Here is a 142371-nt window from a genome sequence, read left to right as displayed (position 1 = left end):
CCAAAGCGATGGCCATTAACTTGAAGAGAGAAGGTTACTGAAGAGACACATTGCATAATCCAGGATATCCACTTCTCATGAAAGCCAAAGCAATAGAGCATATGCTGTAAAAAAGACCACTCCACGCATTCATATGCTTTACTCACATCTAGCTTGATTGCCATTCCAGCAGACTTGCCATGTTTTTTTAATTTAAGGCTATGCATGATCTCATGGCAGATAAGAACATTGTCCGAAATCAGGCGGCCTTTAATGAAGGCATTTTATTCCGAACCCACAATAGAGTCCATCAAAGGTTGAAGCCTTAAAGTAAGCAATTTAGCAATAATCTTGTAGAAAACATTGCAAAGGCCGATTGGCCGAAGATCTTTCATGGTTTTAACTGACTTGACCTTGGGAATAAGAGAAATAACCGTGTGGTTGGCATTTTTCAGCATTCGACCACTATTAAAAAACTCCATAACCCCTTGAAAAATATCCCTACCAATGAGGTTCCAGTATTTCTGAAAGAATAAGGCAGATAAACCATCTTCCCCTGGAGCTTTTGATGGGTTAATGGAAAAAACCGCCTTTGTAACTTCTTCGAATGTGAAAGGGGAAATTAAGGAAGCATTCATCTCCTCCGAGACCCGTGGAGTAAATCCTGCAGTAATATAATGAAAATCTCTTGGATTGCAGGATGTGTAAATGTTCTGAAAATAACCGGTAACAATCCTTTGAATATCCTCCAGCTTCGATTTCCAAACTCCCTGTTCATCTTCAATCCCCACTATGAAGTTCCTTTTACGTCTCTGGATCACCCTTGTATGAAAGAAAGATGTATTTTTGTCCCCTGATTTTAGCCAGTTGATCCTTGCTTTCTGTTCCCAGTATTTCTCTTCATTTTTTATTTCAACAATCAGCTCTTTTTCAATGGCTTTGATGCAAGCTGAATCCCATATATGCATGTTAACTTTCAAGCTTTCAAGGTTCTGTTGGAGAGATTCAATCCGAGCCTTAGAATTGGATGGGTTCTTCTTACTCCAAGCACTTAAGGCCTGTCTACAAGCTTTCAATTTTGAGTATGCATTAAACATAGCAGAGCCTCTAAAGGATGAAGCCCAGGCTTGCTCAATGATTCCAGAGATCTCTGGCTTGGATATCCAACGAGCATCAAAAGAGAATAATCTTTTTGCTTTTGGCATAGATGGAGAGATATTAACCAACAAGGGATGATGATCAGATCCCCTATCCTCTAAATGTTCAACAGCTGCACTAGGATAGAGATGAATCCAATTGATTGATGCTAGCGAGCGATCCAGCCTCTCTTGAATATTAAGTGAGCCATCACAACGGTTATTCCAAGTGAAAATGGGACCTCTAAAGCCCAAATCAGTAAGTCCCAGAGAGTTAATGAGAAAACGAAAAGAATCCGCAACATTCCAGTTAACAGCATTGCCTCCCTTCTTCTCCCAAGAATTCAACACACAGTTAAAATCACCAACTAATAAAGTAGCTTCAAGAAGATTGTGATGATAGTCCAAGAGGAACTTAAATTGCTCAAAACGAATGATGTCCAAACAACTCAAATAACAGAAAAGAGCAGACCAAGTTTTATTAATAAGCTGATCAGAGATTGTTACATGTACAAAGAAGGAGGTGTACTTTTCAATAGTAACATTGAGATGATCTCTCCAAGCCACTACTAGCCCTCCTGAACGTCCTATTGGACTAACAAAAAGCATGTTCACAAAACCACACAGTTGAAGCTTCTTTCTTACAAAATGATCATAATTTTTAGTCTCCATAACAAAAAGAAGATCAGGGGAATGGGATGCACACATCCCTCTCAAGTGCCGAATTGTCAGGGGATTCCCCAACCCCTGACAATTCCAGCTAAGAAGCTTCATGGTCCACTTTGGGGCCATTCCCGGCTGGCCACCCCCACCTCAGAATTGTCCCTTGAGTACTGACAGAATTTTTTTCCTTGAGAGTTGTCATTTGGAAGAGCTTGGAACTGTCTTTTACGAAGGCTATTTGAAACACTCAAGCCCTTCATTGTATCTGTTTCTGGATCAACTAATTTTTGAATGATGACATGATGCTGCAAAGGAGCTAAGGATCGAGCCAGACGCTTCCAAGTACGACATGAAGTATGTTGCACTTGTTGAGGCCCAGTTTCCAGCACTGTACTTTTTGCTTCATTGAGTTCTTCATATTTGTTGGTCATGATGCTCGATATCTCGATTAATTCTTCCATGGAGAGCATTTCCTCTGGACCAAGAGTCTTCCTTTCAATTTGGAGAGCTGGGAGATGAGCTTTCAGCTTCAATTTTCGGTTATTCCAAGAGGGCGGGGAAGATTCAAAGGATAGCTGGGATGAGAACTGGGGAAAAGGTTGTTTTTTGTTTCCTGGGCTTAAGGATGGAGATGAGGTTTGAGTTTTTAGGGTAGGATAAAAGGAAGTTGGGTTTAAGACTTTTGGGTCCAGAGAAGAAGAGGTAGAACCAAGATCAAGTTCCTTACCTGGATTTACTAAAGCCCCATCCAAACGTGGTAATAAGATCTGATGGGCTTGTTGTGGATCTATCTCAAGTGTGGAATTTAAGCCCATAAGTTGATTTTGGCATGTTGCACACTTGGGCCCACATTTCATTAAACTTGGACCCACTATATCAGACTCATTTCCCTTTTGTTGTTGTCTCTTCATCTCTGCTTGTCGTAGGGTATCCAGAGCATTAATTATACCCAACTGTACCTGTTCAATAAAAAACGGAAACTTCTCAAAAAGCATCTCAGAATTGATCTCCTTGTTGTGGACTGAAGAGAAATAATCTTTGAACAATTGTGGGATTTCTGATCTGGAGGGGACATCGTTGCATTCTTTTGTCATATTTAAAGATGGCTCATGGCTCGAGACTTGTGGATATGCGACAGAATTTATAACAACACCGAGTTCCCTTTGGCTTGTGTCCTTCCCTTCACTACTTTCGATGCTTGGCAATAAATGCTGAGAAAGGGAGATTTGACTGATTTGCTCGAGGTGGTGGTCCGGTAAGCATCGACTGATCGGCCTTGATGGTGGGAGCTGAGAACTATGATCAGATATGACCTTTGAATGGCTAGATGAAGCCCCTGTGTAAGCTTTATCTTCCTTACTTATAGAATCTCCAGAAGTAATATGCTCTTTGTTGAGATTTCTTGATTGCAAGATTGAGATGGGAGTTGGTGTTCTTTTCTTGGGCGAAGATGCTTTCATCCAAGGACCGAAGGCTATGCTCTTCCCAGCTGAGAGAAGTAACGGCCGCTTCTTGGGATTGCTATAGTTAATGCTGAAATGTCCCACTATCCCACAATTAAAACAGATATCCGGCAATCGCTCATATTTTATAGAAACCCATTGAACAGATCCATCTGAGCTTTTGGAATGAAAGCCAGTTATAAAGGGCTTCTGAATAGATACCAGAACTCTAATACGCATCTGAATAGCCATACCGGGTTTGTCCATGAAGTCAGTATCTAGATCTAAAAATTGACCCAGGAAATTTCCAATAGAACGACCATTTTGAGTTGTAATCTTGTTAGGAGAGAGGCCTGAAACCTGTACCCAAAAAGGAGACTCATGGAATTTAATTTCATCAAATGCTATCTGATGGGGCCATTCGTTGATAACCAGCAAGGTGTTCCGGATCGACCATGGTCGAAATTGCAAGACATACTGGACATCTCCTTCATCCTCAAATGAGAAAAGAAAAATGTTGTTACGTTTGGAGACAACTGAGAAGTCATTCTTCAAAGACCACGATTTGGTTAGAACTGTTTTGATTGTGGTGGCACTGAACGGTCTTGCAGTGATAAGTTTTCCAACTAAACATTTCTTCTGTAATATCCTACTCATATCATTATCTTCTTCAAGAGATAAGAAAGGTTCATTGCAATTAAGGTTCTCTGTAAGAGCCATCAATTCATTTAAATGCTCAACAGAGGTCGACATAAAGACAAGGGAGGGTTAGGTAAAGTAATAAGAAAGAAAACAAAGAGATAGAACATGTGCAAGTGAGAAGAGAAAGGAAAAAGAAGAAGGAAAGAAAAACGATAGAAAAAGGATCCAAAAACGGAACAGAGGCGGCGAGACTAATCTCAGAGGAAGGGTCTGGAACCCAGTTTTTTTTTTTTAACATAATGACTAGTGGTGAAATGCTCATAGACTGTTTTTTTTTTTTTTATTGGGTTGTGTGTTTTTTTTTTATTGGGTTAAATTTTTTCTAGGCTGAATTTTTTTTATTAATTTTTATATTCTAATGGCTAGACTTAATTTTATTTTACTCGTAACTGTATTAGTTTGTTTAGATCTTACAGAAATGTAATATTTTTGCATTTGATAAAAAAAGCAGCATAGTACAAAAAATTAAATAAATTTTGTTACTTTAATTATGTAAATATAGTTTTTTTTTATAATTTATATGAAAATTATAGCTATAAATTTATTATTGTGAGAGAGTAAAATGATAAATAGCAAGTGTGATTTTATTTTATTTCCTTTTCTTCAGAAATTTTGTGATTTGTAAGGTGTTTTATTTACGCTTATCGATATAAAAAGCTAAATTAGTTTAATTACAATTAGCAGTATCTTTTAAACTCCTTGTAATAGTAGTCTATTCATAAAATAATCTGTTCAGCTGTAAAAAAAAAATTCTGAAACTTTACATTTAATTATAATTATAATTATATTTAAAATTTTTAATTTTATATCTCAATTTTTTAATTTTATTATAATTATAATTAGCTTTTAAAATAATTTTACTCAATTTATTTATATATTTTTAAATATTAGTTAAATTTTATAAGTAATCTTTTAAATTTAATTATTTATATACTCTAAAAATACCTAACTATTATAATATTAATGATAAATTTAAAATTAACTTGAGCTAAAAATTATTTGTAAAAATTTATTAAACATTTAAAAAAATATTTATACATCATGACTTGCGAAATAGTTTAAAATGATTTACGCTATTTAATAATTTTTATTTATTTTATTTTTTTATATTAAAGAAGATAATTTTTTATTATTTTTTAATTATATTTATTTAAATATATTAAATTTTATTAAATATTAAAAAATATTTATTATTTGAAAATAAAATAAAATTATAATAATTAATTTATAAATTATTATAAGATAAAAAAAAGTAACGTTACAACAAATTTAAAAAATTTTGTATAATGATAGTAATTTTATATCTAATATTTAATTTGGATTTCATTCCATGTCATATTGACTGTTGTCCTCTCTGTCTCTGTTCTTCGCCGTGAAGTCAAAAGAAACGAAAATGGCAGCAACAATGACGATTCATATGTCTCTACTGTTCACAATTCTGGCAGTTATCTCTTCGTTATTGGCGGTGGAATCAGGTGATACGAACCACATCTACTGGCCGTGCAGTGACACCACCGTACAGCGGTCGGATGGGTTCACTTTTGCCATCGCTTTCGCGTCGAGGACTGCCTTCTTCTTCAACAATAATAACAGCCTTCAGTTATCTCCTTGCGATTCCAGGCTCGCTCTTTCTAACCAGGGTTCTCAGATCTCTGTTTTTAGACCTAAAGTCGACGAGATCTCTCTCCTCACCATTAATACCTCCTCCTTCTCTCCGGTTAGTTAACTCTTTCTCCTGCCCCTCTATTTGTATCTCTTCGCAGCTCGTTCAATTCACTGATTTTGCTATGTGTTTACGGTTGCTTTTGAATGTTATAGATGTGGATTTTGCTTGGATTCAACTTTGAGATCAATTTAGTTAAATTGGGGAATTTTTTTTAATTGTACTAACTTGGTGAACTGGTACATACTTCATATCGAGAGTTCCTTAATGATTTTTGGATTCTAAAGATAAATGAACTCTTTTTATTTTCGATGAATAAGGGTTTGAACGCTGCTCTTTTCTTATTTTGCTTCTAATATTTTTGGGGGAATGAGAAACATGTGTTTAGAAGACACAAGAATTTAGGAATTTGATAGAGAAATATTTAACCTTTTAATGAATAAAGTTTTAAGCATCAATATCCTGAATGCCAGAGTAACATGAATAAAGGAGACTGAAACACCGAAAACTATATAATCTCTAGTGCATATAAACTTAGATAGTGCAAGGTCATTTTTGGTTAATGTTGATGTATCGACTTCTTTGTTGGTTTATTGAATTAGACCATATTTCCTCTGATTCAAAAAAGAACAAAGGTTTAAAATCTCACAACTGTGTTGTCTAAAATCCATACTTCTGAACACCATGCCTTCAATTTCCATGGTTAGGCCTTCTGATTCACTGAAGTAGCAAAACTTCTTGTCACCTTTGATCTCCTTGTTCAATGTCCATTTGCCTGGATGGAAAGAGGGGCATCAACATAAGTTTAATGCATTGAAGCAGCTTTTGGAGTGGCCAGAAAAACAGTACTTATCCTTAGAAGAGCTTCTGCTTTTATTAGTAGAGATCCAGACTCTAGAGTGTAGAATGAATTCCCAAGCTAAATTTATTTTGCAGCTAATTTTGAGTTTACCCTGTAGCACATTGAATTATTTACTTGCAAGATGGTGTGTGTATATAGAGTGAATAACATCCCTTTGACTGAGTCTCAGTTTGGTGATAAAAGAAAACATGACTCATCTAGTTCACATTTGGTCAGAAAATTTTCACTCAAATAGTGCTCTGATTGTCAGTGCATTTTTTCATTTGTTTTTTTATTAGAATGTATTGAAAAGATCTGCTTTTTTCCTTGAGACAAAGCTTCTGAAGTTGATGCCCAATAGTGACCCAAAAACATGGATCTGTCTTCTGTCATGCTGTTGGATGTGACTGAGTTACTTAGGCAGAGTTAGTAAAGGCAAGGTGCAGGCACAGGTGTAGGTGTGTGCCTAAATGTGTGATGCTCAAAAGGTAAAAAGTTGATAATAATATAAAATAAAAATAAAATAACAATAGATGTATATCTGTTTAACCAGACTTACCAAAGTTTCTCATCTTCAAAGCATTAATAAGCATAAAAGAGTTATAAAAGATTTCGTCCTTAAGAGATACTTGGCAAATAATCAAGGCGTAATTTACTGAATGGCATGTTAGGTGGCTTTTTTATGCACGAACACACACCCAAAAAAATAAAGAGGCAATATGAAAAAAAGTCGTTGAAATAAAGGACCCACATAGCATTGTTAGTAGGATTCGAAAAGGGCAATCTTACATAAATTATAGATGAGTCCAAAAGCAGTTAAGATGAAAAAGATAATAAGAGAGAATATTGAAAACATATAAGAAGGGGGATGAAAATAGCTATGAGCTTTGAAAATGGAACTATAGGAGGTGTGTGATCATGGATTTACTTGTTTGATGAGATTTTGGGGACTGGTTATTAGTAGCAATAGCAATTCTAAGAACTTCCTAGTGCATCAGTATCAGAGACTGGTAGATCAGCAAATTTCTGAGTCGAATGTTGGTTCTTTTGGCCAATAGTAGTGCTCACTGAAGATGGAATTGGAGGTGTGCTTTTCTAGAGCTTTGTGCCTTGCACTTGGAACAAGGCACACGTCTAGGTGCATGAGGCGAGTGCCTAGTGAATATTGCTTAACTTTCTCCTACAGAAGTGTTAGAGTTGGAGCTTAGTGAGCTTTTAATCACTATGCGCTGAGGTATTGTTTGGTTAACAGGAATAATATAACAGGAATAGGAAACTGTCGTTCCTTAAATTGGATTAAAAATAAAACAATAGAAATGACTCCTCACAAATAGATGAGCCTTATTTTCGTTCCTAGTTGACTGCTGAAAAAATGACATCTGTTGCAATTGCATTTGACAAACTTTAAACCAATTCTTTGTACCAAATTTCATACTAGTCTCCCATGTTACTCTTATAGATCAGTAGTAAAATGTGGAATCTAGACATGGCCCAATATCCATGATGAAGATATGATTGTTCCACCTGTATATAATCCTTATAAAGTTATTGTGGTGTTCAGGACAATTATGGTGGATACATGGTTGCATTTGCTGGTAGAAAATACGCTGCAAGATCTCTTCCTGCTTTTGTTGCAAACAGCACATATACTGTAACCAGCTTCACTCTGGTAAGAAAAGATCCGGAATCCATTGTGCTTTCAGTTTTACCTTCATAAGAAAGACAAACGCACTAGTCATTAATTCTTTATTAGCATTACTTTTTCATCATCATTATTATTTTTAAATGCAGGTACTTGAGTTTAAGAAGGGCAGGCTGCAAAACCTTTACTGGAAGAGGGATGGATGTGCTAAATGCACAGGAAACAATAATTTTGTTTGTCTTAACAATCAGGACTGTGCAATTAGAACGTCTAACTGCAAAAACCATGGTGGTTCAGTAGACTGCAGCCTCGGTATCCAGTTGGCATTCTCTGGCACGGATAAGCACTTTGCAGTTCTCAACTCATGGTATGAAGTGGAAAACCTGAGGCAGTACTCACTTTTTGGTCTTTACGCAAATCTCAGGGATTCTCTCACTAGCCAGTACAGTAAGATATTCTAGTTATGCTTCAGCTGATTTGTAGAAGGTTTGTTTCTGATTTACGCAAATCTCAGGGATTCTCTCACTAGCCAGTACAATAAGATATTCTAGTTATGCTTCAGCTGATTTGTAGAAGGTTTGTTTCTGATATGCTGTAATTTCCCCCTCCCTGATTTCAAAGTTGTTTAGGCCTCTGCTCTTTTCTGATGGACGACATTTCATTCCTTTGCTGGTATTATGTGTAAATTTAGGAATACAATTGATTATTTGTGATTATGTATGGAAAGAGATTTATAATGTTGAAATATTTCTTCATGATGTTAACCTTATTGAACTTATTTAAGTTTGGGGATGGTTGAGACATGCTGTCCAATTTTTTGTTTTTGCTCTTTTCCTAAGTTGAGCTTAAAAGCTTGGATTTTTGTGGTTGTTTGTGACGTGGTTTTGGACTGATGCTTAAGTGCCTATCTGATCTTGATTTTGGATTTATTCTTTAATTGAGGGTCGATTTATTTTATGGAAAATCTTTTTAATATTTGGAGCACTCATAAATTTAATCAATTAAAAATATTTTTTTAATTAAAAAAATTAGATCATTTTAAAAAGATAACTTTTTCACTTTGAAAATTTTTTAAGTTATCTCTATATAAATTTGATAATATATTTTACTTGAATTAAATATCTATTTTTATTATTTAATTAATGAGAGATAATTTCACCGTATTGGAAAGAAAAAATTATTATTTAATTTTATGGTACAGAAAAAAGTTATTAGTTAATTTTTTATTTTAAAAAATATGTTAAAATATTTTTAAAATTAAAAAAAGTTATTAATTAGTGGTTCATTAGTTTTAGTCATTTAATATTTACTATAATTCATTAATGGTTGCTCTCTAATTTTAAAATATATATTAAGACATTTTAAAATTTTAAAATTAATTATTTTTTTATTGAGAGTATTTTAATTTTTTTTAATATTTAATGATTAAAATAATAAAGAAATTAATAAATATTTAAAACGTTAAAAATATATAATATATTTTTTAAAATTGATTGATTGAGCTTTTCATAGAATACTAAAATTTTCTATTAGAAAAAGTTATATAATGGCCCTTATCAATGAGATTTTGAAGAGTCGTAACTCATTTCACCATTATTTATATTACTTACGTAATTTGTTTGTGTAATAGTCATTATTGACCATTATGTAATGGTAACATCGGTTACTAATGATGCATCCTTTTAAAAATTTTTTATTGTTTATGATTATTTTAGCTATGGAACGAGAGTTTAATTGCACAGATGTTCAACGAAAGAGATAGAAGTTGTATTTTGAACATCCCTCTTAGTCTTTCATCGTGTTCGGATACATGGTGCTGGAAATTCGAGTTCAAAGGTCACTATTCAGTTAAGAGTGCATATAGGTTCCTGGTTGATGGCTTTCAACATAGGGAAGGGAGCGAGATATGGAAAAGGTTCTGGAAAGCTAAAGTTCCCCAAAAAGTGCTCAATTTCTGATGGCGGGCTCTAGTTAATGTTGTCCCTTGCCTCTCGTCACTTCAGTCCAAGAGAGTCTCAATTGATCCTTCATGCCCGTTGTGTCATGTAGCCCCTGAGAATGTCTTGCATATTCTGATTCAGTGCCCTTTTGCCCGCAGCTGCTGGTTAAGCTCGCCGTTGGGTTGGCCTGCGCCTTCTGCATCTTCTTTAAATGAGTGGTTTTCTTTAGCCTTCTCTTCTGCTTCTGTGGAAAATGCCTCCCTTATGCTAATGATCTTATGGGCTTTGTGGCAAAATAGGAACAATGTTGTATGGAAGGGCCAGGGTCAGACTGCGAGTGGTGTGTTCTTCATGACTCTGAATTTTTTGCAGCAATGGAAAGCAGCACGGGTCGTGTCCTCAGTAAGCACCATTGTCGACCCGGCTCACCCGATCTGGTCTCTTCCGCCGCACGGTTGGATCAAGGCGAACATTGATGCCTCTTTAAGCTTGCAACGAGGTTCGGTAGGTTTCGGTTGTGTAATCCGGAAGGATGATGGGAGTTTTGTGCCTACTAGAGCAGACTCTTTTTATAGCCAGATGGATGCAAAGTGTTGAAGCTATAGCATTCCGGGAAGCATTGAGCTGGATTAAATAGTGTGGATGGGATCGAGTTTTTTTCGAATTGGATGCTCAGGTACTTGTGATGTCAGTTAATTGTGTTTTGTTAGATGATTTATCGTCTTTTGGCCTTTTGGTTCAAGATTGTAAACTGCTTCTATCTAGTTATGAGGAAGCAAAGTGTGTTTTTGTTCATAGATCTACGATTGATGTTGCTCATGTTCTAGCAATATCGGCTCATTCTGAATCAGGTCAAGGAGTTTGGATTGATATCCCTTCTCCTTATATTGTTTCTTTGTTCTCTTTGAATTAATGAAGTTTTCTTGTTATTTAAAAAAAAAAACGATAATAATTTTTTTTTAATTTTAATTAACAATAATAATATTTAAAAGCGATAAATTTATAGTCTTTATTTTGCATATATTTAATCTTTATTTAGCGTATTATGTTTATTATATAATTATTATATAATTGTATATTTTAATTCTATTCATATTTACTAATATTTATTTATTTTATGAACTATATAAATTTTTAAAAAATTTTATGATACCACACTGTTATCATTGTGTTATGGTCATTATAGATTTATTTTCATCACCCATCACCAACTGTGATTGTAAACCCGCAATCGAAATTTAAAATAATGATTTATAGTCCAAGGATAAACATAATGGATTTATCGTAACGTCAATATCATTACACTATTAGTTGGGTGACAATAAGAAGTTGTAGAACATTAAGTTTTTTTTTTTTAATCAAATGTTATTGGCCGGAAGAACTCTTAAGATTCAAAATCCATATGAACAAACCTTAGACTAAGAAGTGGAAGATGATCTTCGCCACCTGCCTAGGATAAAACTGGTGATAGAGGTTTACAAGTTGCCAATCAATTGATTGAGATTAGATAACATAATAAAATAAAATAAAGTGCATATCAATTAAAATCTAAAAAGACAATCAGAAGGGCATATAATTATTTTTTTCAGTATATAATTAGTACGTGGATTTAGATTTTAGTGTATTCACCTTATTTATTTTTTAAAATTTTTTTAATGTATATATTATAATAAAAATAATTATCAAATCACGAAAAATTTAAAAATATATTTTCAAATTCTGTGTATTAAATGGATATAATTATCAAACATACTTAATACCGAACAAATAGCAGTTCAATGTGGTCTCGTTACTCAATACTATTGATATTGAACAACGAGGCCACATCCGACGGGAGTAGTTTTCCGTGACTGATGTGGCGTTGAACAGGCCCACAGGAGTCCATGCATGCAAGTCAGCAAGTCAGTCATAGGCCTCTGCACGAGATTGGACATGTTCGGCAACACGGTCTCATGACCTCTCTCTTCCTGAATTTTTAAAAATATTAAGGTTCTGTTTTTTTATTGAAGGTTATTAGGTGGAAGATAAAAATAAAAGAATTAAAACAATAAAGACTATTAAGCCCAAAATTCAAGGCCCACGTGAACAAACCCTAGACTTGCTAGGAAGAGGAAGATGATTATTTTATCATATTCATATCTTATCTAGATAAATACTATTAGTACTAAAAATTTAAAATTTTTAATTATTTTGTAATTTAAACTAAAATTTAAAGAATTAATATAATTTAATTCAAAATTTCTAAATTTATTCTTTGTCACTACTAAATTTTTATGATCCATTTTTATACTTCACTTTCATATGTTTTGTGAAAGAAACCATTTGTTTTGAAATGGTTGCGAAAGAAACTATAACATGACTTTTTTTTTTATTTTTAATTCTAATTTTGTTAACTATTTTAGGTTTTAATCATATTTTCTCTTAATATAATTTATATATTTATATTTTGAAGTGTTGATTTATACCATTAAATAATAATAGAAGATGAATAATATAATCGTAAACAGTGGGATTACGATTTCTATTTTATTATATCGACATGGTTTCTAATTATAATGAATACAATGATTACATCTGATAAGATATTTTGAATTAAATTATATTAATTTTTAAAATTTTAAATTAAATTATAAAATAGTTAAAATTTTTAAATTTTTTTATTCATACTATTTATTGTGACATATAAGTATAATAAAATAATTCATATCATCCACATCATCAAAATACATTCTCCTTAATTTAAATTTTAAATTTAGATAAAATTACAACAAAATTTATAATTTTAAAAAGCTTTTAGAATTTTCACACAAATAGTTTTAGATTTTAGCGTGTCCACTTTGTTTACTTTCTAGGGTATTGCGTGGTCTCATGACCTCTTTCTTCTTGAATTTCATGTTCTTGCTTAAAAAAATAATACTATTGGTCGGATGATACTAAGAGTTTTTAAAACAAAGTTTTTTTTTTTATTTTTTTTTATTTTTATTGAAAGTTATTAGCTGGAAGGGCTTAAGCCCCCTACTAAAGTCCAGATTCAAGGCCCATATGAATAAACCCTGGACTTACTAGGAAGGGGAAGATGACCTCCGGCGCCTACCTAGGATGAAGCTGGTGATAGAAGTTTACACATTACCGATTAAGATTGAGATAACATAATAAAATAAAAAAGAGCATATCAATTAAAATGTAAAAAAAAAAATAGAAGGAAATATAATTAATTTTTTCAGCATATAATTGGTAAGTGATTTAGATTTTACTTTCTAGGGCATTGCATGGTTTCATGACTTTTTTGTCTTTTTTTAATTTCTTGTTCTTACTTTAAAACAAAAATACTATTGGTTGGATGATAATAAAAGTTTTTAAAATATTAAAGTTATTTTTTGTTTATCGAAAATTATTAGTCGAAAGAATTCTTAAAATCTCTACTAAGTCTAAGATTCAAGTTTCATATCAATAAATCTTGAAGACTTGTTAGAAAAAAAAAAAAAAAAGACTTTCGCCGTCTGCTCAGAATGAATATAATGATAAAATTTGATAAAAGTTTATCTATTGTCGATTACTCGATTAAGATTGAGATGATATAATAAAATGAATATGAGGATATTAATTAAAATCTAAAAAGAAAACTAGAAGGAAATATAATTAATTTTTTAAGCATATAATTGGTAAGTGGATTTAGATTTTAGTGTGTCCACTCTGTTTACTTTCTAGGCCATTTCATGGTTCTTGCTTTAAAAAAAATGCTATTGGTTGGGTGATAATAAGAGTTTTTAAAATATTAAGATTTTTTTTTCAATTTTTTTTCAAAGGTTATTAGTTGGAAGGGCTCTTAAGGAAAAAAAAAAAAAAAAAAAAAAAAAAAACAAAAACAGACAAGGCTTAAAACAGTAAAGACTACTATGTCTGAGATTCAAGGCCCACATGAACAAACCCTAGACTTGCTAGGAAAAGGAAGTTGATCTCCGCCGCCTGCATGTGATAAAGATTTATACGTTACCGATTAAGATTGAGATAACATAATAAAATAACAAAGAGCATATCAATTAAATTTTAAAAATAAAACTAGAAAGGGATATAATTCATTTTTTTAGCAAAGGGATATAATTCATTTTTTTAGCATATAATTGGTAAGTGGATTTAGATTTCCGTTTACTTTCTAGGGTTTTGCATGGTCTCATGAGAGCTTCTTCGTAAATTTCTTGTTCTTGTTTTATTATTCAAACAAAACAGAGAAAAAAATGAATAAAAGAAACATAAATTTCAATTAAAAAAAAAAACTTAGACAATACATGAATCATGCAAATGATCCACCTTTGAAGGAAACTTAAAAAACGCACAAACATGAAAAGCAAGAACTCGATTCAGATATTCAAGGTGACAAATTATGAGGCCAAGGTTTAGTGACATCATAAGGGAGGCCTATGTCACTCCCACTGGTGAAGAATCCTGGCAGCCCTACGTCGCTTCTTCCTCCGGTGGTACTGCTCGGAGGGGCAGGCAGCTCCACACCGCCTGTAACATTGTCATGAAGCTTCAACTCCATCCCAAAAGGGTTTCCACCTATAGGATTGCCATGAGGAAAGAATCCCAGATCATAAGGATTTACAGCCATATTCATATTACCCTGAGGAAGCCCCTGCTCTATCATATTACCGTCGCCGGTACCTCCAAAATTCCCAGGGTGGACGTGGACAAACCTCAGATCAACCCCTCCGGCACCAGGAGTTTCATTGATGTTAAATCCCAGTGGATGGCACGTGTCATCCCTGGTTCCACCACCAGCGATGTTTTCGTTATTGTTCATCATATCAATGAACCATTGATCCCACAGCATACCATCTATGGGACTATTCCTCATGATATCGCCGGCGCCAGAACTGCCTCCTTCTTGGTGGCCCATCGCTTCTATAGTAGGACCACCATGAGAAGCAAGAGGAAAAAAGCCTGCTGGAAGAGCAGGAGCTTGTTGAAAATACTCAACCCTTTTTCTTACATCTTTCATTTTCTCCTCCAACAACCAAATAAACTCCTGAACTTCATTCACCTCCAAATCATCCATCCCATTTCCATGGTGAAGTCGATCCATGAAATAGGTCAACTCAATCTCCCTGTTCTTCTTCTGATGCTTCCTGAGTTGCTCCTGCAGTTTGGCAATCCTCTCTTTCAGGTAACTCTCCTGATTCATCATCTTCTTGCTCCGTTCTATCTCCGGTATGCTTTGGTACCTCATCAGCATCTGTTGCACCACCTGACGAGACGGCCACAGCATTGGCTCCTTCTCTTCAGGGCTATAGATGATAACAAAAGCGCTAACGCCGCACAAGGTGGTGAGTTCACTCACTTTTTTCAGCAAGCCAATTCTCCTCTTCTTGAGGCTCGCTTTTCTCGCAGAATCATTAACTATCCACATTAGCTTAACCTTCTTTCTCGTCATTTTTTGGCTGCTCACTGGATACTCACTCATGCATAGACCCGCACGGGACGAGTTTATATATAGAAGAGAGGAAGAGAGATAAGCCTTGGAAAGTTATTAGAAAAAAAAAAATTATATTATTATGATATTTTCTTAATTCATTCGAAAAAGGAAATAGTTTATTTAAAAATAATAATAAAAAGAATATTTTAAGGATAAAATGAAAAATGACCAAGGAAAATTTCAGAAAAAGAAATTTAAAAAATAATAATAGTAAATAATAAATAGAGTATTTCAAGGGAGAAAATTTTAGATTTTTTTTATGAAGGCTTTAAAAAAAGAATTTCCGTTTTAGAAAATATCATTTCAAATATGATTGACAACGTAATTTTTATAAAAATAATTTAAATTTTACTTTTAATTCTTATATGCTATATATAATAAATTAATATTTTATATTTATTTTATTAATATAATAAAATATATATATACACTTAATAATAATTTTACATGCCAATTTAAATATAATTTATTAAATATTTAAAATATATCTTGCTAAAATCATTTATCAACTATTCGTTATCGTTATTAGTTATATTCAATAATTAAATTAAATAGATTTTATAAATTTTATTATTAAAAAAATATAAAATTTAATTTTAAACAATAATATTTTTCAATAATAATTTAAATAATAATATTAAACCAACTCTTAATAAGCTTTTGCATTTAGGTTAATGAATCCATTCGTCCAGATTCTGTTATGATATTTTGGTAAGTGAATTACAGTTCTTTGCTGTCAATGGTAGGATATTTCTTTTATAATTTAATGATTTAATTTATTCTAACAATTTTTTCTGTGGACCAAAAATCAATATTAAATATATATTTTTATTTTAAATTATTTATTTTTTATGATATGAATGTGAAATTTTAATGAAATATAAAATTTAATCTATATATTTTTACAACTTTTTAAAAAAAAGTAATAAGGAAATGCTTTTTTATCTCAAATAATTAAGTATCAAAAGTTTTGTTTCATTAATAAAATAATTTAAAAATAAATATATTTTATATTTATGGTGTATCACAAATTAATATATTTTATGCAATAAAAATTAAAAGTATAAATTATTATTTAACCTCTCAAATACAAAATTAGAAATTTTAGGCTGTGAATTATTTTACATATTCTATGCTTTTCTTTCTTAATTCATCACATCAGAGTTAAATATGATGAGCTCATCTCTCTTACTTCCATTGTGGAATCAAAAGCTAGCGAATAGAATAGCATGAACATCATTAAAAAAAAAATTAAAAACTAAATAAATTTTCAGGATAAAACATAAAATTAATCTCTTTAAGAGAATAATTTTTTATAATTTAAAATTTAAACAAAATAACACAAAATAAATATTTTAATTTTTTAAATATAAAGTTTACATATCTTTAAACTTTATAGGTTACAGAGTTAAATATATTTAACTTTTCAAATATAAGGTTTAAAATGGAAAATGTTTTGGTAATAAAACAAAACTTCAGTAAATTCGCAATTTCTTATTAAAAATGTGAGCAATTTATTTTTTTTTTAAATTAATTATACTCAGACTTAATTGGTAGTAAATGCATCTGACTAAATTTGAGAAATCTCATATTTTACTCTCTCAATTCTCAATCTCCATTTCAAAAAAAAATTAACTGTAATTTACATGGACGATAATATTTAAAAAATTAGAGAACTAATTTGATTTTGAGAATGTATAGATTAAATTAGATGTATTATCAAAAGTTTAGGGATTATATTATAATTTACTGTAATTTATTTTATTTTGTTTTGACATTCAACAATTATTATATAATTTTTAAATATATAAATTTTATTATTTAAAATTAAAATTATATATAATCATAATAATAAATTGAAACTATAATTATAAAAATACACAATCAGGAATCATGAATCTTAATTCGAATGAAATTTAATTAAAGTTTCGGGGTGAAATCAAAATTTCAAGAATAATAAGATATATAAATGATAATTATAAATAGTAAGTAATAATTTTCTTTTAAATGATAATGATGATAATCGTTATAAATGATAATTATTGTTTAAATAATTATTTTTAATAGTATTAAAAATTTATAAATAATTATTTTTTATAAAAATGAGATTTTGTGAATTAAATTTGAAATTCTTTAAATAATAAATTTAATTTAATTTAACCATTAAAATTGTATTTTAAATGCATGAAACTCATTCTCTATCCGTTATAAAAAGCTACAGAATTTCTTCATTTTCTCTAATAATTCTTCTTTTTGTTTGCTTAACATTAAATTTATTGATAAATTTTATTATTTTAATTATTTTTATAGTTAGTTAAAAATATCTCAAAGTTTAGTATATATATATATATATATATATATAATTATGATAAAATTAAATATTTAAGATCTTAATTGTTAGAACAACATATTTATATATTAAATAATGTAAACAAATTTTAGAATAATTAATACTAATTTATTATAATAAAATATTAAATTTAATAAAATATAATATAAAATATAAAAATAATATTAATAATTTATAGTAATGAGTTTTAAATTCAGAAGAATTAAATTACTTATTATATAATAATGATAATAAGTTATTGAATTTGAATAAATTTTAATATGAAAAATTTCAACTATAAATAATATTATATAATCTACATCTATCTAATTATTTACAAGTATATAACTAAACATAAATTTTCAAATAGATAATAATTTTATTATTTAAATTAATTTAAAGTTAATTACATTTTAATTATATATATATTTAAATTTATAAATGGATAATGATTTTATAATTAAATTTAAATTTTAAAGTTATAATAATTTTATTATTTAAATTAATTTGCTATTAATAAAAATTTAAAATTTGACTTTTATATAAATAATAAAAAATAAATTTATAGTATAAAATTATTAAAATAATATATTTAAATATTAAATATATTAAAAATTACAAAGTGATAATATAAAATTATTATATATATATATAAAAATATTATGTAATTTCATCGATTTCTCATTTTGATCATAGTTTATTTTGTGTTAAAATTAGTATCTAATGATTTATTTTCATTAACAAATGGCAACAAAATCGGAATACCGTCAATTATTAGGCATGACATGTATTTTTATTATTTTCAATTAAAAAAATTAATAATTTTTTTTTAAAAAATAAAAAATTATAATATATTCACATGTCAGCAGATGGTGTCAAAAAGTTAATAATTTAATTTTTTAATTAAAATATTAAAAAATAATAATTAAAAATCATATATAAATTGCTACATCAATAATATTTAAAAATATTAAAATTTTCATTATTATTTGCTGGAGGTAAAGTATAAGATACCACCTTAACACAAAATGAATTACAAAATAAAATAAATGAAATCACATAATTTTTTTTTTAATTTTTCCAAAATTGTAATCCAAAATTGTAATCCAAAATCACTGCCAGCGGTCTAATATATAACTCTTTAATCTCATACTAAATGTTTAATTATATATTAAATAGTGTTGTAATAAGCAAAGGTTTATATAAATATAATTTAATAGAAAATAAAAATTGTTTGCTTTTATTGGCTTTAAAAAAAGTACATAACTAGATTTCAGAAAAAAAAAAAAAAAACTAAGTATTGACAAAGGAGGATTGATACTATCCTACTTACCAAATTTAATTATTTTATATATTATTTAAAAAATTATTTAATATATTAATAATAAAGATACTAATGTTCAATTGAGATATATTAGTTATTATGTATTTTCTTTAAATTTTATTGATTTGATTGTTTTGAAAAGTAATGTTGAATGGATATTTACTGGTTATTATGCGTTTTCGGAATCGCAACAACGACGTCAGTCTTGAAATTTTATTCGAGTTTTATCTCGTAGAAACTCTTTTCTGTGATTTTGTTCGGAAAACTTGAATGATTTATGCTAGAGAGATGAGAAAAAATGAGGAGTATCTTTGCTAAATTATCTTATATAAGTGTTTAGACAGATATATGAAGAGTATTTTTATCAAATTATTTTATGCAGAGATTTAATTTTGAATGATTGTAAATTTTTGTTAGACTATAAAACTGATATTTCTATTAGATGAGTTCATCGTAATGTTACTCTAACTAATTATACTTTGGCTAGAGAATCTATCAGACTTAATCGTCTCTCTGTTTGAAAGACTTAATCATCTCTTTGTTTGAAATAATTTTTTTTATTTGATATAATTTTATTAATATAATCGGTAAATTTATTTTAAAAAAATAAACTCTTTTATGAATTTTAAAAATTGTAAATATTGAGATTGCAAAATTTGAATGTGTGCACTAAAAAAAATAATTTTTAATACTATAATTAAGAATCACATGATATTTTAAATATATAATTATTATTTAAATATAATAGAATCATATTTTCATTAATTAAAAAATTGATATTTTGATCTAGACATTTATAAATTGGAAATATATTTTTCTAAATATACTTAGTACGTGATTTATTCTGCTTATTTATATTACCTTATATGTCATGACTATTCTTATGTGCCAGACTGGCACTAAAATCTACGTCGACACAATGTATTCAAGGCCCATAGTATACACCAAATTCAAATTTAACCCAACTCATGGCCCAACATAACAGTAAAATAAAGAATTGCATAAACAACATTTATAATTCAAACTATTTCGAGAATTAATTCAACTTAATCCAAGATCAAATAAGATAAAAAAGAAGTCACAGAAAAAAAATTTCCTCATATGGTTCCCTCGGTACTTGATCTTGAAAAGGAAATCTGCAATATAGAGAAAAATAATCAGGGTCTATCGAAAATATCTCAATAAAGACTCTTCGACGTTCAAATTAAATATGTAAACTAGAGTAAAGTTTTAATAATAGATAGGAGATGCAAAAAAACTAATGGAGGACAGGGAGAAGAAGTTAAGAAAAGAAAATAGATAGAGCCCTCTTTTATAGAAAAAACTAATCAGGGTCATAAATTTTCGAGAGTTATTTATGACGGTAAGAGAAAAGAATCAAATTTGCTAATTCGATGCCAACTGTTCATTCGGCAGACGCTTATGAATTTAAAAGGGAAATGCGATCAATTGAATTGATCGATTTAATGTAGAGCGGACTAAGGGAGGAAATTTAATATTTATAAAAGCAAGAAAATTCTCAGTGAATTATTTACCCAATGTAATATGAAGTAGTTTTGTCCTTGCTTCTAAAAGTCTTTTTATTAAAGTTCTTATATTAATAGTCTTCCCTTTAGGAGATCTAATCTTGATGGTTTTCTTTATGAAAAATCTGACCTTAGTGATCTTTATTTTGGAAGACCTGACCTTCTAGCCCTGTCCTTGTGACCTTACCTTAGTGGCCATTTCGAGTCTTTTTTATAGAAGGTCTGACCTTGGTGTTTTTTCCTTCTGTCTGATCTTAGTGGTCTATCTTTTTGGGTCTTATACTTTCGGTCTTCTTTTTGAAAGGTTCTAAGTCTTGCCTTTCCAGGTCTTTCTTTTTTAGAGAGATCTTCTGCTTTGAGAGAGACCTCTCTTTTGATATTCTAAATTTAATTTTAGGCAATTGCATAAGGTCTTTTTAGACTTGTAAATCTCCCATAATAATTTTCATAGGATCTATTAGTCTTATTTTTATTTTTTTGAGCTACTTCATTGATCTTTTTTCTACACCTATTGATCTTAGGCTTTATTGAGAGCAATGTAATGCCTTTGCTTCAAGCATGAAATTGTATGTAATGTCTGGAAGTAGTATGTTATTTCATATATATATATATATATATATATATATTTCTCTCTGTTTTTGAGGTTCTAGCTTTGTTACCTTTTGGGCTTTTTAGCCTTAGTCGGTCTTTTGGACTTTTTAGCCTTGAGCCTACTTCGTCGAGTACCTTTGGCTCCTGGTCAGCATCTGAGCTCTTTGCTCTCAAGCATCTCCCAGGCTTCAGTGCCTTCTAGGCTCTTAGCCTGATTCCTTTTTTTAAGCATTTTCTTTTTTTGCTTTTAAGTGTCTTCTGGACTCTTAGTCCTGATTCTATTTTCAAGCATTTTCGTTTTTATGTATCTTTTGGACTTTTTGCCTTGGACCTTAGTCCGGACATTTTTCTCTTTGATCGACTTTCGGGCTCTCTACCCCTGATTTTTCATCCGAGCATTTTTGCTCTGTTATCTTTCAGATTTTTAGCCTTGGATCTTCGTCTGAGTGCTTTTCTCTTAAGGGTATTTTGAGCTTGTCCTGGACCTTAGTCCGAGTATTTTGCTCTTGAACATCTTTCGGACTTTTTGCCCTTCAGCATCTTTTGAGCTATTAATCCTAATTCTTCTTCTAGGTATTTTTTTCCCCTAGGATGTCTTCCGAGCTCTTAATCCTGAATCTTCTTCCGAGCATGTTTTGCTCTTACGCGTCTTCCGGGCTTTTCATCCCGAACCTTAGTCCGAGCTCTTTCGCTTCTAGTCATCTTCCGGGCTCCTAGCTTTGGATCTCTATCTGAGCACTTTGGCTCTTAGGTATCTTTCGGACTTTCCTATTAGTGTATGTACCCAAGCCATTAATTTAGACCTTTATGTTACTCATTTTGTTTTTAATAAAGAGGTTTAGTCATTATTGTTATTTGTTTGCATGTTACATAATAATGATTTATATCCCTAATTTTTATTATTATAGAGATAATAATATATACGACTAGTATGCATATTGATGGATAATCATGAGATGATTATGTATATGGTGATATAAATTACTATCACAGATACTTGTTTGAGAATAAAGTATTGGATAAACCCACATTGAGACCACTATATTTATTAGTATCATTAGTGAATCTCATAATAGTTATGAATTAATCTTTGGACTTAAGATTGTCATAGTTTCTAATATAAGTACTATTATGTTTTGATATAATCAAACGTTGTCTTTAACTGGATAATCATAAAGGTTATGATTGAGTATAATATGAATTATGTAGAGGATATTGAACAATTAAAATAAAATTTGTCTCTCTTTGAGAGAGATATCTTCTGGACCCCTCAATAAGTCAGACTGAAAAATGCATAACTGTGCTTAAATGAATTGATAGTGTGATCAATGATATCTGACTTTATTAGTCTACTCAGAGATCAAGTAAACATAAATTTGATCAATATAAGTGTGACATTGAACATGATTTATATTTAAATTAGATATTGTGTGATAAAAGGGATTAATACATATTCCATTATAAGTATTCCATTATAAGGCTTTAATTGGACAATCGATTCTCATATTAATTGGATACTTATAATATCTTACTAGAGGCTACTTATAACTTCTAAGCTTTAATAAAGATTGGGTTACTGCCAATTAGAGTGGATTTATCGGGTCATACACATAGAATGCATCATTAGGCTAGGCATTATTAATGGACTTGATGTGTATTAATATAATAATAATAATAATAATAATAATAATAATAAATCAATTTGTATTAGATATGGATTGAGATACCAATAGTTTCTCTTTTCATTTTAATTTGAATTGAATAAATATTTTAGTATATGTTTTTTGTTAGACCACATAATGATAATACGCTTATCTTAAATAAGGGAGTTGAGAACTCACATACATAGATCGAAGAAAAATAAGGAAGTAGAGAAGCTCTAATCGTTTCAAGAACTAGCACTCCAAACGGCGAGCATTCTTGTGGATACCGGTTAAGGGTATTCGTGTGAAGCAGCACCTGCAGTTCACATAATATTTTGAAAGCTTCTAAATGTTTAGAATTTGAATCCTTCTTTTCGAATCAAATAGATTACTTAGGTCTTGGTGTAATACCCGGCTAGATTCCGGCATCGGAATCCTACCTTCCGGCGGAACCTCCGTTGGAATCTGGAATTTCTGAAGATGCCAGAGTCTTCTAGAGGGGTAAAATGTGTTTTTAAAATGTTTTCATATGATTTTATAGTTTTAAATGGAAAAGAAATGGAGTTTTGAAAAGAAAAGACTAAGGAAAACATTTCTAGGTTCGGCCGCCGAACCTCAAGTTCGGCCGCCGAACCTCAAGTTCGGCCGCCGAACATGGGGCTGTTTCGGGAGTGCTTTAGGCCTCCGAAGGTTTTGAGAGAAGAAACCAGGTTCGGCCGCCGAACATGGGATAGTTTAGGAGGCACGTTAGGCTGCCGAAGGTGGTGAAGTTGTGGAAGCAACTTAGGCCGCCGAAAGTGGTTGACTGGCCACCTATAAAAGGCCCTCAAACCGAAAATGGGCGAGTTTTCTCCCCATTCTCGAGCTCAGGTGTGTTCATGTCCTCCTTTGGTTGATTTCATGTTCTTTCTTCAAATCCTTCACGTTTTTATGAGTTTCCTTCTGGGTTTTGAAGTTTTAAAGCTTAAATCAAGTTTTGGGAGCTTGGAGACCCAAGGAGTTTGTTTCCTCCCATCTCCAAGTTAGGAATCGCACCAACCCTCGATCAACAAGAGGTAAGTGTAGATCCTTGCCTTCCTTTATGTTTAAGAAAGTTTTAAGTAAGTTTTAAGTAGTTTTAATACTTTTGTATGGGTAGATATGCATGTTAGGGTTTATGTGGATTTTGTGCCCAATGTATGTTTATGTGATGTTATGTTGAGAAGTTTAAGTTAGTTTTTGCCCTATATGCATGTGGGAGTGTGTTTGCATGTTTGGGAGAGAGCATGTGAGGTTTTGGGTGGTTTGGAGATTGGTTTTGCTTGTGACGGATTCGGACCTGCTGTTCGGAGGGAACCAGGTTCGGCCGCCGAAGGTATGTTCGGCCGCCGAACCTGCATGGAAGGCAGCTTTGGCCGCCTAAAGTGCCCCCGAAGGCCAGAACTTTCGGATCTATGAGAGGCTTCGGCCGCCGAACCTGCCGCCGATGGTGCCAGACTTTCGGCTCTGGAAGGACTTTTGGCCGCCGAAAGTGCCCCCGAACCTGCATGGCTTTCGGCTCTGGAAGGAATATTCGGCCACTGAAAGTGCCCTGTCCAGCCCTTTCTTGGTTGTTTTCTATGCATGTTTTGAGGATGTTTTAGGGGAGTTGTTTATGAGTTGTTTAGAGCGTGTTTGGAACCTCATTCAAGTCCACCTGTATAGGATCGGACCCGAGGGACCGAGAAGGCCAGCAGTGTTAGCTGTTGCAGAGTCAGTCCAGCATCTGCCAGAGGTGAGTAGAACTAACTCAAATGTTTTAAGCATGTTTCACGCATCATGAATACCATGTATATGTAATAGGTTGCTTGCATTAGATTTCACGAAGATGTTGCATTGCATAATTTGTTGTTGATGTGGATGGACCAAGGCGATCCCAATAGCCCTAATTATCATATGATAATGAAGTCCTGAGGAGCCCCACCGAGGGCCGGACATAATGAAGTCCTGAGGAGCCTGAAGGGCCGGGCAAAATGAAGTCCTGAGGAGCCCGAAGGGCCGGGCACCATGTTATGTTACAGAAGTCCTGAGGAGCTCCTTCGAGAGCCGGGCATAGACAGAGGGAGTTTTGGTGGTCATGTCCATCCGTGATGTGAATTGTTTGTGCTATGACGCATTCCATGATAGCATGATTTATTTTGTTTTCCATGTTCTGCTCACTGGGCTTTTTAGCTCACCCCTTTCCCCTAACCTCCAGGTTTGCAGGTCTGAGGTCGATCGGGAAGTCGGCAAGGATTAATGTTATGTTTATGTAATAGATTAGCATGTTAGCGTGGACATATAATGTAAATTGATATAATGTATTGCAAGATAATGTGATGTAATGTAACGTAAAGTAGAGTTATATTTATGGATTAATATTGTGCTTGGCCCTAAGGCTTGGTTAGTCCCTTTTTAGTACATGATGTATGTTATGTTTTAGTGTTGAGTTGAGTTTGAACCCAACTTGTGGCATGTGATGTTTACGACGCTAGAGTATTTGATGAGGACTCTAGTGGAGGTCTTATGCTTATGGTTTTGATGCATGCACAGGTTAGGTTTTGGTTCATCGGATGTGATCCCAGCTTGATGTATGTCATGTTGAAAAAGCTAGAGCTTTTGTTGAGGGCTCTAATAGGGGGTTCTTTATGTTTACAGTTATGTAGCATACGAATCAATCTTGGTATATGAAATGTTTTAAAGTTTTTATGTTAATATTTTGATCATGTATGGGATTTGACCAGGTGATAGGAGGTATGTTAGGCTTGCTACGGGTCCCGGCGGCCTTAAGCCGATCTGGATCCTAGCACCAGTAGCGGTCCGGTTTTCGGGTCATTACAGATTGGTATCAGAGCCCTAGGTTCATATGGTCGGACCTAGAGTGTGTTGGGCTTATAGATGTCATAGAAGGGCAAGCACAATAGGAAAATCATGTCCGCTAGGATAGGATGTAGAGTCCTGTCTGGTATGATGATGATGTGAAATGCCATGATTTATGCATGTGCATTAATGTTATGCTATGTATGTGATGAGGGTTCATGTGTTTCCACATGAACCGTATGATGCTAATGATTGTTTGTATGCTTGTGTGTTGTTCTTCAGAGGAGCCAGGATGCGAGACACTCGTCGATCTGTAGAATCGACTGGAGTTCCGTTTGAGAGGGAAGGTATGGACGCCTTTCCCCCTGCTCTGCCAAGAGCGCAGTCGTGTAGAGTCGGCAGATGGGGAACATCAAGGGACTTTGGAAGGTCTTTTGATGTAAGCAGAGAAGGAATGAATCTAAGGAGAATGTCAGCTGATGCGAGAGAAGTAGAGATGGATGTTCAGAGGAGAGATGGAGGTCTAAGGATGAGCATGTTTGAAGAAGGCATGGGAGAGTCTCAAGAAGGCGCTCAGACTCAGGATTCCAAAATCTCAGGTTCAGGAGGAATTGATCCCTCCACTCTGAGTACAGCCTCCACGAGAAGTAAAAAGTGGGAGAAAACCTGTAACAGCCCGAAAATCGGACCGCTACCGGCGCTAGAATCCGGGTCGACTTAAGGCCGCCGGGACCCGTAGCAAGCCTGACATAAAACCTGTGAACCTGTATAATCCCATACATGATCAACAACACGCATAAAAATTAAAACTCTTCTTTTCATAAACATCAACCAAACTCAACCTGTGCATAAATATAAACATAACTTTGATCCCTCTGTGGGATCTCATCTGTGCCCTCAAAGGGTAACATAACCTGTGTTGAGCTGGTTTACATAAACATCATCAAAATCCAAGATCATGTATTAAAAAGGGATACAACAGTCTATGGTCAAGCACACCACTAACATCCATGAACCTCATTACATAACTATACTGTACTTTTACATTACAATCCGATCATGTCCATTGCTAGCTATTACATAAACATGACTTCTTTACTCTATCCGGACTCCCGCACTATACGGTACCTGCAAGCCTGGGGGTAAAGGGAGAGGGGTGAGCTAGAAGCCCAGTGAGTAGAGCTAGTAAAACACATTAACACTATGCTCAAATGGAATGCATCATAACACAAACAATTCACATAAGGGTTGGGTGAACTTGTCACCAATTAGTCCAAGCTAACATAGTGCCAGGCCGTAGCATGGGGTCCTGGTCTTCCTGTCATACATACATTACTTACCATTATTCCAGGGCCTCCTCTGGGCTCCTGGTCTTCGAGTCCACAATCGTGCCAGGCCGTAGAATGGGGTCCTGGTCTTTTATTTCCGTGCCAGGCCGTAGAATGGGGTCCTGGTCTTCCTGTCATGGACTAATTGGGTCATCCAACATTCACCCACATCAACAATAAATGATGCAATGCGGCATATTCGTGAAACTAATGCAATCATCCTATTGCATAATCATGATGCATGAAACATGATAAAACATTTAATTTAAAAGATTAAGTTTAGTTCCACTCACCTCTGGCTGACTCTGACAACACCGAAGCAGCTGAACTCACTGCTGGGGTCCTCGGTTCCTCGGGTCCGAACCTACACAGGTGGACTCAAATGAGGGACCAAACATACTTGAACACAACTCTAAAATATTCCCCAAAAACCCCCTAAAACATCCTGAAAATAACACATAGAGATATGCATGAAATGGCTGAACAGGGCACTTTCGGCGGCACCTTCGGCGGCCGAAAGTCCTGGACAGATCCGAAAGTCAGGCACTTTCGGCGGCACCTTCGGCGGCCGAAAGTCCCAGACAGAGACGAAAGTCTCTTTTCGGGGGCAACTTCGGCAGCCGAATGCTGCCTCCACAAAGGGGGTTCGGCGGCCGAACCTGGTTTCTGCCATAAGGGCAGAAACTTGGTTCACATGAACCCCTTGCCACCCAAAACCTCAAATCATGCATAAATCTCAACCAAAACATGCATACAAGTTCCTAGGGGTCTCAAACAGTCATATACCCCAACTACAACACTTCAAACATACTCAAACAATACACATTGTTCAAAACATCAATATATACCCATAACTCAACATATACCCTAACATGCATTTCTACCCATAGATCTTGCATAAAACTTATTTAGAACACATAAGGAGCTTAAGATCGGCTCTTACCTCTTGAAGATCGAGAGGGAGACGACCTAAACTTGGAGATCCACGAAAATGAGCTCCTGAGTTCCCAAAGCTCCAAAACTTGTTTCAAAAGCTTAAATCTTCAAAACCAAGTGAAAACAAGTGAAAATCTTGAAAGATTTAGAGGAAGAACATCAAAAATGGGTGAGAGACGGCGGAGAGCTCACCTTGGCCGAAAATGGGGAAAAGCTCGCCCGTTTTCGGCTAAGGGACCCTTTTCTAATGGCTGGCCAGACCACGTTCGGGGGCCGAATGTGCCTCCGCATGCATGCCATGTTCGGCGGCCGAACATGAGGTTCGGCGGCCGAACCTGGACTTCTCTCACTTATGCTTTCGGGGGCCTAAAGCACTCCCGAAGTGCATGCTTGTTCGGCGGCCGAACTTGACTTTCGGCGGCCGAACCTGGGTTTTCCTCCAAAGACTTTTCATGCAAGAACTCATCTAATTTCATACTTAAAACCATTAAGAACATGAAAACATTTTACAAAAACATGATTTTACCCTTCTAGAGGTCTCTGACATCCGGGATCCCACCGGACGGTAGGGATTCCGATACCGGAGTCTAGCCGGGTATTACATTCTCCCCCCTTAAGAACATTCATCCCCGAATGTTCCTCAACTAGCACATGCAAGGCATACAACATATCATACACATAAAACACATAGAGACTAACCTTAAAAGAGATGAGGATATTGCCGGAGCATAGACTCCCGTGTCTCCCAAGTACATTCTTCTATATTGTGGTGGTTCCAAAGGACTTTTACCATCGGGATTTCCTTGTTCCTTAGTTTTCTGATTTGGGTGTCTAAGATCCGTACTGGCTGCTCAACATAGGTAAGATCCTCTTGGATCTCCACATCAGGCTCACTAAGAACCTTGCCCGGATCTGACACGAATTTTCTCAACATAGAAACATGGAAAACCGGATGGATTCTCTCCATTGAAGCAGGTAAATCCAGCTTGTACGATACATTCCCAATCTTTTGCAAGACTTCGAAGGGTCCGATGTACCGCGGAGCCAGCTTACCTTTCTTCCCGAACCGAACCACTCCTTTCATTGGAGACACATTGAGCAATACCAGATCCCCCTCCTGAAACTCTACCTGCCTTCTGCGGATGTCTGCATAACTCTTCTGTCTGCTTGCAGCTGTCTTGATTCTTTCTCTGATCATGGGCACCACCCTGCTGGTGATCTCTACTAGTTCAGGCCCTGCCAAGGCCTTTTCTCCAACTTCCTCCCAGCAAACAGGTGATCTGCACTTCCTTCCATATAAAGCTTCATATGGGGCCATCCCGATGCTAGCATGATGACTGTTATTGTAGGCAAACTCCACTAAAGGTAGATGTTGCCTCCAAGAACCGCCAAAGTCCAGCACACACATCCTTAGCATATCTTCTATGGTCTGGATGGTCCTCTCCGACTGTCCGTCTGTCTGTGGATGGAAGGCAGTGCTAAAATCTAACCTGGTACCCATGGCATCCTGCAGACTCCGCCAAAACTTGGAGGTGAACTGGGGCCCTCTATCTGACACTATAGAAACAGGAACCCCATGCAGTCTGACTATCTCATCTACATACACCTGCGCCAACTTGTCCACAGAATAACCACTCCTGACAGGGATGAAGTGAGCAGATTTGGTGAGTCTGTCCACAATCACCCATATGGAGTCCAATCTGTTGGACGTCGCCGGTAACCCCACTACGAAGTCCATAGCTATATTCTCCCATTTCCACTCTGGAATAGGTAGCGGGTTAAGCATTCCAGCCGGCTTCTGATGTTCCAGCTTCACCCTCTGACATACTTCGCAGGCTGACACAAACTGTGCCACTTCTCTCTTCATAGCTGGCCACCAATAAACTTTCTTCAGATCTTGATACATCTTGGTGGCTCCGGGGTGAATGCTGTATCTTGCATTATGAGCCTCTCTCATAATGTCTCCTTTTAGCCCAATGTCATCTGGTACACAAAGTCGACTCCCATAGCGGAGGATCCCCCTATTGTCGAATCTGAACTCACTGTCCTTGCCTGACTGAACCGTCCTGGCAATCTTCACTAACTCTGGGTCCTCATGCTGTTTCTGAGCCACCTGCTCCAGAAACACGGGTGTCACTTTCATCTGAGCGACCAAGGCACCTGTACCAGACAACTCCAACTGTAGACCTTCCTCAATGAGCTTGTAAAACTCCTTCACTACTGGTCTTCTCTCTGCCGTGATGTGGGATAGACTGCCTAGTGACTTCCGGCTTAGGGCGTCTGCCACAACATTCGCCTTACCCGGATGATACTGAATCTTGCAATCATAGTCACTCAGCAACTCTACCCATCTCCTCTGTCTCAAATTCAAATCTCTTTGACTCAGGATGTACTGTAGGCTTTTATGATCTGTGAAGATCTCACATTTTACCCCATAGAGGTAATGCCTCCACATCTTGAGTGCAAAGATTACTGCTGCCATCTCAAGGTCATGTGTGGGGTAATTCAACTCATGCTTCTTTAGCTGCCTAGAAGCATAAGCAATCACCTTCTCATTCTGCATAAGCACACAACCCAGTCCCACACGGGACGCATCACAAAAGACTGTAAAGTCCTCTCCACTAGATGGCAGGGCTAAAACTGGTGCTGAAGTCAACCTCTTCTTAAGCTCTTCAAAACTTTCCTCGCACTTGTCGGTCCACAGAAACTTCTGATTCTTCCTGGTTAGTCTGGTCAGGGGAGCTGCTATTTTCGAGAAGTCCTGAACGAACCTCCTGTAGTAACCTGCCAAACCCAAGAAACTCCTGATCTCTGTCACTGAAGTGGGTCTAGGCCAGTTAGCCACAGTCTCTGTCTTCTTGGGGTCTACCTCAATCCCATTCTCTGACACTACATGCCCCAAGAACGAAATGCTCCTCAACCAGAACTCACATTTAGAGAACTTGGCATACAAGCCATGTTCCCTCAAGGTCTGTAGAACCAACCTCAGATGATGGGCATGCTCCTCTGCATTCCTGGAATACACCAAGATATCATCTATGAAGACAATAACGAAGTGATCCAGGTACTGGCTAAACACTCTGTTCATGAGGTCCATGAATGCTGCAGGGGCGTTGGTTAACCCGAACGGCATTACAAGGAACTCAAAATGCCCATATCTGGTCCTGAAAGCTGTCCTTGGTACGTCCTCTTCCCTGATCCTCAACTGATGATACCCGGACCTCAGATCTATTTTGGAGAAACAACCCGCTCCTGCTAGCTGGTCGAATAGATCGTCGATCCTTGGCAATGGGTACTTGTTCTTGGTAGTGACTTTGTTCAACTGCCTGTAGTCGATACAAAGCCTAAGGGATCCATCCTTCTTTCTCACAAACAAAACTGGAGCACCCCAGGGTGAGGTACTCGGTCGGATGAAGCCCTTGTCTACCAACTCCTGTAGCTGCTCCTTCAACTCTTTCAATTCTGTTGGCGCCATCCTGTAGGGAGGGATAGAGATCGGTCGGGTTCCAGGCATCAGTTCTATCTCGAACTCTATCTCCCTAGCAGGTGGTAAACCTGGCAGCCCGTCTGGGAACACATCTAAGAACTCTCTAACCACTGGCACCGAGGCGGGCTCTCTAACCTGACTATTTAGCTCTCTCACATGAGCCAAATACCCCTGACATCCCCTCCTGAGCAACCTACGAGCCTGAAGAGCTGATATCAGACCTCTAGGTGTACCCCTCCTGTCTCCTCTAAAGACAACCTCAGACCCATCCTGACCTCTGAACTTGACTACCTTGTCCCTGCAGTCCAAGGTAGCACCATGGGTAGATAGCCAGTCCATCCCTAGAATGACGTCAAAATCTGTCAAATCTAGAACCACTAGGTCGGCGGACAAGCATCTCCCCTCAACAAACACAGGACTACACTGGCAGACTGACTCTGCCACAGATGGATCACACTTGGGTCCACTGACCCAGAGAGGACACTCTAACCCAGAAGTCATTAGACCTAACCTCCCCACGGCTCTCGGAGCAATAAAAGAATTAGATGCACCAGGGTCCATCAAGGCATACACATCTGAACAACCAATAATTAAGTTACCTGCCACCACGGTGTTAGATGCATCTGCCTCCTGCTGTGTCATTGTGAAGATCCGTGCTGGAGCTGATGGACCTTCACCTCTGAAACCCGCTGAAGAAGAGGCTGCTCCTCTCCCTCTGCCTCTGCCACTGGCCTGAGTCATGGCTGGAGCTGCTGGCTGCGCTACACTGCCTGAAGCTGTCTGCTGGGACTAAGCCATCGGGACTGCTCTTGGACAATCTCGAGCCATATGCCCCTCCTGACCACATCTGAAACAGGCGTTCGTCCCAAACCGACATACTCCCCTGTGTGGCTTACCACACCTTGCACAAACTGCATTATCCGCACCAGAGCTTGAGCCACTCCCAAATCCCAGACTAGACTTGACTTTATTCCAGAACTTATTCTTCTTACCCTTGGGCTTACCCCATCTCTTACTGCCTGAAGCTGCTGCACTCAGGGTAGAGGGATCTAATCTTCCCCCACCCGGAGTTTTAGAACCGGAAGACTGTGCCACTGACTGCTTGACTGTCCCCTGAACGATGGCACTGGCCTCCATTTTCCTGGCCATATCTACTATGGCATGGAAGCTCTCCCTGTCCACTGACTGAATCAAGGAGGAATACCTGGAATGGAGTTTCATAACATACCTCCTTGACCTCTTCGAATCTGTGTCCAGACTCTGCCCAGAAAAAGGCAACAGCTCCAAAAATCTGTCGGTGAACTCCTCCACACCCATTTCATCCGTCTGCCTCAACTGTTCGAACTCTATCATCTTCAGCTCCCTTGAACTATCGGGAAAAGCCCATCCTGCAAACTCGTTTGCAAACTCTTCCCAAGTCATGCTGTCCACTCTCGGCTTCACATAATTCTTGAACCACTCCCGTGCCTTCTTGCACTTAAGCGTGAACCCGGCCATCTGAATGGCTCTACTGTCATCAGCCCCAATCTCATTGGTGATTACTTTAACCCTTTCAAGGTACACAAATGGGTCATCCCCTTTTTCATACTGAGGAGCACCCAATTTCATGTAATCGGTCATCTTAACCTTGCTCCCACTGGCTGAGCTAGGTCTAGGTGGTTGAACCACTGGGGCTGCTGGTTCTGCAGGTGGTGGAGGTGGTGCAACATTTTCTGAGGTAGGGTTTGCTGGATTCGGATAGTAGGGTGGAGGTGTATACATTGGGTACTGAGAGTACGGTGGGTAGTATGGTGGGTATGGCATCTGTGTGGGATAAGGGGTGAAACTAGGGTAATCCGATGTACCTCCCATCGAATACCCGGGATGTTGTGAGAAATGTGGGTAGTGAGGTGGCTGTACAAATCCCGAGGCCTGAGTGCCTCCTTGGGACTCTCCCACTCCTTCTTCTGACATACTGACTCCCAAACTGCCATCCCTCCTCTGTTCTACGTCCATATCATCCCCCATATCCTCTGACGCTCCTCCCTGAACTGTCCCTCTGACTGATCTGCTCCTACCCAGATCCAGAGACCTTCTAGGGTCTCTTGCTACTCTGTCCCTGTTGGACCTGCTAGACATTGCCCTAGGCAATGCTGGAGGACGGGTGCTCATGCCCTCATCCTCAGGTGGTACTCCAGTCAATCTTGCTGATCGACGAGTTCCTCTCATCCTGTTTTCTGAAAAACAGTAAACAGCACATAATCATTAACATCATATGGTTCATGTGGGCACACATGAACCCGCATCACATACATCACATATCATAGCATATCATTAATGCACATGCATATTATCATGGCATTTCACATCATCATGCAAGACAGGACTCCACATCCTATCCTAGTGGACATGATCTTTCCTATTGTGCTTGACCTTCTATAACATCTATGAGCCCAACACTCTAGGTCCGACCATATGAACCTAGGGCTCTGATACCATTCTGTAACAGCCCGAAAATCGGACCGCTACCGGCGCTAGGATCCGGGTCGACTTAAGGCCGCCGGGACCCGTAGCAAGCCTGACATAAAACCTGTGAACCTATATAATCCCATACATGATCAACAACACGCATAAAAATTAAAACTCTTCTTTTCATAAACATCAACCAAACTCAACCTGTGCATAAATATAAACATAACTTTGATCCCTCTGTGGGATCTCATCTGTGCCCTCAAAGGGTAACATAACCTGTGTTGAGCTGGTTTACATAAACATCATCAAAATCCAAGATCATGTATTAAAAAGGGATACAACAGTCTATGGTCAAGCACACCACTAACATCCATGAACCTCATTACATAACTATACTGTACTTTTACATTACAATCCGATCATGTCCATTGCTAGCTATTACATAAACATGACTTCTTTACTCTATCCGGACTCCCGCACTATACGGTACCTGCAAGCCTGGGGGTAAAGGGAGAGGGGTGAGCTAGAAGCCCAGTGAGTAGAGCTAGTAAAACACATTAACACTATGCTCAAATGGAATGCATCATAACACAAACAATTCACATAAGGGTTGGGTGAACTTGTCACCAATTAGTCCAAGCTAACATAGTGCCAGGCCGTAGCATGGGGTCCTGGTCTTCCTGTCATACATACATTACTTACCATTATTCCAGGGCCTCCTCTGGGCTCCTGGTCTTCGAGTCCACAATCGTGCCAGGCCGTAGAATGGGGTCCTGGTCTTTCATTTCCGTGCCAGGCCGTAGAATGGGGTCCTGGTCTTCCTGTCATGGACTAATTGGGTCATCCAACATTCACCCACATCAACAATAAATGATGCAATGCGGCATATTCGTGAAACTAATGCAATCATCCTATTGCATAATCATGATGCATGAAACATGATAAAACATTTAATTTAAAAGATTAAGTTTAGTTCCACTCACCTCTGGCTGACTCTGACAACACCGAAGCAGCTGAACTCACTGCTGGGGTCCTCGGTTCCTCGGGTCCGAACCTACACAGGTGGACTCAAATGAGGGACCAAACATACTTGAACACAACTCTAAAATATTCCCCAAAAACCCCCTAAAATATCCTGAAAATAACACATAGAGATATGCATGAAATGGCTGAACAGGGCACTTTCGGCGGCACCTTCGGCGGCCGAAAGTCCTGGACAGATCCGAAAGTCAGGCACTTTCGGCGGCACCTTCGGCGGCCGAAAGTCCCAGACAGAGACGAAAGTCTCTTTTCGGGGGCAACTTCGGCAGCCGAATGCTGCCTCCACAAAGGGGGTTCGGCGGCCGAAACTCCCTTCGGCGGCCGAACCTGGTTTCTGCCATAAGGGCAGAAACTTGGTTCACATGAACCCCTTGCCACCCAAAACCTCAAATCATGCATAAATCTCAACCAAAACATGCATACAAGTTCCTAGGGGTCTCAAACAGTCATATACCCCAACTACAACACTTCAAACATACTCAAACAACACACATTGTTCAAAACATCAATATATACCCATAACTCAACATATACCCTAACATGCATTTCTACCCATAGATCTTGCATAAAACTTATTTAGAACACATAAGGAGCTTAAGATCGGCTCTTACCTCTTAAAGATCGAGAGGGAGACGACCTAAACTTGGAGATCCACGAAAATGAGCTCCTGAGTTCCCAAAGCTCCAAAACTTGTTTCAAAAGCTTAAATCTTCAAAACCAAGTGAAAACAAGTGAAAATCTTGAAAGATTTAGAGGAAGAACATCAAAAATGGGTGAGAGACGGCAGAGAGCTCACCTTGGCCGAAAATGGGGAAAAGCTCGCCCGTTTTCGGCTAAGGGACCCTTTTATAGTGGCTGGCCAGACCACGTTCGGGGGCCGAATGTGCCTCCGCATGCATGCCATGTTCGGCGGCCGAACATGAGGTTCGGCGGCCGAACCTGGACTTCTCTCACTTATGCTTTCGGGGGCCTAAAGCACTCCCGAAGTGCATGCTTGTTCGGCGGCCGAACTTGACTTTCGGCGGCCGAACCTGGGTTTTCCTCCAAAGACTTTTCATGCAAGAACTCATCTAATTTCATACTTAAAACCATTAAGAACATAAAAACATTTTACAAAAACATGATTTTACCCTTCTAGAGGTCTCCGACATCCGGGATCCCACCGGACGGTAGGGATTCCGATACCGGAGTCTAGCCGGGTATTACAAAACCCCTAAAAAGGGGGACAGAGGCCTCAAAAGGTCGAAAAAGAGTAAGTTCTGGTCAAGGTTGAAGTCCAGTCTGGGTTTCGGTAGCGGCTCAAGCTCTGGCTCAGGCAGTTCAAGATGCTTGAGGTGTGGAAGGCCGCACAAGAGAGTCTGTCTGATTGGGACTAATCTATGTTTTAGATGCGGTCAGGAAGGGCACATGGTACGTGAGTGTCCCATTGCGCCTTAGTTGGCACAGTCTCAGCGGGCAACTTCAGGTAGAGCAGCTCAGCCAGCAGCTTCAGCCATGTCGCAGGGTAGTGGTCGAGGCAGAGGGAGAGGGTCAGCCTTTCCTTCTGAAGGTTCCCGCGGAGAAGGTCCGTCAACTCCAGCTCGGATCTTCACCCAAGCTCAGCCGGAGGCAAACACATCGAACATGGTGGTGTCAGGTACGCTCACTTTCAAATGTTCTGATGTGTATGTTTTGTGAACCCTGGTGTCTTTCTCTTTCTTTAGTTTCTCTAGGAGCCGTTGAGAGGTTGAGTTGATAACTTCTGAGCTAGAGTGTCCTCTTTGGGTCAGTGGACTCACGTGTGATCCATCTGTGGCAGAGTCAGTCTGCCGATTCAGTTTAGTGTCAGTTGAGGGTAGATGCTTTCCACCCGACTTTGATGTCCTAGACTTGATTGTCTGGATGTAATTCTAGGGATGGATTGGTTTTTCTACTCGGGGTGCTACCTAGGTCTGTAGAGACAAGGTAGTCAGGGTCAGAGGACCGGATGGGTCAGAGGTAGTCTGCAGAGGGGACAGTATAGGGATGCCTAGAGGTTTGATGTCAGCCTGTCAGGTTCATAGGGTGCATAGGAGGGGTTGTCAGAGGGTTCGAGCTCTTGTTGAGAGTTTAGTAGTCAGGTCAGGGAACCAGCCTCAGTGTTTGTTGTTGAGAGAGAGTTCTTAGATGTTTTCCCAGGCGAGCTTTCAGGTTTACCACCTGCTAGGGAGATAGAGTTTGGACATAGAAGTGATGTTAGGAATCAGGTTCATCTCTATTCTTCTCTACAGGATGGCACCTGCAGAGTTGTAGGAGTTGTTAGAGCAGTTGCAGGAGCTTGGTAGACAAGGGTTTATCCGACCTAGTACCTCACCCTGGATTGCTCCGGTGTTGTTGTGGGAAACGAAGGATGGATCCTCGAGACCCTGTGTCGACTTCAGGCAGTTGGGCAAGGTCGCTACCAAGAACAGGTATTCCCTACCTGTTGAGGGTTAGAGAGGAAGTCAGTTTAGAAGAAAGGAGAAGAGAAAGGATCAGAGTGCGCGGTGGAAGTTTGTGGAGTTTCAGGAGAAGGTTGGGGTATTGCTAAGGTGTCACCTTTAGAGGAGGTGATTCGTTATGGGTCGAAGGGTAAAGTAGCTCCAAGATGCATCGGACCCTTTGAAGTCATGCAAAGGATTGGGGATGTATCGTATAGACTATATTTACCTGCTTCGATGGAGAAAATCCATTCGGATTTCCATGTTCCTGTGTTATAAAAGTTCGTGTCAGATCCAAGTGGGGTTCTTAAAGAACCAGCGGTGGAGATCTCAGGGAGATCTCACCTATATTGAGCAGCCAGTGCGGATTATAGACACACCAGTTAGGAAGCTAAGAAACAAGGAAATCCCGATGGTGAAAGTCCTTTGGGATCGCCAGTGTGGGCGAGTTCGCTTGGGAGACTCGGGAGTTCATACTCCAGCGGTACCATATCCCTTTTAGGAGGGAGGTTTTTAGGTTTTGCTTACTTGTTTGCTTGCTTATTTATGTATACTTGATGCTATGATTTGAGAATGCCTGTTTGTTTGAACATTCGGGGACGAATGTTCTTAAAGGGGGGAAGAATGTAATACCCGGCTTGATTCCGACATCGGAATCCCTACTGATAGAGCATATTTTAGTCCATATTATTATGATCTTATTGATGTTTATTTACACCTTTTCTACCTAATTTTGTGGTTTTAATCATGTTTTGCAGATATTAGGTGTAAAGAGACAATCCGGAGAAAATGCTCTTAAAATTGTCAAAAAGTGCCAAATATGGAAAGTGCCCAAAAAGGAAAGTTTTCAAATATGGAAAGTGCTAAATAAGGAAAGTTTTCTGATAAGGAAAGTGCCAGAAAAGGAAAGTGTAATCAACAGATTCTTTGAAATTCAAATTGCAGATTCTTCTTTCCTTATTCAGAAGGTGAAGCCAATTATGGAAAGTGTCAAATAAGGAAAGTTTTCAGAAAAAGAAAGTCCTCAATTAAGGGAAGTGCAGAAGCAAAAGCAAATAAGGAAAGCTCAGTCAAAAGATTATTTGAAATTCAAATCGCAGATCTTTCTTTCCTTATTCAAAGATATGCACACACTGCAGCAGTCAAATCTTCCTATTTAGGCAGCAAAATTTCATAAAGATGCACTTGCCTCTTCTTCATTCAGCATTCAAAATTCAAATGAAGGCTCCACCTAAAAAGGAAAGACTGGACAGATTTCTTTCCCTTCTGCATTCAATGACTGCGCTCCACTTCCTCTTCTGCAATCTGCGCGCATCCTTCCTCTTTTGAAGCCTGATCCGCGCACCTCCTTCCTTCTGGAGAATTTGCAACGCGATTCTTTCCTTTTCAGCACTTTGGACCGCCTCTTCACTAATTAGGAAGCAAGTATGACCTAAGGTAGCACTTTCAACTATAAAAAGACACATAAGGAGCCTCCACACAACCTTTAAGCCCCCCTTGGGAGGCACCTACGAAATTCACATCTCTTCTTCTACCTTTCTTCTTTTCTTTTATTTTTAATTTTTTTTCAGCCATGAGAGGCTGAAATCTTTTATTCTAGTTGAAGATTAGGTGGTACTTTAGTTGTTTTATGGATTGGGAGACTTGATTAAACATTGTTAAACTTTTGGTTGTTCAATATTCATGCAATTTCATTCTTGATTTCAATATTGCTTTGTTCTTTAGATCTACGTTGATTCTTGATTGCAAAGTAATAATATGTTAGTTTGGATGATTTAAGTCCGTAATTGCTTGGATTATTCAAATATAAGAACACTTGGTGTAAAAAACTAAGGAAATTGTCTGATCTAACGACATCTCATGCGTTTGAGTAGTTAGGATTGGATCTCTCTCTTTCTTCATGCAATTAACAATTGTTTGATGCCTAAGGCCCAAGGACGTTCCTTGGCAATTTGTTAATTAGTAATTAATTAGAGGACGTTCCCTAATTGATTTAATCATAAGAAGAGACATGGTGGTGAGAAGCGTCTTCCATCTCCATAACTAATCTATTGAATCAATCAAAAGAAACTAAGTGTCAATGATCAATCCCAACAACTGAAGTGGATACAATTATTCAACTAGAGCTTTCTTATTATTTATTTCTCTTTATTTTTATTATTTGCTTTATTTTTATTGCTTTCAGTTTTAGATTAATTAAATCAATCTCAAATCCCCTCATTTTACTTTTACTGCAATTTATTTTTATTCCGCTTTCAGTTTATCTCGTTTTCAGTTTTATCTCGTTTCAGTTTATTTCGCTTTCAGTTTATTTTGCTTTCCGTTTATTTCTCTTTCAGTTTTATTTTTGTTTCAGTTTTATCTCGTTTCAGTTTATTTCGCTTTCAGTTTTATCTCGTTTCAGTTTATTTTGCTTTCAGTTTATTTCTCTTTCAGATTTATTTCTCTTTCAGATTTATTTTTGTTTCAGTTTATTTTATTGGTCTTGATAAGGAAAATAGGTAAGTTCTCACTTCCCTGTAGATTCGATCATTTTACCACTATCTACAGTTGTAAATTGTTGATAACCAGAAAGGTTATTTTTGACCGGCTTTGACAACCGCGAGTCACCTATCTTCCTGCGGAACCTCCGTTGGAATCTGGAATTTCTGAAGATGCCAGAGTCTTCTAGAGGGGTAAAATGTGTTTTTAAAATGTTTTCACATGATTTTATGGTTTTAAATGGAAAAGAAATGGAGTTTTGAAAAGAAAAGACCAAGGAGAACATTTCCAGGTTCGGCCGCCGAACATGGGGCTGTTTCGGGAGTGCTTTAGGCCTCCGAAGGTTTTGAGGGAAGAAATTAGGTTCGGCCGCCGAACCTCAAGTTTGGCCGCCGAACATGGGATAGTTTAGGAGGCACGTTAGGCTGCCGAAAGTGGTGAAGTTGTGGAAGCAACTTAGGCCGCCGAAAGTGGTTAACTGGCCACCTATAAAAGGCCCTCAGACCTAAAATGGGCGAGTTTTCTCTCCATTCTCGAGCTCAGGTGTGTTCATGTCCTCCTTTGGTTGATTTCATGTTCTTTCTTCAAATCCTTCACGTTTTTATGAGTTTCCTTCTGGGTTTTGAAGTTTTAAAGTTTAAATCAAGTTTTGGGAGCTTGAAGATCCAAGGAGTTTGTTTCCTCCCATCTCCAAGTTAGGGATCGCACCAACCCTGGATCGACAAGAGGTAAGTGTAGATCCTTGCCTTCCTTTATGTTTAAGAAAGTTTTAAGTAAGTTTTAAGTAGTTTTAATGCTTTTGTATGGGTAGATATGCATGTTAGGGTTTATGTGGATTTTATGCCCAATGTATGTTTATGTGATGTTATGTTGAGACGTTTAAGTTAGTTTTTGCCCTATATGCATGTGGGAGTGTGTTTGTATGTTTGGGAGAGAGTATGTGAGGTTTTGGGTGGTTTGGAGGTTGGTTTTGCTTGTGACGAATTCGGACCTGCTGTTCGGAGGGAACCAAATTCGGCCGCTGAAGGTATGTTCGGTCGCCGAACCTGCATGGAAGGCAGCTTTGGCTGCCTAAAGTGCCCCCGAAGGCCAGGACTTTCGGATCTGTGAGAGGCTTCGGCCGCCGAACCTGCCGTCGATGGTTCCAGACTTTCGGCTCTGGAAGGGACATTCGGCCGCCGAAAGTGCCGCCGAAGGTGCCCTGTCCAGCCCTTTCTTGGTTATTTTCTATGCATGTTTTGAGGATGTTTTAGGGGGGTTTTTGGGGAGTTGTTTATGAGTTGTTTAGAGCGTGTTTGGTACCTCATTCGAGTCCACCTGTGTAGGATCGGACCCGAGGAACCGAGGAGGCCAGCAGTGTTAGCTGTTGCAGAGTCAGTCCAGCGTCTGCCAGAGGTGAGTAGAACTAACCCAAATGTTTTAAGCATGTTTCACGCATCATGAATACCATGTATATGTAATAGGTTGCTTGCATTAGATTTCACGAAGATGTTGCATTGCATAATTTGTTGTTGATGTGGATGGACCAAGGCGACCCCAATAGCCCTAATTATGATATGATAATGAAGTCCTGAGGAGCCCCACCGAGGGCTGGGCATAATGAAGTCCTAAGGAGCCCGAAGGGCCGGGCATAATGAAGTCCTGAGGAGCCCGAAGGGCCGGGCACCATGTTATGTTACAGAAGTCCTGAGGATCTCCTTCGAGGGCTGGGCACAGACAGAGGGAGTTTTGGTGGTCATGTCCATCCGTGATGTGAATTGTTTGTGCTATGACGCATTCCATGATAGCATGATTTATTTTGTTTTCCATGTTCTTCTCACTAGGCTTTTTATCTCACCCCTTTCCCCTAACCCCAGGTTTGCAGGTCTGAGGTCGATCGGGAAGTCGGCAAGGGTTAATGTTATGTTTATGTAATAGATTAGCATGTTAGCGTGGACATGTAATGTAAATTGATATAATGTATTGCAAGATAATGTGATGTAATGTAACGTAAAGTAGAGTTATGTTTATGGATTAGTATTGTGCTTGGCCCTAAGGCTTGGTTAGTCCCTTTTTAGTACATGATGTATGTTATGTTTTAGTGTTGAGTTGAGTTTGAACCCAACTTGTGGCATGTGATGTTTACCACGCTAGAGTATTTGATGAGGACTCTAGTGTAGGTCTTATGCTTTGGTTTTGATGCATGCACAGGTTAGGTTTTAGTTCATCGGATGTGATCCCAGCTTGATGTATGTCATGTTGACCCAGCTAGAGTTTTTGTTGAGGGCTCTAATAGGGGGTTCTTTATGTTTACAGTTATGTAGCATACGAATCAAGTTTGGTATATGAAATGTTTTAAAGTTTTTATGTTAATGTTTTGATCATGTGTGGGATTTGACCAAGTGATAGGAGGTATGTTAGGCTTGCTACGGGTCCCGGCGGCCTTAAGCCGATCTGGATCCTAGCGCCGGTAGCGGTCCGTTTTCCGGGTCGTTACACTTGGAAGGTAACCTAAAGATCAAAAGTTTTTGTTCCGCTGCGTGTTTTGGTTTGCAGTGATCTCTGAGTTTCCTAACATCTTCCCCTTGATTTTTTCATCTGAGTTCTTTGATTCTCATGTCAGTTTCTGGGCTCTTAACCCTGATATTTTTTTTCGAGAATTCAAACTCATAATATTACTGGTAATTCTAAAATTCATTCTCATCCCATATTAATAATTTCAAGAATTTAAGGCCTTATTAACGATTTCAAAAATTCAGACTCTGTGACTTTTCTGATGATTTAAGTTTTGAAATTTTTTTTTTCAATTTAATATTAATCGATGTAAAGCATTAATAAGTTAAATAGTACGAAATTAATAATCAATGTAACTTAAATAAATAGATAAATCATATTGTAAACATTTATTGTTAGATTTAAAGTTCTCGAATAATAATAATAACAATTTTAATTATACGTAATTACTTTCAGAAAATTCTCATTAAAAAAATGAAATCAATCAAATAAAAGCATACAATACACAATAAAAGATCATCAAATTTACAGATCAATTTTATTCAAATTTTCAATCATCATGATATTAATAAAATAATTTTTTTAATTAAAAAATAATTTAATTTCAATTAAAAAATCAAAATTTTATGATATTTGTCTTTAATTACATAAAATCTCATATATTTTATAATGGCACACTTTAATTACATAAAATCTTATTTTAATACTTACATTGAGAGTTTTGAGATTTGTCTGATATTTATTTTACAATTTTTTTTGACATTTTTCACTGAAGTTCATTGAAGTTAACATTTTGCCCCTTTAGGTTTATCAAAATTAAAATGAGCGATAAAAAATTTTCCAAAATTTTAATTTACTTAATCCAGGCTTATAATTTTCTAATTTAGTTTATTAAATTTTTATAGAATTAAATTTTCTTATTCAATTATTATTTCATCCTTAAATGTTGTTATCAATAATACTTTTATTTTTTTTTTTTCACCCTTCCTCTCCTTCTTGTCATATAATCTCCAATCTATCAATCTTAAATTTTTTTAAAAAAATTAATTAATTCTGATATATCATAAACTTAAAATATAAATAAATAAATTTTATTATATAATATTTAAGTGAAATACACTTATTTATATATTAAATTTATAATTAAAGTGAATCCAAACAAAAATTGCCCCCTAAAATTAAAACTAACATGATTAAATTTGTTTTTTAGTTGATTTTCCTTTAAATATTAATATATTATAGCTTGTAAGTTTGCAAAATAAAGCAAAATGGGAAGTGACAGATAATTAAGGAAAGGAAAGAAATAGAAAGTATTTATAATTACTTTCTATTTTTTTATTATTATTATAATAATAATGCAAAAAATTTAAGCATATACAGTTGTTTTTTTTCATTATTTTCATTATTTTCCAGTAAAAATAAATTAAATTATATATATTTAATTTAATCTAATAGTTAAAACATATATAATTCATGTTATTCTCACTTTTCTCTTAAAAAAAAATAAATTACGGTTTTATCTAATAATTTTATTATTATTATTATAAATACTTTGACTAAAAAATTTACTGGAAAATAATGAAAAAAAAAAACAACTGTATATGCAATTAAAATATGCTAAAATTTTTAAAAAATTCTAAAATAAAAAAATAATAATGAAATGCAAATTTTGATAAATTGTAGTTATTCTATTTATAAAAAAAAATTCAAATACACTAATGTAATTCAGAACATTTCTTTAAAATATATGTAAAAAACAAATAAAAATAAAAATTATTTAAAGGGAGTTGTTGGGACTAACCATTAAAGAGAACGTTGAGGCGGCGGCGCTGCCTCGGATTTATCCACCAAATATTTAATAAATATAGTGTTGATTAAGTCAATTAGCCGTAGCGATGTTCATCCGATTCAAATTTAATAAAATTAATTTAGATAATATATATTTGAACTTAAAATAAGAAGTTACACCAATAGAATATTGGTGTAAATTACCTAATCAAACTCGAATTCAAATATATTATTATTAATAATATTTAAATTTAATTAAAATTTATATTAAATTATTTAAATTCATTTTAAATATAATTATTATTTAAATAATATTAAAATATGTTTAATTTTATATATTTTAATTAATAATTTATAAAAAATATAATTTTTATTCAAATTTAATAAAGAACAGACTACGACCGAAAAATTTAACGTTATAAATAAAAATATATATTATGGAGAGTTTATTTGGCATTTACTAATTATATATATATATATGCAGTGGAAATGTCATGCAGTAGGTCTGCGCAATCGATTGGCTCCATTTTAAATTGACTGAATTGAAAAAATTAAAAATTAAATTTTAAAAATATTAAAAATCAAACTAAATATTTATTAAAATATAACTGAATTGAATCAAACGGATAAAAATAGATTCGGTTATATTAAAATTAAAATTTATAAATTTAACACGTTTAAAATTGAAGTACTGATTGAATTGAATAAGGGAAGGAAGGAAAGAGGTTGGATTTAGACCGTTGATTAGGTTAGATAAGAATTAATATAATAATATATAGTAAAATCAATTAATTCGATTAGTTGATTATTTAATATATTTAAATCAAATTAAATTAAAAATTGAATAATATAAAAAATACTAATTAAATCAAATTGAATATTCCAACTACGTAAACTGTTAAATCGAAATCGATCGATTCAATTCAATTTAATTTTTTGATTAGAACCGAGATATGCACTCCCCTACCATGCAGTTGTTACTAAAATCCATATATTAAATTGTGGATGATTGAAGAAGTATTCAACACATCATCATATAGGTAAGGCCTGCTAAATCTCTCATCTCTCTCTACTAAGAATAAAATTGTATATTGATATATATAATTGTACGCATTAATCGAGGGAATCATTTTCATCAGTCCAACGACGTTCTAACAATTCTATGTAATTTTATATAAATTATAGAATAATTTATTATCCACTTGTCAATTTCTTCCCCCACCACCTGATGACTTAGCATAAATGGACACTTTTCTCTAGAGGACAAACCATATTGAAGCCATAGAGAGATCATGAGAGGCTTCTCTTCTCTACCATCTTCTGCTCAGAGGTAAGCAATTCTGCAGGCTCTTCTTCTTTCCAGAACTCTGTGTATATATATAGTAGTTCTTTGGATTCTCCTCAAAACTTCTTAAGAATTCTTATGGTGAGAAAGTCAGGGATTAAATTCATGTTTACTCTAAAATAAATCAGGAATTCTATAATTATTTTATTATCTCATTTCAGAAAATATATATAGCTAGTCTTAGTATTTTTATTTCTTTTATTTTTTTATTTTCTCTGGTAACTTTATAAATTTTTCTTTACAATAATTTGAAAAGTGTTGTCGAAACTGTCTTTTTAGTAGGATTATTGCAATAATTTTATAATTATGCCTAAAATATTGTTAAGTAAATTTTAAAATATAATAATAAATAATTAAATAAATTTATATTTAAGAGCTCTAAAATATAAAATATTTTCAAACATTTGGAGATTATAAAATTAAATTAAATAATAAATTTATGGATTACGTACGTCCGTATTATTATATTATTTTTTATTGTATTATTTGTAGAAAAAATATTGTTTATTTGGTTTTGGTCTCCTCACGAGATGGGAATTTGACAGCACAATGAAGCGCATAATATTAATTAATATAAAGACTAAAAATACGAGAATAGAAGAATAGCATTTACTTTGTTAATATATATATATACATATAATTTTAACACTAAATTAATTAATATTATATTTTAATTTGAGATACTATCTTTAACCAAAGCTCATCGGTAAGCATCCAGGTTACAGGGCAAAGTGGCTTTGATAACTGGCGGCGCTAGTGGCATCGGCGAGAGCACCGCCAGGCTGTTTGCCAGGCATGGCGCTAAGGTTCTAATTGCAGATATCCAAGCTGAATTGGGCGATTCATTATCCAAACAAATCAGTTCAGAATCAGGCCAACAAGTTTCCTACGTCCACTGCGACGTGACAAAAGAATCTGAGGTTGAAAACGCAGTTAACAAAGCAGTTTCACTCCATGGAAAGCTAGATATAATGTTCAACAATGCAGGAATCACAGGAAAATATGATACATCCATATCATCATTTGAAGCTGAAGAATTCAAGAAAGTTTTTGACATAAACGTTTACGGAGGATTCTTGGGAGCCAAACACGCAGCAAGAGTAATGATCCCAGAAAAGAAAGGTAGCATCTTGTTCACTTCAAGTGTTGCTTCAGTAACTTATGGTGGAGTCCCACATCCATATTCAGCATCAAAGCACGCCATTGTTGGTCTCACAAAGAACTTGGCTGTAGAATTAGGGCAGCATGGGATACGAGTGAATTGCATTTCACCTTCAGGGATGCCTACTCCTTTGGTTGCAAGAACCATGGGAGGGCTGGATATGAAGCAAGTGCAGGAAGCACTTTTAGCTGTTGCAAATTTGAAAGGAGTAAAGGTGGATTGTAATGATGTTGCAGAGGCAGCTTTATATCTTGGAAGTGAAGATTCTAAGTTTGTGAGTGGATTGAACGTTGTGGTTGATGGAGGTTACAGCTTGAGAAATGCAGGTTATGGCATAAATAAGTAATCTTCATTAATAGTTCTGCTATATTTCAAGTCCTGAATATAGTTGATTGTATAAGTAAGCAAAATAAAAGAATTTGTATGTACAACAAATCCATATTAACCGTTGATTATGGTGGAAGATACATGAGATCTACGATGATCAATGGCTATATAAGAACAAATTCTTTTATTGAGGATTCATTAGTAAATAAAATGTTTATTTCTATTAAACTTTTCAGCTTAGTAAGAAAACGATTTTTCAAATCAAGTCCAAATTGGCGAAGATAATATCACGTGAAAGAAAAAAAAAATGTTGGTCAACTTAGGAAGACCCTTGGGATTTCTAAGTTGAAAAACTATATAAAATCAATTGGAAAAGTATGACCTTAATTCATTGAAATATTACATAGGAAACGAGAGGAAGTAGGTGAGAAAATAGGTTAAATATATACTTTGACCTTAATATTTAATATCTCCATTCTTAAACATTTGAAATAAATTATAATTTATTTAACATTTAAATTTATAAAAATTATAATAATTTAAATACAAAAATTATTTAATATGAACTAAATATGTTTTTTTTTATCCATATATATTTAAAGAAGAAAAAATCCAACTCTAATTTTTAAAGAATTTTGAAATATATTTTATCAATTTATCTAATAAATGATAAGTTAATTTAATTTAATAATTAAAAGAATATTGTTGATTAGATTAAGTAGGATTCAATTCTCATCTCCAAATATAAAAAAGAAAGAAAAGAGTGAGAACGAGCAATTTACAATGTATTCATTGAGATTTAATAAAATTTATAATTTAATTTTTATTATTTTGATGATAATTAATTTAATTTTTAAAATTTTATTTTTTTAATAAAATAATTTTATTTTTTGAAAACAAATTGAGAAACATATGGCTTTTTTTTTTTTTTTTTTTTAACTCGTGGCGTTGGAACAATATGTTTTTTTTTTTCAAATTTCAAAACACTAAAACGTAAAAATAAATTTAATTTATATATACAAAATTTCATCGAAAATTAAACAATAAAAAATATTTAAAATAATAAAATGGATATTAAATTGGCCCAAAATACTCATATTTTTAGTTTACAAAAATAAGAAAGCCAAGAATTTACAAGTCAATTATATATGATAATCACAAAGTATTTTCAATTAAATTAATCAATTCTTAATATAAGAAAATAATCTCAAAGTCTTTTGGTCTCATTTTTTTTATAAATTTAATTTAATTTAATTCTAAAAATTATTACTTTATCGTACAGTTAACAGTAGTGTTCAAAATATGCATGCACCGTATCAACTCGAAGGTTGAAACTTCAACAATTGCATTGAAATATTATTTATACAAGAAAAATTGTCACATTTTGACTGATAATTAATGACAAGTCTTTGAATTTTTATCAGTCTATTGACATAAGAGAAAAAATAAACAAAAAAATATTTGATGACCGTTGGATTTCTCCATCTCGGTCTGGGGTCAAACCCATAATATCATCCCATTACTTAGAGACCCTCAAATCTCCCTTATGATTCAGGCCCCGCCCGTCAGCCCGCTCAGCCTTGAGACCGGGCTCTATTCCGACTCCACAATCAGGCCGGCCCAGCCTTTATGACCCGGCGATCAGATCCTCTCTAGGCCCAGCTCTAATCCCATCTTTCAGCCCAGCCCAGAGGAAGGAAGGCAACCAGATATCAGAAGACCTCCTTGAGACATAGAGACCTCTTGGAGGTAGAAGACCAGGATCCCGTAAGATCTCCTGGAGTAAAAACGGCCGGTGGAATCACCAAGATCTCCCCAGAGTAAAAATGGCCGGCGGGATCACCAAGATCTCCCCGGAGCAAAAACGGCCAGCATCCCGTAAGATCTCCTGGAGCAAAAACGGCCGGCAGGATCACCAAGATCTCTCCGGAGCAAAAACGACCAGGATCCCGTAAGATCTCCTGGAGCAAAAATGGCCGGCGGGATCACCAAGATCTCCCCGGAGCAAAAACAGCCAGGATCCCGTAAGATCTCCTGTAGCAAAAACACAGCACGTATAAGGCTCGTCAAGAAAGCAAGAAATTAAGTATTGACTTCATTTCGAACTCCTGAGCCCGTCACACAGGTAGCGCAAAAGTTTATGCAAAGAACAAAAATCTGAGCTCCTTAATCCGCTGAATGGACGGACTCACGACAAAAGTAAGAGACCCTGCCCACAGCTCGGATTAGCTCACAAGCACTTAGCAAAAATGACCCTGAAAAAAAAAATAAAGAGCTGAACTCCAAATTCCAGTGGAGCACACAGCCCAAACCGCATCCACTGACAAAGGGTCACTTCCAGAGGGACCAGATATCCGAGCTCATAACCAGAAAGAAAGGTAAAATGATCCAAAATGGAGCCGCGCAGTTACAAATAAAGTCTAGGGATTTACCCCCCCACCACTCATATAATAAATACTGAAGAGGTAAAGGGGCAACCCGAGGAGAAATCCAATGGCGTGAACAGATGAGACCCCAGCTTCAGTCCAGCAAATCAAAACTAAAAGCAAAAAGGCCAGCCCTGCTCATCACCTTTAAAAGTACATGATCTAACTTATTGTTATTAAGCAAAAGCTGTATGCCCGAGCTCATAGTAACGAAGTAATAAGAGAAAAATGAGGATGTTCTTATAAGAATCATAAAAACTCGTAGATCGAGAGTTCAGCCTACTGTTAAAAACAGAGCTCACAGGTACAGCTAGTCCAGCTCGGAAAAAGCATATGGGTAAGAATGCCTTAGTGAAATAGATAAATTTATAAGTCAAAAGTTCAGTCAATTGATAGAATTTCAGTTCTGACGGGCTTGAAGGCAAAAAGGAAAGACAGTACAATGAATTCCTTAGAAAAATTACGAAGCACATAGTTTAAGTGTTTCATTCTGATAAGTAGCAGTAAGAACAGCTCAAACATAAATGAAAAACAAAAAAGAATTCAAATAAACAAAAATAAAATTTCATTAAAAGAGAAGGGAAATTCACAATCTAATCATCTAAGATTATTGGAGGAAAGATTGTCCTCAAAGGACTTACATTTCTAGGTATCTCACTATCTACATTGCTATTCTCTACACTAGCATCTGCGTTATTGCTTGTGGGAGGTCTGGTGTCCTCTTGCTCAGATCTCCCATCACCCGTATAAGGTACAATCTCTAGCTCCGGAGGCCCGATATCTTTGGCAGCCCTTTCATCCTCTTCTCCTAGCTCAGTGTCCTTATCAGAGGGCCCAGCTGAAGTGTGAGAAGTTCCCTTAGGCAAGGGCAGGTCATCCTCTCCGTAGAGAACGTCCTCGCCATCAGAGTCCACCTCAGCAGCTCGGAGCTTCGCTAGCGGAGTGGAAGGAGCCTGTCTGGCCTCCCTCAAACCTCAGTTGAAGCCGGAGATGAACATGCGGAAGCCTTTATTCCATACGGCCGTTTTCATCTCATTAGAAGCTTTACATTCTGCAAGTCGCCTCTCGCAGGCCTCAGCTACCTCGGCTTTTAGCTCCAAAGAATTCTTGTAATCCTGGAGATAAACTTCACTGGCCTGCTGGATCTCCTTCTTCAGCTCGGGGGACTCCTTATACTCCCTTAGACACTTCTCAACCTCCAGCTGGACCCTATCCTCAGCCAATTTGACCTCTTCAAGCAGGGCTGAGCACCTCGTCTCCAGGGATTTGACTTGTTGGCAGAGTTGTTGATTCTGAAGTTTGGACTCCTCTGCCGCCAAAGTCAAGCCCTTAACACTATCAGCTTGCTTGCTCAAGTCCTGCTTCAGGACCACAACCCGAGCTACGGCTTCACTCTTTTGAGCCAGCACAACATCAAATTTTACCTTTAGCTGCTCATGCTGGCGCTGAACCTCCTCCTTCTGGCTCACGGCCTCGTCCCTCTCACGCAGATCATCCACTGTGGAGGACAGCTGCTTCAGAACTTCCTCACAACGGACCTCTGCTGCAGCTGCCCTCTCGTCAGATTCCTTGAGAACCCTCCGGGCGTGAGACAACTCCGCTTCCAGGGACTGGGCATGCTTTTGCGCCTCAGCTGTCTCCCCCTCAGCCTTCTTACGGGCCTTCAAGGCCGTGTGCAAATCAAACTGAAGGGACCTGTAGTCTTCCTGGACAGCGGCGAGATTGCCCTGGGCATCGCTGGTCGCGGATAAGTTCTCCTCAAGGCGCACCTCTTCTATACGGCGGTCCACAGATTCCCTGAGAGCGCGATCCCGGGCATCCATCTCCATGAATATGCCTGTGACCTAGTAGAAGGGAAGACAAATAAAGCCAAAAGGTGAGGAAAGGCATAAACAAATTAGAAACAGAAAAGGAATGAGCGTGACTCACCATCAAGAGCAGCTCCCTAGCAGTATTCCTGAGGTCCTCTCTGGACCGAGCTCGGAAGGCCACCTGCTCTTGAGTAGAGCTAGCCAGAAGGCCGGAAAGAACCAGCAGGCGAGGATCCGAAGCTGCTGTGATCCCACCAAACATCCATTCCCGAATAATCTCAGCGACCACGCTCGCCGGGGACTGGTGGGTGATGTCCTCCGCATTCAAGATGTCATTGTTAGAAGCAGACAGCAGGGGCACCACCGAGTTCTTCTTCTTCTCGAGTGGGGGCAAAGCAGGATCCGGGCGTCTGGGAGCTCGAAACTTCTTAGGAGCGGGGGCAGGAGCGTCAGAGTGGAGAGGACGCTTGCTCGCCATCCTCCCAGAAACCTCTTCAGGGACACCTGAGGATTCCTTTTGGGGAAGAGCATCCTCAGCCGTCTTAGTCTCGGCGGCCTTCGCGAGGATATCCCTAATAACCAGAGCATCCTCACCAGCAACTTCCCCTACATCCTCATCCACAAGGATGACCCTCGCTTCGCCTCCAGGAGCCATCTCTTCAGTTACGGAGGTCTCAACTCTCCCCTCAGGGGCCTCCCCGGAAGGCAAAGTTGAGTCCACTCTCTCCAGCTAGGCGCCCGCGGATGACCTGGCGGCGTTTGTTGGAGGCAAGGTTGAGTCCGCTCTCGCCAGCTCGGCGCCCGCGGATGACATAGCGGTGTCTTTTGGAGCTTTCTTCGCTCCCTCAGCGGAAGTTCGTTGGGACCGGGAAGCTCGAGGGGGCTGAATAGCCGAGCTCGACCTGCTGCTGGGGGACCTGGCAGACCTGGCTCCCCGGGTACTCGGTTTGGGAGCTCGGGAGGAGGGTGGAGCAAGAGGCTTACTAACCGTCCTGGCAGAAATAGTCCTAGCCACCTCCTGGGTAGCCTCTTTCACCGATCGCCCAGCCTGCAGAGCGTCCAGAGCCGCGTTCATGCTCTCGCGAGACAGTATAAGGTTCTTCGGGGGCTTGATCTAGTCCATCTTTACGTTGGAAGCTGCAAAAATCCAAAATCAATACAAAGTAAGATAACCTGCCATACAGATCACAAAGGCAGAAAGACACAGCTAAGTATAGTAAAGTACCCGCGTCTCTAATATCACGAAGATTAGACACAAACATATATTTCTCGACGTCATACTTCCTTTCAACAGAAGTCAGTCGAAGATACCCGACCTGCTCGGTAAGGCTGAGCTAGGGCAGGTCATTGCAGTTCAGTGAAACATCCTCCCAGGAGAGTTCTAGGTCCCAGATGAGCCCAGACTCCTTCTTGAGCTCCACTACTGCAAAGCCCTCCATCCAGCCCTTTATTGAGTCTTTATAACCCGAAAAGATTGAAAGCCCCCCTCGAGGGGAAAAATAATAAAAATCCTGGCTTGCTCTAACTAATCAGAAGAAAGAAACAAACAAATGCACCGTGGGTGTGAACCCCCATCTCAGACATACAGATTCAAAGGAGGATATGAATAGAATGGAATTGGGAACTAGCATCCGAGGGGTTATCCTGAAGTACCGGAAGACCTCGGTAAAGAAAGGAGAAAAGGGGAAGGTTAAGCCAAACTCCCTTTGTTTAGCGAAAAAGACCAGGCTAAGATCCTTTTGGAGATTGATTAGGTCGGAGGGAGGAGGATTAGGAAGAACGATCCTCTCGTTTGGGTAGGGGGCCCGAATACGAAAGAGAGGGGTATCCAAATACTCCCTAGAGAAGAAATTTTTTAGGACAGACGGAGTGACATTAGACTCTACTCTAAGAACGTCGGGAAGTTTTGGGCTATCCATGGAAGGACAAAGAGAAGAGCGTACCTTGAAAATGGCTGGGGCAGAAGGACGATGTAGGCAAATCGCGCAGAAAACAGAAGAGAGCAAAGGTTTCGAGAAGACAGAAAAAAGTTAAAATTTGAAACAGTGATGAGACGAGGAGATGTTCTGAGTAGACTTGTCCTTTAGGCTGCGCGGTCATTATTACTCTCGGTATTTACCCCCTCATCAGCCAGACAATAACTGACGAGAAGGTAAAGGGGCAATTGATGACCGCTGGATTTCTCCACCCCGGTCTGGGGCCAAGCCCATGATATCAGCCCATTACTTAGAGGCCCTCAAGTCTCCCTTATGATCCAGGTCCCGCCCGTCAGCCCGCTCAGCCTTGAGACCGGGCTCTATTCCGACTCCACAATCAGGCCGGCCCAGCCTTTATGGCCCGGCGATCAGATCCTCTCTAGGCCCAGCTCTAATCCCATCTTTCAGCCCAGTCCAGAGGAAGGAAGGCGACCAGCCCACTCGCCTGGTGGGCCCATCCGAACGCGCGTCTGAGAGAATCGGAGGCCGTTATGCATGGGGCAGCGATCTGATTTCCTCGTACGTCCATATCAACGTGACAAGAACAGGTGGCCCAATGACACACATTCTGTTACACGTCACTAGCGGACAAAAGAAAACATATAAAAGAGGAGAAATACTCTCCTCTGAGTCTAAACTTTTTCCAGTTTTACAGAACCCTTGTAAAATTCGATTTTTCTGGATCTGAGATCATCAATATTTATTTAGAATTCTTTTATATTAATATAAATAAATAAAAACATTATTAATTCATAATTTCTGCACCTAATGATAATTTAATTATTAAAAATATGGAAATGTGCCCTCTTTAGCGTTCTTTAAAAAAAAAAAAAAAAAAGTAATGGTCTCTCCCACTATTTGCATGCATTCAATATTGAACTTTATTCATGGGAAAATGGAAAAAAAAATTCAAAATTTTGTCTTAGCTTCAGGGCAATTCGGCAATCATAATCAAACAAAATTTTCATTAATTAATAAATAATTCTCCATGATTGAAAATTCAAGTTTGATGCTCGCCAACTTTGAAAATCCCAAATGAAAAGGGTTTAATGACTAACTTTTGAAAACAAAATACAAAAAAATCATAAGTAATTATTTATATCGGTGACAAATTTGAATTGACATTATTGCTCGCAAATCACTTAAAATAATTGGAATTCAAATTTGAAATAGGAAATGTTTAACGTAATAATTCAGCTTGAATCCTCTGTTAGAGCCGTTAGATCTCTCTTTGAAGTATAACTAAGTTGAGGAGTGTATCGGAAGAGGCAGACATTTACTTGATCATGTAGAAAAGAACTTAGCCATGAAAATGACTGCAAGTTTTTTTTTTCCCTTCTTCTTTAGTTTTTTTAAAAGGAAGTTTATAGTACGACTCCTGTGACTATTCATTTATGAAAAATCTATCATATAATCCATAGTCCGGATACGAGGGATGCCATGTATAAAATCTAATTGAATTTTATTCCTTCTAGAGTTTCCTACGTCAACCAAGGTTGGCTTTTAAAGGTCAGGCAGTCAAGGTTAACTACATAAGTAAAATACAATATTTCTATAATAAATTTAGAACCCATGGGTAGAATGAACCTATCTTCTAGATGTTGCATTCCCTCTATATAATATGACCCAATGAGAAAACCAATCTGCCATAGCCATCCTCCTCATTCAAGTTTACTATTGACTTAGAAGCAAAAATAAAAAAGATCATGGCTGCCTCTTCCCCTCTTGCTGCTAATTTTGCCAAAAGGTAACCAATCCTTGTATACATCTTTCTCTTTATATAGATATGTTCATGTAGCATTTAGCATTTTATTTAACCATCTATCCATAAGCTCTTGCAGATTACAAGGCAAGGTGGCTTTAATAACAGGAGGAGCCAGTGGGATCGGCGAGAGCACTGCAAGACTCTTTGCTCAACATGGAGCAAAGGTTGTAATTGCAGATGTCCAATCAGATTTAGGTCACACTGTATCAGAGGAAATCCGATCAGAATTTGGACAACCAGTCTCCTACATTCAATGTGACGTATCAAAAGACTCAGATGTAGAAAACGCTGTGAAAACAGCCGTTTCCATGCATGGAAAGCTAGATATAATGTTCAACAACGCAGGAATCACAGGAAAATACGATCCCAGCATATTATCATTACAACGTGAAGATTTCAAAAAAGTTTTTGATATAAATGTATATGGTGGATTCCTGGGAGCCAAACACGCTGCAAAAGTAATGATCCCAGAAAAAAAAGGCTGCATTTTGTTCACAGCAAGTATTGCATCAGTGAGCTATGGAGGGATTCCACATGCATACACAGCAGCAAAGCATGCAGTTGTAGGGTTAACTAAGAACTTGGCTGTGGAATTGGGGAAGCATGGGATTAGGGTTAATTGCATATCTCCCGCAGGAATTCCTACCCCTTTAGCCGCCAAGGTAATGGGAGGTGTGGATTTGAAGACTGTGCAAGAAGCAAGCATGGCTACTGCAAATCTTAAAGGAGTAAAAGTTGAAGCTAATGATATTGCAGAGGCTGCTTTGTATCTTGGAAGTGAAGAGTCTAAGTTTGTGAGTGGTTTGAATATTGTGGTTGATGGAGGCAATAGCCTTAGAAGTTCTTACTTATCATAAATTATAGCCTTCACTCGGTTGATCATTGAGTTTTCAATAAGTGTGGCAACTTAGATTATATAATTTGAGAATTGTGGAAGTACCCAAGAAAAATAATAAAAGAATTATTTGTTTGCATTTTTCCAAATTAAAATGCTCATTCGTGAATTTTTTTTTCTAAGTTATTTCGTATCTGAAATTCATGAGTTTAATTAAATTAAATTAAATTAAATTTGCACATCTATTAAAAAGGTGAGAAAGTGTTCCTCTCTAATTTTCTTAACGTTGATGTATTATATAAGATAATTTTGGACTCTTAAAAAATTTAACACCTATAATAATATAAAATTTTATTTATAAAAAAAAACCAATGTCACCAAAACCAATCATGAAAAATATATAGTGGTATAAGAAAATATTTTTTTAATATTTTCAATTTTAATAATAATTTGTTTATAGAGTTATTTTTAAATTTTAAATAAAAAATTTTCTCCACTAAAATAATTCTCTCCTTAACTATTGCAAAATATTGAACATCTTTTGAGACCAAACCCCAAACATTATAAAATTAATTTCAGTGTTTTTTTTTTAATTAATAATTTCAGTGTATTTTTTTTAAAAAAAAAACATAAGATCGGAGAGTAAAATATAAAATTTCTCAGATTTACTTACATGCATTTATCACCAATTAGACTGTGAGTGCAATGATTTCGTGTGTTTATATGGTTTATTTTTTAAAAAATAATTTATAGTTTATAAATAATTGTTTATTATTATATAAATTATTAAAATAATAGTAAAGTTTACAAAAACATAAATAAAGTGAATTATATATATTTGTAAACTTTACTATTAAATGATATTTTATAATTTTTTTAAAGAAAAAGAAGGTAAAAATTTTTAACTAAATTTTTTTATATTTAATTGAGTTTTCCTTTTCATGTCATTTGTTTTATTTCCACTATTATTTTTGATACATATATTTTCTTTTTTCCTAAAAGAGCACATATCTTGTCTAGAATATATAATTACATCTACCTTCTAATTTAATTATTATATATTTTTATTTTTCATCTATTAAAATTCTAAATTTTTAAGATACTAATAAACATATCTTCTTTAAATTATTTTTTAATATTTTCTAAATAATATTTTTATAAAAGTATTTTTCTTAACCGAAGTTTCATCCGTAATACCGAATAGATGCTGAGGATCGGCAGGCCAAAGTGGAATTCAATGTTTGTTATTATTATTATTTTGCCATAAATAATCAATTATTTAAAATAAGATCTTCACTAAAAATCAAGAATATTGACAAATTGTTGGACTACCATACACAGGTGGCCTAGCTCCTTTGGTAAAATTTGGATGTTTGGTCAATCACGACGTCGCTGCACTGCCCGAGAGAAAAATAATATATTCTCTATTAATTTTTTTAATAAAATGATTAGAGTTAGATTTTAAAAAATATAAATAATTATAAATTTAAAGTAATTACAGAGATTATATAGTATAAATAATTTAAAATAAATAATTTTTTAATAAAATAATTAAAGAGTTAGATTTTAAAAAATATAAAAATATTTTAATACAATAATTTTAAATTAAAAATATATTAATTAATTTTATAAAAATTTAGAAAACCCACATTACGTAATTTACAAGTGATTGCTTCAGAGGTTATAATCCGCCATCATTATGGACTTCAGTAAGAATGGCTACCTGAGATGGTAAACAGGCATGCAGTTAGTCTTTTTCTGTGTACTGAAAATTAATTTTATAATATTATCTCAAAATAATAATAATTTCATTGTTTTGATGAATTGAATTCTCCATTTAGCATATTGAATTTCAATGCAGATTACATTGCCCAAAATCCAATTTCCCTATAAATAAAATGAGTTGAGCAGCCATAGCTTAGCATACTAACAAGGATCATGGCAGGCTCTTCCTCCCTTTCTTCTCTTGCTAAGAGGTAAGCTATGCAAAATTGCAAGAGTGTTGGTGATTATTTAGTGATTATAATTCTTTTTTCAATCTCACTGTTTCCGTAATTAATATTATTACACGGCAATATATGTGCAGACTACAAGGCAAGGTAGCCTTAATAACAGGCGGTGCAAGCGGAATCGGAGAGACCACTGCAAGACTCTTTGCTCGGAATGGAGCCAAGGTGGTAATCGCTGATGTTCAATCCGAGTTAGGCAGCTCTGTATCGGAGAAAATCGAGTCAGACTCTGGGCAGCCAGTTTCGTATGTTCATTGTGATGTTACCAAAGAAGCAGACGTAGAAAACGCAGTGAACACAGCCGTTTCAAAGTATGGAAAGCTTGATATAATGTTCAACAATGCTGGAATCTCAGGGAAATACGATCCAAGTATATTTTCAACTGAAGCTGAAGATTTCAACAAAGTTATTGACATAAATGTTTATGGTGGATTATTGGGAGCAAAACATGCAGCAAGAGTAATGATTCCAGAAAAGAAAGGCAGTATTCTGTTCACATCAAGTCTTGCTGCAGTGATTTACGGCGGCGTTCCACATGCTTACACGGCTTCAAAGCATGCAGTTGTGGGGATAACCAAGAACTTAGCTGTGGAATTAGGAAAACATGGGATAAGAGTTAATTGCATTTCTCCGGCGGCCGTGTTCACTCCTTTAGCTGGGCGAGCTTTGGGTTTGGATGAGAAGACATTGGAGGAATTTAATTTATCTATAGCAAACTTGAAAGGAGTAAAATTAGACGTAAATGATATGGCAGAGGCAGCTTTGTATCTTGCAAGTGAAGAATCTAAGTTCGTGAGTGGAATGAATCTGGTGGTTGATGGAGGCTATAGCTTGAGACACTCAAGTTTAGGCATTGATAAATCTTGAAACAGCCATGGTTTGAGTTCTTGCAAACTGAGAATTTGTTAGTTTTGAATAAGCTAAGGAATAAGGTGTTTAGTAAATGTTTATGGCTTTTACAACCTTTATATAATAATGGAATTATTTTTCATTTACAATTTTTTATATAATTTATATTTTAATTATTATGATTTTTATAAATTTTTTATTGAATAAATTTTGGTTTTAATTATGGTATTTAATGAAATAATAATAATAATTAAAAAAAGAGCTTGGATAATTTATGTTCATTTGCACACTTATAAGACCATTAGAGGCCCAAGCCCAAATGGTGGCTGTTTGGACTGATACATTTAATTGATTAAATTTCTGTTTTTTATGGAGATGAGTTATTCAATATATATATTTTTAAAAAATCTAATTTAAATATTTATCAATTTTATAAATCAAATAATATATTAAATAAATGAGAAAATGATTTTTTTGTCAAAATCATATAAGATATTAATTATTTTTAAAATAATATTTTTATAAATTAAAAAATTAATTTTTTTTTCATTTTAAATAGAAAATTTAATAAAAAAAATAAACTAGATTGGGTTCTTATGATATTCTTAATTGGAAATATGGAATATAATTAAAATTTTTGGAACTAAATATTATAAATAGTTAAAGTTAAAATAAGTTAGATTAATTATTAGTTTTTAATAAATATATTATTTAGTATATTTTTAAATATAAATATATTTTCTATTCTTAATTAAAGTAACGGTAACAACATAAATTTTTTAAAATTATAAAAATATTTTAATACATTTTTAAATTAATTAATTAATTTTTATATATAACACAAAACGGAAAGTATTAATTTATTAAGTAAAATTACGAGACTATATAACCCAACAAATCGGCTCAACGGAAGGTGTTTTCAAAATTTAAATTTCAAGAGGGCTTCCTACTAACGATTTGGTTAAATAATTCATTATAAAATAATTTTATTATGTAATTTGCCACATAATTAACCTCACGAAAAATGTTATTGAAATAAATTTTTTATACACAATCTATCAAGATTTTAATCTTAAAAATTATGTTTTTAATTTGACGTGATCCACCTAACTGTTTTTTTCGATTAATTATATAGATACATCTAAATCAGTTTTAATTCGCACAAATTTTTATATTCTATTTTCTGAAAAGTCAAAGAAAAACATAACTTAAATAATTTAAATAATATATTTATATTTTCTTATCCTTTTCTTGGAGCTAAATTATGTTCTTATAAAATTAAAAAAGAAAATCTTTCTTTTGAATCGAATATATCTTTTTCATCATTAGCTTTAGAACCTAAGAAAGTGCCACAAAAGTTTTGCTTATCTTCTTATAATGATTAGGCCACCAGTGATTGGTGTTGAAAATATTTACTTTTTTTATTTTTTATTTGTAAATATTTTTTTAAAATAGTAATTTTTGATGTGGCATCAAAACTTGTTATACTAAAAAGTCTATAATCCAAACCTTAATTTATTTAATTAAATATTTTAACATAAGGTAACAAAACTATTTTTGAGATTTATTAAATTTTTATATTGAGTTGATGATTGCAGTGAAATCTACTTAATGAGATGGAGATTTTCTTTCTTTTTTTTGTGATTTTTTTCTGTTTAATTGTATTTTTTTATAGTCCATAAAAAAAAAAAATTAAATTTTCAGTTACCGTTTCCTAAAGATGGATAATAAATTAATTTTCAACTTGGCGAGTTGTTTATTTTAGTTATTTATATATAATGGGATTTTATGGAAGCACTGGCAGCTTTTCTGTTTGGATGTTTGAATTTATTTTGACAGATATTTAAATAGTTGAATTTAGATCTAATTATAAAGCTGCTTAGTGCCTCCATTAGCTGATAGCTTATTTTATTTTATTTTATTTTTTATTTAGATTATATTTTTTAAAAAAAAATAATTTAAAAAATTTTTTAAAATAAAATTTTATATTAATAAATTATTTAAAAATATAAAAACATATTAGATAAATATAAAAATATTATAAACAATAATTAATTTAATCATAATCGTATACAATATTCATATTCATTCAAAAATATGTTTTTAAAATTATATTTTAATTATTATATATAATATAATAAATAATTAATTATATATATATATTATTAAAAAAACTAATTTAATTTTACTGTAATTGCATTTTATATTTTTTACCAATTTAAAACTAATCTTTTAAAATTATTTTAATTATATTTTATCGTCATTAATATTATTAAAAATTAACAAATTATCAATCAATAAATTTTAAAATAAAATTAACAATAATTTAAAGTTTATAATAGAATTGAAACGATATTAAAAGTATTAAATTTTTTATAATTATTTATTTTATATTTTTTAAAATTTATTCTAAATATTATTGAACTAATATTATACTTGATAGTTAAAAGAATAATTTAAAAAAATTTTAAAAATTATTTTATTATTTTTAATATTTTTAAATCTAATAATGTTAAATATTATTTTAAATTATTTTTTAATATTTCAAAATTAATATATTTAATAATATTATTTTCTTAATGATAATTTTAAAAATAATGTTAAATAATAAGTATACTAGACAAATTTAAAATAAATAGATTAATAATAATTTTAATTAAAATAATATCAAGATAAATTATTATTATTATTATAATAAAATTATTGATAAAATTTTTTGAAAAATTAAATAATAATAATAATTTTTAAATATATTTAATAATAAAAAATAATTTTATAATTTTATAAGTTTTTATCTATACAAATAACGGTAAATGTATTTAGTTGAATATTATATTATTTTTTATAATTAATTTTAAAATTTTATTATATAAAAAAAGTAATATAATATTAATAAGTAATATGATAATTTTATTAATTTTTGACTGATGTAATTAACGTTATTTTATAATTGAAATAATTTTTAAAATATTAAATTTTAATTGATAAAAAAATATTGAATATAATTATAGTAAAATTAAAAATATAATTTTTTTAATTATTAACTTTATTAAAAATATAAATTAATAAATTTTTTAATTAATTATTTTATATTTAATATATATTAAGTAGAATCAACTACAAGCTAGCAATTGTCAGCTATCAATAATCACGTGATATTCACCGATAAGCAAATGTCAGAGTTGTCCAACCGCAAATGATATTTTTAAATTAATAATCTCATTATAATTTAAAAAAAAAAACAATAAGGAAATTACCCACTTGCTTTTTTTGTATCTCCATCACTCCAAAAGATTCTAAATGTGATTATAAACTGAGAGAAGATTCTTAAAATTATTTTAAAAAAATAAAAAAACAAAATTGAAGAAGATCTAAGCATCCACTAATTAGTTAAGACAAAGAATATATAGGCGTACACTCATCCACTTGCTTAGTGGCATTCCCATTTAACCCATAATCTCATTACTTTCTATTTCTTTTTTTTTTTTTAATTTCTCTCTCTCCTTCGTTCATTCATATTAACAATAATTTATGTTAAATAACAATTCTTTGGGATGTTAAAGAAAACTTTTACGAGTTCATAAATCATGTTTAGAAATCTATGCAAAACTAAATATTTTATGATGAATTTAAAACATAAATAAGTAATTTTTGTTTAATTTAAATCCAATTCTTGTACGGACATACTCTTTCGCTCTTATGACTTTTTTGTTTTCTGTAAATGCGTTGTTAGCTTGAGTTGAGTTTTCTTTTTTTTTATTTTAACTCTGGGCTCTGGGGTCTTGAGTTTAATTAGTTTCAATCAACATAAGACACGCGGCCGCGTAAGTGGGACTTCAATTAAAAAAGGTCATGGAAGAATTGCCGTCAAATACTTCCAATTTTTCAAGTGGATAATTATTATCGTACATGTAGCTTACTTTAATTAATTAAAATAGTTTATAATTTTAATATTATATTCAAATATTTTTATATTTTTATTTTATTAATTAAAAAAATACGTTAAGTTTTATTTATTATATCATTAATTTATTAATTAAAATTAAAATTTTTTTGATATTATATTTTTTATTCTAACTAATTATAATGCTCTTTAATTTTATAATTACAATAAAATATTTTTATATTTTTATTTTATTAATTAAAAAAATATTCATTCATTTTAATTTTTTATATAGTTAATTTATTTATAAAACTAAATAATTTATTTATATCTTCAAATCAACCACATACTCATATATTACTCTCTAGTCTCATAAATTAACTCGTAATTATTCATTATCAAGCGCTCTATTATTATTATAAATTTTTATTTTTTTAAAGAAATATGAAAAAAGACGTGAGGGAATATAGAAATATATAAGGCTCAGCATTCGATCGATTTAATTTAAAATTGAATCGAACTGAATAAATCGAAAATTGAAATTTTAGTATTTATAAAAATCGAATCGAACTGATTTTGGTCAAAAACTAAACCGAACCGAACCGGTCTAATTTGATTTAATTCGGTTCGGTTATATTGGTTTCGATTTTTAATAAATTTTTTATTTTTACACTTTATTTTTAATTTTTTAAATTTCATTAAAATATTTTAATTTTAATATAATTTAATTTCTCTATATTATTAAAAATAATATATTATTATCACTAATCGATTCGATTTGATTTTTTAATTTTTTTCTGATTAAAATCGAACCAAATCGAAATAACTGAAATTTTTAAAATTAAAAACCAAACCGAACTGAATTTTAAAATTAATTCAGTTCGGTCGGTTTAAATCATGCTCACACTTAGAGACATATCAAAATAAATGAGCGGTTAATTTTATTTGATGGGTAGAATAATCAGAATAATTTTTTTTTTGAAAATAAGTTTAATTAAACTCCTGTATTTTTGTTTAAAATTAACTAATTTCAATTTTTTTTTGTCAATTTAGTCATATATTTTTATTTAAAAACCAAATAAATTTTGACTTATTATTATTAAAAAAATATTATTATTTTATATTTAAACTTGTCTATAGGTAAAAGCATAAAGGGTTGAATTGATACAAAAAAATTAAATTAGATTTATATGGCGCTTGAATAGAAGTACAAGTGTTTAATTATATTTATATTCAAAAATTACTAAATTAAATTATCTTTATATTTATAAAATTAATTATTTAATCATTTTATCCAATAACTATTTTTTAAATTCAAAATATTATCTCAATTATTTTTTAATTTATGTTTAAGATAGGAATCCTAATTATAATGCTTGGAGCTTTTTTTTTTTTTTTTTTTTTACTGATGACAAAGGGAATATAAGAGTATTTTGGTAGCTTTAAAAGCCTATATAATCATATAAAAGGGTTTTATATTATTTTAAGATAATCAAAAAAATAAAAATTATTCTTTTACTTTTATTATAATTCTACTATATATATTATTTTTTAGCTAATTAATTAAAAAATTTATATAAAGTGAAATTATAATAAATGTAAAAAATAATATATTTATTTTTGTGATTATCTCTATTATAATAAAAAGAAAACAATTGTAATGTGAATTTAAATATGTTATTTTCTGTTTTTATTGTTTTTTTTTAAAAATTCAATTGCTTTAGAAAATTCACATATGTAGAGGCCCGTATTAGGTTTAAATTAAAAAAATGATTGAATTTAATTAATTTAAATATTTTAATTTAATTTTTTATTCATTTCGATTCGACTTTTAATTTTAAAAATTTTAATTATTTTAATTTGGTTCAGTTTTAATTAGAAAAAAATTGAAAAAATCGAATCAAACTAAATAATGATAATAGTATATTATTTTTAATAATATTGAGATATTAAATCAGATTAAAATTAAAATATTTTAATTAAAATTTAAAATATTAAAATAAAGTGTAAAAAATAAATAAATTATTAAAAATTTAAATCGATTAAATTGAACTGAATTGAATTAAATTAGATTGGTTTAGTTTAATTTTTATAAATATTAAAATTTTAATTTTTAATATATTTAATTTAATTCAATTTTAAATTAAATTAAACTGAATTAAATTAAATTAGATTGATTTAGTTTAATTTTTATAAATAATAAAATTTTAATTTTTAATATATTTAATTTAATTCAATCGAATATACTGATTCATCTATCTACGCCGCCTCTGCTTCGCACTCACAATACGAAAAGGCAAAAAGAAAAACAGCAAGCTTGTGGCACATATCCACGTGAACCCAATAGTGGTGGAGTGTGGTACGTAGCTATAAGAAATATAAAAAAGTAGCAAAATCTGATGTGGATTGCAAATCCAACACCAAGATAAAAACACAACCACCTTTAAAAAGATATTTAAAAAAAAAAAAAAAAGAAATCTTTGGCAATTGGAAAAGTCAAGTAAAAAGAGCCTTCATTCCCCAATCTCCACCACTGAATTTTGTTAAAAACAATTGAATGATTGAGGAGATATATATGGGTTAATTTTGTCTTTTTTCTTTTGAATGGTTGATGAATTTTTACTTTGATTGAAAATCATTGGAATGATTGTGGCACACAAGTTTGTTTAACTAGAAGGGTGAATTTCACATATTCTATAAATTAGTTCACCTAGAAAAAAAATAAATTTACTTTCGCTATTACATTTTAAAATTCAGTCAGCTGTATATTAATAATATGTTTTAATAAATAAATTGTTTTATGTTAAATGAAATTATAATTTTATTTATTTTTTATTAAAAATTGGATAAATCACTGCTTTATGCTATATATTGTAAATATATTATATAATAGTGATTTAATCAATTTAAATATTTTTACGAATTAAAATTTAATTGAGATTAAGTTAATAATTTTATTGTGATATAAATAGTTTTAATGCTATTTAATTAAATTTGTTTATTCTTAGTATTGATAAGTAGAAGGTTTTATATTGATTGGTAATTAGTCAATTTAGATCAACAGCCTTAAATTGTGGAAGCAAGTTGTCAACACCACTGAGAAATTAAGGAATAATCCCCAACAACAAACCATATGTGTCCCAGTTATGAAAGAATACAACTAGTCAAGAGTAAGTCAGCTGTACACTTTGTTAATTTTGAGAATTAAAAATTATTCTGATTAAGGTTGTGTTTGTTTTACAGATAACATTTTTTTAAAAAATATATTTTTATATTTTTTGACATTTAAAATATTTAAAAATTTTAATTAATAATTAAAAAAATATTTTTTTCTTTTCAAGAGAATAAGTCATTTTTTATATTATGAAATTCTTATTAAAATTTATATATATAAATTTATTAATATATTTTATTTTTTAAATTAAAATTAAGTAATAGAAATTAAATTATATAGTTTTCTCATAAAAATTTTTGATGGAAAACATTTTATGAAAAAAATAAAATAACTTATTTTCTGTTACTTAAATTTTAATTTAAAAAATAAAATTTATTAACAAATTTATATATATAAATGTTAATAAATATTTTAAAATGTAAAAAATGACTTTTTTTAAAAGATAAAATGATTTTCTTTAAAAAAATTTACTTTTTCTTTGATAAAAAATATTTTTTATTAGTTAAATTTTTTAAGTATTTAAATATTAAAAAATAAGAAAAATAAACGGAGGATAATATTTAAATTTAAAATTTTGACCATATTTTAATATTATGGAGCTAAATTTTCACCATTCTACTTTTTCTTTGAAGTTGCTGTTTAGTTTTAATTTTATTAGATAATAGCCTAATGTTTTAATATTTTTTTAATATAAAAAAGAGTTTAAAATTTTATTTTTTTTTAAAAAAGAGAAAATCTATTATTGGTATATTACACATCTTGGAAATGATCATTCAGCAATTAAAATAACTTTCCAAATGAAAAAAAAAAAAAAATTTAAAGGAGAGAGTAAATTAAATTTATCAGTGGACTAGTTACTGGTTGGACCAGTTAGTCCAGTCCATACTCTAGAGATTTTCTCCAGTAAAAGATAGAACTGTCCATGGCCATGTCCATAAATCATAGCTTCTAGGAAGAGTTGAAATCTTGTTCCCTAAATTTAGAGAGAATATTATAATAAATTAATTTTTTTTTTTATGATAAAATCAATGGAAATTTGACCTACAAATCTTATTAATAAAATTATTTTTTTTTTAAAAAAAAAAAGAATGAAATGAATGATGTGAACCTATTGCTTTAGGATGGAGTCTCCTATTCCTAATCTACTTGCACTTGTTTAACCAAAATAATATTTAAAAAAAAAATCCAATTTTGTACCACTAAGATTTAAAATATTAGGGTTATGATTAGATTATTCATTTTCCTAACAAAGCCTAGAATTCTTGCTTTTCATTATTTTGATAAAAATCTCTAGAGTTGGCAGATGTCAATTAGAAATTGAAGAAGAAAAAGAAAAAGAAAAGGAGAAACCAGCTAGATCCCTCTTTCCTGGACTTGCCATTTTTAGATGACTTATCCATAACATAGTGCTACAATCAATGCAAGTTTAAAGTAACAACTTTCAAGATTTTAATATTTTTTTTCTAAAAGAAAAAGACATTTAAATTTCACTAAACTAAAAACAAAAAATTTGTTTTCAACAAAAAAAAGTAAAAAATCTACCACAGCTATTATACTCATAAGTACACACTTAACTTGGAAAAAAAACCTAGGTTTATGTGATGGGCCAATTTGGGAGAATCAGGCTCTATACATGTAAAGATTTGAAAAATTAGAGATTATAATATAAATTAAAAATCAGAAATTATTAAAACAATTCATCTAAATAACTTTTAAATATATTTTTTACTTAATTTAAAAATTAATTCAAATTATTTAATAATTTTATATTATTTATTATATATGATTTTGATTTTTTTATAATTTTACAATGTGAGACTGTTTTTAAAGTAAAAGCAGACAGATAATCGTTATAATTATAATAAAAATTAATAAAAAAAAACGTGTTGGAATACTAGCCGGCATCTAACCCTTTATTCCAATATTTGGTAAACCTATTTTGATAAGCTCTTCCAAGCTAATTAGACTCATTCATGCCCATCTACCTAATTAATGATTATTACTCTATTATTTGACCTTTCTTACCCAATAATTGTCCTCCCAACAAATTACATATAACAACAAAATTTTCTGAATTAGTCAAATTTTATTAATTAATATTGATAATTTATTTTCTTATATTAAAAAATTCTAGAAATTTATAGCCATTAATAACATGTACATTAAATTAAATTAATAACAAGAAAAATAAGAAGAATGGGAATAGGAATTAGAGATTTTTCTTTTTGAAATTGAGATTAGAAATTAGAGAGTAAAATCTGAGATCTCTTAAATTTATTCAGATGCACTTAATATCAGACTAAATCTATGAGTGTCAGAATTAAAAATTTTTAAATATAATTAATTAGAGGTGACTTAAAATAAACAAAGAAATGAGCATGCGTACTGACTAAGCAAAGGTTTTCTTCTCCTTAAAGAGAGAAAATTAAAATAAGCTATCAGCAGAGGTTGACAATCATCATAGGATTGCTAATTTAAATATAAACTAGAAGTATATGCTTTAATTACTTTAAAAATTAATTATATAGAAATGAAATAAAATTATTTTTAAAAACCCAATTGGGAAACATTATTCAATAATATTTAAGTTGTCCTTGCATTTATAAGATACTAAATTCAAATTGTAATTAAAAAAATAAGAAAATTTTATAGCTTAACCAAAACGCTAATTAAGTGTGTATGTCTCAAATGCTTTCTTCTCAAAAGGCAATAAATGATTAAAAAAGAAGAAGAAGAAGACACCTAATTGAAAACTTTTCCTTTAAAAAATCAAAGGGGAAAGGAATGGAGAGAGTGATAATATTCATCACTAGTCACTACCCAACAGTGATTATTAATTAATAGATTAATTAGAAGCAGACATGGATTGTGTTCAGCATGCAAAAACCACTTAGACTATGTGAAACTGTCTGTAACCCACTTGTAATAATCTACAAAAATTGGACAGTTAAAGAGGTTTCCTCATATAGATGTCAAGCAGGTAGTTATGCAATTCCTGTTGCTTGCCCACAACCTTCCATATCACCCCATTTAAAATATTTTTTTTTATATATTAAATTTGATTGAATGCCGCTTTATCATTCATTAAATAATTTTATTTTATAAAATTATTAAATGGATTGATAAAATATATTTAAAAATTTTATAAATATATTAAAAAATTAAATATTTATAAAAAATTAATATCGAAGAGAGATTATGATATCGTGTTAAATTTGAATTAAGTTTAAATTTGAATTAAGTTTAAATTCGGGATGAATGCTATGGGCACAATGTGAAGTGAATTTTAAATCAAAAGGCGTATAAAGAAGAAAAGGAAGAAGGAAAAGAAAGAAAGAAAAAGAAGCCTCGCCCACTTTGTGTGTTGCTGTGGTGTTGTGGTTCTAGCAATTAGTGTAATGTTATATATATATACTATGTTATTGCATGTAGTACAAAAGACTTGCATGAAAGCTAAAGCTTATTGGTTGGTGGCCTGTAGTTTCAATCACAATTGTACGCATTTATCACCCATTTCACTTCCTCTCTCTCTCCCTTCCCTTTCTCCTTCTCCTCCACTTCCTCCTCTCTCTCTCTCTCTCTTTCTCTTTCTTCTTTCTGTTTCCTGCTAAAAACGATAAAACATGGCTCCTAACAAATGGGGTTTGTCTCTCTGCTTCTGCTTCTGCTTCTGTAGGGCTTGAAGCTGCTTTTTATCTGCTACAGCTGCTGTTACGTGATCCCTTCATCTTCAATCTTCTACTGCTTGTTTCAGCTCTCTCTTTTATCAGAATCTTTTAGTTCTTGACTGTGGCCAAGGTTCTTATTTGTCACTATCTTTGTACTCTATTTCTCTAGGTTTCTTCCCTTGTCTTTTGCCCCTCTTGTTTTGTTTTTCATTTGTCAGTAGTCTTTTTTTTTTTTTTTTTTTTTTTGGTAATGATCTGCTTCTTTTTGTAGATTCTGATATTTGGTTATATCTATTTTCTGCTTTTTTTTTTCAATTTACTATAGTTATCCAGCCAAGATCAATGGAAAAAATGGTTGGGTTTTCATTCAACAATATCGTGTTTTTTTATGTCTTCTTAAAGTAGAATATTGCAAAATATATATTGGTGGGAATTTTGATTGTATTCTGAAAATTGCAGGATTTAATTTGAACCATCGAGATTAGCCCATAAAATCCACAGTTCAGATACTTTTTTTGTGGGGCTTTAATGGCGGTGAAAACTCTGTATTTCAAAGAACATGAAGGGATTATCCATAATCCAATTGGGCAGCTGTCGTCGGTGCCATCAGTGCCTTGGTGGAGTACTTTTGGATCTCAATCTGCTTGTGGTGAATCCTTTGGGATACTCAAGCCTTCTTCAATGGAACAACAACCATCAACTGGTGGACTCACTGCCATGAAGCAAGCTAGTCGCGGCACTGAGCAAGGGCTGGACAAAGGGAACACCACTCAGTTCCCTATCTTTCCTGGTAAATCAATCTCCTCCATTATTGTGTAGAATTTTCTCACAGGTCTTTTCCATGGATTACTTACATTTTCAATAGATGACAGCAATATTACTTGAAAAAGCTTTGAAAAAGTTATACTGTGTGTCTCCTCTTGAGTTACTGTTAGTCAATTATTAGTATTTGGCCAATGAATTGATTAGAAATGGGATGCAAGTAAGGCTACTGAGACCCATAATGGAGATGTACCAATTTTGGATCAGGCTGTGTCATCAATAATGGAGAGTAAAGCTCTTCTCTTTCCCTTTTTTCCCTTTTCAGTACATATTTTTTCACTTCTTGGTTGTCGTTATATTGCCTGTGATCTAGGAGTAAATTGAGTTCTATTTTTTCACCTTTTCCATTTTTCTTCCATTGTCTATGGTCTTTCAAATCTTTAAAGAAGCAAGTTCTCTTGCTATCTGAATAAGAATATTACCATAAAAGTGTTGAGCCTATGTAGGTTGAATTTTAGGTATATTTTACCTAATCCAAAAAATTACGTTCTGAATTAGATAAAAAAATGGGAATTAATGCTGGATTACAGTTTCAGAATCTTCATATCACCCTGCAGTATAGAGGCTATAAATAATTATATTTTTTTTTATTGCTATGTATTATGCGAGATTTCAGAAAACACACTAAAAGGGTTTGGGTTTTGAGAGATTGTATTACATTTTTTCATTATAAAGAAACTTTATCTCTACTTTAATCATGGAAGTAGACCTCAAACAACGTCAACTTTTTGTGTCTATTCTCTTTTGTCTTTCTAAGTGCGTTTATAATTAGTATTATGCGATTGTTTTAACAAATCAAATTTGACTCAGTAGATTGGCAGGTTGTTATATATTTTGGTAGATTGTTCCATAAAATTGGATAAAGAAATTATCTATCTCAAGGAGGCAAAGAAGTACTGAGAAAGTGAATAATAATTTTCGAAAGTGAGATCATATACTTTTATCCCATCAATGTGAGACAAGGGGCTAGCACATAGTTATTTTTCTTTGCTCCAGGATTTTTAAAAATTTTTTTTTTCTATGCTACAGTTGTCGAATTAGTTGCAGTAAATTCTAGTACAGACACCTGTCATTAACTTTGTTTTTAGTATATAGCTATACTAATGTTGGGGTAAGGAACCTAGCACTTCAATTATTTAATTGGGACAAAACTCCCAAGAAAGGGGGGAAAGTAAGGTGCTTGGCCAGAGAATCCAATTGAATAGAATGAAAATTGTAACAGTAAGTCCAATACCAGAATTAGGCAAAAAAATTGGGATACATTCTGGGAGAATGAAACTTCCATTGAAGAGAAGCAAATGAAAGGGTTTCATAAAAATTCTCATAGATTCGAGAATGATTTTCATTCTATACATGCCAAATCGTGAATTAGTAATTGCATTCAATCTCCAGAGAAGATAACAATGCTCCTTGTTTATTCTAAGCTGGTTGCTGATGCTGGCAGTTCACCCTCAAGTTTTACTGTTTAGCTTCAAACTGTTCAAAAAGTTCTACAATGGCTATAGGCTTCTGTTAGGAATCTCATGTTAAAAGTTTCTCTTTTTGGCCCATTAAGAAACCCATTGAGCTTTGTGGCACACAATGGAGGAGCCCTCCCTCTCCTTGAAACCCATCTCTCCTAAATCAATTAGAACAATAACTCTCCTCATGTAAGAAGGAAGTCTTTGACTTTATGACAAGATAACAGTAGTTCTTCACACATTGAAGGTTTTCTTTTTCACTTGCTAATTCAAAATTTTTTTCCTAGTTATATATGGACATCGGTGCTAGAAATACAAGTTAGATATCTGTGGTGTCACTAGAATAGTTGTTTAAATCTTATGATAATTTTGAGGAAAAAGCATGTTAGCTCCTAGTGCACCTTCTCTTGGAGGATGCCTTGTAAGGACTTGCAATTTTGTGATTTACCATGGTTGAATAGCTTAATATATCTCAATTAAGGAAATTATTAATATAAAATTGAGAACTGAGGGATATAAGCTTTCAAGGTTTTCTAATGTCACCACATGGCTAAAAGACTAAATTTTTCCTTGTACTACATAGTGGGCCAAAAATATCAATTTTTGTCTTTCAGTCCAAATTTGGCTCTAATTATGATTAAAAGGCCAAATAAGGATATCACTTATTAGGATTTAAGAGTGTAAGTTATGCTTTTCTCAGATAGTTTAGAGGTAAATTTGGATTGGAAGATGAAATTTGCATTTCTTGACGAGCAAATTTTGCCTTTTTACTGACCTTAAACCAGCAGACAGACAGAAAGAAAGCAACAGTAAGCGCTTTCTTCCTTCCAGTCGAATCTATCGATGCTACATATTAAGATGCATATGAGGTAATCATACAATAAATAGGTTTGCAGTACAGGAACTTATGTAGCTTGATCCATTTGCATTGATAAATTCATGGTTCATAGTATGAAAGGAATCATGATGATAAAAATTGCATCTCAAAGTCAATTCATCACATGAAAATGCATAAAGAAGCTCAAAGAATAAGTTCATCATGCATCCAAAGTCATGGTGCTTTTGAAAGTTATAGCTGATATTTTGTATCTAGCAGAGTTACTGGGTAAACAGTGGCTCTAATTCTTCCTTGGCCCTTATTTAGTAGAGAAATGAATAAAGTTCTGCCTTAACAATGAAACCATTTTTTCCTCGTTTTTCTGCCTTCCCAATTCGTTCTTGTTCTTAATTTAGACCCCGACATGAAACATAGTAACCACTTGTTGACAGATAGAGGTTTCAATTTTATGATCACATTCTATGTATATGGTTTTCTTTCAGGTGACTGCAAAACTTCAGGTTATGGGCAAAAGTCTCCTCAGAGAGCCATCTCTCTGCAAACAGCTTTGCCAGAATATCGTGCTCATATTGACCTGGGATTCGGTCAGCCAATGGTATAGCCACTTTTCTCACAATAAACAATTTCTCATGCACGTCATTCCAAATTGGCTTTTGTTACTGGCTTTTGCTTCTGAAATGATTGCAGATCTATGCAAAATATCCTCATGCAGATCAATGTTACGGAGTATTCTCAACTTATGGACCTCAAATATCGGTAGCTTTCCCTTCCTTTCTAGCTCTGTTATGAGAAATCAAGAATTTTTTATATTATTATTATTTAGTTGGAGAATTACTTAATTTATAGTATCATGCTGTAAGTATCTTATGTTTTCTCAGTGGGGTTGCTTTGTGTTGATTGTTTTCTTGCTGGTTTTGCCTATGGAAAGGAAAGTGCAATTCTGAGTGTTACTTTGTATTGATGTTTCCTAGTTAGCATCGCCTTTAGAGAGAGAAGTATAATCCGAGTTGCTTTGTCGTACGGCTTAAGTTAGTGTGCCATTACTGCACAGTTGAAGCAATATGTCAAGATCTGGGTTTTTCTTTTGTACCCGGCTTAAGTTAACATGTAATTAATAACCTACGACTAGAAATACAACATATTGAACTCATTCGTATATATTATCATCATGATATAGGGGCGAATCATGCTGCCAATGAACATGACAACAGATGATGGACCAATATTTGTGAATCCTAAGCAGTACCATGGAATAATCAGGCGTCGAAAGACCCGTGCAAAGGCTGTATTGCTGGAGAGTAAGACAACAAAAAAACGTAAGGTATGTCTTATCAGGCTTACAACTCAATCTAGTCATTCTGCTACAACAGAAAATTCCATGTAGTAACTTGGGTTCAATAGTTTTGATTCTTGGCACTTAAGTTGGTTTTCATAGTCAACATTAGATTTTCAACGATGGCTTCATTTATCAAGATCAATGTGTTATATTCTAGTGCTCTTGAAAATGGAAGACCATCTTTCCTGAAGTTTGGTTTTTGTCTACAGCCATACATGCACCTCTCTCGCCATCTTCATGCTATGCGACGACCAAGGGGAATTGGCGGCCGTTTCTTGAACACAAAGACTTCCAATGATGCAATAAACGAAACCGAGGCAAACAAAGCTGGCGGTGGTCAAATATATCAGCGAACTGGTTCTCAGAGTTCTGAAGTCTTACAATCTGACAGTGGAACTTTGAACTCATCAAAAGAAGCAAGTGGTGGTGGATCAAATCTTTCAGGATCTGAAGTGACGAGTATGTACACCAGGAGAAATCTTGATCACTTTGCAATCAATCACCTGGCATCACAAGTACAAGCTTTCTCAGTGATGATGGACGGTGGGCATGGCATTATTATGTCCAACAAGTGGGTTGCAGCAGCAGATAACTGCTGCAACCTGAAAGTTTAATGGCAAAGGGGTGGATTGGGCTGAGTCCCAAATTCCATCCCCTAAGCATCCAAATGAAAAGGTCTGTTTTGTTGGCAGAGCTTTGTGTGGAGATTGACTCCTACATTTGGTTGCTGGGCAAATCATTCTTGGCTCATATGCATTAAGCTCATCTCTATCATTCCATGAAATTCTGAATTCACTGGATGACCAGAGATGAATACCTTAATGTGTACTTATAAAAAAAATTAAGGATTAGGACTAGAAAATAAAGTGGGTCCATCCTCATCCCTCTTGTAATAATTATGTGAAAGTCTGGTTGTGTGGCTGTGATCTTACATTATGTTGAAGCATGATCTGTCTGGCTTGTATTATCACCTATATTTCTGTAATCACCATGTGTTGTCCAATGTTTGTTTGTGTTATCAGACTTGTTATGTAATTTCCATGTGTTGTCCCATTTATTGAATAATCTATAATATATAATTATTATAATATTATAATATATATAAAAATAACAAAAGGAAAAAAGAAAATTAAGATTTTCAATAATAGTCTTATTATATTAAAAATTGTGATTGTATAATGGATAATTATAAAAATTATAACTTATTTTTTAATTTTTTTTTAAATTTTCAAAAAAAAAAACTTTTTAAAAAATTGTTATTTTTTTCTTAAAAGGAAACTAAACCAAACTTTATATTAAAAACAATACGTTAAAGAAGTTTTCATCAATTTTTATGAGAAATTTAACTAAAGAAATAAAAATAAAGATATTTTTAAAATTTTTTATTATAGATATTAATAAATAAAATAGTATAATTCTATTTATTATTTATAAACTTAAAAAATTAACTACAAATTTATAATTTAATTAATTTAATTAATATTATTATTTTATTAATTGATTTATAATATTATATTACCATTCATATAAATATTTATAATTTATATATATAAATTTGAGAAAATAGAAGAGGAACAATGGGACTATCAGAAAATCCTTAATTATTTAAAAAGTGGATAATATTAAAAAATTAATAGTAAACGTTCAGTTATATTTTTTAATTTTTATTTTAATCTATTTTTTATTGTCTATAATTTATATTTGAGAGGGCATTTAAAATATTCGTAATATTTTTATATTATTAAAATAAAAACTAAATTTGACTAGTTGATTTTAAATATTTATTATTTAAATTATTTATAAAATATATAATTTAAAATTCTTATGCTTCTTTATTTATTTTTTTTATTTTATTATAATTCAATTAAAATAAAAAATTAATTTTTGCCTTAAAAAACTGAAAAATTAAAATAATGATTTTAATATGTGATGTAACATTAAATATATATTTAAAAAATAAACAAAAAAAATCTTTTTTTTTCTTTTGCATTTGATGATCTGAGATCCAGAAAATGGGGTTTTACAATGGGTCCTGTAAAAACTAGAAAAACTTAGACCTAGAGGAGAGTATTTCTCCTTTTATATGTCTCATTTTATATGCTAGTGACGTACTAATAGAACGTATATCATTGGTCCACCTGTCCCTGCTACGTTGATATGGACGTACGAGGGAATCATATCTCTGATCCATGCGTAACGGCCTCTGATTCTTTCTGGACGTGTATGCGGGTGGATCCACACGAGGGACATGCGGATCTACTTCCTGGTTCCGGGTTGGGCCAGAGGATGAGGTAAGGGCCGAGCCCAACGAAGATCGGCTGGTCCAGTCGGAAGGGTTGGGCTGGCCTTGGAGAGGAGGAGCTGGACTTAGTGTGAGTCGTGAGGTTCGAGGGCTTTGGGATGATGGGCCTGCATCGTGGGCTGGACCCCAGACCGGGGAGGAAGAGCCCAGCGGTCATCAATTACCCCTTTACCCTCTCGTTAGTTATTAGGCGACTGACGAGGGGGTAAATATCGAGAGTAATAATGACTGCGCCGCTCCAGGACAAAATAGTGCAGGGCAACTTTCCACCTCATTATTGTTTTGCATTTCAAATTCTTTCTGCCTTCTTGCAACCTCTGCTCTCTTTTCTGTCTTCTCTGCGATTTACCTACATCGTCCTTCTTCCTCAGCCGTTTCCAAGGTACGCTCTTTTCTTTGTTATTCTATGGGGAAACCAAAGCTTCCTGACGTTCTTAACGTTGAGTCTAATATCACCCCGTCCGTTCTGAAAAATTTCTTTTCTCGGGAGTATTTAGATACCCCCTTTTTCGCATCCGTGCCCCTTATCCAAACGAAAGGATTGTTCTTCCCGATCCCCCTCCTTCTGACCTGATCGATCCCCAACGGGACCTGAGCCTGATCTTTTTTGCTAAACAAAGGGAGTTTGGCTTAACTTTCCCTTTCTCTCCTTTCTTTACGGAGGTCTTCCGGTACTTCAGTATAACTCCTCGGATGCTAGTCCCCAACTCTATTCTGTTTATGTCCTCTTTTGAGTTCGTGTATCTAAGCCGGGAGATCACGCCCACGGTGCCTTTATTTGTCTCCTTCTTCCGATTAGTCAGAGCAAGCCACTGTTTTTATTATTTTTCTCCTCGAGGAGGGCTCTTGATCTTTTCGGGTCATAAGGATTCGATAAAAGGCTGGATGGAGGGCTTTGTTGTAGTGGAGCTCAGGAAGGAGTCCAGGCTAGTCTGGGATCTAGAGCTCTCCTGGGAAGAAGTTGCACTGAACTGCAATGACCCGCCCCAGCTGAGTCTTACCGAACAAGTTGGATTTGTTTGGCTGACCTCTATTGAAAAGAAATATGATGTTGAGAAATGCATGTTTGTGTCTAATCTTCATGATATTAGTGAAGTGGGTATTTTACTCCACTCAGTTGTGTTATTTTGTCTGGGTAATCTTTGTGGTAAATTGTCTTGTTCTGTATTAATTTCGCATTTTTGCAGCTTCCAACGTGAAGATGGAACAGATCAAGCCCCCAAAGAACCTCGTGTTATCCCGTGAGAGCATGAACGCGGCTCTGGATGCTCTTCAAGCCGGGCTGTTGGTGAAAGAGGCCACCCAGGAGGTAGCTAAGATTATTTCCATTAGGACGATGAATAAGACCCCAGCTCTGCCCTCTGATCGAGCTTCCAAACCGAGCTCCAAGGGTGCCAGGTCTTCCAGACCATCTAGTCGTGGTGGATCGAGCTCAATTCCCAAATCTTCTCCAACTTCCAGATCTCGGCCGGCCTCTGTAGAAGAAGTGAAGAAAGCTCCTTCGGATACGGCTAGATCGGCCGAGGGCGTCGAACTGAAAAGGACTGATTTATCTTTGCCTTCAAAGAAAATCCCTGAAGGAGGAGTTGAGGTCTTCCCAACCACTAACAAGGCTCCTGCAAGCGACCGGGAGGTCATCTCCATAGAGGATGACGGTCAAGGAGCCACTGATGAGAACGTCCTTGTTATTAGGGATATCCTGGTGAAGACAACTGAGTCCAGATCGACTGAGGGAATACCCCTCCAGAAGGAGTCTTTGGCTACTCCTGCAGGGGTTACTGAGGAGGTCGGGAAGAAGCTCCCCCTTTCATCTGATGCTCCTACCCCCGTTCCCAAGAAAGCTCGGGGTTCTACGCGTGCTGCCCCTGCATTGCCTCCCCTCGAGAAGGAGAAAACTGCAGTGGTGCCCCTGCTTTCTGCTTCAAATAATGATATCTTGAATGCCGAGGACATCACCCATCAGACTCCGGCGACCGTGGTTGCTGAAATAATCCGAGAATGAATGTTTGGTGGAATCACTCAGGCTTCAGATTCTCGTCTACTGGCTCTTTCTGGTCATCTGGCCAGCTCTACTCAAGAGCAGGTGGCCTTCCGAGCTCGGTCTAGAGAGCAGCTAGGAGACACTGCCAGGGAGATGCTTTTGATGGTAAGTTCTGTTTGGTTCTTTTCTACTCTTAATTCGTTTCTACCTTTCTCTACCTCTCAGCTTTGCTTGTCTTTCTGTTTACTAGGTTACTGGCATATTCATGGAGATGGATGCTCGGGATCGTGCCCTTAGGGACACGGTGGACCGTCGGATCGAGGAGGCAAGTCTTGAGGAGAATTTATCCGCGTCCAGCGATGCCCGGGACAATCTTGCCGCGGTCCAAGAGGACTATAGGTCCCTCCAGTTCGATTTACACGCAGCCAAGGAGGCCCGTAAGAAGGCAGAGGAGGAGGCATCTGAGGTGCGAAAGCATTCCCAGTCCCTAGAAGCAGAATTGTCCCACATCCGGAGGGTTCTCCAAGAGTCTGACGAGAGGGCAACTTCGGCAGAGGTTCGTTGTGGAGAAGTTTTGAAGCAGCTGTCCTCCACCGTGGATGCTCTGCGTGAAAGGGACGAGGCCGTGGGCCAGAAGGAGGAAGTTCAGCGCCAGCATGAGCAGCTGAAAGTAAAGTTAGATGTTGTGCTGGCTCAAAAGAGTGAAGCTGTGGCTCGGGTTGTGGTCCTGAAGCAGGAGCTGAGTAAGCAGGCCGACAACATTAAGGGCTTGACTTTGGCAGCAGAGGAGTCTAAACTTCAGAATCAGCAACTCTGCCAACAAGTCAAAACCCTAGAGACGAGATGCTCAGCCCTGTCTGAAGAGGCCAAATTAGCCGAGGATAAGGTCCAGTTGGAGGTTGAAAAGCATTTGAAGGAGTATAAGGAGTCCCCCGAGCTGAAGAGGGAGATCCAGTAGGCTAGTGAAGCTTACCTCCAAGAGTACAAGAATTCTTCTGAGCTAAGAGCTGAGATAGCTGAGGCCTGCGAGAGACGACTTACGGAATATAAAGCTTCGAATGAGATGAAAGAAGCCATATGGTATAAAGGTCTCCGCATGTTCATCTCTGGCTTCAACCGAGGTTTAAGGGAGGCCAGACATAATCCATCCATCCCCTTGACTGTACTTTGAGCCAAAGAGGAGGATTCCGATGGTGAGGATGTGCTCTACGGGGAGGACGATATGCCTTTGCCCAAAGGGACTTCTCTTACTGCAGCTGTAATACCCGGCTAGACTCCAGTATCGGAATTCCTACCGTCCGGTAGAATCTCGGGTGTCGGAGACCTCTAGAAGGGTAAAACCATGTTTTCATGAAATGTTTTAATGTTTTGATGATTTTAAGTAAAGAGGAAATGAGTTTTTGAATAAAAACAACCTTGGAGGAAAACTCAGGTTCGGCCGCCGAAACTCAAAGTTCGGCCGCCGAACATGCATGCATTTCGGGTGAGCCTTAGGCCCCCGAAGGCATAAGTGAGGGAAGCCCAGGTTCGGCCGTCGAACCTCAAGTTCGGCCGCCGAACATGGCATGCATGCGGAGGCACGTTCGGCCCCCGAATGTGGCCTGGCCAGCCACTATAAAAGGGTCCCTTAGCCGAAAACGGGCGAGCTTTTCTCCCCATTGTCGGCCAAGGTGAGTTCTTCGCCGTCCCTCACCAATCTTGAGTCTTTTCCTTCAGATCTTTCAAGATTTTCACTAGTTTTCATCTTGTTTTGAAGATTTTCAAGTTTTGAGCAAGTTTTGGAGCTTTGAGGTTTCCAGAACTCAAATCCCTCCCATCTCCGAGTTTAGGTCGTCTCTCTCTCTCGATCTTCAAGAGGTAAGAGTCGATCTTAAGCTCATTTCATGTTTTAAGTAAGTTTTATGTAAGATCTATGGGGTAGAATGCATGTGTAGGGTTTTGTGAGTTTATGGGTTTATGTTGATTTATGGACAATGTATGTTGGGTTGTGTTGTTTGATGTGTTGTAGTTGGGGTTTAAGGTAGTTTGAAGCCCCTAGGAGCTTGTATGCTTGAGTATGTGTGTTGTAGAATAGGATTATGCATGTTTATAAGGTTTGGGAGGCATTGGAGGCAAGAGGAGCCAAGTTTTTGCCCTTTGGCAGAAACCAAGTTCGGCAGCCGAAGGACTTTCGGCCGCCGAACATGGCTGGGGAGGCAGGCCTTTCGGCTGCCGAAGTTGCCCCCGAAAAGAGACTTTCGTCTCTGTCTGGGACTTTCGGCCGCCGAAGGTGCCGCCGAACCTGCCTGGGTTTCGGCTCTGGAGGGACTTTCGGCCGCCGAAGGTGCCGCCGAAAGTGCCCTGTTCAGCCTTCCTTTGCATGATTTTGCATGATTGTTTTGAGGTGTTTTAGGGGGTTTTTGGGGGATGTTTTTAGAGTTATGTTTTAGTTGTTTGGTCCCTCATTTGAGTCCACCTGTGTAGGTTCGGACCCGAGGAACCGAGGACCCCAGCAGTGAGTTAGCTGCATCAGTCTTTGTCAGAGCTAGCCAAGAGGTGAGTAGAATAAACCTTTACGATTTAAAGCAAATAAATTATAAAGTTTTTAGCATGTTCATGCATCATGAATGCCATGTGATGAATTAGGTTGCTTGCATTAGAATTCACGAATATGTTGCATTGCATTTATGATGTTGATGTGGATTGGTTATTGGATGATCCTCTAGTCCTCATATGGTATGATGATGTTACGGCATGATATGGTATGGAAGTCCAGGTTGTACCCATTCTACGTCCCTGGCACTATGTAAGAGAAAGTCCAAGTTGTACCCATTCTACGTCCCTGGCACTTTGGTATGTTATGATATGTATGTTAAGAGAAAGACCGGTTGTACCCATTCTACGTCCCGGCACTTTGGAATGTAGAGGATTATTGGTGACAACACCATCCGAGATGTGATTTGTTGTGATGTGTTGCATTACATGATGGCATGAGATTTTAAATGTTGTTTTCTATTATTCTGCTCACTGGGCTCTAGTAGCTCACCCCTTTTCCCTAATCCCCTAGGATTGCAGGTACGGGCTAGACAGAGAAGTCAAGAAGAGTAAAGTCACATGTTTGTAATAGATAGATAGTGGACATGATAAATTGTAAGATGATGTAAAAATTGAATAGTTATGTTATGTATAATGGTATTGAGGTTTAGAAGTGTGCTTGACCATAGTATATTGTAATCCCTTTTGATACATGATCTTAATGTTTATTGATGACTATGTTTAGCAAACTCAACACATGTATTGCCACCCATTGAGGGGCATTGATGAGATCCCACAGAGGGGTCAAGTTTATGATTATGTATATGTCCAGTGCATGCACAGGTTGAGTTTGATGTATGATAGAATGTATGAAAGAAAAGTTTTAATTTTTATGTATGTTATTGATCATGTATGGGATTAAACAGGTTTACAGGTCACATGTTAGGCTTGCTACGGGTCCCGGCGGCCTTAAGCCGACCTGGATCCTAGCGCCGGTAGCGGTCCGATTTTCGGGTCGTTACAGCAGCTGGGCCTTCTGAGGCAGAGTCCGAGCTGAATATGGAGGATGTGGGAGTCCTCGGACCTGAGGGGGGGCGACATCGAGCCTCAAAAGGAAGGTGGAGAACTAGAAGAGGGAGGTGCTGGACCTTCAGGGCTGGAGATCGTTCCTTTTGTAGGTGTTGGGGAGTCTGATCGAGAGGAGGCCAGACCTCCCGTGGGCAGCAATGTAGACAATGTAAACACAGATAGTGTAGACAGTGTAAGGGATAATATAGACGCTAGTGTATCTGAGGGTGATGCTCCTAAGCATGTGAGTCCTCTGAGGACGGTCTTTCCTCCACCAATCTTAGATGATTAGATTGTAAATTTCTCGATACTTTTTAATGAAATTTTACTTTTGTTCACTGTTCACACTTAAACTGTTCTGCCTATTTTTCAACTTCATAAAGCTACTTATGCTGTTACAAGCAATCTGACTTGTCAAGAGTGAAATGTTTAAGCCATGTACTTGATAATTTTTCTAAGGAATCCGCTGTATTGTATTTCCTTTTTATTTTTAAGACCATCAGGACCAAAACTCTATCAATTGTCTGAACTTTTGACTTATGCACCTATCCCTTTTACTAAGATATTCTTATTCATAAGCTTTTTCCGAGCTGCACTAGTCTTTAACCATGAGCTCGGTTCTTAGCTATATGTCCGATCTTATAAGAAGTCAGGTCACGTACTTTTTAATGGTGACGAGCAGGGCTGACTTTTTGCTTTTAGTGCTGACCTGTCAAGGGATGAAGTTGAGGTCTCTTCTGCTCGTACCATTGGATTTCTCTCCAAGTTGCCCCTTTACCTCCTCAACATTTCACTACATGAGTGGTGAGGGGGTAAATCCCTAAACTTTGTTTGTAATTGCGTGGGCTTATTTTAGCCGTCTTTACCTTTCTTCTGGGTTATGAGCTCGGATGTTTGTTCCTGGCAAACTGACTCGAGCTGTGAGCACTGTTCTTTGCCGTCGTTTATCCTCCTATGTGTTCCTGCATTTATGGGCCTTTTCATAGAGGGAGCTCGGTTCTCTGTTATTTCCTCTATACTTAGCTTCATTCTACCTGAGTGTTTCACGTTGCGAGTCTATCCGAGCTGGGGGCTCGGTTCTTTGCTCTTTGTTTAGGTTTTTATGCCTATAGTCCGTGACGCTGCTTATTTCGCGAGCTCAGGGGTTCGGAATTTTGCTTTTTTCGCTTTGGTGCCCCGAGCTCGTTTGTGAGGTCGGACTTAACCTTTCTTTTTCCGAGCTGCCTACCCCTGAGCGTTTTGTGGGTTCTTTGTTGTTTAGACCTCTCTCTGGGCTAGTTGAGCTGGTTTAGGACTAGCGGTCACTTTTCGAAGTCGGTGCCTCTTATGATTGCCCCAATTTTTTGTGGGAGGTCGGAACTATGTCCTTTTACCTCCCTGGGATCCATGAGGTCTTCTACTTCTCTGAGATCTCTGTATCTCAGTGAGGTCTTCTGATGCCAGGAGATCTTAGGGATCCTGGTCTTCTACTTCCCTGAGATCTCTATATCTCAGTGAAGTCTTCTGCCTCTCTGAGATCTCTATATCTCAGTGAGGTCTTCTATCTCTCTGAGATCTCTATATCTTAGTGAGATCTTTTGGTGCCAGGAGATCTTGGGGATCCTGGTCTCCTACCTCCCTGAGATCTCTATATCTCAGTGAGGTCTTCTGCCTCTCTGAGATCTCTATATCTCAGTGAGGTCTTTTATCTCTCTGAGATCTCTATATCTCAGTGAGATCTTCTGGTGTCAGGAGATCTTGGGGGTCCTGGTCTTCTACTTCCCTGAGATCTCTATATCTCAGTGAAGTCTTCTGCCTCTCTGAGATCTCCATATCTCAGTGAGGTCTTCTATCTCTCTGAGATCTCTATATCTCAGCGAGGTCTTCTATCTTTCTGAGATCTCTATATCTCAGTGAGATCTTTTGGTGCCAGGAGATCTTGGGGATCCTGGTCTTCTACCTCCCTGAGATCTCTATATCTCAGTGAGGTCTTCTATCTCTCTGAGATCTCTATATCTCAGTGAGATCTTTTGGTGCTAGGAGGTCTTGGTGATCCTGGCCTTCTACCTCTCTGAGATCTCTATATCTTCAGTGAGGTCTTCTATCTCTCTGAGATCTTTATATCTCAGTGAGATCTTTTGGTGTTAGGGGGTCTTGGTGATCCTGGCCTTCTACCTCTCTGAGATCTCTATATCTTCAGTGAGGTCTTCTACCCTTCTGAGATCTTTATATCTCAGGAAGGTCTTCGGAGCTTTGTTCTTTGTTTTCTACAGAGAATCATTCACAATAATAAAGATGATCTCGCTTTGGAGGGAATGATATTATTTTATTCATTCATGTTTTTCAGAGTACAATGCTTTTCTTTACAAATATTTCAGGGGAAATATCTCTTCAGGTGTTGGATATTCCAGGCGTGGGGCTCAGGATTTCCTTGCATATCTTCGATTCGGTATACTCCTGACTTAACCACTTTTGCTATCCTGAATGGGCCCTCCCAGGTCAGTGCCAACTTGCCCACTGCTGCTCTTTTTCCCGTAGCTTCTAAGTTTCTTAGGGCCAGGTCCCCTACCTTTAGACTTCTTTCCCTGACCCTTTGGTTGTAATAATGGGCTGCCCGTTGTTGGTAAGCAGCAGTTTGGACGTGAGCTTCTTCCCTAACTTCTTTGAGAGCGTCCAAGTTATTCCTTAACTTGTCGTCGTTGCTGTTTTCGTTAGCAAATTGGACTCAATGAGTGGGGATTTGCAGCTCGACTGGGACTACGGCCTCTGTGCCGTAAGCAAGTGCAAAGGGCGTTTCTTTAGTGGACGTTCTGGGGGTAGTTCAGAGTGCCCACAGGATACTATTGAGCTCTTCTGCCCAGTTCGTCTTTGCCCCATCCAGTCATTTCTTTAATCCCTGGAGGATAGCTCTGTTGGTAACCTCTGTTTGACCATTGGTCTGAGGATGGGCCACTGAAGAAAACTTGTGCCATATGCCCATGTTTGCCGTAAATGCTCTGAAGGTGCTGCAGTCAAATTGTCTGCCATTGTCAGATATGAGTACTCTTGGTATGCCAAACCTGCAGATGATGTTTCCCCAAACGAAGTCTATCATCTTGCGAGCTGTGATCGTGGCTATTGCTTCCGCCTCTGGCCATTTGGAGAAGTATTCTACAGCTACTACTACGAATTTCCTCTGTCCCGTGGTCTTGGGGAAGGGTCCCAGGATGTCTATTCCCCATTGTGAGAATGGCCATGGACTGGATATGTTGGCTTGAGGAGTGGCTGGGACTTTGATGGCGTTAGTAAATCTTTGGCATACGTCGCACCTTTGGACAAACTCTTCTGCCTCCTTTTTAACAATGGGCCAGTAGTATCCTTGCCTGAATATTTTATTGGCTAAGGTCCCTACTCCTTCGTGAGCTCCACACATTCCCTTGTGTATCTCTTCCATCACCTTTGTAGCCTCATCCGGGCTCACACACCGGAGCCATGGGCTGGATTTTCCTTTTTTGTATAAGGTCCCCCTTATTGCTTGATAGTTGGCAGCACGAGCTGTTATCTTTCTAGCTTCATCTTTATCCTCAGGGAGCTTTTCCTTCTCCGGGTACTCTAGGTATGGGGTCATCCAAGTCGGGCTTTGTTCCACCTGCAATACTGTGTTTGTTTTATTAAAAGCAGGCGCGTGGACGTGCTGTATGTACACTTCATCGGGGAGCTGTTCTAATTCTTCTTTGGACAACCGGCTAAGCAGGTCGGATTCCTCATTTTCTTCTCGAGGTATTATTTGAAATTTGATGGGAACTCCTCGATCTATGAGTTCAGCCTCTATAGCTTTTACTTTTGCCAGGTAGCTCTGCATGGTTGGGTCTCTGGCTTGATATGTCCCAGTTATCTGATTGACCACCAGCTGTGAGTCGCTATTGACTTCGAGGTCAGTTGTCCCTACTTCCATTGCCACCAGCATCCCGTTTATTAAGGCTTCATACTCCGCTATGTTATTGGAGGCTTTGAATTCTAAGCGTAGGGCGTAGCAAACCTTAAATCCTCCAGGCCCCTTAAGCATTATTCCAGAACCACTGCCTTCGGCGCTTGAAGCCCCGTCTACATATAACTTCCAGCTGAACTTTTGGAAAAGCTCTTCCTTTCTTTGCTTCCCCGACACTTCTGAAGATGATTCTCCTTGTTCCTCACTGAATGTGCACTCTGCTATGAAATCAGCAAGGGCCTGAGATTTTATGGCTGTTCGAGGTCGATACTCTAAGCAATAAGGACTAATCTCAATGGACCAAGCTAGCATCCGACCTGAGGTCTCCTGCCTATGCAAAATCTTCTTTAAGGGTTGATCGGTCATTACTACTCCCCGGTGGCTTTCCAGATAAACCCTGAACTTTCGGACTGCCAGTAGTATAGCGTAGGCTATCTTCTCAATATTCAAATATCTGACCTTGGCGTCTTTGAGCACCTTGCTGACATAGAAAATAGGCTTCTGCTCTCCTTCTTCCACCCTTACCAATACGGCGCTGACTGCTTGTTCAGAGGCCGCCAGGTATATCAGAAGTTCCTCCCCTTCCCTGGGACTACTAAGCACGTGAGGCGAGCTGAGGTAGCTTTTGAGTTCTTTGAAGGCTTCTCGACAGTCTTCTGTCCATTCGAAGTTTGGCACTTTCCTCAACTTCTTGAAGAATGGTAAACACTTTTCTGCCGACCTCGACATGAATCGATTAAGCGCCACTACTCTCCCGGTCAGTCTCTGGACGTCCCTTACACAGGTCGGTTCTGGCATATTCAATATGGCTTCTACCTTCTCTGGGTTGGACTCAATGCCTTTCCCACTCACCATGTACCCCAGGAATTTTCCTCCTCTGATGAAGAAGGCACATTTTGCTGGGTTCAACTTCATTCTGTACTGGTCTAATACTCCGAATACCTCCCTCAAATCTGCTATGTGCTGCTGGAAAGTTAGGCTTTTGACTACCATATCGTCTACATAAACCTCTACGTTTCTGCCGATCTGGCTTTTGAAGATTTTGTTCATCAGTCTTTGGTATGTTGCCCCGGCGTTTTTTAGCCCGAAGGGCATGGGTTTGTAGCAGTATGTCCCATCTTCTGTTATGAACGAGGTCTTTTCTTCATCTGACCTGTCCATTGGGATTTGATGATAGCCAGACATAGCATCCAAAGAAGACATGTAATCGAAACCGGCCGTAGAGTCAACCATTTTATTAATATCAGGGAGGGGATAACAATCTTTAGGACAGGCCTGATTTAGGTCAGTGAAATCTATGCACATCCTATATTTGCCATTGGCTTTTTTGACTAGTACAGGATTAGCTAACCACTGTGGGTACATGACTTCCCTAATAAAGCCTGCCTCTTCTAGTTTCAGTACCTCCTCCTTGGTAGCCTATTGCTTCTCCCTTCCTACTACCCTCTTCTTCTGCTTTACCGGTCTAGCTTCAGGGAGGACATTCAACTTGTGCATCATCACTTTTGGGTCAATCCCGGGCATGTCAGAAGGCTTTCAGGCGAAGCTTGGTGCGTGACTCCGGACCAGGGCCATGACCTCGGTTTTCTGCTCTTTGGTGAGGCCGGCGTTGAGACTGAAGACTTTATCTGTTTCTGCCTCTGACAAGGGAAAAGTCTCCAGTTCTCCCACCGGCTCCGTCCTGGCCTCTGTTTTCTCGTCCCTGACCTCTAAGACTTCTGAATCCAGCCTTTCCTCTGTTGGGCTCGGCTCCGCCACCGTAGCTAGATATACTGCCCTTGCTTCCTCCTGGCTTCCTCGAACTATTCCCACCCCTGCTTCTGTTGGGAACTTCATAGCCAGATATCTGATACTGGTGACGGCCTCGAAGTCAAACAACACAGGTCTTTCCAAGATCGCGTTGTAGCTCAGGGGGAGTTTAGCTACCAGAAACACCGTATAATGAGTGCGAGTCCTAGGTGCTTCTCCTAGGGTGAGAGCCAGCTTCACCTTCCCTTCTACAGGTACTGGGACTCCTCCGATTCCTTTGACCGGTGCCTGATCCCGGACCAACTGTTCTTCAGGGATTCCCATCTGCTGGAAGACCCGGTAGGGTAGCAGGTTGACCTTACTCTCATCATCCACTAGGATTTTCTTCATCCGATAGTTGTGGATGACAGCTTCAATGACAAGGGCATCGTCATGGGGCATTTGAACACCTTGAGCATCCTCCGGAGAGAAAGTGATGGCCACTGGAGAGTGTTCGACGACCTGCATGACCTCGGCGCCACTGCTTTCTCCCTCTCGACTCCTCTTCTTTCCTCTACGACCCATTCGACCTCCTGTGCCCCCCACGATCATGTTAATGGTCCCACTAGACCCATCATTCACTGCTCTTGCTCTCCTCGGCGCTTGTGTTGTCGAATTGGGCTGAGGTCTTTGTCCTCCGGTTTCTTCACGAAGTTCTTCAGGTGCCCTCTTTTTATCAGCCTCTCGATTTCTGCGATCAACTGGAAGCAGTTATTGATATCATGGCCATGAGTGCAATGGAACTGACAGTATTTGTCAGGATTTCGCTGGTCGGCTTTTGTTCTCAGGGGTCTGGGCCACTCTACGAATTCTTTGTTTTGGACGGCCATAAGTACTTCGGCTCTAGAAGCGTTAAGTGGGGTCGGCTTCTCTGGGACCCACGGAGGGAGTGACCTTTGTTCTGCGACCTGAGGAGGGAGAGGTCTTTGGTCCCTTCGTTCCCAGGGCTATCTGTAAGGCTCAGGCCTTTTGCCATGTTTCCTCTCATGCTTCTCCGGCCTCCTTTCCTCCGGGGCTTTCTCCTTACCTATCGCTCTTTTGGCGAATCGGCTTGTCACTAAGGTATCATCCTGCCTTATATACTTTTCAGCCCTCTGCATCAGCTCGGCTAGTGAGGTCGGAGGCTTCCTGCTTAGTGAGCCGAAGAACTCAGCAGAGGTCGTTCCCTTCTGCATGGCCTCCACCGCCCTTCCCTCATCGAGCTCGGGAACTTGCAGAGCCTCCGTATTGAAACGAGCGACGTACTCCCTGAGCGATTCGTCTCTTCTCTGCTTGATTATTTCCAGGTAGCTCGTCTTTCTATCCGCAGGCACCCCGGCAATAAACCGGCTGATGAAGCGAGTGGCCAGATCTCCAAAACTGCTAATACTTTCTGCCTCAAGGTTATTAAACCACGCCCTCGCTGGCCCCGAGAGCGTCATTGGGAATGCTTTGCACATCAAGGCATCTAACAGAGTCTGCAGCTCCATGAAAGTCTTGTAGTTGAGGACATGCTCTCGTGGGTTTCCGGCTCCGTCATAAGCCGTCATTGATGGCATCGTAAACTTCTTTGGAACAGTCTCCTGCTGTACCTGCTTCGAGAAAGGTGAAGAAGTGGGCAGGAAGGTCTGGCTCTGATCCTTCTTTCCCAGCTCGGTTAGGAGTTGCTCTCTCAACTTCTGCAGCTTTTGGTCTACATCCTCATCTTCCAGCCTGGGTTTCTTCTCTAGGTGGTATTCCTCCTCCTCTGCTTCACTTCTCGTCCACTTGGTTGTCCCGGCGGAATAGTTGTCAGCCTCATCATTCTCTATCATCTCCCTCACCCTCCTTCTATGGACTCAGGCCTCCGGCTCTTCTTCTTCCCCGGCTCTTCTCCCTCTTTCTCCGGTACCATGGCTGCTGGTTTGAAGACGGTCAAGGGCAGGTTGGGGCTCATTGGTTTGGGGTTCTTCTACCACTGGGAGTGTATTTATCGGGGTGTTGAGGCCCTTTTGTTGTATTATCTGCCCCAACCAGTGGGTGGTGTTCTGCAGTTGGAGGGCCATGGTTTGAAGGTCCTGGTTGGATAAAGTAGCGGTGGGAGCATTCCCTGCCAAGCTTGGCGAGGGATTGAGAGAATGGGTATTTGGTTGTTTAGTGTTGTAGAGCTAGAAAAGGAGAACTGCTGCCCCTCTTGGGCAGAGCTCAGGTCATTTGGGATGTTAAGGTTGCTTTCATTGTGATTAGCCATCGTGGATCTCAGTGGGTTTTGTTAAGAGTGGAACTCCGGTGATGAAAAGATCTCCTTAGTTTCCCACAGACGGCGCCAATTGATGATCTGAGATCCAGAAAATGAGGTTTTACAATGGGTCCTGTAAAAACTAGAAAAACTTAGACCTAGAGGAGAGTATTTCTCCTTTTATATGTTTCCTTTTGTCTGCTAGTGACGTGCTAATAGAACGTATATCATTGGTCCACCTGTCCCTGCTACGTTGATATGGACGTACGAGGGAATCATATCTCTGATCCATGTGTAACGGCCTCTGATTCTTTCTGGACGTGTATGCGGGTGGATCCACACGAGGGACATACGGATCTACTTCCTGGTTCCGAGTTGGGCCAGAGGATGAGGTAAGGGCCGAGCCCAACGAAGATCGGCTGGTCCAGTCGGAAGGGTCGGGCTGGCCTTGGAGAGGAGGAGCTGGACTTAGTGCGAGTCGTGAGGTTCGAGGGATTTGGGATGATGGGCCTGCATCGTGGGCTGGACCCCAGACCGGGGAGGAAGAGCCCAGCGGTCATCGGCATTTATTTGCATTAAAATTGATTTAAAAATAAAAAATTATGAAAAATTCTGTTTATATGTGATGGATGTTACATATCTTTGAAAAAGTAATAAGCTTTTTTTTAAAAAAATAATTTTTATAGAAATTGATTAAATTTTAATAAAATTTAATTTTTTTAAGAATTATAATATGTTACATTTAAAATAATTAAAGTATAATCTATAATCTTATAACATATAATTATATAAATCTACCATTTATATAATTTGGTATTATGATAATTTTTTATTACAATTAAAATAAAAAAATAACTATATAGAATATAAGTTAATACGAGAAATTATTACAACATAAATTCTTCAGTTCATGAAGATGATAAAATTAAATAAAATATTTATTATATTAATAATATGTATTATAATTGTATCATACAAACAATAATCTTTTATTCTTTTAATGCAGAAAAAATTTCACATTCTCAATAAGTCATCTTTTCAAACTATATGAAGTAATTTTTTCAAAACCCAAACCAACACCATTTAAGAGCAAACCAAAATATCCAATTTCCAAACAACCCTTATCCAACAATCCTCTTCCTCTCTCAACATTTCTTTCTATGCTTTTTCCCCAATCCAAAATATCTTTCCTGCAGAAATGTCAGCCCTCTCCATGGCAACTTCCACTTTTTCGTCTTCTCCACTTCACACCAAGCTCTCCTTCACTCCTTCTCCACTTTCACTCCCTAGCCGCTATCTATCAAAGCCCTTTAAACCCTTAAAACTCTTCAAATTCAACACCCATTTCCAAGATCCTCTTTTTCCCCTCTCCCCCTCTCATTTTCACCCTGCTTTCGCTGCCTTTGAAAGCTCTGAAGTAGCCCACGAATCAAACGAGGAAGGAGAAGAAGCAGAACTAGACGTAGAAGAATACAAAAGAGAAGATGATGATGATGAACTGAAACCCACGGAATCAAACGAGGAAGGAGAAGAAGCAGAACAAAAAGTAGTAGAATACAAAAAAGAAGATGATGATGAACTGAAACCCACAGCATCAAACGAAGAAGGGAAGATTTATGTAGGAAACTTGCCATATTCTATGACTTCTTCGCAATTGACCGAGGTTTTCCAGGAGGCTGGTAGTGTCATGAATGTTGAGGTTTGAGATTTTTTCATGTTTGATTTTTCCTTTTCCCGTTCAATTGCAGATGTTTTGCTGATTGGTTCTTTTAAAAAAATATTTGTTGTATAGATTGTTTATGATCGCGTCACAGATAGGAGCAGAGGGTTTGGCTTTGTTACAATGGCAAGTGGTGAAGAAGCTAAAGAAGCAATTCGGATGTTCAATGGATCAGTAAGGCCCTGTTTGGATGATGTTTTCGCATGATTTCATTAATAGATGGTTTTTCATGTTATTATACCCATTATCTGGTTCTATAATATATTGTGTTATAATGTTTGAAAAGATTGTATAGTTTATCATGGTTCTATATCTATTCTTTGTTTATTTTGATTCTATAGTATTGTTCTAAATATTAATTAAATTATTTAAATAAACTCATTCAGTTTTATATGTAATTTGATCACTAATTTCTCATTTTTAATAGTTTAACACAATTTCTATATTTTTTCCCATTCACAAAGAGCTGTCTAAATTTTGTTTTAAACGAGGGCGAGGGTGAAGGTTGATGATATATTACAATTCTATAACCATGGAATTCAATCACCAAAAATCATATAATGTAAGGGTATGCTAACAGAGTACTTGATGTCCAAACACGAGAATTGGAGAAACCAAATTCCTTTTCTTTTCTCTTCTCTTCATTTCCCTCAATCCAAACAAAACAAAGCATTAATGTAATTTGTCACATAGTTCCTAGGTATACTTCAGCATATAATGCTGGTTGGTTAATCAGCTTACAGTAACAATAAAGTCCTGGAAACTTTATACCAATAGGAAGACTGATTGTTCTCACTAGATTTTTCGCTAGCTAGAAATTGTTACTGCTATATTTTGTGAGAAATTCTGAACTGTAAATTCTCATGCCCTTGTATTCTCATTGCCATGGAGTTACTTTGTGCAAGTGTTGTCCTGATGCTTTAGATGAAAATGGTAAACATTGTACTGATATTGATGGTGTCAACAGCAAATTGGTGGCAGAACTGTGAGGGTGAACTTCCCAGAAGTGCCGAAGGGAGGTGAGAAGGAAGCAATGGCACCAAGGATTCGCAGCACATACAAGGGCTTTATAGACAGTCCACACAAGATTTATGCAGGAAACCTTGGCTGGGGCCTCACATCTCAAGGTCTTAGAGATGCCTTTGCCAACCAGCCAGGCTTGTTAAGTGCCAAAGTCATCTATGAAAGGAACACGGGACGGTCTCGAGGTTTTGGGTTCGTCTCTTTTGAATCTGCTGAAAATGCAGAAGCTGCTCTTACTGCCATGAATGGAGTGGTAAGACTGAGTTGGCTATTGATTTTGCATATTTGAAATATTCTTTTTGCTTCTTTGACAGTTTTTCTGATCATCTATTTGTTATTTCACAACCAGGAAGTGGAAGGACGGCCTTTGAGATTGAATTTGGCTTCAGAAAGAGCACGTTCTTCGCCAACTCTAGAAGCAAATCAAGAAGAAAATCTTGAGAGCAGTGAACAGCTTTCTAGCATTGGCTCCTGAGTGAAACTCGGTTTAGGTACAGTGAGTATCAGAGGAGCAGCATTACGAGAAAATATAGCATACTATCCATATCTTGATCCTTAGTTCTTTAAAAAAGGATTCATGCAAATCCAAATTAGATAGTAAAAGAAAAAGTTAATTAAAAGCAGCCCTCCTGCATTTTTGAGTTATGGAGCTATCAATTGTACAAGATTGTAAATGGTGTACCTCTAGTTTGCTGTCTGCATTTTGTTCCAACTTTTTGGCAATTGTAGAATAATCCATTTTGATGGGAATGATTCAGCGAAGCCTACACTGCATGATGCTGGTAGTTTCAAGATTTAACTCAAATGAAACCGCGTTGTGATTCATATCTTAAATTTCCTAAACTAGTCTTGGAAGAAGGATGGGTGGGTTGGCATTCTTTTGTAAAGTGTTAACTGCAATGGAGTTTTTGTCCAATTTAAAGAACTTAGTTCAACTATCTAGCATTTTTTTTTTCAGTATGCATAACACACGCCTCTCGCATTTCTGGTTCAATCCAGTTATTTTAGTCATATGTTACAATAAATACTTTAATCATACTCTGGACCACTGAATAATGAGAACGCTTTCGAATTTGTCATTCAAAGCAAAGCAGAAGGTGCAGTTCGGTCTATTTCGTCAGTTGTACAAGTGAAATTTAAGGAATTCAATGACATGAGAAAAAAAAGTAAAAGAGGAGAAGGGAAACTCGCAGTCTGGAGCCTGAGGCAGTTGTGCAATCAACTTCATAGTGAGATTAACCACCAACCATTCAACTCTCATGCTTTATTTCCATTACAACGCCAAAATCCTTAAATGACGAGGCATCACTCATGGTTTCCACTTCCCCACAATAAGAGAAGGGCTGGAGGATCTCCAGCTCCAGTAAGAAAATCTGCTTTAAGGAACAATCATGAGAACTTCACTACCAATCGTGACGACCAGCAAGAAGAGCATCTGCAGCGGTATCCAAGTCATGGGGAAAGAAGACCCTGCATTAAGTAGAAAACATTGAAGCCAAAATGAAACCGACTCTTGCTCTATGCTTGTGCAGAGGCTTTCTTGCAATAGATACAGCCAAGAGAGCGAAATCATTCATCTTATTCAATATTCCAAGAGAAGAAAATCACTAGACAGCAAGATTATGAAAATAGAATAGTATCCATTCTGAACAGATCTGTTGCTTAAGAATTCTTTGCCTTATGCATAAATTAGCAAGAGACTAATCTGGGGAATTTCATAAAAGTGCTTACCTACAGGTGTTGTGATAAATTGTCTTGCTCATTTGATCTACATCAGTGATACCTTTACAGCCAGCCACAACCTCAAGAACTTGCCTGAAAACAACAGAAACATTGTTACAAGACACAGAAAAGGAGACATCGACACCAATGCATAGATGGCTCAATGTTTTATCACTCGCTTTAACAGTTTAAGGTGGTATTCATGAGCAAGGCATGATAAACTTCCCCAACCAAAAGAAGAATGTCTCCTCAATTTCTAGGTGTGACAGAGATTAGATGGGTGTTCCATGGATTTTAGTATTTTGCTGTCAGGCATGTCTGTCCCAACATAAACGAATATATAAAACATGGAAACAAGTAATAATCTAAGGCCAATATTTTTTAAAGGGAGCAAGCTTTATATTGACAAGAAGGGAAGGCAACACCCAAGTATCATTCTTAAACTATTAGTAGTAATTTTACACTGTGATAAAACCGCTAATGTGAAATTTAAGTCCTCCATCAGGCGTTCTCCAACATGCATAGTTTCCTTGGCAAAAGCTAACAAAACAAAATATATATACCCATCTTCAAAACCAAACTAAATTGCAGGAACAAATCTTATGAGGCGTAATTAGAAAATTTTCTCACCGAACCAAACAAGGCTCATTCCGGCCTTTGACAATGCAGTTCTGATCATACTTCTCTTTCTTCTTTGAGGGCCACAAAGATTTAATGAATTTAATCCCCGCATGAGTGTTTTTTATTTCACAATATGGAGAATCTGTCTCAACCATCATTCTCTCAACAGGAATACCCTTCACAACATCAAGGTTCTCAGTCGTCTTCAATGAGCAACCATTTACACCTGTTTACTAAAAATTCAGTAACGAACAATATGCATACCCAGAAATAACATGAAAGACAAAAAGGTAGGTCTTTTTAACCTATGTACATATTATTGAAGGAGAGAAGTTTATCACAATCTTCTGTATTGCCAGTAAACGAGTGAGTGACCCCAGCACTGAATCTGTAAAATTAGAAGAATCCGCACATATTAACCTGGACATATACCGTCAGAGCCAAACTACTATGAATAGGTGAAATTTATCTTTAAAGTTTGACCAAAATTTTCTCAGGAATAAGAAAAGAATCGAAGAGACAGATAGATACGTAAATTGATCATTAAACCATTTTGAAAGATCATGATATCAACTTTCACTCACGTTTGGACGTGGGTGGCATTTTCTTGGTTTTCACTATATTGGAAGCACATTCAAAATGAAGCATTAACATGGAAAGTTGGTGGTCACTAATTCTCATGGAAAATGATACAAGACTATGGGCCAATACAGAAACAATGATAATAAGGCAAAATTAGTACAAAGCAAGTTTGGCAAGCTCACTTGTCCCTGTTGCGCTCCACAATCTCACAGAAATCTTCAGCAGCTGCACGCATATGTAGAAACATAGGCAGCTTTGTAGCATGTGCTAATTCAAACTGCTTCTCAAAATATCTATACGCATGGATAACAATTGTAAGAGGAAATCACTTGATTAGATGAAACAAGCAACAAATTGAAAGTAAATAGATGGAATCCTTTAGAAGCATTCTCCCAAGCAATGACTCACTTCTTCTGAATCTCTGCTGGACAAAAGTGAAGCCTATCATAATCCAATCCACACTCACCAATTGCCACCACCTTATGTTCAAAATCCAAGTGCAAAGTACATCATAAAGAATGATGTAAAAGTTAACTGGATTCGTATGACTCTTTTAAGCATAAGAAAAAAGCAGAATCACAATTAAACCAGAATATTAGCATGAATGTCATGGTTATACATGTACTGAAATAATGGAACATTTCAATTATAAGAGAAACGGATTTAAGATCCAAGGAGGCAAGGTGATGCAACTAATTTAGAAATTATTTTTTATTCAATTTTTTATTAAACTAAGAACTTCAAATCAGAATTTTAGTGCAAGTAGGAAGTTCAAGTTTCTATTTAGGCATTCTACTATTATTAGGAATATGTAAAAAGTTATACTAATGTTTAAAATTTTACTCATTAGTGCGGGTTTAGTGTTTTCCTGTTATCCTAGTAGTAGCAGGATTTGTTATTAATCAATAAATAATTATGTAATTTAGGTATTTTCCTAGAGACCATTATTATTGATAATGAAAAATTAATCAAATTTCCCTTTGATTGTTCTTCTACCGTTTCTACATCAGAAAGGCATACAACTTCCCACATATGCATATTACTTGAATTTGTCTCCGCAAAAATGGAAATGTGCCATACTCTTGTAAAAAAAAATATATATATATACTATATAATACCTAATAATGATAAAAGTGGTATGGCAGAAAACTATTAACAACCAAATTTCAACTGATGAAGAGCACAAAACTTTTAGGATGTAAGGTACATATATTATACACACAATGAGAAAATTATGTTTATAATGGTTTACCCCAATAAAGAGACCAATCAATTATACCTTCCCTTTCTGAATACCCTCTTGGGCCAATGACAAAAGAGCTTGAAAATGCTGCTCTGGATCTGCACTTTCTTCAAACTCCTGAATATACATAAATATAAAAAACTAAAAAAAAAAACCTCTGCCATCAAACTGCATAATTTATACACACACACACACATATATATATTATAATGCACCAAAAATCAACAAAGTAATTAAAAACTTTCAAGGAACAACAATCAACCTTGCATCTTGTAGGATGGACCCCAACTGTACAAAAGAGCCTTCCTGTAAACAAACAAGAAACATCAAAATTTCAAATTAGTAAGAAGTCATGTTCACGTAGAGATAAAAAATAATAATAATAATAATAACAATGGCCAAACCATCAGTCTCTGCAATGGTCAGAGCTTCTTTCGACCCCTCAAGGGACCCACCAGTCACCTGTAACCAAAAATCCAAATGTATTTTTAAGGACACTACACAATTTAAACAAAATAAGTAAATAGTAAATGATTATGTTGTGAAATAGGTGTTATAATGAACTCCAGTTTTTTCTTCTCCAGCTATTTTATCTTGCTGAGTTTAAAAGTTTAAAAGTTCTGTAACTTATTAATACTTCATGCTTTGAAACTATATTGCATCAAATTGCACCTTCAATGAGACCTATTTGATATATAAGAAGTCAACCTACCACCTTACTCGATCAGTAGAAAATAGCCTCTATACGAGGGAGCATATCTCTCAATAAGCATGAAGCGAACAAAGAATGAAAATAGATACACAAGCTAAAAAATGGAAACAGGATACGAAAAGATATTTACAATTATTCTATCAACACCAGCGCTCCAAGCTCGGCTTAGCACAGTTGCTACGTCGGCTACATGGTGCTGCTTGCCATAGTAGATTCCTCTGAACATTCCATCTGCAACAAATTGGAACATACACTTCTCAAATTAAGGATAAAAATTAAATGGGGTGGAATAAGAAGAGATTTTAAACCGTAAATTACACATTCGATGAAATGTCTAACAGACCTGTAAAGTTAACCGCTATATCTGCTTTGAGCGCGGACGAAAGTGAAATGAAAGTAAGCAATTGTTAGCTACAAACGTTTTTGGAGATTAGTCTGTGAGGGAATTAAAGAGTAAAGAAAGCAACTTTCAATTGAAGTCACACTTGCCTATCATTCGTATCGACCCCATCGCATCGAGTTAAAAGGAGAATCGCAGTGTTTTCCGCAGTGAGCCCTTCTCTGTAATCTAATCCATTACCGCAAACACGAAGCGAAGTGGGAGAAATTACATACTCTGTATAGCGGTGATTCACGTTTTTCTTTTTTCTAAAAATTTCATCGAAGGGTGATTCATGTTCGATAACAAGATTATGTTCGCAACAAGCCAGTCACCAGTGTGCTTTAGTGTTTTGACTCCGCAGCTAATGTTTCGCTAACACTGTTAAATTAAACTATTAAACTCTTGTTTGGATAAGGGTAATTTTAATAAAAATACAATTCTAATTTATTAAGTTTTTATTTAGTTAAATTAATAAAAAAATTAACTTTTATGTCTTTTTTTAAAAAAATATATAGAGGAGCTAAATGCTAATAATGTTTGTAATAATAATTTAATTTTTTTAAAAAATTATATTCATATAACATCTGATTTAAGTAAGTTTTTCCCATAAAATCAAATATCAACAAGATAATTCAATTCTGGAATAACATTAATCAAACCAAAAGAATATGGAAACTCAAACAAGAAAAGCCTTCAAACTGAAAGAATCAATGGCATCTCCACTCTTAAACATTGTAAAACTATGGATTTTCATAAAAAAACTAAACTCCAAATCCCATCTCAAATATCAGTTCCACTCTTCTATATATATATACACACTATTCCCATGGTCTGACGGTGAACAACACTACAAGGATGATGATCAGCAAAAGAATGATAGCGTAGCAAGTCCATTTCCTGGTGTTCTTCTGGTAAGCTCTTGCAGTTTGCAACTGCTGGGTTCCTCCTCGGACGAAGGAGCTTGCTCTCTGCATGTTACTCTCTATGTCGTCCAATTGCTCACCTTGAGCTTCCACCAATACTGCCATGTCCAAAAACACTTGGTGCAACTCCTTCAGATTCTTCTCCATCTCCTTCACAGCGCCATGCCTCTCCTGTATCTCATTTATTGTATCCAAAATCCTTCCCCTTCCCTGTTCTTGTATTGCCTTCTGCAGAAATGTCTCACTCTCACCTGAAAATTCCAGGAAATTTTGTTTTTTCTTCAGTCTGTTGAGAACACATCAGATTTCCTAGCTACCGGCCTCAATTCAGGTTAGCGGCACACGAAAACGACTAAAGGTCGATGTGAACAAGACACGGTTAACACACAGTTTAACATTATCCAATATATCCATTTTAAAAGAAAAAATATTATCTAATAAATAAATTTTAAATCTGATGGTAAGTATAAAAGATTTCAGATTTTATACTTCTAATATCTGATTCCTGTTTAAAAAAAAATATTCAATATATTTAACAACATAATTTAATATTATTTATTTGATATATTTTATATAAATACAATATTATTAATATTATTAAAACAGTATATCATATGAAATTTATTTACTTACTTTTAATGTACATTAATTTAATAATATATTAAAAAAATATTAAATAAAAAAATCTAAATATTCACGGCAATTCACATTTATATTAATAATTAATACTTTAAATTTTGAATAATAAATTTAAATTATAGTAAAAAATTAAATTAAATTTATATAAATTAATGATAAATTATAATATAAATTTTAAAATTTTATTTAAATAAAAAAATAATTTTAAATATATATTTTTATTAGAATAATACTTTTTTATTAATTTTATTATTCACTTTATTTCCATCGTTATATATATCATAAATATTAATAAAAACTTAAAATATAAAAAAAATTTACAATTTAAAATATAGAATATTTTATTTTATTTAAAATATTATTAATAGAAATTAAAATTATTAAAAATTTTACGTTTGAAGATAAACATTCAATAAAATATTTTAATATTTATATTATTTATATATAATATTTTATATAATAGAAATTTATTTGTAATAAATATTTATTTAATATTATATATTTATTTAATTTTAATATAAACTTTAAATTAAAGATTATATATTTTATTAATAATATAAAATTTTAAAAATTATATTATAATTCGTTAATTTTTTGAGATTCAATTTAACCCTTTTTACTTATATAAATGTTTGAATTTTTTTTTATCTAATATCCTTGTATTTAAAACATAAAATTTAATTATTTAATATTAAAAAGTAAAATTTTAATATTTAATAAATTAATATTTAAAAAATTGCAAAATAATATAATATTATATAAATATATATTAAATAGTTTTTTAATAAACAAAATAGAAGCAAACTATAAAAAAATAATATCTTTATTATATAATATATTTTTTAATAATATAATTATAAGATAATAGGTCAAAATAGATTATAGAACTTTTGAAATGGAAAAAATTATTTTTTAGTCTTTCAATTACAATATAATTAATAAATTTATTTTTTTATTTTTAGAGTTTAACACCTTCATTTTTAAAATTTAATTTTTAAAATTTAAAGTATTAAAATTTTTTGTTAAGTTAATTATTTTAATTTTTAAAATATAGACTTCTATTTTTAAAATTTAACATTTTGATAAAATTTAATTTCATCAAAACTCTAAAGTGTTTTCATAAAAATTTTTTGTTAAATTAATAATTTTCGTTTTGATAAATTTATATTAAGTTAATGATTTTGATTTAATTAAAGGAAAAAAAATAAATATAATTTTAAAAATATTTTTATCAAAAAAAAATTTATTATTTAATCACTTAAAAAAACTCGCTATTTAATTTTTTAATTTTAAAAAATATATTAAAATATTTTTAATATTTTAAAAATTCTACTAGTTAATTTTTTATTAATTTTATTATTAAATATTTTACTATTTAATCCTTATAATTTAAAAAAATTATTAATTAATCTATCAAATTATTAAAAAATTTTCTAATTAATCCCTCCATATCAGGAGTATTTAAAATTTTTTTATAATACTTAACGACTAAAATTAATGAAAAAATTAACTAGTAGATTTTTTAAAATATCAGAGACATTTTAATAAAATTTTCAAATGGTAAGCGATGATCGATCGACGGTGAGTAGTATCACAAAAATAATTTTTATTGAATTTTAATTTTTTATTTTTAATAATTTAAATTTTATATATTTTAATTTTTATTATATTTGCTGAATTTAAATTTTAAATTTATTAAAATTTTTATTTGTTTATAAACATTAAGTTTGAAATTTTTTCTTGAATTTTAATAAAATTAAATTTTAAATATTAAAATATTAAATTTGAAAAATAAAAGTACAAAATCTCTTAATTATGTAATATTTTAAAATGAAAAAATATATTTTTTTCTTTTAATTTTTTGAAAGAGACCTATAAATTTAAAAAAATAAAGTATTGGGTAGGCAGATTTTGATAGGAGCGCCACTAATTTTAATAAAATTTAATTTTAAAAATAAAAGTGATAAATTCTAAAAATACAGGCAAATATATTAATTACGAAATCACTCGGTAATAAAAAAATAATTTTCCCTTCATATGGCATAAACTTATATCTTTTTGGTATTGTGTTCACAGGTCGTTTAAAATTGAGACCCAAGATTTCCTGATCTGGTTTGAAAATCAAAATCAAGCATCAGTTTACTAACCTGTAGAGATCAAGCGATCAAGTGTTTTCTCATCGGGATTCTCGCCGGTAACGGTGAAATATCTCCTCTGTACAGTCTCTCGGTATTCTGATGATATCTTCTCTCTCAGTCTATTGAAACTCTCCATAGAATCCTTCAGCTTCTTCCTCAACCCGTTGACTATAGACGTCCTGGTACGATCCGACGAAGACTCAGGTCCGCATCCAGGTAGACTCCGATTAGTAGCGTTGGAACTGTCCAGTGCCTCCAGCCGGACCTTGATGAGCTTAGCTTTCTTCAGCGCTTGAGCAACATCGGTGTCCATCCGCGACCGCAAGTCCTTGACGGCCTTGGCGTTGTGTAAAGTCTTGCTCTGCTCGTGAGCTGACTGAAGATTCTCATTCAGCTTCTCCAACTCCTTCAGCTCGTCTTTAACAGAGTCCACATCCTTAAAGAACTTATCAAGATTGACACCATCACTGGACGGCGGCGTCTCCGACATCTGGATTACATGGTGATCAGGGGACGCTTCGCCACTGCGGGAGCGAGAGAAAGACCCAGAAAACAAATCATTCATCTTTCCTTCCTCTCGTTTTCTTGCCTGAGAGATTGGCAGACGTTTCCTTGCAGTGATTTCTTTGTTCTGATAGAGTTCAAGATCAAGAAACAGAAGGAAAATATAATAAGGGGCAGATTTGGATGTGATTTAATTTCTTGGATGGCTGGCTGCTAAAAGGATTGATTGGTCAAATGGGGTTGCCAGCTTCAACTATTCTTAGAGATTATTTGACAAGTCAATTTGGTGACGAACACACGACATGGAAGTTTCTCATACCGGAAAATCAAGAAGGAAACCTGTGGGAAAGTGGAGGATCTTTGAACCAAGGCAAAAGGGTTTAAACGGGATGCCGTTTGATTTGAGATTTCTGGTAGAAAACGCGCGGGGTTTTGTGGACTTAGTGATTTTTTTAAGCAAGTTGGAAAAGGAAGTTTTAAATAAAAATATAGTGTAAAGACTAATTTAATTAGACTTTGTCCAATTCATATTGATTTGGAAAATTATTATTTTACATATTTGAAATTAAAAATTCATTATTATTTTTTAAAATAATTTTCGATGTATTATTTTTTATTAATAGATTACAAATATTTTATAATGATTTGGAGTTTTTATTGCCGTAAGGCCAGGTCAAGGAAGCCTCCGAAATCTTACCAACTTGAGCAAACTTGGACATGGAATGAAATGGCAGAAATGATAAGGGACACCTTCATGAAGTTACTCATCTAAACCTTCATTTCCATTCTTCTGACACCAACCTTGTTTTTTTTCTTTCTCTTCGCTCTTTGCTCAATCAACTTGTTTCTTGTTATTTGATGAGGGATTTTTTTTAAAAAAATTATATGAAACTTTATATTAAAAATATTAAAATATAATAGTAATATTTTATTTTCTGAATTGGCTAAGGTTTAATACGCTAAAAATATTAAGAAAATATATCCGCCATCTGCTATTATACATTTTCATAAAAATAAAATTTATTACTAGAAAAAGGCTATCATTTCACAATTAGCGACAAATAAAATACGTGCAAATTTTAAATTTTAAATAAAAATAATTCACGCACTCCGAGACTTAACCTGGTGGAAAGTGCATCCTTGTAGTTTTGAGAGGTCTGAGGTTCTACCCCCAACCCCTATTTCAAAAAATAAAAATAAAAAATAAAAATAATTCACATTTTTAAAGAATTAATGCAATTTTAAGTGACTTAATTTTAAAACTAAGTAAATATATCGATACAACATATGCGTATATACATATAGAATGAGTCAATTGATTTTATAAGCAACATTTGTCATTGCTTTTATAGCTTTTGGATTTGAATCAAACCAAAAATTGAAGTTATTTAATGGATTTCCAAGACTAGAGATATTTGAAGTTAACCACTGGCATAGCAGCAATTAATTTCCTATAAATTTATTCCACAAGGACCTTTTAATCAGATATGAAATTCCAGGAACCTTCATGTCCTTGGCCTTTTTGATAGCGTCGCCATATATCTTCTGTAGGAAGAGAAGAAAATGCAGGAAAAATAAAGCTAATTATATACATATGACATATGGCAAGGTGGTAAAACTACAGATAAAACATTTCGATTTGTAAAAGAATTCAATATAATAATAATGAAAAAGACATCTGAAGTTTCAGACCAAGGTTTTGAACTTTTGAGTGTTTGTTAAAAATTAAAAAATATATATATAATAAAAAAAACAACCCGAAATTGGAAGAAGCTGGGTATATGCATGTGTTGGCTATGGAGATAGCTTTGGATCCGTAGAGTCTCCTTATTCACGGCTTCACCGGATCACATAAATAAATGTCATTACACACGAGAAATTTCAAAAAGACAAAGCATTTGGAAGGAAGGAAATTTATGTTCCTTGAATCTGTTTGGCAACTGAGAAAAAGGAAGAAAATTTGAATAGGACGAAGTTACTACGAGTATTTTTAAGGAAAGTCGTATTAGAGAGACTCATGGATGATCGAGTAGAGCTTTTTCCATTCAACAGAAGTGCAGATTTTGATTTCTTGCTTTAGATTAGATGAATCATAGAAAAATATCTTTAGAAAAGCATTAATAGAAACATAAAGATAGCTTTTTCTTCGGTTTGACACAAATTGATGCAACCTTTTTAGGCTTCCTTGAACTAAGGCCATCTCTAACCTGCGCCAAATTCTATTTTGGCGTTGGAGATGGGCCGCTCGCTACAGTGTCACGCCAGTGCCATTTTTTTTTTAAAATTTATAATATAATTAAAATTTTATCTTTTTTTTTATTTTTTTAATTTATAATATAATTCATAATTTTTTCACTCTCATAATTTTATTTAAGTTTAATTTTTTTTTCAATCTCATCATTTATTATATTTTTAATTTATTTTATATTTTTATAATTATTGAAATTTAATTTAAATTAATATATTCACAATTATAAATAATATTTATAATAAATTAATTTATTTATAATATATTATATAGAATAATATAAATAAATAAATTTATTTATAATATATTATATAGAATAAGTAAAATGACACATATATTATAATTGAACGATATATATTAATTCAAAATATAATTATTCACTGTACATTAAATATTTAATATTCCGGAAGGTCAGACCCGGATCCAGTAATATCATTGAGATATTGACCATATACATTAGATGCAGATGACGGTGGTGGTTGTTGACACTGAGCTCTTTTCTCTGATGTTCAAATTTTTTCTTGGCGAAATGTTTCACGAGCAATTGGATCGGAAATAGAATTTAAATCAAGCAATAAAATTTTATTTTCTTCTTTAAATTCCTTTAAGTCCAAAACTCTACTTTTCATTAGTCTTCCCTTCTCCCTTTCTGCAGTTGCATTCGCCAACGATTCCACAAGTTTTTCATTATCAACATGTAAGCATTTCAGAGCGGATGAAAAAGATTCGTCAAATTTTTTTCTTCAATTTAGCTTTTTTGACACCAAGAGGTCGATCCGATGATGTATAATCTCCTACAATATCCTCATTTAAATGGATTGAAAAATATAATAAGTTTGAAGATGGTACCATAGGTGAGTCAGGAGTAGGATTGTCCGACTCTGAGGACACATAAGAGGAGCTTTGATTTTGAACTATTTTCTTTTTAGAGCTGCTATCCTTAAACTTCTCAGCATCTTTCATCATGCTCCAAACATGGTCAAATTTGAATCCTTTTTTGTAGCTTGGATATTGCATTAGTAAAGTTTTCGCTTGATTGAGCTGCATAATTATGAAGATGTTAAGAAAAATTCTAAGATTTATGTACAAAATAATTACAAAAAAAATACTAATTAGATCTTACTCTGAAGCACCACTAGGATGTAAGTTTTCAACTTGTCGATAACAACCATTCAATTTTCTTATAGCCTTCTCAATAACTTGCAATCGACATTGCAAAGATCGTGGATTGCGGGACTCCCAACACTCATTCATTGCAATTTCATATGCTTCTGCCACCCGACTCTAAAAGCGTTGACTAGATTGTTGTTTACCTATAATGGGATCTTGTGAAACATCTAGATAAACTCCGCATAATAGCACATCTTCATTGGTAGAATATCCTGCAGATCTTGAAGTCATCGTTTACAAAGTGATTAAATATTGAAGGATATGGCTAACTTATGGTAAGTTATAGATGTTGGCATTCCAATATATATAAGTGAGATGAAATCTCAAATAATAATTACTGTAACACCCCTTACCCTATCAAAGAGTAGATAGAGCAAGGAATGTCACAAACTATACCTTTTTAGATATATCAGGACTAAACAATTTCTTTTATCTGTAAATACCAAGTTTTTAGGTAATGCATGTAACTTTCATCAAGTGATTAAAATAAATGTGAGATTTCTAAACCAAAATTTTTCGGCAGAATTTCCTCTGTTTCATTAGCACTTTAACCTGTAATACATATGAACATCACACTTATAATTATACTAACAACTGTCATTTGATATCTTACTATTTTTTATTACATAATCTTTACAACTCACTCTATTTAATATGTACATGCCAAAATAAAACTGTACTATGACTCAGAGACTCAAAAAAACCAGCTATGATAATGGCCTTGATATCTGATGTAGACCTTTGATGAACTTCGCGTGCCTACTTTATCTACAACCTGCGTGAGGTAAAAACCAACACGCTGAGCTAAGGCTCAGTGGGTGATAACAACAAATAACAAAATAGCGGAAATAAGTTCACGTTTACAGATAAACGGAATAAAAACATCTTCGTTTTCCTTTATTGCACATTTTCTATTCATAGCAAATCACCACAGCTTAGTGCATGTAATAGATGCAAACATATTAACACTCACTAATAAGTTCACAAAATCAAGTATCAATCTTAACTAAGATCTTAGCCCTTATAAACACATAGTAGGATCGACTAGGTAGATAAGGAGTTATAACGGTAGGCACAGGGTGCCGAACGGTAGGCTCAGAGGCCAAATCTGTGATAGCAGAGCTCTGTGGCCATGCTTATGAGGTACCAAATATGTAACCTCAAATATAGATCATGTATCGGTAGCAGTACTGCGAACTCTGTATGTTTATATGGCATGCCATACCCTTAAGCTAACCCCGACTCCTATTATGTTTACCAGGGCCAAGCACTATTAATTCAGTGATTAGCAGATTAGAGTTATGCTAGTACCTCCCCTCAGTAGCTCGGGGTAAGCTAGCACCTCCCCTAATGCCACTTACTTTAGTAGTGAAATAGCCTAACCCATACCTAGTGATGTCACTGCTCTAGCTATGGGTTTGAGGATGTTACAATTACACCAACAGTATTCTGATAGATCTTATCTAAAAATCGACCGTTGGATGGATTTCATTTCGATCTCGACCGTTGGATGGATTTCATTTCGATCTCGACCTTCAGATAGTATGCATCCCTATCCCCACAATTTTCAATGAAGTCAGATGGAATCTCAAATAATAATTACACTAACAGTATTCTGATAGATCTTATCTAAAAATCGACCGTTGGATGGATTTCATTTCGATCTCGACCTTCAGATAGTATGCATCCCTATCCCCACATTTTTCAATGAAGTCAGATGGAATCTCAAATAATAATTACACCAACAGTATTTTGATAGATCTTATTTAAAAATCGACCGTTGGATGGATTTCATTTCGATCTCGACCTTCAGATAGTATGCATCCCTATCCCTACAATTTTCAATGAAGTCAGATGGAATCTCAAATAATAATTACACCAACAGTATTCTGATAGATCTTATCTAAAAATCGACCGTTGGATAGATTTCATTTCGATCTCGACCTTCAGATAGTATGCATCCCTATCCCCACATTTTTCAATGAAGTCAGATGGAATCTCAAATAATAATTACACCAACAGTATTCTGATAGATCTTATCTAAAAATCGACCATTGGATGGATTTCATTTCGATCTCGACCTTCAGATAGTATGCATCCCTATCCCCACAATTTTCAATAAAGTCAGATGGAATCTCAAATAATAATTACACCAACAGTATTCTGATAGATCTTATCTAAAAATCGACCATTGGATGGATTTCATTTCGATCTCGACCTTCAGATAGTATGCATCCCTATCCCCACATTTTTCAATGAAGTCAGATGGAACCTCAAATAATAATTACACCAACAGTATTCTGATAGATCTTATCTAAAAATCGACCGTTGGATGGATTTCATTTCGATCTCGACCTTCAGATAATATGCATCCCTATCCCCACATTTTTCAATGAAGTCAGATGGAACCTCAATTTCATTTCGATCTCGACCTTCAGATAGTATGCATCCCTACCCCCATATTTTTCCTATTAAATCATGTATTCTTTAAAGATATAAACATAACTCATATTTTTCAGTTCATCTTAAATTCGAGTCAAGAAAATTCTACAGATCGTTGCTTAAAATGGATTTCTATGTTGGAGATACATCATATAATGATGCTGCAAATTCATCATCGTCTTCTTCAGATATTGATGACTATATTTCAGATGATAATGAGTTTGTAGTGGAAACACAAGCAGTTCATCAACAATTTCTTAGAAATAAGATGGTTTTGCAGCAAATACAAGATCAACATCGAGTTTCTAGAGGTGGCTCTGTTCTAGGTCATGTAGTAATCAATCGAGATCGTGAAGCGGCTGATCGTAATTTATTCCTAGATTATTTTTCAGATAATCCACGTTTCAATGATGTAATGTTTCGTCGACGATATAGAATGTCTCGAAATTTATTTCTTCGTATTGTCGATGTAATAAAAGCGCATGATGCGTACTTTGAACAACAAAGAGATGCAGTAGGTAAAATTGGATTATCTACTCTTCAAAAAATCACAGCTGTGTTTCGAATGTTAGCGTATGGTTTGCCGGCGGATGCTACAGACGAATATGTGAAAATTGGGGAGTCTATTGCAATTGAAAGTCTAAAGAGATTTTGTCGAGCCACCATTGAGGTATTTGGTAAGCAGTATCTGAGATCACCAACTGCCGAGAATGTTGCAAGGCTTCTTTATATTGGTGAGCAACGTGACTTTCCTGGAATGTTAGGTAGTCTCGATTGCATGCATTGGAAATGGAAAAATTGTCCTACTGCATGGGTTGGCCAATATACAAGTCGTAGTGGATCGCCAACAATTATTTTAGAAGCTGTAGCTGATTATGACCTTTGGATATGGCATGCATATTTTGGAATGCCTGGCTCTAATAACGATATTAATGTTTTGGAGTCATCGCATTTATTTTCCGACCTTGCTAAAGGTATTGCTCCTCCCGCTCATTATATTATTCAAGGAAACGTATACAATACGAGTTATTATTTAGCTGATGGTATATATTCGAAATGGTCAACTATTGTGCAAACTATTCGTGAACCACAAACAAGGAAAAAGAAGTATTTTGCAATGAAACAAGAATCATGTCGAAAAGATGTTGAACGTGCTTTCGGAGTGTTACAGTCACGTTTTGCAATAGTTGCAGGGCCATCACGTTTTTGAAAAAAAGAAGTATTGCATGATATTTTAACTACATGTATTATCATGCATAATATGATAATCGAGGATGAACGTGACCTTGGTGCACCTATTGAAGTTGGTAGAGAATTTTCAGCTTCAACTGTTGAAATGGCTGTCGATGAAATTACTCGATTTGAACAATTTTTAGCTCGACACAAAAAAATTAAGGATAAAGATGCTCATTTTGCACTTCGTAATGCATTAATTGAGCATTTGTGGGAGCAATATACAAATTCAAATGATCATATAAATTAGTTTGTAATTTTTTATTGATAATTTAATATGTATGAGTTTATTTTATTTTTAATTTGCTAATTAATGTTTAAGTAATGTTTTTTTATAATTATTATTTAATTAATATATTTTTATAATTAATATATTTTTATTTGTTTATTTATAAAATAATTAAATATTTGAATATTGGATAAAAATATAAAATATATAAATATTTAGATTGAAAATATAAAATTATATGAATTTTTTGAGTGAAATATATAAATAAAATAAATAATATAATATTAAAGAGAGAATAATATAAATAAAATATTTTTTTGGTGTTAAAAATGGTACAGGTAGGAGATAATATTGTACTATTTTGGTGCAAAGCACCAAAATGGTGCAAAAAATGATGTATAGGATTGGAGATGGCCTAATCAGCTATTAAGCTCCAGCCAAATCAGGAGATCAACTCAGTAAACAACAGATTGTTTCGAGATCTAAAGAAATTACTAGAATCTCTGTAAATTGAAAAACAAGTCCCATACAAATTCATGGTGATGCTTAAATTCATTTCATTCCCACTATTATTCCAAGGGACAAAACAATTTCCTGTTTTTACTGTGCTCTGCCTCGGCTCTCAATTTTGTGAAGAAAAAATCAATTACATCGGAATAATAATTTACAAACCAATGTTACAAAAATTAGTACATTGAAAATCTTCTATCTGTCAGGGACGAAAGGAAGCTGGAAAAATTGATCCGAGATCTCACTCAGATTGGAGCACAGTAAGATAATAAGGATACCCTGGGATCGTTCCAGAGGTCTGTTTTGTTCTTCCTACATTTCCTTCGTTGTTCACATGCAGAAGATTCCAATTCAAAGCATAGTTCGACAAATCATATGTGCCAGGGGAGAATACACAAATCAGAAGTGGAATTTCAGTCGACGACATTGGCTCGAGTTGGACTCTGGTAGAGCTTGTGCCAGACCAAATGAATGGAGAGACGCTTGGTAGTGGCTCTGGTTTTGCCACATCGCTTCCATGAACATCAGAAGTTATTTTAATGTCATCCGTTAGAGATAGACTATGCCACCCTGCTTGGTTTCCTGAAGCAACTGGGTTTTCATCACTTGATTGAACACCGCCACCAGGGGAATCAAGGGTACTAACGCCCACATATGCAACAGCATCTGATGAGTTATAAATAATCATTCTCAAGTTTATTTCACAAAATGAAACAGAGAAGTCATGATGAGTGGTACGAGGCCCATCCACTACCCATGATATTGGGCTTGTGCTGGCGGTACTGCCAAAGGAAAACAAGAAACAACTGTCAAAAAGACAGAAGAATGACCAGGAGAACCAATTCGTACTACTCAATTCCACAACGAAGAGAATTTTATAACTTGCCTGCAATGACATGCATGATGAGAAAAGAGTCGAGGTGCAACAGAAGTCCCAGCCCCAGGGTCGACATCATTTTTCAGTGGCCTAGAGATCAAAATGAAGTCCACTGTATTTGTATCTTCCTGATAGATGCAAAAGCAAAAGGTTGGCATTATTGATAGGCAGCACATAAAGCACCGCAATATGAGAAATAAGCACGTTAACTCTGACTATATATAAAGTTGACGACTTGCTGTTTTTGGAAAAAGAATAACAAACACAAAATCAACTTCTGCAGCAACTCCAGAATGGTGAATTGCTAGTTAAATAATCCAATTGGTCTAAGGGGGTGAAAATAGCAGTGGGAGTGTTACCTGTGCTGATGGCGAAAATGGCAAAAGACACATTCAACTACAAAAGAGAAATTACCAACCTGATTTGACATTTCATGCTGCAATCTTTCACAATCATGGAAATCAGCCAAAGGTGAGCTACATATATCCAAAAGAGTATCTTTGCTTCCCTCAGGAGCCAACCTCACATCACTTCCACAGGAACGGGAAAGAGAGGATATTTTTTCTTCAGTCCTTGATGATTTCCTAATACTCTGAAGCCGAAGAACCATTACCAATAAGTTCAAACATAAAAAGTTAATATAATTTGTTCAAGTTTATATTGAGTATTTAGATGAATTTTAAAAGATTAACCAACAAGTCTTGTGCATTCACAGAAGCTAAACTATGAACTACAGTTTCACTGTCACTGGTGATCATGTCAGAGGGAGGTAAAATTTAGCGCCAAAGTGAGGATCTGAAAGCATCAAGTAGAATGCAGTCTAATTCTACAAAATCATAACATCTTTAAAAATAATTTAAAAAAAACTATCAGAACAAGTCATCCTATATCAGTAGAAAAAGTTGGAAGGGCAAAATGAATGTGAGAGAGAGGGAGAGTTCAGATCATACATTCTTACATAATAAGCAGGTGAGTCGTAAGCAAAAGGACCACAAAGGGAGAGAGAATTAAGACAATCAACATTTTCGCCCCAAAGACTTCAAGGGTTAGAAACTGCTCCACGTACCTTGAGCATGAAGAAGCAGGATAATGCTTGACCAGCAATTAGAGATTGTGAAGGAAAGATGGTATCAACAGCTTGAAGCAGTGAAATTTCCCACTGCCATCCAACAGCTGATAACTGATTAACCTGGAAGCTCTCCAAACTAGTTTTGTTGACAACATCCATGCGCACAAGAAACTCTTGCAACTTTGATGGACAGGGACTGATTGTAAATGACACATCCAGCGAAGGCAATACCTATTAACAACAAATTTTCTCAAGTGAGCATAGGTTGAGTCAGAACTTTTCTCAAGGGTTCATTACCAAGTCAACAACACTTGAGCTTTGACACAGAGAAGAAAAAAATTTTCTAAGAATCAAACTCATGATAAATTGATAAAAAAACAGATATATATATATATACATGCTCAATTTATCCATAATATTTTATCACACAACCATCAAGAAGATCCATTTAATATTTACATCCTTAACCAGAAAATAACCGAGCCAAGAATTTAAATCTATCAAATTCCAGGACATACCTGCAGATTATAATGCATGCGTAGAGTACGGTATCTCATGACACTTGATGCATCCCCCATCTCATAGTATATAACTATATATAAGGAAATGGTTCCAGGAACAGCAGCTCGAAGCCATAGAGGCCATGATAAAGGTTTTTCCTGGTTTATTTGGATGTCCTGAAAAACCAAGGCAAATGTAAAACATAAAGGTACCTAAAATATTAAATTGTTGATACTTGCCAAAAGACAAAAGAACATGAACTTCCACACAAACCTCTGGAAATAGAAAAACACCATGAGTCACTTTCTTAGAATCAGCAGGTACATCATTTCGTTCAAAATTCATCTTCTTTTCTAAGCAATCAGGAATTTCTAAGTTCAAATCTTCACGATTCCCAATACTAAGGAATCTAGGACGACTGATCTTCATTTTCAAATTCTGCCACAAATTTACAAACCACACAATAAAGTTAAACTAACCATAGATCAATGCATCTTACAAACAGACTGGTTCACACTTGCAAATGTGGGAAAAGAAAAAATCCAGCATTCAGCATACATAAGCAGTGTCTTAAGCAGCAGTACCAAAAACAAAAATAAGGCTGATATAAAATCATCAGAAAAATTGCTCTGAATGTCAACCTAGTTTTTAGTTCCTAGTAAATCAAGAAGTTGCACCACATTACCGATTTGTACAACATAGATACACAACACATGTTATCTGATAATGAAAAACAAATTATTATTAACCAAGACACAAAGACTGCAGAGAAAAGGTATACCTTTACAGAAAACTCTGATTGGTTCCTCAACTCTAAGACAAGATGTCGTAAATCTCCTGCATATGCCTTTTCTGGTAGAGTATGAATGAAGCCCCCCAGCTTGGGTATACTCTGGACATGAAGGAATGTCTATCAAACTCAATCTACAATGCAAATTGAACAGGAAGAACAAAATGAGGTGAAAGGTTGTTTGCCTGTACCTTGATCACTACAAATTTCAGGTCATTGCCAGGCGAATGCTTAGCTTTCCTCCTTCCTCTTGCAGTTTTCTTATTCCTAAGATGGGACTCTAAGTTGTAATAACCAACCACTGAACACAATTTCCATTTAATTCCAACAATTCTTAGACTGCCTTCTACTTTGGGAGTGACAGTTAGTTGCACCTGAGAAGGGAAAAATGGGATATAAAGAGCACAGAACTTCCACAGATAATTGTAACTACAAACAGGATATCATAATAGAACATTGCTGTGGAATGGATTCCTAGTTAACAAAAGAACATTTACATCCATTAGTAATGATAATCATTTCAACATAGACAAACAAGGTGAACCTCCAACGAGTACATGAAAAGTACATTCTCAGAGAAACGTTTTCCATATTCTATTCTGAGATAAACAAATGTTTCCAAGCCCAAAATGGCCATTGAATCAGAAAAAAGAAAGGATCCATCATCAACGGCTAAAGGTTCAAATAGGGTTAAACAGGAATACAATAATATGTGTGTGTGTGTGTAGTTGTCAAATTGAGATTTGATCGAGAATCAAATGATAGGATTTGATAAAAATGATCAAAATTAGTTAAAATTAATATATGTCCTAAAAGAATAACTAGAAAAAAAAATGAAAATGACGTTTTGATAGATAGAAAATTAGCACTTAGATAATTAGAAATATGCTTTATAATATAAAAATAAATTCTTATTATGTTAAACGATTTTATGTTATAAGTTATGAACTTTTGCATTGTAGTAAAAAATCATCATGTGCATGTGTGGAAACTCCCACTTACATTTGATAAAAAAATCAAATAATAAAAAAATGATATTAGCTTACATTAAAAGGTCAGAATATATTAAGTTAAATGTCATGATTTGACAACTATAATTAGAGAAAAATTAACAAAGAAAAAGCAAGAAGAGGAAAAGGTAGAGAAAAGAATGGCCAATGGAAGAAAAATAGCTAAGTAAAGATTTTATTTGCACTCTTTGTAGCAAAAAGAAAGTGAAAACTTAAATGTTAAAGCTAAAAGTCTAACAATCGTTTAGAGGAGTCACCAAATTAGGCGAAGAATTGGTTAATTCATATTGATTCAGCATCTGATTTACTCACAATTCAGGAATATTTGCAATTTCTGCCATAGATTCAAATCGCTAAAATGGGAAATCAAATCAAGAATCACACAACTCAGCTACATTTAAGATTCATCTATACATTCGAATGGATAGGATGGGGAACCAAATTGAATCATAAGATTTAATTCAGGGACCATAAGATTCTAATAACAGTGATACATATATTACAAACATAATATAACGAGTATTGGGTTTAAAAATACAAATACTCCATATATTGACAATGATTATACACACACATAAATGATAGTCATTATTATTGAATGCAGGGCTGCACGAAAGGATAAAGAGGTTAGAAAATATAGCAACCAATTTTGGTTAATTCAAAGAAACATTCTACCATTGGTAGAACTAATTAATTTTATGCAATTACAAATATTCCCCTTGAAAAGTTGGGCCTTCTACCACTTAATGGCCACCTCTTCTAAGTATCAGGTTCCTTCTTTTACAGTTAAATCCATGTTTTATTGTAAGTGTTGAACATAACAAAGATTTCAAATAGTGTTTACCCTTCTTTTGCTAAATAGCATTATGAGAATATAAAAATAATTTCTTGTGTGTTACTCAAACGTCACATTCTGTTACGAAAACACACCTACGCCAATAAATTATGCTTCAAGCAAAAACAAATAAATGAACTCTACTTTTGCTTGTTGAATTAATTTCTACTATCTTTCAATGAGACATCTATCAATAACAAATTTTCTAATAATGTAACCTTATGATAAATTTGTTAAAGCTCTGGCCGCTTGAACTGGCACCCTTCCTAATCAAATTTCTAGTCGCACCTCTGGAGCAAGCATGGAGTATCAATGTATAAATACCATGGCACACATGTAATGTCCAAAAGGAAATCTACTCGCAAAAAGAGACAGGCACACTGTCATGTACCTCATCTCTTCAATGTATTGAAGAAAAGAAAAATTAATGAACCAATGATCAAAGCTAACACATTAGAGAAGGGGGAAAAGTGAAATTCAGAACATTTCTGAGTAGCTAGCTTTAAATAGCAGAAAAAATCATAAGCAATTTATTTTCCCAATGGTCAGGAAGCACTCACCAACTTGGTCTCGTCCCCTCCCAATGTGAAGTCAACTTCTGACAAAGTAAATAAAGAAGTGTTTGAGATCATATCCCTGCAATCATCAAGCAAAAATATCTAAATTTATAAAACTGGGAGAATAACAATAGCAATGGAAATATACAGCATAATGATAATTAGGAAAAGTAGAGGCATGTTCAAATACATACCCCAACATTTTATGTTCTTCATCATTCTGAAGTGCAGTGGAGTGACTTGAATCTGCAGCACCATTAAAAATATTAATTATCCAACTGCAGATACTAATTTAGAACCATCCAAATCGATAGAAGGGAGAATAAATTTTTAAGACACAGACAACTCCTCACCAGATTTCTCATCTGAACCTGAAAGATCACATATCAAAGAAACACTTGATATTGAAATAGGGGTTTTCAAGGGATTCTCAAATGCAATATCCACCTTTATTGCTTCTGCAAACACGATGAAAAAAAATGTATTAGTAATGCAACCCTTCTCCCCTTATATGCACCTTTTTACAGTTCCAGTATGCTGCAGATCGCTATTGAACTGTCTTATGTACTGCTACATGTGACGCAACCAGCCAGATAAAACTCTTTAATAACAACTCCAACATGCCTTCACTCAAATCAAACACTAATTTATGAACTGATTTACACAACAATAAACACTAGATATGGAGTAAAGAGATATAGCCCATATAAAGTAACATTATTTCACAAACCTTTACATCAAGCTCATGTTGTCGTTTACAATGAGTAGATAATAAAATTTTACAAGGAAACAAAAGAAGCCCAACCATACACATCTGATAACACTTGGGAAAAAATATTAGAGGATCGACTTGATTTTGAAATATGCTATTTTAGAGGCCATGGGTTATATAATTGGATTTTAACTCATCAAGAGGCTTTTAGCGGGTAATCCTTATTCCATGTCTTTATGAGTTCACACAATTCATAGAAATTCCAAGCAGTAAGATGGTTGTAAGAGGTTCACGCTTTTTTGGTCATGTTACTCTCATTCAAGAAGGTTCTGCACTGCTGTATTTTTATTATTTGAGCAAGAATCCAACTACACAGCAGAGAGAATTGAGAAAATTATGGTAAATTTCCTTGGTCTGGCTCTAGATTCAAAAAAATGAGTTAAAATTAAGTTTCATGGGAGCTTTGATTGGTTATAGAGATTTCCCTGAGAACCAAAGTAGATATGGCCTTCAACAAAATGGGAGCTTTGTTTGGTTATAGAGATTTCCCTGAGAACCAAAGTAGATAAGGCCTTCAACAAAATAGGTAGGATGAAAGAGCTGGGATAAAAAAAGAAGTTGGACATGGTAGCTCCTAGAAATTTACTCCCAAGTTATCCTCCCTTCTACTTTTCTTTCTTTTCGTTACTTTATTCTAGAAAAGAAAAATTCTAGGGATGAGGACCCAGATAGTATATCCAACCACTGATCCAATATCTCAATATATAGTTGGTTCCCAATTCAGATTTCAGAAATCTATGGGAAAAGAAAATCAATTTTGAGCCACAGCTTGCTCTTTTACCATCTCCCAAACTTCCACCAAGACCAGATGCAGACAAAGAATACTAGATTAGGGGAATGTTTTGTTTTATCTTGTATCCTAAATTGGGGAGTTTACAGTTTCACAAATCCTGTGATTCTTATCATTTAGGTATTCTATTACGTTTATTACTTTCTAGTTTAAATTTGTTTAGAATTCCTAATTACTAGAGGATTTAGGGTTCCTAATCCTAATGTTAGTAGGATTAGAAACACTCTATATATAGGGCTACGTTCTCTACATATTTTGGGAGACTTCTATTATGATATTATTGAAAATTGAGAATAATGAAGTTGAGAATTTGTTTCTCTTGATCCTTATGAGTTCTTGTTCTACATCAACCATTTTCAGTTTTTATTCCTCCACAGTCCACAGTTTCCGATGTTGTTTGGAATCTTCATTGAATTCTTAATTATTGAGAAATACATGATTTTCTGTTGCTTCTTTATAATCCTGGCTCTTTTCAATTTCTTGTTGGACAACAAGAGAAAGCAGACCCATTTCTGGATTCAATAATCAACAAATTCTTACCCTTTTAATTTTTATAATAGAAAAAAAATTCAATCAAACCCACTTCTGGATTCAATAAAAATTCAATGACGTCAAAGTAATAGGTTCCTAAATGAATAAGTTATCAACATTAAAATTGAAAATATTGACATGGTATCTAATCAAATACACTTAATCACTTGTCATATAAGCCTATTGTCGTCTATTCAGTAAATCATTATAGAATGAAATTATAATTATAAAAAGTTATGCTACAATCTTCAGGCACAACCATTTATTGGCACAGTCATTAGGGGACAAGATTTTGTACTTGGCTCCATTCTGGTGTCCTCATGATTTATTAATTGTTATAGAACTTTGCAGTTCAAATGCAAAGGAAATAGAGGACCTTGTTGTGTTTTCTTTTTTTTTTTCCCCTTTGCAGTTGGAATTCTTACCCTCATTTTTGCAAGATTTTCTTTTTCTCTTCACTACAGTTTCCTTTTTCATTAAAAAAATGTGCACAGAAGATAGAAACCTGAGACTCCTTTGGAACACTATACTCAAGCTCATTACAAGAATATCTCCAAATAAAAATTCTGCATTTGAAGCTAAGGAAATTCATAAACTGATTTTTATGTGTGTGTTTTATTTAAGAACCTACAGAATTATGAAAATTTATGCAGAATACTATCACCTTCATACCTCCAGCCACACAAATGTTTGATTCCTTATATTTTTTTGGCAGGAACTTCGATTGTAATTCCAACCAATTAGTCTTGGCAGTAGACAATGATGGAATCATGTCCTCCTCTAATGAACACCACAAACTTTCTCTAACACTAGCCTGGAATGAATGAAAAGAGACAATAGCGTCAAACACAACAGACTTCCAAATCACAATATTTTTGCATAGAAGATTAATAATAATAGTACTATGAACATCATAATCAACAGAATATATTAAAAAAATAGTATGACTATTCAGACATTAAAATGATGCTTTACAAATTGTAGAACATACACAATCAGTCAGCCATTAAACATCACATGGTCAGTTTTATACATGCCCAAAAAATTATGTTCAGGCCATGTCACATGTAAGCTGCACACCTTAAAATGTTCACAATTATTCAGGATACAATCAACATATCCCAACCAATACAATAGACACCATCAGGGTGTGCCATACCACCTCAAGAAGAGCATACAAAACAGCGGAAAATATCAAAAGCTACAAATAATGCACTCCATCAGGCATATCAAGTGCCATAAATATTAATAAGCCCCTCAATTGGTAATACATTTAAGCTTGTCTCTCACCAATCAAAAGCATCCAACCTTCACAGTTTTTCTTTTTCATCCTTTTTTTAATGCTTCATTGGATCCAACTAGCTCTCAAACCGAGATCCAAAACCCTGGAAACAACTCCATATCCATTGTGCTAAAGATCATTGGCTGTTTGCTTCTTTTCATTCCTCTGATAGATAAGACAAAATCCTCTCAAACCAAAATGTACAAATGAAGAATTGCCAGAAGTCCAATACACAATTTTCTTATTTATGGCCATTCTTAACAGCACTTCTAAATTGTATTTCTTTGAAAACCATAATTCCAAAATATATCAAATCAGTTATGCAGATTGTCATCATTATTAGGGATCAAAAGTCAAATTTAATTGTCGTCTAAGGCTTCAGATTCTGCTTTTACAAATAGTATAGTGTAAGAATATGCTGTTAGTGACAGGCAATTATATCACCTCCAACATGTGGATAGTCCATGCTGCTTTGGGAATCAAAAGATGTCAAGATGGTGGAAAAAATCATAATGCTGCGATAATAAAATTTAGTTTATATGGTGCATCTATTGATTATTATAATGTACAAAGCAAAGTGAAAGTCAGACACCAAGAAAATGCTATTAATGAAGGAGGGAACTCATAAATATTGCAGGATCTTAACAGTGAGGTGATAGTGATTTTTGGGCATCAAACTAAAAAACAATGATAGGGTACCTATAACCTATCTGATGTTCATGAAGTTGCATGAACAGACAACAACCAAACTGCCAATTCATATGACAAGCTAATGAAATGAATGTGATGACATAACAGAAAAAAGAAATTCCATCTCGGCTAACTAATGCAACAAGAACATGTGTGTACAAAATAGCAAAACAAATAGTCCCCATCTAAGTCAAAACACTCAATATTTCACCATCCAATCACTGCTATTTCAACCACACCTTAATTGTATTTATCTCCTATTATAAAGCATGTGTTGAGGGCAAATATCAGAGCTGGTTCTGCATATGCATACTAAAAGCTCCAAGCACCCCTCCTCGTGAGAACCTTGAAGAAGAATGTTCAACCTTTGTTTGGCTGGGCCAGAGAGTGCCCTAACCTATCTAATTACAGTAATAATGCCTAGGGCAGTTCTAATTATGGGCTGATTTTTGTAATTTTGACCTTCTCCTACTCCTATATAAAAAAGCATTTGCAACTTCGTCCTTCATAGAGAAAAAAGTTGCAGGTGGCTCTTGCTTACATAAGCACATTGCCAAAACACACAAATTACTATTTCTTATTTTCCTCTCTTTCTGCATTTGTTTTTCTATTCTCTGCATATGAGTATTATTTGGGTTATTTCTAAAAGTGCACACTGGTGTGCACATTAAGTAGGCCAAGTGTAAAACTAACAACTTCTACACCAATCAACACTTCATGTAGTCAAAGTTTTACAAAACATATGCACTATTGGTGCAAATTATCTATACCATATTTGAGCTCTATTACTGGTAGGTGATCTATCTATATAACTCTGAATACTAAAGTTTACCCTAATTATTGATAAGCACGAATATGGACATATCAATTTCAATTTGGGATTTGGCCTTCAGATATATAGATGTTATATCCAACTGATGCATAACAATAAAAAAAAATAAAAAATACAAACAAAGAACCAATAATCTGGATTTTCAATTTAGTTATCAATCACTGAAAATACAATCAAACAGCCATAAGAACTTATAAATTCATAATAAAATAAAACAAACTGTACCCCTAATAACTAAGCCAAATATCAAAAATACCTTAAACCAATACTTATATTGTAGTACTTTAGTTTATAGCCACAACTGATAAAGCTTTTTTTTTTTTGCTAAAATTGGAAAAACAGATAGAGTTCAGGATTTCTCATTTGGCCTATATACATATGTGTGTGCTGGATATACATACATAATTTGTGTGTGTGTGTGTGTTTGCAACATAACAAAACAATTTTGATGGCATCCAAAAGAAAGAGAAAGAAGCACAGAGAGAAACAGGGAGCGAGCGGGCAGAGCATATTCAGGTAAGGCATAAACAACATTTAGTACTGTAAGAAAGAAGACCAAGTTTCAACTTTTTCGACTTACCACAGCAGGTGTTGCATAAGTTCTATGGTCTTCAAAAACAACCTTGAGTGATGAGATATTGATGACAGGCAACTGGAGCTTTAATACCTCAAATGTTTTCCCTGTTTTCTATGATATCCAAGAATAAGACTGTCAAGTTCATGAATACTTTCCAAAAATAGAATGGAAAAAAAAATTCTAGCTCATAATTTTGATGGATGACCATCAGACAGAAAGCCACAAGGTACTAACAGAATTATAAAGATTCACACAATTTATATATTTATTTATCTTTAAGCATCGGTAGCTTTTCAAATGTGAATGTCCTTTTATTTCATGCTAGCATCACATTAAACTTAGGATTTCCGCTAATTAATAAATATAAAAAATAGGGATATCAAATGTTTCAGCCACGTGGATCCCTTCATTTTAAACGTAAAGGGTGGGAGAAACCAGCAGTACAGCATCAACAAGCCAGCCTGCTCAAGGCTTCCTAGAGTTCTGGTTCTAGCATGTAATGTGAAGGCAAAGTCTCTGAAGAGTTCTGTTTTCAGTAAACCATAGTGATGCTACAGCACAGCATTCTTATGAGGCTTGTATGTTATATTAGTTAACATATGTGGTCTAACAAGTGACAACTCACTGAAATTATATGTGTCACTAGTAGAAACTAAAGCACTAAGGTCCCAAAACCAAGAGGATAATAATAATTATCAACTTGTAAACTTCTATGCTTCAAATCCAAACCCTAAAATAACCGGAGAAAAAGGAAGTAAGAGAGCTGTCACTAAATCTGAACACACAATAGATATCATTGTACAAAATTTCCAGATTACAATTAGCAAAGTGTCACACTTCATATAATACTTTAAAGAAATTAAAGTAAATCCATAGGTAGTCAACCTGCAGCCTAACTATATAAAGACATCAAACACATTAAGAATATTGAAACATGCATTCAGTAATCTGGGTCAAAGCAATTCAATAGATTCCAAACTCACTTAAAAGCAGCAGAGTGCAATACAAGGATTAAACCTCAAAAGTCCCAAGAACCTTGGGGTTTGCTATTGAGCACAACTAGAACTAGCAGTCACCTGAACAACTTCAAGAAACTCCCTCAGGAATAACTCCTGTGTTGTCTTGGACTGATGGCTACAGGTCAAGACTTCCAACAAATGTGTGAAAGCCACATCATACATGCCAAGAAAAGCATACCATCTGCATATGCAACAAGCATAAGGAGTACTGTCAAGAATCTTCTACATTATAAATTCATCCAAACTGAAGCATGAAGTCAAAATAACTTACTGTGCAATATGGAAATAAACATGATCTTTGATGTAACTCCATGTAGTTCCTTTATAGACAGAGATAGCACTCCTATATGTGCGAATTGCATGTTTAATCTAACAGAAGATGAACCAATGCAGCAAGAAGGTCCTTTAGAAGCAGCAACTATATAATCAGACATATGTAAATATTTGCATAACTACAGGTACCTGATCACATTTTTTGTAATGATCACCAGAAAGAACAAGATGAAATCCATACTTGTGTAACATGCGTGGTTGAGACAATAAGTAGCAATAGGATGCTTGCTCAAGCATAACAGCTGAATGCAATGGCTCCTAAAATTGAAAATAAAATAAAATAGAAATTGTCAACAGCACAAGAAAGATACTTTCACTCACCTTGATTTGTAAAACAATATTGAGCTTACCTCAGTGCAGATGCGGAAGTAAACGGTGGCAGCCTCTTTGTATTGATCTCTTGTCTTTAGCATTTCTATCCACCAAAGGCCACAGCGTGTAGCATTTTTCTGACCAGATGAACCAATTTTCTGCATCCGAACCAGATTCAATGCATTTAAACAAAGTTGAAAGTAGAATTCTAGAATTGAATTTTCAGATTGAAGAATAATAAAGCAAAAAAAAACAAAATAATTTGCCTCAAAAATGATTGCCAACAGGTCATATTATTGAAACCCTACCAAGCTACAGTACCCAAAAACAAGCACATATAATTGAACATGATCTATGGACTCACTATGCTTGTGTAACTTAGGCATGAATATTCCCCTATATTATTGGCCTCAACCACCAGCACAGGTAAGAAATGGCCCCTTACAGAACCTAAACATAAATCTGTTACTCTGCAATAACACTTCAACCATGGTTTTAAATTGCGATTGCGGATAACAGAAACAGGCCTATAACGGCCATGACGTAACGGTAACGGCCTAACAGATAATGGTCCCCCTTAAAACCATTACATAACATAACGGCCGTATTTTAATACCATGACTTCAACTCATTTTTTAAGCTTGATATTGTTAAGTTTGAGGCTTATATTTTCACATGAAATGCTTCACAACCAAAGTTAGCTCCAGGAAAATGGCAATAGTTTGTAGAAAGACTGTATTGTTAGTTTGTTACTATTCAAATTACTGTTCAGAGGCACTCTGCAAGTTGTCCTGCTAAGTACTAACACTTTTTCGTTTATAATTCTAATATTTCTATGAATTCCCATACAGAAGAACCATCAACAAAAAGAAGTTCCAAAAGCAAATCAGCAGTAAGCATTTTTCATTTTAAAGACACTAAGATGAACAAAAATGACAAATGGTAAGACAGCAAGAAGGAGCTATACATACTAAATAAGTATTAAATGAATTTTCCATGCAATATTCTGCTTCCTTTCTCGATTGATCCAACATAAAGTATGTAAGACCCATCATTTCCTGCAGCAACAACAAATGTGACAAATAAAGAAAGTCTTAGCAGAAGAGAATCAGATAAAACTACAGTCTCATGTTAACGAAGGAAAGAAGAATATTAAAATAAAGATATGAAGTTACCTGCACCCCAGCATAACGCTTCCAAGCTTTATCAAGCTTATAATCTGTGGAAATAAGCCGATAGTTTGACAATGCAAGTTCATAATCTCGCAACATGAAAGCATAGTCGCCCAAAACTCTAATCTGAGACTCAATAGAGCTAAAGGTATACCTTTAAAAGGAAATGTAAAACCAAAAATTAGAAAAAGTACAATGTAAAGAGTGACATGACAATAGAAGTTATCTGCACAACATACATGAGTCCACTGGGGGAATCTGGTGTATCTTCTTTCCCTTTTCTCCACCACAGGTTTTTAATTTGATTTCTAAAACCTTTCCTTGTAGCAGACACCTATCATGATGACATGAAAAATGAAATTGAGAAGATGGGAAAAAAATATTGAAGGTGCAGTATGCTTGAAAGAAAAAGATTCCATATACAATCCAAAAAAGAGAAAGATACACTGGAGATTTACTACCTGCTGATTGAGCACACGGACTTTCTGCTCCATGTAAGGAATGATGTGTTTAGATGATAATTCTTGCATCAGATCTTTTATCTGTTCTCAATTTGGAAAATGAAAACTTGATTAAAGCCCCCCAGCAATATTATATGTATACACACACACATGTATATAATCATTACTAGCTTAGAGTATTAGCTAATGGTAGTGAAATCAAATTACCTCACTAATATCATCGATATTAAGGAAACAACCAAGATGCTGATCAGGAGAAACAACGGATTTCTGTCACAAAGTGCAAAAGACAACAGCCTTAACCTTACTCATTTTGTCCCATAATAAATACTAGGAACTATATATCAGATGAATATCTTCTAAACATGAAAATATTAATATAAATTTTTGGAAGCAGCTTACACAAGAAGCCCACAGGCTCTCTCGATGTTCTATCTGCCCATCTTGTGATGAATTAATGCAAAGCATATGACAGTCATTTGTCCCAAATGTATTTTTCATCTCTGTTAGAATTTTTGTTGCCCTGAGAGTAGAGAAACAAAATCCAAAAGCTATTCACATTGCATTCAACCCATGTAGATTTATCTTAACAGTAGATATTAGTTCAAAGCTAGTATAGGATGGAATACAGGAAAATGGCAACATAAAAGTTTCAATAAACGAGCAGCACATGAAAATCTAGCAAAACTTTTTCCCCCTTGCTTGCTTCAAAAACTTCAAAAGAAGGGTACTTCTCCCATATCCCATTTGAGACCAAAAGAAAAAAGAAAGTTGACCCTTAAATCATAATCATGTAGGTCCAATCTGAGTTGTATGAAGTGAAACTCAGACGCAGATCCAGATGTACATCAAATAATGGATAATAGTTCATTTCAGGTAGATAAAAATTTCTATTGCCTCTAGTTGGGTATCAAAATTATAAGGTTAAAGCAACTTTCCTTTTTACATTTTTTAGTAGCTTATCTACAGATTAAGAGCTACTCTCTCACATTTCCATGGATATTCATTTTCCTTTAAGTTTGCAAGGACAAAGTCACCATCAATCTCTGCTTTGATTCATCAGCTGTGATCTCCCTTTTGTTTTATCCATTTCTGCCTTTTGTTAGGTACTTGAGTTCTTATTTTCATTTTTAGACCCATTTTTAGTCCATTTCGGATTGCTTTCCAATTTCCATACTAGGTACTCAATAGAGTTCAAAGTACCTGTAATAATTTTTCAAACCTATTGTTTACCACTTCAGATTATTTTCCATTCCAGAAACCTAGTACAATTCCAAATACCTATTTATTGCCTTGAAAGAATAAATACCTTATGCTTTGCTACTCAAGTCCTCAACATTGTTTTTCATTCACATATATTCCAGTTTTCAGATTTCTACTAAATTAAATATATTCACCTTCTTTGCAATGGCACCAAATACTCAATCTCATGATTAAAGTTTTACTTCACAGCTAATTGCAGCTTCTTTTAAGCACAATTGATTATCCAACAGCTCTCTTACCTTTGTAGATGTTCTTAATGTGGATCTTATACTCTAATATAGCAATATATGCAGTTCTAAAGGGCTCTGAAGACAACTTTAACTGTGTTTTGAAATGCAATCAATTCCTTAATAATAAATCATAAAAACAGTATGGCCAGCTCAAACATAGGCATAGAAGTAGAACACACCTCCCTTTTCCACTCTATTCCTTTTCAATACCTTCTGAAGACAAAAAACCCTACTACTCCCTTTTCTATATCATTCTCACCGACTCCCTACTTTTAAGCCAAGCATATGTGAAATAGCTGAACCAAAAGGATACACTAGTGAACAAGGAAACTATCTCATGTTCCTTTGACCTTAGTCCATCATATGTTTCTTGCCTTAGGTCCCAACATTCTTGTATCCCGTTTCACCACTATTGCTAGATAGTGTAACTGCTAATATATGTTTTTGCATTAAGAATTCTCTCATGCAACTGTGAACGGCCTTTATCCCCCCCCACACTAAAGCAAGAATAACGAAACACGAGAAAGAAAGCAAAGAAATAGAAAATATAGCTGATTCAGAACCCTAGCTAATGAAAATTTATACCCATATTTATAAACAAATAATGCACTTCAATTAAACAGGAAAGAGAAGACTGCAATACTTCTCTGAGGAGCAATCTTGATTATCATGCACCAATAAATAATGTTTCAAAATCTTTGGGTCCATTGCACCATCATTAAGAAGAGACGGCAGCTTGTTGGTGTTGAAAAGGTCAACAAATCGGTTGATAGGTTGTTCATCCTTTGAAGAAACAACCAAAAGACCTGCAAATTATTTTACACAAAACATCTGAAATGATATCCATAAGAATATTTGGAACTATTATCATTCAATGGGTGAAAAGGACTAAATTCAGTGTCATTAAAAAAAGGAAAAATAAATAAGAATACTAACAATATTTAAAAGCTTACATGCCACTGGGTGGTCAAAAGCTTCATGGTCTGAAAAAGACACAGTATGCACGAGCTCTTTGTTAAAAAACTCAAACCATGAAGGTGGACTTTCAGATTCAGGGCCTGCACATGTTATAATCAATTTTAAAGCAAGTATAAAAGTTCAAATCTCCAGTAAAGACTTGATTAGAGATACATGTCTTAAAAAGTTTAACTAAAAATAAGAAATGTTAAGAGGAATTTAGACTGCTCTTTTTAAAAGTAATGAAAGATTTAATTTACGATAATTGAATTTCTGCAAAACGAGATAAACTAGCACATTTGTAAGAAAAAATCAGTTTCCATAAGGGAAAATAGTGTAATACACATGTAATAAAACAACCACTCATGACATCCATGCATAAATAACAAGTTTAAATTAGTAGCTTCCACAATACCAGTAGGTGGGTCTGAGCACGACACAGAATTATCTTTATCCCCAGCCTGGGTAATAACCTGCTTCAATCTCTCCTTTGCTACCTAGTTGAAACCAAAGTATTGTTATAAAGAAACAAGCAATAGCATTCATATGATTGTTGTTTGCAGCAAAAAGACATATAATACAGATAGCAATCTTGATTCTCTTGTGCATAAATTTAAAATTGTGTTCCTAAATAATAGCAGTTTCACATATTTTTACAATGTGATGGTATGGTAGACCTACACTACTCAGGAAACAGCCATGTTTCTAATGAAAAGCAATATCCATCTCCATTAAGTTTTAAAAATAAAGAAACTACAATTTCCATACTGGTTCGTTAATTGCCATAGAACTGAAAAATCCAAAGTTCTACAATCATTCTATTGACATAATGCATATGTTTTCAGCTAATAAAACATAGATTTACCTCAAGGTTGGGCTGCCGAATATCTGATTCATAAAATAACCTCAGCTTGAACTTCTGTAGCCTGTATGGTTGGTCACTGGACGTCCGTACAGGCACTGCATTAAAGACGGGGGAAAAAAAAAAAGCAACTCAATTTCCACTCAAAATTCATCTCAGAAACTTCAATTAGACCATACAAATACATAAATTCTACGCACTGAGATATAGATATAGTGAGAGAAAGGGGCTAAACCATCGATGTTACTGAAGGTGCAGAAAGGGCTGAGCATTTCGATAAAGGAGAGACCATTCTTGAGGCAGGCCTCTTCTACAAGAGGTGTTCGGAGCACCATGACCACTGGAGTGATTTCCTCCAATAGCATTTTGCCTAGTGGCGTGGTCGCTGGATCCATCGGTTATAGGTACCGGATCACTCGAGGCAGTGAGCAGTGAATTCAGCTCAAACGGGATTTGTTGGATCGAATGATCAGATCTCTCTCTCTCCCCCTGTGCAAATGGAAGGACTGGAAATGGAAAGGGTCGAAGAGGATTCCTTGCTTACAATGAAACGAGCTACCGTATCAGAAAATGGCAGTGGCCCGATTTGATTTTAATCGACCGAGGGTTTTTTCTTTTTAATTTTAAGGATAATCGACCAAGCTTTCGACGGAGCCTGGACTGCCGTGTGCTAGCGTGAGTTTGTGACCCGTGGTTCACAATTTTCTGAAAGGGAGTTTCGATTTTTTTATATTATTTTTTGTTAATTTAATAATTTTTTATAAAAATATTACTTTACAAAAATATATATTATTTTTTATAAATTTAAGAAAATAAAAATACAAATATGATAGGTTTTAATTTTAAAAGTTTAAAAAATATTATTTTATGAGTTACTATCATTTCATTATTAATATTGTATTTTTTTATAATATAATTGATTATGATAAATAAATTTATTTTATTGAAAATTTAAAGTAAAATGTAAAAGTTTTCATAAAGTTTAGTTAGTTTTTGTAATAAAGTAATTTTTATTTTATTTTTAATAAAAATAACTATATAAAATACTGATGTGCTCAAAAGCTGACGGTAAATATATATAATTGAATATTGAACTATTGAAATTACCATTCTGAAAATATTAATAGTCTCTACCTCTCTCTCTTTTCATTGTTTTTGTCCTTCGCGAGCTGTGTCTATCTGATATTTATGTAGATCTAACTTTGATATACTGCCATGGATCCTTCTCCAGCCCATGGATTATGGTCTACGGAATGGCTCTTCTCTATCTGACTTTTTGTGGTTATTCTGCGTTTTCTTTTTATGTCCAGCAGTTGGTGGATCATATGTTGTTGCATGCTTTCATTGGAGGTAGCATGTCTTCGTCTCTTTCTGGTGAAGCGTGTCAACTCAGATATACTAGGGTTATTCTTGTGTTGGAGCCTTTTAGGTATGAGATACTGTATTTATTTTTAAACCTTTCATTTAATTTAGGTGTTCATGTATCAATCCATTAAATCTAATTAATCCATTTCTGTCCAAATCAATAAATTTAATTAAATAATTATATTAAATTGATTAAAATATTTTATTTATATTTTTATAACTTTTATTGGTTAACTAATAAATAACTATTTAATATCTAATTATACATTTTAATCTTACTTTTATATTATCATTCTTAGCTTTTGTGTTGGTTTGACTATAATATGGATTGAAATTTTGAGTGTTTCTATTCTTATTGAGATTGTAATATCTAAATTTAATTATATTTTATTTTTATTTTTTAATTTCTGAAAAATTAAATTAATTATATTTTTATATATGCAGTATATTTTATAAACACGTTATTTTATTTTTTCATAATTATTTTAGGCACAATAATTTTTTAATTTTTGTAAAATTAAAATTAGCCGCATTTCTAAAAAAATAAAATAATATATATATTTTTTAATTTTTATAAAATTTAATTAATTACATTTTTAAAAAAATTAAAATAATATGCAAAAATTATTTTAAATTTTTTTATTTAATTTTTTTAATTTCTGAAAAATTAAAATTATAAGTTATAAATTTCATTATAAAGTTAACTTTTTTTTAGTTTGAAAGGTTTGGAAATATATAATTTATAAAGTTAATTAGATATTTTTACTTCTTTTATTATTTAAAATGTAATATTTAAATTTAATTATTTTATTTTATTTATATGATGCTTTATAATTTATATTTTTTAGTTGTGTTTTTATTATTTTAGAAATTTACTGTTGAGATTTAGAATAAATAACTTTTTATTATTAGTATGACATTAATTACATAAATTTTATTTTAATAATTAATGGTTATAGGGCTATGAAATGGTTATCCACAAGTTAACCAATAAATAAGAAATATTAAATTAAATTAGATTATAGTTGCAAATCAAAATAACAAGTTTTAATTAAGATGGTTTGAATTCAAATTTGAAAAATACTCAACTTTTTATATAATAATAAAAAACAATTAAACCATATAAATTATATCAAGTATTTTTTATTTTTTAAAAAATATTATTTATTTCATCTAATTACTTCAATTTCAACGATTATCTCTTCATTAATTTAAGAAAAGTAAAAAAGAAATAATAAAATAAATTTTAGGTAAACATAAAAATAATTACTATATTTAGTAGAAATAATGGCAAAATATTGGAAAAAAATAATACTCTTTAATTTTCTCAAAATAATAGTTAATATGAGACAAAACAATTTCTAAAAATATAAAAGTTTACAAATGAAATACTATAGATACGTGTTTATTTATAGCATTGAATATATAATTGTTACAATCACTCCAATAAAGTTACAATTTATCAACGAATTTTATTAATAGATTTAAAATATGTTAGTAATAATAATAAATTTATTAATGGATTTTAAATCTGTTAATAATGTAAAAAATTTTGTGTAAAAATTTATTAATGGATTTAAAATTTATTGATAATCTATTAGTATTATTGACGAATTTCAATATCCGTTGGTAATTTATAAATTTATAAAATAAGTAGTATTGAAATTTATTAATAAATTTAAAATTCATTAATAAATCTGTTGGTAATAAATTCGTTGGTAATTCACTGACAGATTTTAATCCGTCAGTAAATTAAAAAAAATATTTAAATTATTAATAGATTTAGAATTCATAAGTAATGTGTTTAAAAATTTACTAACAGACTATAGATTCATTAGTAATTATTAAAAAAATACTAACAGATTTGGAAATCCGTTATTAAATTTTATTATTTAATTTGTGAGAAAAAAAATGTTGAATTTATTAACGGATGGACATCCGTTAGTAAATCCGTTTGTAAATTTAAAATGATATCCCGCATAAAATTTTCACGTTCATTTTTTAAAAACATACTTTTTTTATTACCAACGGAATTACTAACATGTAACAGCCCGGCCCTTTCATCGGCACTGTTACCGTTCACGGCCCAGGGCTATCCCTCGCCTGGCCTCGTGCCACCTCGGGTTTTTCACTGGCGTCGTGAACAACTTTTAACATCCATTCACCCTCACGAGTTCCTAGCAGGATTTGTCCCCTTGGGTTCTCGCATCGCATCCTTCCCCAAGTGGATTTGGCCCAAATTTCCCTTGGAAATTAGGTCGCCTCCCCTACTACTCGAACCTTTGACCTCCCACTTTAAGGGAATAGTCTGGTGAGAGTGAGTATCGCATCACATCCTTCCCCAAGTGGATTTAGCCCAAATTTCCCTTGGAAATTAGGTCGCCTCCCCCACTACTCGAACCCTTGACCTCCCACTTTAAGGGAATAGTCTGGTGAGAGTGAGTTCTGGTACTCACTCTCACCAGACTATTCCCTTAAAGTGGGAGGTCAAGGGTTCGAGTAGTGGGGGAGGCGACCTAATTTCCAAGGGAAATTTGGGGCAAATCCACTTGGGGAAGGATGCGATGCGAGAACCCAAGGGAACAAATCCTGCCAGGAACCCGTGAGGGTGAATGGATGTTAAGAGCTGTTCACGACGTCAGTGGAAAGTCCGAGGTGGCACGAGGTCAGGTGAGGGATAGCCCTGGGCCGTGAACGGTAACAGTGCCGGTAAAAGGGCCGGGCTGTTACATAACAGATTTAAAATTCGTTAGTAATTTTTGGAGAGAAAAAAACCCGCTTTTATTTTCAAAATTTAGTAACGGTTTGAAAGTGATTTAACGGTTTGATTAAGAAAATAGGTGAATTTTAAAGAAAAAGGGTTATGGGAACAAAGGCCAGGTTCGGCCGCCGAAGTTAAGTTCGGCCGCCGAAAGTGCCCAATGTTCGGCCCCCGAAGGTTAAGTTCGGCCCCCGAAAGTTGCATGGTTTTGCATGCAGTTTCGGCAGCCGAAACTGGGGTGGTCGGCTAAGTTGTGCATGCTCCTCAGTCCGTGGTTTGGCCAGCTGTTGCCTCCAGATCATGGCTAGAGGATAAGGCCACGTCTCCCATGACTCATCTGCAAGCTTTTATCAGCTTAGGCAGAAGGTTGATCGTGATTTGAGTGAGTTGAATGTTTTTGAGAGAAAAGAAGAGTTGTGAGGGTTTGAAGCTTTGGAGGAGGAGTTGCTGAGTTTGCTTGTTCCTCTTCTGATTTCAGGAGGTAAGGGACGTCTTTAAGTTTGTTTTAATGAGTTTTAACAGCTTTTTAAAGAGGTTATGGAAGTGTATGCATGAGTTGCATGCTTAGGTTAGTTTTGATGTTTTAATGGTGAAAGCATGATTATATGTTGTGTTAGTTGTTTTGTTGGAGTTTAAGTTGTTTTAAGCTCCTTTATGCTTGTTAAAGTGTTTATGCATGTTTTAGAGGGGTTAAATGCATGTATTGAGGGCTGAGCAGGTGATGGAGGGACTGGCAGGCGTCCTTGTGCACGAAACTGAGTTCTGGATGAACTCAGGTTCGGCCGCCGAAAGTCCAAGTTAGGCCGCCGAACATGCCTGACTTTCGTCTCTGGAGGAGACATTCGGCCGCCGAAGGTGCTGCCGAAGGTGCCCTGTCCAGCCTTCCTTTGCTTGTTTTGCATGCATGTTTTGAGGTGTTTTAGAGGGGTTTTGGGAAGTTGTCTAAGAGATGTTTGTCTATGATATAGAGTATGTTTGGTACCTCATTTAAGTCCTCCATTGTAGGATTGGACCCGAGAAAACGAGGTGTTTAGCAGTCTTCAGAGTTAGAGTTGGTCCAGAGCTAGTTAGCCCAGAGTTAGCCAAGCAGAGGCTACAGGTGAGTGGAACTAAACTTAATATTTGTTTTGAGAAATGATACACTTCTAGCATGATCCATGCATCATAAAATACCATGTTTTGTATTAGGTTGTATTGCATTCGATTCACGAACTTGATGCATTGCATAAGATGATATGTGTATGGATGAATGTTGGATGATCCTTAGCCCTTGATAGAGCACAGAGTACAGATACAGAGTTATGGCATGAGGTAGCCATACCAGGTCGCTCCTGGATAGGCCAGGTCGCTCCTGGTACTATGAGATAGACAGTTTGACCTGACTCAGATAGAGAAGTCCAGGTGAGGCCTAATCGCCCCTGGCACAGTTGGCCTTGTGATCAAGTCAGGAAAGAGAAGTCCAGGTGAGGCCTAATCGCCCCTGGCAAGTTGGACATATTGTTATATGTATACAGTAAAGGGCTATTGGTGACAAGTTCATCCTTGAGGTGATATGTTTGTGATGTGATACATTTCATGAAAGCATGTAATTAATGAACTGTTTACTGTTCCTTCTCACTGGGCTGTAGTAGCTCATCCCACTCCCTTAACCCCAGTTTTGCAGGTTCTGAGATAGCTATGGGAAGTCAAAGTCAGCAAGAGTACAGAGGAAAGTAATGCATGAATGTATGTTTGTAATAGCATAGTGGACATGATGTAATTAAAAGATTAGTTGTCATGTCATGTATCGATATGTACTGTCAGTTACTGGATATACTTGTGCTTTCTCGCGTGTCTTTGCCATAGTGTGATGTATGATTAATCCCTTTGTACATGTATCCTGTTTTACGTTTCTTGATGAGAAATGTGTGAGTTAGGCTTAACGTATGGCTTTGATGAGATACCAATGGGATGTGTTACAGATTAAAAGGGTTTCAATCCCTTGACCCACAGTAGCTAGTAGTCCCTGGTATAAGCCCTGAGGGCCATTTCAGATTGACATATCTGAGTAGCAGCAGTTAAGCCTACAGAGTTTTACAGGATTGTTGAGTCGTTTTGTGTCATGTATGGGATTTATCAGGTACACAGAGAGTATAGTTGGCTGACTACGGGTCCCGGCGGCCTTAAGCCGATCTGGATCCTAGTGCCAGTGATGGTTCGGACCGTTACTAAGGGGTACCGGTTTCCGGGTCGTTAAACATATGGAAGTGAAAAGTACCTGTCACCGCCATGTCCGATGTGTCAGCCTCCTGCTGCGTTAAAGCGAAGATCCGTGCTGGTACTGATGGACCTTCACCTGGGGAACCTGTGGAAGAAGGAGTGATCTCGCTCCTTCTGCCTCTGCCCAACGCCAAGGCTAAAGCTCCTGGCTGCGTCACTCTGTCTGAGGCTGTCTGCTGGGACTGTGGTAGTAAAGTTGCGGTGGAACACTCACGTGCTATGTGCCCCTCCTGTCCGCACCTGAAACATGCTGTTGTCCCTACTAGACAGACTCCCTTGTGCGGCCTACCGCACCTCGGACATTTGGAGTTGTTCAAACCAGAGCTCGATCCCTCACCTATTCCCAGACCAGACTTGATCTGCTTCCAGAACTTGTTCTTCTTTGATCGTCTGAGGCCTCTACCTCCCTTCTTCCTTTCTATACCAGCCTCGTGCAGAGGGGAGAGATTCACATCACTTGTCCCTGCAAGTTTGGCACTAGCTTCTCTCTTCTGTGCCATATCTACTATAGCAGGGAACCTCTTCCTTGTGCTATCTGGAAAAGCCCCTTCAGCAAACTCTGTTGCAAACTGCTCCCAGGATAAGCTTTCTACCCTCGGGTTCACATACTGGTTGAACCATTCCTTTGCCTTTTCACATTTCAATGTGACCCCTGCCATCTGAATGGCTCTACGCTCACTGGCTCCCAACTCATCAGTTATCATCTTGACCGTTCTGAGATACTCAAAAGGGTCATCACCAGTCTCAAACTTGGGAACATCTAACCGCAAATAGTCTGTCATCTGTACCCTACTTCCTCCAGGTGAACTAGGCTTAGGTATTTGGACAACTGGGGCTACTGGTTCTATTGGTGGTGGAGGAGGTGCAACATTCCCTGAGGTAGGGTTTGCTAAACGTGGATAACCAAAGAAGAGTGGAAACATGGTATACTGTGGATGTGGCGGTGGATATGGCGGATAAAAGGAAGGATAGGGCATAAAGGTGGGATATGGGGGATAACTAGGAAACTCTGATGTACCTCTCATCGGGTACTCTGCCCCCCACTGGTAGGGCGGATACTGAGGTGGAACAAATCTCGAGGCCTGAGTGCCTCCTTGAGACTCACCCATATCTCCTCCTAACCTGCTCCTGCCAAAGCTACCATCTCTGCTCTGCACATCCTCCTCTAGGACTCTCCTAAACCCTGACATACCACTCTGCACAACGCCCCTTCTACTCTCATCACTAGACCTTCTAGGGTCCCTTGATATACCTTCTCTGCTTAAACTATCTGATGTTGCCTTTTGCAGAACAGGGAGATGAGCATCCATGTCCTCATCCTCTGACGGAGCTCCAGTCAATCTAGCAGATCGACGAGTTCCTCTCATCCTGCCTCTGACAAGCACAACATCACACAAAAATATCATCAAATGATCCATGTGAGAACACATGAATCCACAGCACATAGCAAACATATCAATAATGCACATGCAGCTCATCATGGCATTTCACATCATCATGCAAGACAGGACTCCACATCCTATCCTAGTGGACATGATTGTACCTATTGTGCTTTCCCTCCTCTATACGATAACACCTCTTTCCGATGTGGGAATCTGATCCTTGAGCATCTCCGCTCAACACACCGTACTCGAAGATCTACACGTCTGACATCTTAACCTCTTTCCGATGTGCGATAGTTCTGATCCCTGAGTATACTGCCTCAGCACATCGTACTCTAGAGGCCCTATGCTCTGATACCAATCTGTAACGACCCGAAAACCGGTACCCCTTAGTAACGGTCCGAACCATCACTGGCACTAGGATCCAGATCGGCTTAAGGCCGCCGGGACCCATAGTCAGCCAACTATACTCTCTGTGTACCTGATAAATCCCATACATGACACAAAACGACTCAACAATCCTGTAAACCTCTGTAGGCTTAACTGCTGCTACTCAGATATGTCAATCTGAAATGGCCCTCAGGGCTTATACCAGGGACTACTAGCTACTGTGGGTCAAGGGATTGAAACCCTTTTAATCTGTAACACATCCCATTGGTATCTCATCAAAGCCATACGTTAAGCCTAACTCACACATTTCTCATCAAGAAACGTAAAACAGGATACATGTACAAAGGGATTAATCATACATCACACTATGGCAAAGACACGCGAGAAAGCACAAGTCTATCCAGTAACTGACAGTACATATCGATACATGACATGACAACTAATCTTTTAATTACATCATGTCCACTATGCTATTACAAACATACATTCATGCATTACTTTCCTCTGTACTCTTGCTGACTTTGACTTCCCATAGCTATCTCAGAACCTGCAAAACTGGGGTTAAGGGAGTGGGATGATGTAATAGTTAATCAGTTACTGTATATATGAGTTAGAATGTGCTTTTGCCTATTGTCTAGTGTATGTTAATCCCTAGTGTATGCATGTATCCTGTTTTATAGTTTCTTGATGAGAAATGAGTCAAACCAGGCTTAGCAGATGTTGTGTTTCGAAAACCCAGTGAGATGTCATTCTAGGGCGGATTATGCATTACTCATGGTACTACCTGTGTCGTCAGAGACAAGGTAGGAGAGTTTATAGTTAAAGATGGGTCAGAGTAGTCCTTTTAGGGGGACAGAGTATAGCTGACATCAATCGAGTCCTTTTGTGTAGGTTTGGACCCGACAGTTCAGGGAGGTTGTCAGGATTAGCAGTTTCAGAGTCAGTACAGTTTCTGCTTAAGGAGCAGAGGTGAGTAGAACTAAACTTAATCTTTTATTAAAGAAACATAATGCTTTAGCATAGTTCATGCATCATGAATGCTATGATATGTATTAGGATGATTGCATTAGAATCACGAATATGAAGCATTGCATATTATGTGATCAGAGATTAGGTGGACCCAGGCGACTCCAATAGCCTAAGCTTCGGCTCCTGTCATTGTGTCAGGTCAGTTGGGCAAGTACATGTTGGAATGCCCTGTGTAGCTCCTTTGGGGGGGCCAGTATTGACAGAGGGTATTTTTGGGGTCATGTCTACCTTAGTGGAGATTGGACCAAGGCGACTTCAATAACCCGTCGAGGGAGTTTTGGGGTCATGTCTAATCCAAGATATAGTGAGATGTTTGTTTTGTGATGCATTTTCATATATAGTGCGTATGAATGAACTGTTTTCAGTGTTTCTACTCACTGGGCTTTAGAAGCTCATCCCTTTCCCTTAATCCCAGTTTTGCAGGTTCAGAGTAGCTGGGAAGGGCAGAAGCATCAGAGTTGCTAAAGGATTGCATGTGTCATAGTATAGTGTGGACATGATGTAATTACAGAGATATATGTAAAAGTGATGTAATAGTTAATCAGTTACTGTATATATGAGTTAGAATGTGCTTTTGCCTATTGTCTAGTGTATGTTAATCCCTAGTGTATGCATGTATCCTGTTTTATAGTTTCTTGATGAGAAATGAGTCAAACCAGGCTTAGCAAATGTTGTGTTTCGAAAACCCAGTGAATGATAACTGTGAGGGAAGATAGGGCTTACATCCTTTGACCCAAGACCAGTGCAACGGAAAGACCAGGTTTGATTCCTGTGATCCACAGAGTAGACCATTAGAGAAGACCAGGTTTGATTCCTGTGACTCTATGGTAGCCAAGTTAACTTATGATATGCTGACCCTTACAGAGTGGGTTCTATGCTGCAGAGCGCATAGGGCATGGAGGTTACTTGGTAGAGCATCACTGGTGTATTATAGATAGCCTGAGGGCTAGTTCAGATTAGTATATCTGAGGTTCATATGCATGGACCTCCAGAGAGTGTTTTAAAGGTTAAGTCTGGTTATTTTTAAGAAAAGTTTTACCAGTTAATAGTCCAGTCGGATCATGTATGGGATTTTAACAGGTACACAGAGTTCATAGCAGGCTTACTACGGGTCTAGGCGGCCTTAAGCCGATCTGGATCCTAGTGCCGAGCAGTTTGGGCCGTTACAGAGAGGGTACCGGTTTCCGGGCTGTTACAGATGGTATCAGAGCATAGGGCCTCCTAAGTACGGTGTGTGAGCATGTTTGTTCAAGGATTTGAGATCCCACATCGGAAAGAGGTTGTTTTCAAGTCATAGTCAGGCAAAGCACAATAAGGAAAATCATGTCCATTAGGGTGTTAGTTTTGTTTTGCATGCTGATGTGAAATGTTATGAGGGATGCTATGCATGTATATATTGTATGTTCATGTGTTTTCATATGAACTTTATGTTTGCTAATGTTTGCTCTGATGTGTTGTTCTTCAGGAAAGATTAGAGGAGAGCTAGAAGAGAGCTAAGATGAGTGGAATTAGTCCTCAGATTGATTCAGATCCGTCTGAAGGGTCTTTTGATGACAGTAGAGAAGGAATGAATCTAGAAAGAGCGTCAGAAACCAGAAGAGAGTTAGAAGTAGATGTGCAAAGAAGGAATGTTGGTATACAGGTGAATATGGATGATGAATCTTTAGGTGTTGATCAGACCAAGGATTCTAAGATAGGAGAGAATGATCCTTCCTTATGGAGTACAGCTTCCTGGAAAGGAGTGAAGTGGAAAAAAACCCCTAAGAAAAAGGTTAGAGGCCTTAAAGGGTCAAAGAAAAGGACATTCTGGAATAGCAGTGCTGGTCCAAGTTCTGGCATAGGCAAGCCACAATGTTTGAGGTGTGGTAGATTGCATAAGGGAATCTGTCTGGCAGGAACAATAGGATGTTATAGATGTGGTCAGAAGGGGCATGTGATTCGTGAGTGTCGTATGATGCCTTGGATGGTTCGGTCCCAGTGGTCTTTTTCAGGTAGAAAGGCTCAGCAGGGAATAGCCCCATCAGATCCAGTGGTGCCAGGTATGCTCTTTTTGAGAGTTTTGATGTATATCTTTGTTTTTGTGGATCCTAGTAGGATTGAAAGTAACAGAATGTAATAGAGTTACATGTTCAGAGTAAAAGTAAAAGAGATAGAGAGTAAGAGAAAAGTTAATAGTTAAAGGAAAGTGAATCAAATCAGAGTAAGATAAGAGTAAAGCCAAAAAAAAAAAAGAACGGTTAGAGTTAGTCTGGGAATGGGTGGTAGTTGAGGCAGAGAAAAAGGGTTAGCTTTTTCTGAAGGTTCCCGAAGGAAGTTCCATTTGCTTTAGTTTGGATCTTCATCCTGACTCAGTAAGAGGTTGCCACATCAAACACGGTGACGTCAGGTACGTTCACTTGAAAGTGTTTGGATGTGTATGCTAGTTGTTTTGAACCCCAGTGTTTCGCTTTCCTTGTTTATGTGAGCTGTTAATAGGTTTGGGTTTGATGACTTCTGGGCTTAGAGTGTTTTTTTTTCTTGGGTCAGTAGACCTGAGAGTGTGATCCATCTGATGCAAGTCAGTCAGTTCAGTTCAGAGTTAGTGGTGGGTAGATGCGATCCAGCTGACCTTATGGTTCTAGATTTGACTATGTGATGTCATTCTAGGGCGGATTGATGCATTACTCATGGTACTACCTGTGTCGTCAGAGATAAGGTAGGAGAGTTTATAGTTAAAGATGGGTCAGAGTAGTCCTTTTAGGGGGACAGAGTATAGCTGCCTAGAAGTTGATGTCAGCCCTACAGGCTCACGGGTATGCAGGAAAGGTTATCAGAGGGTTGGTTTAACTCTTGTGAGTAAGTTTGTCAGGACAGGGAATCAGCCTCAGTGCCCTTTGCTAGTGAGTTCTAGATGTTTCCCAGATAGACTGTCAGGTTTACCGTCTGTCAGGGAGTTAAAGTGAAATGAGAATGGTATCCGGACGCGGAACTATTTCTTTCTTTCCCGGCAGGATGGCACCTGCAGACAGAGAGAGAGAAAGAGAGTTAAGAATAGTGACAAGAGGCTTGGTAGGTAAAGGTTTTATCTGACTTAGTACCTCACCCTGGAATGTTTCCAGTATTGTGGTGGGAAACGAAAGATGATTCCTTAAGAGTTGATTGTTACAGATTAGTATTCCTAGTGAAGGTTGCTGATCTACTAGCTGTGTTCTAATTAAGTTGACTGGATTTACAGATTTGTATGATCAGAGATTCAGGTAGTATCCGTTGAGAGTCAGCAGCAGTAGCCTGTTGAGAATTAAAGAGTGAGAGTGTCACAAAGAGATGAGTTTAGTTAATATGAAAAAAGAAGAGTAAGGATCAGAGTAGCGCAGCGAAAGCTGTGGAGTTTCGAAAAAAAAAAGATTAGGATACTAATTCTGGAGTATGGACTCAGATAAGGCCAGTAGAGTTTCAGAAATTCTCTCTTTGGAGCGAAGTGTTAGGCTTTACTTGCCTGTTATTTGTTTGTTTTGGTTTTACATTCGAGGACGAATGTTTTTAAAGGAGGGAAGAATGTAATACCCGGCTAATTCAGGCATCGGAATTCCTACCGTCCGGTGGAATCTCAGATGTCGGGAATGTCTAGAAGGGTAAGAGTGAAGGTTTTCTAAAACGTTTTAAGTGTTTCAAAAGTGTTGAATCAAACCGGGTTGATTTTAAAGAGAAAAGGCTTTGGAGACAAAGGCCAGGTTCGGCCCCCGAATGTAAGTTCGGCCGCCGAAAGTGCCCAATGTTCGGCCCCCGAAGGTTATGTTCGGCCCCCGAAAGTTGCATGGTTTTGCATGCAGTTTCGGCAGCCGAAGCTGAGGAGGTCGGTTAGTTGTGGACACTCCTCAGTCCGTGGTTTGGCCAGGTGTTCACCTCCAGATCATGACCAGAGGTTAGGCCACGTCTCCCATGACTCATCTGCAAGCTTTTATCAGCTCATGCAGAGGGTTTGGTCATTTGCAAAGGGGTTGACCGTTTTGGAGAAAAAAGAGAGAAAAGTGAGGTTTTGGTAATAGTTGAAGAGGAGTTGCTGAGTTGGCTGTTCCTCTTCTATTTTCAAGAGGTAAGGGAAGTCTTTCAACTTGTTTTAATGATTTCTACCAGCTTTGAAAGAGGTTAAGGGTAGAGTTGCATGTTTAGGTGTTTAAGTGAGTTTTTGATGTATTTAATGGTTTATGCATGATTATGTGTTAGGTGTGCTGTTTTGTTGGGGTTAATAGGTAGTTTTGGACCCCTTTGTGCATATACCAGAGTATATGCAAGTTGAAGAAGGAGTTATGCATGTTGAAGTGGTGTTGGTGCTTGGCAGGAGATGGTTATGCACGAAGCTGAGTTCTGGATGAACTCAGGTTCGGCCGCCGAAGGGAGGATTCGGCCGCCGAACCCTGTGAAGAGACAGTTTCGGCTGCCTAAGGTTGCCTCCGAAAGAATGGACTTTCGGATCTGTCCTGCACGTTCGGCCGCCGAAGGTGCCGCCGAAGGTGTCCTGCCTAGCTTTTCCTTGCATGTTCTAAGTGATTGTTTTATGAGCTTTTAGAGGGGTTTTGGGAAGTTGTTTAAGAGTTAATAGGAGTATGTTTGACACCTCAATCGAGTCCTTTTGTGTAGGTTTGGACCCGACAGTTCAGGGAGGTTGTCAGGATTAGCAGTTTCAGAGTCAGTACAGTTTCTGCTTAAGGAGCAGAGGTGAGTAGAACTAAACTTAATCTTTTATTAAAGAAACATAATGCTTTAGCATAGTTCATGCATCATGAATGCTATGATATGTATTAGGATGATTGCATTAGAATCACGAATATGAAGCATTGCATATTATGTGATCAGAGATTAGGTGGACCCAGGCGACTCCAATAGCCTAAGCTTCGGCTCCTGTCATTGTGTCAGGTCAGTTGGGCAAGTACATGTTGGAATGCCCTGTGTAGCTCCTTTGGGGGGGCCAGTATTGACAGAGGGTATTTTTGGGGTCATGTCTACCTTAGTGGAGGTGGAGATTGGACCAAGGCGACTTCAATAGCCCGTCGAGGGAGTTTTGGGGTCATGTCTAATCCAAGATATAGTGAGATGTTTGTTTTGTGATGCATTTTCATATATAGTGCGTATGAATGAACTGTTTTCAGTGTTTCTACTCACTGGGCTTTAGAAGCTCATCCCTTTCCCTTAATCCCAGTTTTGCAGGTTCAGAGTAGCTGGGAAGGGCAGAAGCATCAGAGTTGCTAAAGGATTGCATGTGTCATAGTATAGTGTGGACATGATGTAATTACAGAGATATATGTAAAAGTGATGTAATAGTTAATCAGTTACTGTATATATGAGTTAGAATGTGCTTTTGCATATTGTCTAGTGTATGTTAATCCCTAGTGTATGCATGTATCCTGTTTTATAGTTTCTTGATGAGAAATGAGTCAAACCAGGCTTAGCAGATGTTGTGTTTCGAAAACCCAGTGAATGATAACTGTGAGGGAAGATAGGGCTTACATCCTTTGACCCAAGACCAGTGCAACGGAAAGACCAGGTTTGATTCCTGTGATCCACAGAGTAGACCATTAGAGAAGACCAGGTTTGATTCCTGTGACTCTATGGTAGCCAAGTTAACTTATGATATGCTGACCCTTACAGAGTGGGTTCTATGCTGCAGAGCGCATAGGGCATGGAGGTTACTTGGTAGAGCATCACTGGTGTATTATAGATAGCCTGAGGGCTAGTTCAGATTAGTATATCTGAGGTTCATATGCATGGACCTCCAGAGAGTGTTTTAAAGGTTAAGTCTGGTTGTTTT

General features: G+C 35.5%; 13 protein-coding genes and 1 pseudogene across 18 annotated transcripts; 8 read left to right on the top strand and 6 right to left on the bottom strand.

Annotated features, from left to right (window-relative positions):
• The first annotated feature begins 5240 nt into the window (after window positions 1–5240).
• On the top strand, window positions 5241–8832 carry LOC110619926. The gene is made up of 3 exons (XM_021763444.2): window positions 5241–5639; window positions 7988–8095; window positions 8218–8832. Exons 1-3 carry the CDS (start codon window positions 5316–5318, stop codon window positions 8527–8529), a joined length of 744 nt encoding a protein of 247 aa, XP_021619136.1. The 5' UTR covers window positions 5241–5315; the 3' UTR covers window positions 8530–8832.
• Window positions 8833–14374: 5542 nt separating this feature from the next.
• LOC110620915 (agamous-like MADS-box protein AGL80) lies at window positions 14375–15439 on the bottom strand. The gene has a single exon (XM_021764862.1). It carries the CDS (start codon window positions 15437–15439, stop codon window positions 14375–14377), a length of 1065 nt encoding a protein of 354 aa, XP_021620554.1.
• Window positions 15440–45345: 29906 nt separating this feature from the next.
• On the top strand, window positions 45346–47216 carry LOC110621642 (secoisolariciresinol dehydrogenase). Its single transcript, XM_021765909.2, has 2 exons — window positions 45346–45484; window positions 46218–47216. The coding sequence occupies exons 1-2, from the start codon at window positions 45447–45449 to the stop codon at window positions 47005–47007; spliced, it is 828 nt and encodes a 275-aa protein (XP_021621601.1). The 5' UTR covers window positions 45346–45446; the 3' UTR covers window positions 47008–47216.
• Window positions 47217–50007: 2791 nt separating this feature from the next.
• Window positions 50008–51880, bottom strand: LOC110620914 (uncharacterized abhydrolase domain-containing protein DDB_G0269086-like). Its single transcript, XM_021764860.1, has 3 exons — window positions 51344–51880; window positions 50463–51258; window positions 50008–50387 (listed from the first exon to the last, which is right to left on the bottom strand). The coding sequence occupies exons 1-3, from the start codon at window positions 51878–51880 to the stop codon at window positions 50008–50010; spliced, it is 1713 nt and encodes a 570-aa protein (XP_021620552.1).
• Window positions 51881–54801: 2921 nt separating this feature from the next.
• On the top strand, window positions 54802–55956 carry LOC110621402 (secoisolariciresinol dehydrogenase). Its single transcript, XM_021765681.2, has 2 exons — window positions 54802–54948; window positions 55043–55956. The coding sequence occupies exons 1-2, from the start codon at window positions 54908–54910 to the stop codon at window positions 55821–55823; spliced, it is 822 nt and encodes a 273-aa protein (XP_021621373.1). The 5' UTR covers window positions 54802–54907; the 3' UTR covers window positions 55824–55956.
• A 1666-nt stretch (window positions 55957–57622) lies between these two features.
• On the top strand, window positions 57623–58806 carry LOC110621357 (momilactone A synthase). Its single transcript, XM_021765617.2, has 2 exons — window positions 57623–57777; window positions 57888–58806. The coding sequence occupies exons 1-2, from the start codon at window positions 57740–57742 to the stop codon at window positions 58675–58677; spliced, it is 828 nt and encodes a 275-aa protein (XP_021621309.1). The 5' UTR covers window positions 57623–57739; the 3' UTR covers window positions 58678–58806.
• Window positions 58807–69210: 10404 nt separating this feature from the next.
• On the top strand, window positions 69211–74859 carry LOC110621230 (nuclear transcription factor Y subunit A-10). The gene is made up of 6 exons (XM_021765423.2): window positions 69211–69515; window positions 69845–70175; window positions 72988–73100; window positions 73193–73261; window positions 73683–73826; window positions 74051–74859. Exons 2-6 carry the CDS (start codon window positions 69914–69916, stop codon window positions 74453–74455), a joined length of 993 nt encoding a protein of 330 aa, XP_021621115.1. The 5' UTR covers window positions 69211–69515; window positions 69845–69913; the 3' UTR covers window positions 74456–74859.
• Window positions 74860–78145: 3286 nt separating this feature from the next.
• On the top strand, window positions 78146–79082 carry LOC110620913 (ciliary rootlet coiled-coil protein 2-like). Its single transcript, XM_021764859.1, has 2 exons — window positions 78146–78289; window positions 78375–79082. Exons 1-2 carry the CDS (start codon window positions 78146–78148, stop codon window positions 79080–79082), a joined length of 852 nt encoding a protein of 283 aa, XP_021620551.1.
• Window positions 79083–88387: 9305 nt separating this feature from the next.
• On the bottom strand, window positions 88388–88861 carry LOC110620912. Its single transcript, XM_021764858.1, has one exon. It carries the CDS (start codon window positions 88859–88861, stop codon window positions 88388–88390), a length of 474 nt encoding a protein of 157 aa, XP_021620550.1.
• A 1862-nt stretch (window positions 88862–90723) lies between these two features.
• LOC110621007 (RNA-binding protein CP33, chloroplastic) lies at window positions 90724–93154 on the top strand. Its single transcript, XM_021764997.2, has 4 exons — window positions 90724–91336; window positions 91430–91531; window positions 92325–92633; window positions 92730–93154. Exons 1-4 carry the CDS (start codon window positions 90836–90838, stop codon window positions 92853–92855), a joined length of 1038 nt encoding a protein of 345 aa, XP_021620689.1. The 5' UTR covers window positions 90724–90835; the 3' UTR covers window positions 92856–93154.
• Window positions 93155–93433: 279 nt separating this feature from the next.
• On the bottom strand, window positions 93434–98029 carry LOC110621008 (putative deoxyribonuclease TATDN1). Of its 4 annotated transcripts, none has more exons than XM_043959215.1 (12): window positions 97750–98028; window positions 97604–97671; window positions 97391–97491; window positions 96953–97010; window positions 96811–96854; window positions 96585–96689; window positions 95714–95784; window positions 95488–95598; window positions 95029–95111; window positions 94733–94949; window positions 94112–94195; window positions 93434–93850 (listed from the first exon to the last, which is right to left on the bottom strand). In XM_043959215.1, exons 3-12 carry the CDS (start codon window positions 97484–97486, stop codon window positions 93784–93786), a joined length of 936 nt encoding a protein of 311 aa, XP_043815150.1. In that variant the 5' UTR covers window positions 97487–97491; window positions 97604–97671; window positions 97750–98028; the 3' UTR covers window positions 93434–93783. The 4 variants fall into 4 exon arrangements, with proteins under 4 accessions (XP_043815150.1, XP_021620690.1, XP_021620691.1 ...); XM_021764998.2 differs by having other exon boundaries at window positions 97604–97624; window positions 97750–98027; XM_021764999.2 differs by having other exon boundaries at window positions 96585–96665; window positions 97604–97624; window positions 97750–98023.
• A 233-nt stretch (window positions 98030–98262) lies between these two features.
• LOC110620421 (syntaxin-121) lies at window positions 98263–102260 on the bottom strand. The gene is made up of 2 exons (XM_021764148.2): window positions 101352–102260; window positions 98263–98816 (listed from the first exon to the last, which is right to left on the bottom strand). Exons 1-2 carry the CDS (start codon window positions 101905–101907, stop codon window positions 98461–98463), a joined length of 912 nt encoding a protein of 303 aa, XP_021619840.1. The 5' UTR covers window positions 101908–102260; the 3' UTR covers window positions 98263–98460.
• Window positions 102261–107830: 5570 nt separating this feature from the next.
• On the top strand, window positions 107831–109189 carry LOC110620910 (annotated as a pseudogene).
• A 519-nt stretch (window positions 109190–109708) lies between these two features.
• LOC110620760 (trafficking protein particle complex subunit 8) lies at window positions 109709–128099 on the bottom strand. 3 transcript variants are annotated; one of them, XM_021764609.2, is made up of 28 exons: window positions 127636–128099; window positions 127404–127498; window positions 126954–127035; window positions 126535–126639; window positions 126225–126387; window positions 124491–124611; window positions 124296–124358; window positions 124089–124169; window positions 123867–123961; window positions 123631–123781; window positions 123427–123513; window positions 122494–122613; window positions 122273–122401; window positions 122082–122179; window positions 121868–121991; window positions 120795–120902; window positions 118083–118224; window positions 115671–115775; window positions 115512–115563; window positions 115321–115396; window positions 113107–113289; window positions 112907–113017; window positions 112399–112563; window positions 112143–112301; window positions 111622–111855; window positions 110974–111147; window positions 110565–110683; window positions 109709–110460 (listed from the first exon to the last, which is right to left on the bottom strand). In XM_021764609.2, exons 1-28 carry the CDS (start codon window positions 127793–127795, stop codon window positions 109920–109922), a joined length of 3843 nt encoding a protein of 1280 aa, XP_021620301.1. In that variant the 5' UTR covers window positions 127796–128099; the 3' UTR covers window positions 109709–109919. The 3 variants fall into 3 exon arrangements, with proteins under 3 accessions (XP_021620301.1, XP_043814790.1, XP_043814791.1); XM_043958855.1 differs by having other exon boundaries at window positions 127601–127732; XM_043958856.1 differs by having other exon boundaries at window positions 126954–127031; window positions 127636–127708.
• Window positions 128100–142371: the final 14272 nt, after the last annotated feature.

Source organism: Manihot esculenta, chromosome 8, assembly GCF_001659605.2.
Source record: "Manihot esculenta cultivar AM560-2 chromosome 8, M.esculenta_v8, whole genome shotgun sequence".
NCBI lineage: Eukaryota > Viridiplantae > Streptophyta > Magnoliopsida > Malpighiales > Euphorbiaceae > Manihot > Manihot esculenta.
The sequence above is the reverse complement of the archived record's forward strand: the minus strand, read 5'-3'. Positions and strand labels throughout refer to the sequence as shown.

What these genes read in the sequence shown, in the direction of transcription:
- LOC110621642 (XM_021765909.2), top strand. Translation starts at nt 45,447, where the DNA reads ATGAGAGGCTTCTCTTCTCTACCATCTTCTGCTCAGAG. An exon ending in CTACCATCTTCTGCTCAGAG is followed by an intron (nt 45,485 to 46,217) that starts GTAAGCAATTCT and finishes GTAAGCATCCAG; the next exon opens with GTTACAGGGCAAAGTGGCTT.
- LOC110620912 (XM_021764858.1), bottom strand. Translation starts at nt 88,861, where the DNA reads ATGACGCTCTCGGGGCCAGCGAGGGCGTGGTTTAATAACCTTGAGGCA.
- LOC110621357 (XM_021765617.2), top strand. Translation starts at nt 57,740, where the DNA reads ATGGCAGGCTCTTCCTCCCTTTCTTCTCTTGCTAAGAG. An exon ending in CTTTCTTCTCTTGCTAAGAG is followed by an intron (nt 57,778 to 57,887) that starts GTAAGCTATGCA and finishes ATATATGTGCAG; the next exon opens with ACTACAAGGCAAGGTAGCCT.
- LOC110621230 (XM_021765423.2), top strand. Translation starts at nt 69,914, where the DNA reads ATGGCGGTGAAAACTCTGTATTTCAAAGAACATGAAGGGATTATCCAT. An exon ending in TCAGTTCCCTATCTTTCCTG is followed by an intron (nt 70,176 to 72,987) that starts GTAAATCAATCT and finishes GTTTTCTTTCAG; the next exon opens with GTGACTGCAAAACTTCAGGT. An exon ending in TGGGATTCGGTCAGCCAATG is followed by an intron (nt 73,101 to 73,192) that starts GTATAGCCACTT and finishes AAATGATTGCAG; the next exon opens with ATCTATGCAAAATATCCTCA.
- LOC110621007 (XM_021764997.2), top strand. Translation starts at nt 90,836, where the DNA reads ATGTCAGCCCTCTCCATGGCAACTTCCACTTTTTCGTCTTCTCCACTT. An exon ending in TTCGGATGTTCAATGGATCA is followed by an intron (nt 91,532 to 92,324) that starts GTAAGGCCCTGT and finishes TGGTGTCAACAG; the next exon opens with CAAATTGGTGGCAGAACTGT. An exon ending in TTACTGCCATGAATGGAGTG is followed by an intron (nt 92,634 to 92,729) that starts GTAAGACTGAGT and finishes TTTCACAACCAG; the next exon opens with GAAGTGGAAGGACGGCCTTT.
- LOC110621008 (XM_021764998.2), bottom strand. Translation starts at nt 97,771, where the DNA reads ATGGGGTCGATACGAATGATAG. An exon ending in GACCATTGCAGAGACTGATG is followed by an intron (nt 96,855 to 96,952) that starts GTTTGGCCATTG and finishes GTTTGTTTACAG; the next exon opens with GAAGGCTCTTTTGTACAGTT. An exon ending in AATGAGCCTTGTTTGGTTCG is followed by an intron (nt 94,196 to 94,732) that starts GTGAGAAAATTT and finishes TGTTGTTTTCAG; the next exon opens with GCAAGTTCTTGAGGTTGTGG.
- LOC110621402 (XM_021765681.2), top strand. Translation starts at nt 54,908, where the DNA reads ATGGCTGCCTCTTCCCCTCTTGCTGCTAATTTTGCCAAAAG. An exon ending in GCTGCTAATTTTGCCAAAAG is followed by an intron (nt 54,949 to 55,042) that starts GTAACCAATCCT and finishes AAGCTCTTGCAG; the next exon opens with ATTACAAGGCAAGGTGGCTT.
- LOC110620913 (XM_021764859.1), top strand. Translation starts at nt 78,146, where the DNA reads ATGTTTGGTGGAATCACTCAGGCTTCAGATTCTCGTCTACTGGCTCTT. An exon ending in CCAGGGAGATGCTTTTGATG is followed by an intron (nt 78,290 to 78,374) that starts GTAAGTTCTGTT and finishes TCTGTTTACTAG; the next exon opens with GTTACTGGCATATTCATGGA.
- LOC110620421 (XM_021764148.2), bottom strand. Translation starts at nt 101,907, where the DNA reads ATGAATGATTTGTTTTCTGGGTCTTTCTCTCGCTCCCGCAGTGGCGAA. An exon ending in TGATCGCTTGATCTCTACAG is followed by an intron (nt 98,817 to 101,351) that starts GTTAGTAAACTG and finishes TGGAATTTTCAG; the next exon opens with GTGAGAGTGAGACATTTCTG.
- LOC110620914 (XM_021764860.1), bottom strand. Translation starts at nt 51,880, where the DNA reads ATGGCTCCTGGAGGCGAAGCGAGGGTCATCCTTGTGGATGAGGATGTA. An exon ending in CTAGGGAGCTGCTCTTGATG is followed by an intron (nt 51,259 to 51,343) that starts GTGAGTCACGCT and finishes CCCTTCTACTAG; the next exon opens with GTCACAGGCATATTCATGGA. An exon ending in CGAGAGGCGACTTGCAGAAT is followed by an intron (nt 50,388 to 50,462) that starts GTAAAGCTTCTA and finishes GCTTCAACTGAG; the next exon opens with GTTTGAGGGAGGCCAGACAG.
- LOC110620760 (XM_021764609.2), bottom strand. Translation starts at nt 127,795, where the DNA reads ATGGATCCAGCGACCACGCCACTAGGCAAAATGCTATTGGAGGAAATC. An exon ending in TGAAATTTGTAGTGATCAAG is followed by an intron (nt 113,018 to 113,106) that starts GTACAGGCAAAC and finishes CTTCATGTCCAG; the next exon opens with AGTATACCCAAGCTGGGGGG. An exon ending in GTGTTTTTCTATTTCCAGAG is followed by an intron (nt 112,302 to 112,398) that starts GTTTGTGTGGAA and finishes TTGGTTTTTCAG; the next exon opens with GACATCCAAATAAACCAGGA.
- LOC110620915 (XM_021764862.1), bottom strand. Translation starts at nt 15,439, where the DNA reads ATGACGAGAAAGAAGGTTAAGCTAATGTGGATAGTTAATGATTCTGCG.
- LOC110619926 (XM_021763444.2), top strand. Translation starts at nt 5,316, where the DNA reads ATGGCAGCAACAATGACGATTCATATGTCTCTACTGTTCACAATTCTG. An exon ending in ATACCTCCTCCTTCTCTCCG is followed by an intron (nt 5,640 to 7,987) that starts GTTAGTTAACTC and finishes TGTGGTGTTCAG; the next exon opens with GACAATTATGGTGGATACAT. An exon ending in CTGTAACCAGCTTCACTCTG is followed by an intron (nt 8,096 to 8,217) that starts GTAAGAAAAGAT and finishes TTTTAAATGCAG; the next exon opens with GTACTTGAGTTTAAGAAGGG.